The sequence below is a fragment of the Oncorhynchus tshawytscha genome, linkage group LG25 (assembly GCF_018296145.1).
Source record: "Oncorhynchus tshawytscha isolate Ot180627B linkage group LG25, Otsh_v2.0, whole genome shotgun sequence".
In the NCBI taxonomy this organism is placed as follows: Eukaryota; Metazoa; Chordata; class Actinopteri; order Salmoniformes; family Salmonidae; genus Oncorhynchus; species Oncorhynchus tshawytscha.
Window position 1 is genome coordinate 22,732,229 of NC_056453.1, and position 144,179 is coordinate 22,876,407.

Consider the following 144,179-nt stretch of genomic DNA (forward strand, 5'->3'; position numbering starts at 1 on the left):
TCTTTTGCCAAAAATGATATACCTGGGGTAAAGTCTCAGACAAACCTAATCTAATTACAATAAATAGATATATCTAATAGATAACTGATGTGGTACATGTAAGCTTTAACTAGGTAATACTACTGTAGTAATTATAGATGATAAATGACCATATTGAGTACATGGGTAGATAAAATTCTGGTGCTGGCCTAAACCAAAGTGCCATAATAGTCACAACAGTAGCGATGTGTCTAATCTGGTCTCATCCTGTTCCTCCATTACCGACACCGCAGAGAAGAGCTGTATAGCGGCGTCTAAATGAGCTCAGCGCAGAGCAACGTGTGCTAGTTGGAACAAGATCTCCTTCCGCTCGTGGCTTTCACCCAGGTGGGATACGACTAGCTGAGGCAGCAGGAGTGAGTCTCTCTTTTTCTCTCTCGCTCTCTTTGAGCGTGTTGGGAAATAAATTGTGTCTGTCACGTCAACTGAGATTATATTAGCTGTGACATTACATTAGCCTGTAGAGGGGAAAATAGGAGAAGCAATACATTTCGGTTTTAGATTATTGGGTGAATAGAAAGAAGTGTAGTGCGAATCGGTGATTAAACTGAAGCCTAATTTTTTTGAATACTGAACTGCAAGTTTGTGCTAGGACTGTTTGGCTGGAATAAATGTACTATAATTTACCAATTTAGAGAAACAAAGTAGCCTAGGCTTAATCCAGAACAAATATGAGATGTTTACCTTGCAGACATTATTAGGCCTAGAAAACATCCTCTACATCTGTAGTCTACAATAAGGATTAGCTGCAATATCAACTCTTTCTAACCTTCAAAATAGAGTTGTAAATTCAATACATCTGATTTCTAGACAACATATTCATGAAAACTCCCATGGTGATTCCTCAACCCATTAGCCTACATGTTGTGTTTGTGAATCTATTCTGCAGCAGGAGATATACATAACACACAGAGTAAACTGTAATAATGGAATAAAGGCTAGAGAATTTCCTCATTTTGTAAACTAGGTTTAAATGATTTCATGTGGTGTAGAGAGGGATATTATAGTCATTAGTTTATGTACATTAGTGACGGTACCTAATAGGTTTTCCATACGGGGGCAAGGGCTTTTATGATTTAGAATGATGCTTATTTTATGGTAATCAAACAAAGTACTAACCAGGGTTAAGCATATAACTCATGTAGATAGGTAGGTCTATCTCACTCTGATTAAATTGTCATTTTTTTCCCCCGCCCATGTACACACAATACCTCATAATATCGACAAAGTGAATTTACTACAGCTGTGTGTCTTTCTGGGTAAGTAACACCTGAATTGTACAATATTTGTACATTATTCTTTTTCAAGTTCTTCAAGCTCTGTCAAGTTGGTTATTGATCATTGCTAGATAGCCATTTTCAAGTCTTGCCATAGATTTTCAAGCCGATTTACATCAAAACTGTAACTATGCCGCTCAATGTCGTTTGGTAAGCAAGTCCAATGTATATTTGGCCTTGTGTTTTAGGTTATTGTCCTACTGAAAGGTGAATTTGTCTCCCAGTGTCTGTTGGAAAGCAGACTAAACCAGGGGTTCGTCTAGGATTTGACCTGTGCTTACCTCTATTCCGTGTTTTGATATCCTAAAAAACTCCCTAGTCCTTGCCGATGACAAGCATACCCATAACATGATGCAGCCACCACCATATGAAGAGTGGCACTTGGTGATGTGTGTTGGATTTGCCCCAAACATAACGCTTTGTATTCATGACATCAAGTAAATTTCTTTGCCACATTGAACGTGGTTTACTCCATGACTCCCATGCAATACACACGCGCACCCCACGTGTCCCAGAGAACCCAACTGCACCCAGGAGGCTACTACATCACATTCTCCTCTCGCTCTCTTTTTATTCTCTCTTTCTCCTCACCCCTCTCCCTCTCGTCCTGCCAGATAAAGTTATGTTGATAGTGATTTAAGTGGAGTTAAATGAGGATCCCTCCAGCTGTATTATCCAAGTGTGGTAGATTGTGAGAAGGTAGATGTTGGGATATGCTTCACAGCATTTCACCTTCACTGAGATACAGTATCACCCTGTAGGTACAATGTGCTTATAGGAGAAAAAACTAGGTAGTGGAGGAACTACTTTGGGGGTGCCGAGATAGATAATTATATGGAGATGGAAATAGGGAGATGTGTCTCAAACCTCCAACCTCACTCCTTGCCAATCAGTTTGATCTGAGCTCACTCCTCTGCCTGATGGGCTGTGATCTGTTATCATGCCTGAGGTCTGGCCTCCTCACAGACAGGCTAAGTAGGCGGTCTCCCTCCACTGGAGGTGGAAATGAGTCTGGACTGAGATCCACTTTCCTCCTGTCTGTCATCTCTCTCTCGCCCTGCCTGCCTCGTTCTTCTCCCCTCTTCTTCTGTCTCTGCATCCCTGTCTTCCTGCTTTCCTCGCCTAACTGCCCGCATTCCTCTTCTCCTCCCCTTTCTACTTCCATCTCCCCTCCTCCTGCCATGCTGTCTATGGGAGAATCTCTATTGCATAGTCCTCGCATCCTCTCTCCTCGCCTCCTTTTCAAAGCCTATTGGAGGTCAGAGTGGAGGGACCTCTGTCTTTCTCTTCAAATGTGTTATGAGAAGGAGGTGAGGAGAGAGGACGTGAGGAGTGTGCAATTGAGATTCTCCCTATGTCTCCCTCCCTGCCGGCCTGCCAGTCTACCTGCCTGCTTTCCTCGTCTCCTCTCCTCTTCAGTCTCTTCTCTCCCCCTGCCTGTTTGTCTCTGTGTTCCCGACTATCATTGTCAGGAGGAGAAAGAGGAGAGAACCTGTTACAGAGGACCGTTGCCTGGTGAATAGGCTACACTTGCTACATACAGTGGATGTAAAACACAGAGTGAGCTGTCTTTTCCGTGTGGTGGTTGTGTGTGTGCATTTGTTATGCCCTACTTTCTTTTGTCAAAATGACACCTTTGTCAAGGGTATTTTCACCAAACTGTGTTGTATTGGAATTACTATTTGATGGTATTTCAGAAGTTTGGAAGAATCCTCCTTTTCACATTTTACAGTTAGGCCTATTTGATGACAAATCGTTTGGATGAGTAATTGTACTGGACATTGAGTAATATTTCACTCTTCTGTTTTATTTCATTATCTTCAATTCCTCGATGTTCTCTGAAAGAGTAGAGTCAGCTCAACACTTCCATTCTCTTCCTTTCACAGGGAATAGATCACTGTCAGTCAAAGCAGTGTGACTGATCAGAGCCGACAGAGAGCTTGACACCATGCTTGACACTGACAAAGTGAATCAACATCCCTAATTTTCATTTGCTTCTGGGCTTTGGAAAGTTCAGGGCAAACTACAATAAGTTGATTATCATCTCTCGTTGCCGTCTCAGCACTTCTTTAGTCGAAGAGCTCTCCACTTTTAGAAAGTGGGGAAAGGTGTGAAAGTTAAACTCCAGTACGATATGGTTCACTGGTTTGGCTTTCCGTCTACTCTGCTAGGCTGAGCTGACATACCTGACATGTACCTGCTCAAATAGCAGGTATATGCTGGTTGTGGTTGTGAGTCGGATTGTCGGTTGCCAAGGTGTTACTCTGAGAACACCTAGATAGCATCGCCTGTGCATCTAGCTCAGCATCACCATGGCAGGTTGATATGAGTCAATAAGCAGGTCGTCATGGAAACGTGTCACTGTAGAGTACTCAAAAGTTGAGGAAATATTTGTCATGCTCTGTTGAACAATACATGTTCGGAGACATTGAGGTAATGCTGTCAATATGAAAGTACACACATATTACATGTACATCGAGAATATGTATGAAGAAGATTTGGAAACAGGCATTGTATTATTAGGGAGTAAATCCCTAAAATAGGTTTGACAACGTACAACAAATCTGATCAGGAGATAATATGACCTGACAGACTCTCATAGGAGAGGTAGAATGGATGGATTGGATTAGCTGCATAAGTTACAGGGATACAGAATGGATTGGATTAGCTGCAGAAGTTACAGGGATACAGAATGGATTGCTTTAGCTGCAGAAGTTACAGGGACACCGAATGGATGGATTAGCTGCAGAAGTTACAGGGACACAGAATGGAACATTGCACCTGGCTCTTTGTCCCCATTTACCTCCGTCTTCATAGAGCCGCGCGTCTTGACAGAGCACACCCCTGAGTAAAGTACGGAAGCAAATTGGTGTCGGCCTCCCTGTTCAGGTGCTCCTCTCCACAGCAGCAATCCTCTGCCCACTCAAGCAGCTGTCAAGGTGAGACAGTTTTACATAGTGAGGCTCCAATGCCCCTGTCCAATTTCACTTTGGAGTGAGGCTGGGCTGAACATGCCAATCCTGATATTACCAAACAAATTAAATCACACGTCTGGGAGAAAGCGGGATGAGGAAAGGAGAGTAGGGTGGAAGGATGAGGAGTGGAAGAGGGGGGGGGGGCTGTCAAACAGGGCTGAGCTAGTCTCCTTCCCGCTTCGTCTGCCAGAGGATTGGGACATTGTTAAGAGAGTCAATAATTGGTTGAGGATGTTGAGCTTTTTGGAGCCAGGCAGTGCTGCTGAGGGAGGAGAAGAGAGGTGGAGAGAGCCATGATGCCTGGACATTAACACAGAACTAGCTAGAATACAACTGAATTCTCTCACAGTGACTGAGTGTTAATCTTGTTACAGTATCATTACATGCTTGATGGGAAAACCTTCAAAATGGTTAGAAGGTCCCGAACAGTCATTCTGACTCCCATGTAAAATAACCTTTTGAGTGACAAAAATCACTCAATATTTTGGGGGGATAGAAATGCTCAAAATCTGAGAAAAATGACTTTCTCTCTGATGGCTAACTACCAGGAGGTCTGAAAAGTGGGCGGGGAGCTTATGTTCATGAGCTCGGCTTGACTGACAGCTCTTTGAAATGCCTATTTCAAGAAATGTGGATGCAGTGAGGGGTGCTGCAGTGAAATCATCTCAAGCAAAGTTGGTGATACACAAAGTAACTCAGATGACATAGAAATTGCATCAACAATTACAAAAATATACACTATAAACTAAGTATACAAAACATTAAGACCACCTGCTCTTTCCATGACAAAGACTGACCAGGTCAATGCTATGATCCCTTATTGATGTCACTTGTTAAATCCACTTCAATCAGTGTAAATGAAGGGGAGGAGACGGGTTAAATAAGGATTTTTAAGACTTGAGACAATTGAGACATGGAATGTGTATGTTTCCCATTCAGAGGGTGAATGGGCAAGACAAAATATTTAAGTGCCTTTGAACAGGGTATGGTAGTAGGTGCCAGGCACACCGGTTTGTATCAAGAACTGCAACGCTGCTGGGTTTCCCACACTCAACAGTTTCCCGTGTGTATCAAGAATGGTCCACCACCCAAAGGACATCCAGACTACTTGACACAACTGTGGGAAGCATTGGCATCAACATGGGCCAGCATCCCTGTGGAAGGCTTTCAACACCTTGTAGAGTCCATGCCCCGACTAATTTAGTCTGTTCTGAGGGCAAAAGGGGTTGTGCAACTCAATAGTAGGAAGATGTTCCTAATGTTTAGTATACTCAGTGTATATCTCCCATTTGGCATGTCTATTTGTGATGCGGTTCACAGCAGCACTGACAGATGTGTTGACATGACAACTGTATCAGTTTTGAACTACCCTTCTCCTTCCTTTGTTCCATGCTAGCTGAAGACCTAGCTAGCCAGTAACTAGCTAACACCTGACACAGATGAAGACCTAGCTAGCCAGTAACTAGCTAACACCTGACACAGATGAAGACCTAGCTAGCCAGTAACTAGCTAACACCAGACACAGATGAAGACCTAGCTAGCCAGTAACTAGCTAACACCTGACACAGATGAAGACCTAGCTAGCCAGTAACTAGCTAACACCTGACACAGATGAAGACCTAGCTAGCCAGTAACTAGCTAACACCAGACACCGATGAAGACCTAGCTAGCCAGTAACTAGCTAACACCTGACACAGATGAAGACCTAGCTAGCCAGTAACTAGCTAACACCAGACACAGATGAAGACCTAGCTAGCCAGTAACTAGATAACACCTGACACAGATGAAAGGGGCGACACATAAGTATCTTTGCCATAGATGAAGTGTAAACTTTTAATTACATTTGATGACACCCTAGTGAAAATATGAGTGGTACTAAGCGATGTGTTCTGTTGGATTTGCTCCAAACATAACGCTGTGTCCTCATTACATCAAGTTTATTTCTTTGCCACATTTTCAGTTTTATTTTAGTTTCTTATTGCAAACAGGATGCATGTTTTGGATTACTTTTCTGTAAAGCCTTCCTTCTTTTCACTCTGTCATTTAGGTTATTATTGTGGCACAAATACAATGTTGTTGATCCATCCTCAGGAGAAAACTGTCACAGACATCAAACTGTTTTAAAGTCATCATTGGCCTCATGGTGAAATCCCTGAGAGGTTTCCTTCCTCTCTGGCAACTGAGTTAGGAAGGACGCCTGTATCTTTGTAGTGACTGGGTGTATTGATACACCACCCAAATTGTAATTAATAACTTCACCTTGCTCAAAGGGATATTTAAATGTCAGATGTTTTCTTTTTTACCCATCTACCAATAGGTGCCCTTCTTCGCAAGGCAAAGGAAAACCGCAAAGACCTCCCTGGAGGTTTGTGGTTGAATCTGTGTTTGAAATTCACTGCTTGACTGAGGGACCTTACAGATAATTGTATGTGTGGGGTACAGAGATGAGTTAGTCTTTAAAAAAAAAAAAGTTAAACAGTATGGCACAGAGTGAATCCATGTGAATGTGAATACTTTCTGATGGCATTGTAGCTATATAAATCCGCAAACACAACTTCTCCGATGTTGGTTACAAGGCAGGCGGTACCTTATTTAAATTAGGTAAGATAATATCATGTTACCATTAGAGTGCTGTCACCCTATCCCCTTAATAATCCCGCCTCCTGAATCCAAGCATTTGACACAGAGAAGGGGATCACTCTTTATCGACGTAGAAGCAAAAGTCATTGTTCATACTTGTCATCATACTTCAATCTGGTTTCATCCAAATATATATATTTTTTATATCATCCATGATTTTTACTACAGCACTAGCTGTGATGAAGTACAGTGTAAAATACCACTCATTCTCTTGCCCAAGAATATCAATGAACTGTTCCTAACAGTGTGCAGACTTTGGAACAAGGGATTGGATGCTGAAACCGTCAGGAAGCGTAAGCATTACAGCAATGTACTGAATGGATCCTGTAGAGAAGAAGTCAGTGAATGACCAAAATAATGACTACAGTTGATGTGATTTTAATTCACAGAAGACTGAAAATATCTGGTCACAAACTGAATTAAATTAAATGGAAATGGACATTTAAATCATCATCAGCACTGACCCATTTTTTTACGCAGACAATGTAATTCATTCTTCAACCTTGGTTTCAACAACCGTGCGATGAGATGACGTTTGACACAGTGAAATTCTAATAGCCTGAAGGATCATGGGAAACATGTTTAATGAATTCCATTAGCTGTGTTAATGGTGTTCTGTCATAGAACAGGAATCAAATCTTCCTCAGATGAAAACAGGCATTTAAAGAAAAAAATACTACTGTGATATATAATCTGATGTCTGGATTAATGTTTGTTAACATAAAAATAAAACATGCAGGATGCCTCCCAAATGGGAACCTATCCCCTATATAGTGGGGAGGGGATCAGTAATTTAGTGTACTACTTTTGAGCAGGGCCCATAGGGCTCTGGTCAAAAGTAGTGCACTAATTAAGTAATAGGGCACTTTTGGGACGCTGATGTAACAAATCCCTCAGATCTACATCAAGCCATAGGCCTGCTGTATGACAGGCGATAACATCCTGATCTTGAATGATGCATTACAGTAGAGTAATCCAAACAGATTAGGATTATGTTTTCCTTGTCACTAGACAGATTTACTGTAGCCATATACACAAAAGTACGTGGACACCCAATCAAAATTAGTGTATGCGGCTATTTCAGCAACACCCGTTGCTGACAGGTGTATCAAATCGAGCACACAGCTATGCAATCGCCATAGACAAACATTGGTAGTAGAATGGTTTACTGAAGAGCTCAATGACTTTCAACGTGGCACTGCATAGGATGCCACCTTTCCAACAAGTCAGTTCATCAAATCTCTGCCCTGCTAGAGTTCCCCGGTCAACTGTAAATGCTGTTATTGGGAAGTGGAAATGTCTAGGAGCAACAAAGACTCAGCCGCGATGTGGTAGGCCACACAAGCTCACAGAACGGGACTGCCAAGTGCTGAAGCGCGTAAAAGTAATCTGTCCTCTACCGAGTTCCAAACTACCTCTGGAAGCAACATCAGCACAAGAACTGTTCGACTGGAGCTTCATGAAATGGCTGTGCAGCCGCACACAAGCCTAAGACCACCATGCCAAGCGTCAGCTGGAGTTGTGTAAATCTCACCGCCATTGGACTTTGGAGCACTGGTAAAGCGTTCGCTGGAGTGATGATTCACGCTTCACTATCTGGTAGTCTGACGGACGAATCTGGGTTTGGCGGATGCCAGGAGAACGCTACCGGCCCCCATGCATAGTGCCAACTGTAAAGTTTGGTGGATGAGGAATAATGGTTTGGGCTAGGCCCCTTAGTTCCAGTGAAGGGAAATCTTAATGCTACAGCATACAATGACATTCTAGACGATTCTGTGCTTCCAACTTAGAGACAAGAGTTTGGGGAAGGCCCTTTCCCATTTCGGCATGACAATGCCCCCGTGCACAAAGCGAGGTCCATGTAGAAATGGTTTGCCGAGATCAGTGTGGAATAACTTGACTGGCCTACTCTACCGGACACAGAGACAGGCCCGTTACCTACTTACCCAGAGTCAGATGAACTCGTGGATACCATACTGTCTCTGTGTCCAGTATGAAGGAAGTTTGAGGTAGTTTTCTGAGCCAATGCTAACTAGTGTTAGCACAATGAATAAGTCTATGGGTATCTGTTAGCATGCTAACAAGTCAAGTGTCTGCTAAATTACTACAATGTAAGTATGCTGTGAACTATAAAGGGTAAGAATGCTGTACTATTGTAAAACATCGACTTGCAATATTATAACATTTTATATTCATGATATACACCTTAAAATTCTTTAATAGATCTAACAATGCACAAAACATGTTTTATTTTCTTGCTTTATCCATCCTCCCATTGTCAGACTGCGGATATATCAGCAGAGGGAATTCTGGATGCTCTTCCTGACAGGTTCCATTCCACTGAGTGTGTCCTTAGAGTCCCAGGCAGTGCCAGCAACCATGTTCCCTCACTCTTCTTCCTTCCCCACTTCAATCCCACCGGTCTGCATCAATCACATCCTCTTCCCAGGTATCAGTCTAGACATCAGCAGACGCCTAGGCCGGCCGGGACACATGCCAGGACACAGCACACAGGATACAACACATCTCTGTTGTGATGTGTGTGTGTGTGTGTGTGTGTGTGTGTGTGTGTGTGTGTGCTGTTGAATTTCATATCTCACTGCCAGCCTCATATCAGAAGAGACACCTGAGGCGTGAAATGGATGCCTTAACTACAAAGGCCAATAAGGACACCCACAAGTTCAAATGCTATTGTTTAGAGAGAAATGGATCATGGGTGTCCTAGATGTTTGTTAAGTGTTACGTGCCATTGGAAAGGGATATCAAACATGATATATGGACATACAGTACATGGTGGTATACTGTCTTTCAGATGTCATATTTGACATTTTCTGGCGAGGCCCCATGTGATGTGATGGTAGCCTGGGTGGCAGTCTGTTCTTGCTTCAGGCCCACTTGTTTTTAACCTGCCAAACAGATTGCCATAAAGTATCATTGTTAAATGCAGGTTAGTAGTCTGAAACAATAAATGGGGACAGTGAACTGCGAGAGAGAGATGGGAGAGAGCTGCAACAGAGAGAAGTTGGATGACAAGAGAGTGAGATTAAGCGAGAGAAAGAGACATTTACAGTATTAAAGACATGGTTTATGAGTGTGGAGAGCAGGCTGACAGTATAACTCAGCGTAGGCCAGACCATACTGAGATATACGGACATGGATAAATCAGTCGCCAGGGGAGAGGAGGAGGCTGACCACACCTCAGTAGTCTTCCCTGGAATTCCATGGCAGGGAGGAGGGGGGGGTGGGGGGCAGACACTGAGGAACAAAAAAAGGCAAATAAGGTTATTCTGCCTCCACATAGCCCTCAGCCAAAATGTTAACAGGGATTTACTTGAAACTGCAGACCAGCTAAATGTAGTGCTTTTCATTTTTCAGTTATTTAGAATAGAAAAAAACAAAAACATTGTCCAAGTGTGGCACGATTGATTTATCTCCCTTTGTGCCAAGCATGATGTGTGCAATGTGAGAGGTAGCGACTGCAATGTAAGACAAGGTCTTTTTTTCCCCTGAAAGAAGTAATTTCATCAACTCTATTGTAACTGAATGGGTATGAGATGCACTGTGAAATTGAATGGCGACACACAAACAAGGGTCTCCAGAAAATGGAAATGATTTAAAAGAGCATTTTATTAAAACAAAATGCATATTTACAAGGCAGGAGGTAACAATCCTTCAGTTGGTCGAAAAGTACTGTACCTTTACAAAAAATGGGGGATAACGCATACAAAAAACACGTCAGTGTAGCCCATATAGGCTACTACAGAGATGCTGTATGTATAGATACTGCTTACGGAGTACAGTCTTGAACCTGAACGCTTGAGTGCAAGACAGTTGTGCTAAAGGGAATTCAATCAGCTTAAAAAAAAAATATCCTCATCTAGACTTCTGACAGCTGCAATAGAACGAAAACCTAAAGTAAAAATGGCTTTTGAGTAGCTCGGACATTGTACAGTACACACACTCCAGGCAGTGAAAAGGAATGTCACAGCATAATTATTCACAAGAGCATTATATTCTACATTTTTTAGGGATATATAAAAAAATGTCAAACACATAATTTGGTATTTAAATAATAATACAAACTCAAAAAGAAGGACTTAGAATATGTTTAACATTGCGTTGATTCACTGGAGTCAACTTGTAAACTTAGAAAAGACTCGTTGAGACTATTACAACGTCAACTGAAAATCATATGACCTCTACACAAAATGAGCATTATAAAACAGTACTGTACTTTCTCCAATACTCCCTGGACTGTTCCATTTCCATGGAGGGATGATATACACAACACAGTAAGTCAAGTACAGAGAGAGGCGATGCAGAATAAACATGTGTCAGACTACGTTTGGTTCGAGTGCCTTAGTTTCTCCATCATAGTGAGTTTCCTGATTAGCCTGGTTAAACAAGACTGAACGTGTCCAGACTGGTTTTACCAGGCTATTTCCTGATAACATGGGTACCTGACTGGTTCTGCAGCACTCAACTTCGCTACATCGTTCCCTTGCTTTGTTTGCTTGCTACAGTAAATCGCTGCATCCTTTCAACTTGAGACCAGGAAGCCCTCTTCAAAAATAATACCTGACAGAACCATTTCTACATGACAAAAGCATTTTCTTCACTTCCAGTTTACATCTTATGATTTCCTCTTTTCTGTGGCTCAATAGTGAAAGGCGCCTGTCACGCTATTCAGTGGCCAATGATGACATCTTATGGTTGTGTGAGCAGCATAAGCAATAAGGCCCGAGGGGGTGTGGTATATGGCCAAAATACCACAGCTAGGGCAGTTCTTAGGCATGACGCAACAAGGCGTGCTTGGATACAGCCCTTAGCCCCGGTTCAGTATATTGGACATACGCCACCAACCCCCGGAGGTGCCTTATTACTATTATAAACTGGTCACCAACATAATTAGGGCAGTAAAAATAAATATTTTGTCATACCCGTGGTATAAGGTCTGATATACCACGGCTGTCTGTCAATCGGCATCCAGGGTTCAAACCACCTTGTTTATAATGTGCATTAGAACCCCTCATTTCATAGGTTTTATCATGTCCATTGTCTTCTTAATCTTTCCCCCCCTCACAACCAGGGCTGCCAGGCATCTCCTCTCCCCCCTTATAGCCAGGGGTGCCAGGCAGGGTCCATGCGACAGAGGTTGTCCAGGCTGTTGGCAGCAGCCACCAGGGTGTTGACCTTTGACTCCCCTCCCTCAAACTGGGCCAGGTTGTGGAGCCTGGTCATGATGGCCGTCACAGCCTTCTGCACCAGGGACACTAGCTGCTGGGAGTCCATGTTCTCAGGCTGGCCTGCTGGGGACAGGGGCATGGACGTGTCCTCCTGGGTCTTCTTGTGCCACGCGATGATCTCGTCACGGAGCACCGCCTTCAGGATGCCATCCACCTAGTGGGGGAGAAGGAGAGGAGAGAACAGAGAATGATGGAGAGCAGGCAAATGCATCTTGCACTCTAGCAAGACTATTTATGGGAACCAAACTATGAATTGATACTAATTCAGGAACCATGAGATACTGTGAAACCACTGTGTATTGTTAACTCACCAAGTTGGGTAGAGCTAGACACAGCAGCCATATAAACTATACAGAGACCACAATACTAGCTAACCACCTAGCTGCGTACTCCGTCTTCTCCACTCATTGTGCACACTTTATGGTGTGTTGAGGGCCTGCTTGTCAGAACAACCGTCTCCTCTCCCAGTAAGTATGTGTAACCACCGCTCCGCCCCCCCACCAAAGAAAGCAGTGGCCTCTGGGATACATCTCCAGCTCTGTGTGTGTGTGTGTGTGTGTGTGTGTGTATTTCTAGCTCTCTGTGTGCGCGCATCGCTGCACGCCCTCCATCCAAAAGCCCAGTCTTCAACATCCCAGTTTGTTCACCTCCTGAAGGAAGCAGCCCCTCTCTGGCTGTAGCTACAGGATGAAGCTATACATAGACATATAGCTGCCTGCCTGATGCCCTATCATTACAGGACCAACTTAGATATACAGCCCTCCTCCTGCCACAGCTGGGACTGAGGCTGAGAGGCTGTTGTTTTTATACGCCTCAGTGAATTTCCCTCCAAGTTTACATTTGTGGGATGTAAAACACCCACACAGAATAACATCCATCAAGAATTATAGTGTCTAAATTAAGACAAGAATTGAACTTAATTCAACTGTAAACTTAATTCAAGTGTATGGTTCTACCAGTGAGTTCTACGTGGTCTACCAATGTAAAAGATAATTCTCACCAACCATGACTTCAATTTAAACTGTAATATGCCGATTCATTATTTTTGTCCAATAAACATAGCTAACAAACCATGAAAGTAATTTGCTGTTGTACAACAGGTGTGTGTGCTTACCTTGAAGTTTGGTTGAGCAAAGCAGCGTGCCACAGCGATCATGGAGGCGGTGAGGGGGCCAGAGACGCCGATGGTGGTCAGGAACTCTGAGATGTTGGGCGTCAGGCGGAAGGGCACGGGCCGGTTGGCGTCCAGATCACCAGTGGCATCGTTGATGTCGAAGCGGAAGTAAGACACATTCAGCTTCCCCGTGTCCTGTTGGAGGAGAGAAGTATAACGGTTAGGATCAGTGTGTGTGTGTGTGTGTGTGTGTGTGTGTCTCTACACTTCCTGATATTGCCTCATACAGTGCATTTGTAAACTTTTCCCACATTTAGTTAATTACAGCCTTATTCTAAAATGGATTAAATTAAAAATGTTCCTCGTCAATCTACACACAATACTCCATAATGACAAAGCAAAAAACAGATTTAGCATCATACTGTGGGGATGTTTTTCAGCAGCAGGGACTGGGAGCCTTGTCAGGATCGAGGGAAAGATTAATTGAGCAAAGTCTTTGATGAAAACCTGCTCCAGAGCGCTCAGGACCTCAGGTGTACCTTCGCCCCAGTCTAACAGGACAACAACCCTAAGCACACAGGCAAGACAATGCAGAAGTGGCTTCGGGACATATCTATGAATGTCCTTGAGTGGCCCAGCCAGATCCCAGACTTGAACATGATCAAACATCTCTAGAGAAACCTAAAAATAGCTGTGCAGCAACGCTCCCCATCCAACCTGACAGAGCTTGGGCGGATCTGCAGAGAAACTCCCCAAATACAGGTGTGCCAAGCTTTTAGCGTCATACCCAAGAAGACTCAAGACTGTAATCGCTGACAAAGGTGCGTCAACAAAGTACAGAGTAAAGGTTCTGAATACTGATGTAAATGTAATACTGATGGAAATGTATATTTCAACAACAACAACAAAAACATTTGCAAATGTCTAAAAACCTGTTTTTTCTTTGTCATTGTGGGGTATTGTGTGTAGATTGATGTGGGGAGGACGACAATTTCATCCATTTTAGAATAAGGCTGTTACCTAACAAAATGTGCAAAAAGTCAAGGGGTCTGAAAACTTTCTGAATGCACTGTAGATTCCAGTCTGGATTCCACCGTGTACAATCACTAAGACAAGTCATCTATAAACATTCTCCTGAGGTATTCTCTATGGACAGGTTTCTCCTGTATAGAACCCATGGACAGGATACAGCTGCCTTCCAGTAAAGTGTTTAACTACAAAATGGCTGCTTTTATTGATCTGCCGTAGACAGAGCACCATAAAACAACATATCACCCCAAGCACATCCATAATCCCTCCATCCCTCTTTCTCTGTCGAGTTAAGTATATACAGCAGGACTTTGTCTTTAAGCCTGCGTTTGTGTAAAGAGGGACCCGTATGAAGAACAAAGGGCATTCTGGGAAGATAAGCCATTTATGGGAGAAAGTGAGTGTGCTTATGACAGCTTTATGGCAAAAGCATTTCATTTGAGTTTTTTTTCCCCAAACAGGGTTAGACGCTAGACCCCCGGAGGATCAGAGAAGCTCAGAGAGAAACTTCTCTGGCTCCGGACTGAGGCAGGGTCCTGAATAATAACACATTAACAGGTGACTGCTAATCTACTTTGACGCTGTATCAATAGACTGAGTCAACAATACGAGGGAGGTGACATTACAATCCATACTCTGAGGATGGGGGCAGGCAGAGGCCAAACCATCTCAATGCACTATGTTAGAAAAGCTGACTATTCTAGGGGTAAAATATGGGGTTATTGGGGTGTTTATTGGGGCTAGGCTAGTGGTTACACATGTCAGTAATGTCCTTGATATGCTGGTGTCAGTGTGCGTGCATGCGCGTGTGTGCGTACGTGTAATCCTGCCTGTGGCTAATGGGATCTATGGCGTGGAACAGGCAGAGAGGGGGCTTAATGCGTCCGCTTAGCTGCCCAGTGAAACGCCTGTCAGCAGATCATAAGAAGAGGAGAGGGGAAAGGAGAGGAGGCTGTCCGTCTGTTCCACACAATCATCTTTAATAATGACTTTCAGAGATATACTCTCTGCCCTCCGAAAGGACCGTGCGCGCGTGTGTGTACCACTGCTCTGGTGCGAAACACACTCTGGGCTCTTTATATTGAATGGTCTCTGATAGCAGAGCAAAGAGTCGGAATAAGACTGTCAAAACAGCATCGTCCCATAGAGGCTCACTGACTGACAGGGCTGCATTGATGTCATAGAGAGGAAGTCATGCATATTACCAGTCAGAGCGATGCGCATCTCTAATGAATCTGAGGAACATCTCCATACTGAATTAGTCTCCTTGACATGAATCATCCTTTGACAGACTGCTTCAAATTCCCTTCGCCACGTGTCCTTGCCTGGGTTAGGTGTGTGTGTGCACGCGTTTATGAGTGTGAGTATGCGTTTATCTGTGTGTGTTAGGGTTGGGCGGTAAACCATATTTTACTATATACCGGGAGAAAGGAACGGACCAGTTTAATTTTTTTGACTTTTCCTTCCATAACGGTATTTCAATGTTTGGTTTGTAAAAATGTGATATGAAACTCCGGCGAATGTAATGTCCATTTTTATAGTTAGCGGTTTGCTTCTCGAGTCGTCTTTCTCCCTCTCCTGCTGCATGCCCTGCCCTGCCCTTGTCACTCAATGGAGAGCAGTTGCCCAATCACGGAATCTTTTAAATCAGAGAGGACTAGGCGAAGAATGAATGTTCACTAGCTACATAAGGTAAGAAAACATGTAATGTAACATCGAATTAGGGTCCCCTGGAAACATTGACCAACACTTTGCTTCCTACCCTCTCAATAATTCCTCCCTGGCTTATTCATTCGTTGTCATGTCAAAACAATGTATCAAGGCACTGCCCACTACATATAAACTATAGTTTATCATTATATTTCTATGACTCCAACAGTTCACCAATTAACTAGGCCTAGGTTTTTTGCCAATATCATGCAGCCCTGTGTGGCAGTGTGGAAAGGAAGTTGGATTGAACAGTATAAAACAATCAGAATGGAGAAAGACCCATTGAAATAATTTAGAATGTATGTGTTGCCACCCTGGGGTTATGAACTACCCATAAAGCATATTCAGAGCTCTTATTATTAAAAGGCATAAAATACCATCAAGATTTGAAAAATCGTGATATGATGTCACCAAGCCCTAGTGTGTGTGCATGCACGTGTCTGTGTGTGTATGTCCAGGTGTGTGTGTGTGTGTGTGCTCGTCGCTCTCCCCCTACCTGTGCTATTTGCAGCATCTCAGGGTTGAGGCGGTTGAGGTGTAACATGAATTCAGCCAGGCCGATGAGAGACAGCTGGATGGTGAACATCTTTCTGAAGGTCCAGTAGTCTGTAGCGTTGGGGAAGGTGTGTAACGCCCACTCCCTCAGCATGCTGCGAGGTACCATGTTCCCCTGCACCTCCTTCAGAATGTCACGCAGCACCTGGTGGGGACAGGGGAGGTTAGAGTCAGAGGGAGTGTGTCTGTGTGTTCCAGACAGTACCTGGTGGCTGGCCAGTGTGCCACTGGTCTGTACAGTAGCCAGACGGTCGTTGTATGTGTGTCTCCATGCGTATGTTCCATACAGTACCTGGTGGCTGGCCTGTGTGCCTCTAGCCTGTACAGTAGCCAGGCGGTCGTAGTAGCGTGAGATGGGGTTGTCGTGCTCAATGCCTTTCTTGGCACAGCGTTGCTTATAGATCTCCACCAGAGACAGAGATGATGGGTTGTCCTCTACCAGACGCATCTGAGGAGACACAGCTACCACCCTGGGGACTGGAGAGATAGGAAGGGGGAGAGTAAGCACAATTTAATAACATGGTAAACTGATTACACATCCATACACTGTATACAACCTAACCATGGAGGACGAGAGAGGGAGAGAGAAAGCCACCTCAATACAACATTGCAATACTAAACATCTACATTTTCCAAGGCAAAACAAGCCATCTTCATTTCAATACACTGTGTAAAGTAAACTAGTACACCCAACACTGCACAACAGGTCTACATATCTGACCTAAGATGTGTCAACACAAGAGGTAACACTAGGGTTACTAGAGGTTCAGAGGACAGAACCTGGAATGTAAATCACACCCACGGAAACATTTACATAACATGGTAAACCACCAACCGAACACATTTCACTTAGAGGGAATGAGTAGAGGGACCACAGAAGTCCACATTCCCTCTTAAACAACCCAATCAGTCGCTGAGAGGGAGAGTGGGCAAACATCTGGATGGAAGGAAAACTGGGGGAGGACAGGAAAGGAAATTGTGTATGCAATGGGATTGTGAGAGAGAGCGAGCGAGTCTCTCCCATCCCCCTCTAATGTATAACCCATCTATCTAATTTACAATGAGTGTACAAAACATTAAGAACACCTGCTCTTTCCATGACAGACTGACCAGGTAAAAGCTATTATCCCTTATTGAAGTCACTTGTTAAATCCACTTCAGTGTAGATGAAGGGGAGGAGACAGGTTGAAGAAGGATTTTTAAGGCTTGAGACATGAATTGTGCATGTGTGCCATTCAGAGGGTGAATGGGCAAGACAAGTTTTAAGTGCCTTTGAACGGGGCATGGTAGTAGGTGCCAGGCGCATAGGTTTGAGTGTGTTGAGAACTGCAACGCTATTGGGTTTTTCACACGCAACAGTTTCCCTTGTTTAACAAGAATGGTCCACCACCCAAAGATCATCCAGCCAACTTGACACAACTGTGGGAAGCATTGGAGTCAACATGGGCCAGTAGCCCTGTGGAATGCTTTCGACACCTTGTAGAGTCCATGCCCCAATGAACTGACGCTGTTCTGATGGGAAAAGGGGTTGTGCAACTCAATATTGGGAAGGTGTTCCTAAAGTTTTGTATACTCAGTCTCTCCAATCTCTCTCTAAATGTCTTTCCCATCTCTTCAGATCAGATGAAAGGAAAGACATGAGCCCTCTTATTCTATTTTGAAATGCACTTCTTTAGGTCATCAGACCAGAAGAATGTAGCCCCCTCATGAGGATGCCCTTGACCTCTGACCTGGAAGTGGTTCACCATAATACTGATAAATCAATCACAGAAAGGCAATTTAGATTCAATCTCCCAGCCAGCCTCCCGTGGGAATAACCTTGCATCTTATTTCATTCACTCACTGACATTCTCTGCCCTGACACATGTCGACAATTCACCTCAATTTCATTTCTCCCATTCCTCTCTCCTCTGCCATATTATTCTTTAAAGAAAACCACATGTACAGTACAACTAAAGAGGTTGCTAGGATTTAAACATCACCCGCCTGCCTTATCGGACTGTATAGACATGCCCTTGGAAAAACAGTTTAGACTGAGCTACACTTGACATTTCTACTCGCTCCTTGAATTCTCTATTCCTGGGTTGAGAGCCCAAGATACACAGAGAGGAGATTTTAGACTGCCTGTCAAAAAAACTGGCCTGCCAAGAAGAAAATGAGAGAAACAGACCTGTAGAATGATATATGAAAGAGCAGAGTCAGAGAGGAAAGGGAAGGAGAGACCAGACAGACCTGTAGAATGATATATGAAAGAGCAGAGGACAGAGGAGAGACCAGACAGACATAAAACAATAGTCCAGAGTTGTCCCAGGAATAATGTGTCTCTTGGTGGTCTGAGACTAGAGACGGTGGAGAGAGCTAGCCCAGTGTGTGTCATACCAGTAAAGAAGAGGTGTCTCTTGGTGGTCTCCTTCCTCTTCTCCAGACAGGGGTTGAGCAGCCTCAGTAGCTGCAGGACCCTCTCCTCCCTGCGGGACTCAGTCAGACAGGCATCGTTCATCACCAGGTAGGGGTAGATCTTCCCATTGTGACCTCTGATGTAGAGACGTCGTGCTGCCGTGTTGTGTTTCTGGACTATCTCCACTCTGGGCATGAACCTGAAGGAAACGCGACACACAGTTAGTACCTGGAGGTAATGGATGTGTAACACTTGTGTGTGCACACACTTTCTATATAAACGTGCACCCTCCTCACCGTGCGATCTTGATGTAATAGTGTGTGGGTTTGGGCATGAGGAACTCCCCAGGGATCTCCACCTCGGCGGTCTGGGCTGAGAAGTTGCTAAGGAAGCGGCACTTCTCCTCGATCAGGAAGAACTTAGGCAACTGCTTGGTCTTGGCCTCCAGGATCTTGATCCACTTCTTGAGCTTAGAGATGAGGTTGTGGAGCTTCATGGAGCCAGGCACGCTGAAGTCAAAGTCTGCATGGAGACAGATGACCAGCAGGAGGTTATTATTAAGTGGAGGTAGACAACCTGTTAGATTAGAAGGAAGCCAACACCAAAGCCTAGACTGACACCTATGAAATTCAAAGTTTGGGTTCAAATGGTTTATCTATTAAGGGTCAAAGGGAAATCAAAAATGGTCAGATTGACGGATGGAAATAAGGCAATAAGATAAATGACCAATGACAGCAAAGCTGAGACTATAATGAACCAATGCGTAAGAGGCAGAAATAAGCGCTTCGTTGCCATATCAACCAAAGTGCTGTACGTTTTCGACCCAGTCCCCCATGGAGCTAGTCTACTGATACAATCATAAGGGTTTACATTTCATATTCAAGACACAACTGACATTGTGCATATTCTTGGGAGGGAAAGGTAGAACAAAAGGTGCAAGCAGAAAGGGAGCCACGGTGATGGCCCCAGGACATCTTTATCAAACAGGTACAAACCTGCGCCATTATTACAAGCCTGTTGTGCTCTGCTTGTTGTAATGAAACCATGAAAGTGTATCAGAGAATGAAAGGCCTTGCCATTTCAAACCTCTTTCGGAGTGAACTCTTACACTTTAAATAAACCTTTTTTTAAAATCCAATGTTCCTTCGTAGCATCCATTTTACCTGCCTGCTGTTTGCTAGCCTAGGGGAAACGGTGAATTAGTCTAGTCTTATTGAATTGCCAATGATTCAGCAGCCTAAAAGTATATATAACCTACAAATAGAATACATGAACTGTGGCTGTCTTCATTTTACAAGAATTCATTACCATCTCAATTGTTTTGTGATGTAAAAATAGGAAATAATAGGAGAGCTGAAAATATAACACATTTTGACACATTGGAGCTTGGCCATATAGTAGAAACTGAGTCAGAGCAGAAGTAAGGAGGGCTATTTCAGCTCCTTTTTTCACTGACCGCTGATCAGTCATCTCATGCTTCTGTGAACAACAAGCCCCCTTCTCTCTGATCCATAGTATCCTAAAACAGCTACCTTCTCCCTGACCGGAGACTGGAACACTAGGAGGCATGTAACTCTCCCTCTTTCACTGCCCTCTCGCTGCTCCCCCCTCTCATAACCAGAGAACCACAGTGGTCGGTGGTCCGTCTCTATAAATAGCCCCTAGACTTTATCGCAGCAGCAGGAAGTCTCAGGTGAGTTATACTCAGTGGTTTGTTCAGCAATAGATGTAACGGCTGGATGGCCACTGGTTGGCTGTCTGGACCTCAGAGCCAATCAGTCTCATACAACAACAGCAGTGCAGAAGGCTACTGGTGTGATTGTGTGTTGAACTGCTATATTTGTTATTGATAAAAATAGAAAATGTTTAGAGTCCGGTAGATTCAGTGCAGGGAGACTTATTCCTGTATGTTCACCTTCACAACACATCAGACAAAATAAGAAAAATCCTATCAGTGTTTCTCATACCCAAGTAAAATGTCCTTTTACAGAAAACAGTTATTTCAGTGTGAAAATTGCCATGTGGCCAATGTACTGTAGTTTGAGAGCCTGACAGAGATAGGTGAAAATATTGTAGCTGAAAACATGCACTGGCTGCTGTGAACTGTGAAGTTATTTTAAATATTTTTTTTCCAGGGATCTGACAAGCAGAGAGCTTTGGAGTGAATCCATTTAGAAAACAGTACCTCGTGCAAAGAGCATTCCCCATAATTGGATTTGAATGCCCCCCCCCAGTCCCCTCTGACTAATGTTATGTGTGCGCACATAAACACAGATTTTCCGGCCCACAAACCCAGGGAAAGCGAGGGAGGGAGCGGGTAACGCAGCGAGGTTGGCTGCTCGGCAGCAGCAGAAGTGCGGGGCTGTAAACCCTGTTTGTTCCGCTCCGGAGGCTTGTCGGGTTTCTCTGCGGCGCTCGGTTGGCGTGGGTACAGCTGGGGAGCGACGGCAGGCACCCTGTGAGTTGGAGCTCCGGTGACGCCTGGCCGAGCCAACACAGCTGGCACCTAGTACCCACACATCTGGTAACATGAATGAATGCCACACGCTCCCCTTCTACCGCTTTCCATCTCTCTCATAGGCTCGTGTTCCTAATTTTCAATTTCTCCATTACTCAATTATCTTTCCCTCTTTTGTATTTTATTTTCATTCTCTCGCTCTCTATTCTCTGGCCCTCTCTCCCTCTCCCTGCCCAGTCAACATGCAGTACCTTAGCCAGACACATTAGCCCAGCTAGCCTCTCTCCCTCTCCCTGCCCAGTCAACATGCAGTACCTTAGCCAGACACATTAGCCCAGCTAGCCTCTCTCCCTCTCCCTGCCCAGTCAACATGCAGTACCTTAGCCAGACACATTAGCCCAGCTAGCCTCTCTCCCTCTCCCTGCCCAGTCAACATGCAGTACCTTAGCCAGACACATTAGCCCAGCTAGCCTCTCTCCCTCTCCCTGCCCAGTCAACATGCAGTACCATAGCCAGACACATTAGCTCAGCTAGCCTCTCCAGTCTGGTGGAGGGGAAAACAGAAGTGGAAAAGAGGGGGAACAGAGGGAGGCCAGGGAATGAGCAGCTCTGTGTGTGTGTACTCAGTCATACAGTGTTGAGAAGAGAGCCAGAGGAGAGGAGGGAGAGTTGTGTGGATACAGGGAAGGAGTTGGAGTTTGCAGCAGAGATTCTTAGTTTAAACCAGTGGCCAGGGAACTGAACTGTGGTTAAACCTGGGGGTTAACGTACTATTTCCAAAAAAGAAGTATTTGTTTTTTTAGAAATGTCTCTACGTGGGCCAGTCTGCACCTGTCTGTCTGTTGCATTCCTAAGTAGAATATAAATAAATACTCAGGAGGATGAGGGTCTGTCTCATGGGTCGCTGACTAACATGCACATATACATGCATACGAGAGATAAACGGAGCGCTTCATGATTCAAATTAACTTCTGTTTCCAAGGTATTGTTATGAAACAGTATGTGGTAGGCTGATGATTTGAGTTACAACAGTTGCTGAGGTCAAATACAAAGGCCACAATAAAAAATGTCTGCAGTTTTTCAATAGTTTCTCTTACTGCTATTAAACATCCTTCAGTTCAAACTGAACTCTCATTGGAGCTGCAGTACCAGTAAGCACCGTTTTGATCTTCTCCACATGCTGTGCCTGTATGTACCCAAATGACCGCTAAACAGGCCTGGAGGGCAAGTCAGTGGGTTGGATTAGCAGAGCTGTGTAATGCCTGTGTAATCAACACCCCAAACCAGCCCAGCAAACACGCACACACATACGTCAGCCCTCCATTAAATCAAATCATCTGGTTCAGAAGCCCCAATTACGTTCCGGAACACCACTGTTCTGTTGTTTCTGCCTGGTGAAAAATAACCCTGGCCTGCTGATGCACACAGCGTGGCTACATCTGGCAGCTTGGTTATGTCTGGCTATGGCTAGAATGAGACGGAGCACTGCATAAGGAATAGGGGGTGATTTGAGATTTACCCCTACACTCCTATGGGTCAACACTGTTAGTAAGATTCCAAAAGTGAGTTATATTTATTAAAAATAAAATCAATAATAGGGAAATAATTAACCTAGCAGAAGTAACAAACTACATGAGGTTAGAGCAGTGTGTACCTGTGGTGAACTGTCCCTTCATCTTCTGGAAGACCGGGTCCTGAGCGGTGGCCTGGGCTCGGCGGGCGAGCGACTCGGACGCCGCGCTGGAGAACATGGTGGAAACGTTGGAGACGTTCTCCAGCCCCACACCAAAAGTGCTCACCAGCTTCTTGACGAAGTTCAGCGTGTGCGGCGTGATCTTGGCGTCCGACACGGCACCGCTCTTCTCGAACGCCACCGAGTAGCACTTAAACAGACCCTGCTGGAGCTGTCTCAGGACCTGGATGGGAAGGGGGGAGGAAGATATTGATCATGAACATGTATAATACACTGTTTCTGACCCTAAAAATGCTGATAGTGAGCAAAATATGCCACCCACAAGCTCACCATAACCCCCTAATCCACCAACCCTCCCTCCTTTTCCAATAGTCCCCCCCCCCCTACTGAAAACTCCTCTCCCCAGGCAGGTGTATCCAGGTGAGGTTGTTCCCACGGTGTTCCTCTGTCCCGGTTTAACCAATGGAACGGACTGCAGCCCCAAGCACAGACACTACTACCCCCCCTCTCCCACGCAGCATGGCTAAAGCACTTTGCAGCACCGGCGAGTTGCATTTGGAAGCTTGTATTATGTCAGCGCTCTCCCGGTTTATAGAAACCAGTCAAGGTTTCTATAGGGGGGTAGGATATAGTGTTCTAGATGAGGGAGTGATTCCAGAGGTGGGTGCTGAAAGTGTTTCAGGAAAAAGAAGTTAATCCTCTGTGTAAATGTTGCGTTCACTGACAGTCACTTCCATTTTCCAGTCTGTAAGCTCGCTGTGTTGGAGGTTGGATGGAAAAGTCGCAGTTTAGCTTCGCCATGTCAGAAACATGACAGAGCCCTTCCTTCAACAGGGCTTCAGACTACTCAGGTAGAGCGGAGCACAGGACTGAACAGATGTGGCTAATGGTAGTGGTGGAAAATAGGAGAACAGATGAGTGCCTGGGTGTGTAGGAGGACAGGGAATGGGCAGCTCTGTGTACTCAGTCATACAGCATTGACAAGAGAGCCAGAGGAGAGAAGGGAGAGTTGTGTGGATACAGGGAAGGAGTTGGAGGTTGATGCAGAGTTTTCTTGTTTAAACCAGTGGCCAGGGAACTGAACAGTGGTTAAACCTGGGGGTTAACATACTATTTCTAAAAAAATCTGAATTTGTTTAGAAATGTCTCTACGGGGGCCAGTCTGCACCGGTATTTCCGTTGCATTCCTGAGTAGAATATAAATAAATACTGAGGAGGATGAAGGATTCATGGGTCGCTGACTAACACAGTCCTCTAACACACACACCCTCTCACCACCATCCCAGGTGACCAGGTGCCCCTGCCTCACCTCTTCGTGCCAGTTCTCTCTGAACCAGACCATCTGGTCCACAATGCCCTCCAGAGAGGAGAGCAGGGTGGGGTGCAGCTCTCGCTGCATGTGCATGATCCTGCTGCAGCGCCACATAGGGGCCGTGGCCCTGATGGGGCCCGGGTCAGACGCCGAGTGGGTCTGGGCCCCCACCGAACTGGGCTGCTGCTGGCCCGAGTCTAGAGAGGGGAGGAGGAAGAGTTAAAAACGAGGTGTGAAGACAGTGGAGGCAGAATCGAGGGGTAGTGATGTGAGAAAGATGAGAAGAGAAAAGGAGAGAGTGTAGATAAAAGAAAAGGCATTAGGAAGCAAGAAGACAATGAGTTCTAAAATGCACTTCAAAGCCTGCAAAACAAAGTCATAGCTTTGTTTGATAAACGCTTTTCTTTAAGAAGTCAGTGAGCTAGAACACTCCTGTATCTACAAGGGGAATACATAAATATGCTACTCAACAGTAGCGCCGCTTTTAAACACAGTCATACCCTTCGTGTCCAAAAGGGGACATAACATCACCTTTAATGCTCAAACCGTGGTGAAATCGGCACACACACAACTTACCGCTCTTGTAGCGTTCCCTCTGCTCGATCTTGAGCGTCAGGTAGAGGGTGCGGATGGGGAAGTAGACTGCCTGGGGGTACACTCGTCCCACCTAGCAGACAGCGGGGGGGGGGTCAAATTATCATTCAAAGAAGAAGCTACCCTCAGAGAACTCATTGCAAACAGGAGAGGAGTGTACACTGCAGAGAATCCCAAAGAATATCCAACATTGATACCCTACAAGCAGCTCTGTAATGGAGATATGATATGAAACCCTGGAGGGTATTTCAGGTTCCAACAACTCTGTGGCTAAATTTAGAGAGTTGCCTTGGCCTAGACTGCTAGAGACTGACCTAAGTTCAGCGGCATTAACTTTTTCCGCAAACTAACTAAACACTCCATAATCTACATTTCTACAGACGTCATCAAGACACCTCAGAAAACCAAACACGATTTGACACAAACAATCCAGGGAATAAACAGGATGGATGTAAGAGTTTGACAGGTGGACGGCCATAGGTGTGAGCTCAGCACCTTTTGCTAGGTGGGAGATAGAACGTCGATCAACTCAACACACAGGAGTTATGCACAGTGACAGTGAGGCCTTGATGACAGAGACAACAAGGTGGTTGAGCCCAGACCACAGCTCCTCTCAGGCCCCATTAGACTGACACCCTACACCCCTGTTCCCCTACCCTGCTGACAGAGGGGTGAGGAATAACCTGTAGGTGTAAAGAGACACCTCACTAACCCTGGCTCAGCCTCCCATTAACAGTACAGAGGAGCACAGAGGGAGGGCTATGCTGGGTGATGGAGAGGAGGATGGAGGGGGGTGGAGGGATGGATAGATAAGTGGCAGCTTAGCAGGGCATTAAAGATGAGGCAGAAGGAGAGAAAGGAGGAGGAGCGTAAGGAGAGATCAGGCTCTTAATGGGAGATGAAGGATGTTATATTTTGGAGGGGGATTAGATTCGCTGTAGGACTGTTAACGCTGTGATTCATCTCTCCTCTGCTCCTCAGGGTTAACCTTCATTAATATTTCACTGTCTGTTTTTAAAGCATCCCGCCGTGCGGCCGCCGCCCACAACACTAAATTATTCAGCATCGCTAAGATAAAGGCTTCCATCCATTAAAAGGTGCTTTCCTGCTTTTCTCTTTTACAGACAGTCAACCTTTTACCCTTCACTCATCATATGGTGAGGAGGAAGGCAGACAGGTGACAAAATGCTTCACCCATCCATTCTCCAAATACCAAACTGCAAAAGCCATTCATAAAGCTCTCCATGATCTCTCCATTACCTTAATAGGCTACAAAAAGGTTGAGAAACCCTGATTTAATAACTAAACAAACCATATTTATATCCCATTAAGCACATGTGGGCTTGTCTGACTCGTCTTAGAATAGCGTGTTTCCACTTCACGTGAGAGATTATCTATAAATCTCTTCGCTCCCTCTTCTCCCACCCTCGCTGTCTCTTCTCTCCCATTTCCCGCTCTACTGGGTGGATAAGGGGTGTTTGATGTAGCCAAATAGTCTTTGAAGTTCCCACCTCTCAATTGCTGGGAAATAATACTCCATTAACGGAAAGCAAATTAGTTCCTTACTTTATTTGTCAGCTCTGTTCCTGCACTGCGGATGAGTTTGATATTAACTTAATATTCATTCCTTCTATAAATAATTGAAAAGGGCTCACTGGAGGAAGGGGAAGCCAATACATGAGGAGAGGAATCTGAATGGTTAATTTGATAAATAGAAAGTGCTGGAGAGAGGCCACTCTGGCACTGAGTGCTGTTAATCCATCTCGATTAGGCTGACGTGCCTGCGCACGCACACACACACACACACACCTGTCCACTCAGTATTTACAGACGGACAGATGCAAGGCCAGATACAGATGGGGGAACATTTACATTTAGGTCAGGAGAGAAGGATAGGAGGGCTGAGTGCTTGTAGTACAGAAAGGGCCTTAGCTTGTCCGTCCCTGGTACAGGAAAGTTGAGAAATAAAATAAAAAACGAGGACCAAGGGACTTTTTATAGAATTAAAATATGAAGAGTGCATAGGTGCTCCTTGTTTTTTTTGTTGACCAATTAACCCTTTGCCAAAGAGCACCAATCTAATAAGACCTATGGAGCAGCAATGCTTCCCTTCCTTTGTTCTACTCTAGAATTTTAACGGGCAGTGCTGTAGACAGATGGGCTTATTCTATGGACGGGAGGTGGGTACAGGCGTAGAATTACATATTACAACTTCATTGAATAGGATCTCTGTGGGTACGGGTGTTGTGAGTGGTCACAGGTGTTGCTGTAGGTACACAGGTTGACTGACGTACCTGGCTGATGAGGTTGAGCAGGGGTTTGCCCTCTGACCCCACCAGGCAGGTCAGGAGCTGTGGTATCCATGCCAACCACTGGATGGGCGGCACCCCGATGCAGTACTTGTCCACAGCATCCGCCAGGGTGTTCTTGTCATCAAAGCTCAGCAGCCACAGCACCTGGGAATGGGGGGCAGGAGAGAGAACAGTGACACCGTTAGAGGGAGGTTGCTGGCGAGCTCAGGCAGCATGGACACAAATTACATCAACATTTCAAATGGTGACTAAAGGGCTTAATTGCCTGTAATATCATCACCAGACCATCTCTGGAGCTCAGATCAGTGGCACACATGAACAATGAGAGGGAGGTTGCGTTCCTGGCAAGCTTTAGCCGCTTTGAGAAGGGGAGGAGTGGGTCACAGAGCAGGTGAACTCCCTCCTGGGGGGGCTGTTGATGGAGACATTAACCCCCCCACCCCCTATCAGCCAGCCAGCTAGGCCACACAGCTTGTGTATAATTACTGATAATCACTGGACATCTCTGCTCATCCATCAGGCTCTAAACGCTGCCAGGACCAGACCCAAGATGTGTCCCAAACAGAAAGCTATTCCCTATATAGTGCACTACTTTTGAAAAGTAGTGCACTATATATAGGGAGCCATTTGGGACACATCCCCGGTTACCGAGCCCCGGCCAGCCATCTCCTCTCTCCATACAATAGCAAGGGCAACATACACACCCCCCCACCCCTTTGTGTGAGAGTGCACTGTTTAATGTTCTCCCCCCAGAAACACCAGCCCAGAGGAAATGGAAGCTAATGGCCCTGATTATTTCTGTAAGAGCTGATTATAGTACTTGTGTGACGGCCAATATTCACAGCTAATACTGGAGAGGGAGAGACTTTTGTCCCGTTTCTCATTTTTACTACAGGTGAAAGAGTCAGGGGATCGTCATGTTAATGATGCCCTACTGCCCATTTAGTGTTTTCTATGCTGCTGTCCAATGTCCACCATCACACAAGAAGGATCCAATTACAGCATCTTACCTGGACATATTTCTACAACACAGAGCAGAAGATTCAACACCCCCCCTGCAATAGCTTTGCTGTAGGACTATTAGCTACAACTGTCCATCACCGTTTCTGGTACCACAGTCAGCTAGGTCATGACCTCCAGAGAGCGCATCAAAGGATCAGAGTGTGTACTACTGATTGGTCTGGTTGTTGGTGATGGTCAGTCTGAAGCAGAGGGGGAATTGGGGTGGCTGGTGAACTTGTATTCAGTCATTTTAGAGTTCAGCATGAGATTGACCCTCTAGAGCAGGGTTCCCCAACAGGCATACCAATATTTCCTGTGCTTCATTTTATTTGACCGCCAGGTTTCCTGAGAATTAATGAATATATATAGTGTAGAAAACATTAAGGACACCTTCCTAACACCCCCCCATAGGTGCGCCACGCAAACAATCAGAAAGAGGAAGTGCTTTCTCTAAATACTCCATTTCGAGAATCTAGTTACAGCCCAGTGGAGTGTAAATTATGTCTAAATGAAAATAACTCCTCCTCCTGAAAACCATTTGTGGGTTTAAGTTCACAAGTGCTTTCCTGTTCATCCGTGTGAGAGACCTTCACAGGTGAAGTTGCAAGGCAAGCAAATAAACGTACCTCTAGCATTTTCACCATTTGTGATCCATAATATTAGCAGTTGCTTACACCGAATGATGGCATGCTAGAGCCATGTCCTTCACAGAAGCTGGAAGGTTACTAGTAGCTGTTCCTCATGAGGCATAGAACTCCAGCTCATCTATATGTGCTTGGATCACACAAGCAGAACTCCATCTCTAACCCACCTTGGCCAGGTACTTGCGTGACTTGCTCTCGTTCTGATGTCGGCATGCTAGAGCCATGTCCTTCACAGAAGCTGGAAGGTTACTAGTAGCTGTTCCTCATGAGGCATAGAACTCCAGCTCATCTATATGTGCTTGGATCACACAAGCAGAACTCCATCTCTAACCCACCTTGGCCAGGTACTTGCGTGACTTGCTCTCGTTCTGATGTCGGCAGGCGTGCAAGTAGCAGGTGAGGGCGGAGACACCCAGGTGTAACTGGCGCTCCTTAACGAAGATGTTCTCCAGGTAGTCCCCCCACATGGCCCAGGCCTTCACCAGGACATCATGCATCTGGACCGCTGCCGAGAACGCCTTGTTGGCCTCCTCTGACCTGGAGAGGGGGAGTAATGAAGAGTGAGTAAGGGAGAATAGAGGAGAAAGGGGGGGGGAATGGGAAGATAAGGAGAAAGAGGGGGATGGGGATATGGAGAGGAAGAGAGAATAGAGGGGAGAGTACGTTGAGAGAGAATAGAGGGGATGAAGGATGTAGCAAAATGGAGATTGGGAAAGGGTAGAGTACGGCAGAGAGCAAGGATAGTGTTAAAATTATATTTCAAAAATGTATATCAATAGCGATCAGTTTTAAAAACTTCCCCTCATCGACAAGGCTCTCCTCCCATTATTACGGCTAGCGCTAGAAAGTAACATGACTACATCAGTGAAGGTCTAGAGCGTTTAATGTTGTGGAGTATGTCAGAGCCAGCCACACAGTATTACAGCAGCTTAACAGCGTCGCAACATTTCATCAACGTCACAAAGCAGGCAATGGCTCCGTATACTGGAATAAACTTTAACCCAGAAGAGGATTCTTGATCCTGCTTTCAGAATCTGGAACTCACGGCTCAAGTGTTCAGCTCCAGTTTATAGCTGAAAATACCAAGAAGAGCTAGGGAGACAGACAAGGTGGAACCTGGCAGAGACCTACGTTTGAATGTTGTTTATGCTGATGGTGAAAAATATGTACAGTCATCAACTGCTTTCAACGCATCCTCCTCCCACCTAAGACATAAAACATTTGAATAATTGTACAACCAATTCAGGACTTGATTAAGGAATAAGGGGCAAGGCACCCCATAAAAAAATAAACATCTGCCCCTTAGTCAAAATAAAAACACTTGTCTAAACAAAACAAGAGCTCAACAGGACTTAGTCAAACAACCTTTCCCCACCATTTTGGGAGAGGTTTCAAACAGCGAGGAGAAAGCACACCTGCTTTAAAATGGCTCGCGGGCCAATCAATTATAAAGGGTTACTATAACAACATATTTGGCATTGCCATAAAGGAACATGGAGGCTGATTGCTGTGGGAGTCTAAACCAGGCCCCTCCAGACATACTTTATGTGCTCGTCACATTGGCCGTGTCAAAGTACATAAACAGTTTCTCCTCAGCGGGAGTGGAGTAGAGGGGGAGAAACGCCCAGAGTGTCAAGTCACACACAGATACACCACTTAACTGTACGCCCCAACTGTCTACCCCAGGCCCAAACCCCAGGCCCAAAGCGGTTCATACTCCTGCAGAGTGAGTGTGTGTGTGTGTGTATGTGTGCGTTCGTAATGACTGCGTTGGGTCCCTACTGCTGAGGTTAGGCTAAGTTCTGCTGATACCAGAGATTCCAGTAAATTGCCAGCGAGTTAATTATTTGGGCGCGGATATTTAATAAGCTATCCCCCATTTTTATTTCACCCCCGCAGGGAGCCGTCATGTCAGGGCTGATGAGGAAAGTGGGCACTGAAGGGTGAGGGGGAAAGTGGGTTGTGTGTGGATGTGTGATTTGGGAAGGGCATAGAGAGGGCTGTGTGTGTGCATGTTTATTTGTGTGTGCGGGTATGTGAGATTGGGGAAGGGAACAGAGGCATGTGTGTTTGCTCTGCAGGCACTCCCTGTAGTGAGAATGTAGTGTAGACACAGGCGTGTGTGTGTTTGCTCTGCAGGCACCCCCTGTAGTGAGAACGTAGTGTAGATACGGGTGTATGTGTGTGTTTGCTCTGCAGGCACCCCCTGCAGTGAGAACGTAGTGTAGATACGGGTGTGTGTTGAGGACACGGGTAGAAATAAGAGTCTGAGATTAGAACCGGAGTCCGTCACCAAGTCAACCTGAAGAGCTCATTCATACACTCAGACAGTCATACATCACTTGTAAGTGTCTAGAGGAGTACATACTTGTTGATCTGAGCCAGGAACATGCCTTTGAGAGCGTAGAACTCGGCGGTCATCTCCTTGGTGAAGTACTTCAGGTTGGTTGACTCTATCACCTCCAGACCCTGCAGAGGGAGATGAAAACAACTTTGTTCACCAAATATACTCAGTCACTATTTAGAAAGTGAATTTCAATAAGCGTTCTTTCATCATTTAAGATCATGTATTTCAAAAGGCATTGAAGTGAAGTCTTTAATAATGGGGGAAAAAAACTTCAGACAGCGGAACATTTATCAGATAAAAAAGGTCTTATCATCATCACTAAAACATACTTCATGTAATAATATATTCCATTTAGCAGATGCTTTTATCCAAAGCGACTTAGTCAGGCACACATGTACAAACAGGTGGTCCCGGGGATTGAACCCTCTACGCTGGCGTTGCAAGCGTCATGCTCTACCAACTGAGCTCCAAATGACCACTTCCTCACCTGCATACACTCGTTCTTGCCCATGACCCCTGCAAGCTGCAGGTAACATTTGACCTGCTGGCGGATCTTCTGGAAGCAGTCTATGATGGGCACCGTGGGGATGGTGTGGATACGACTCAGGATGTCCAGAGACACGTTCACAAGACCCTGAGGGGAAACATACAGGTTCATCACATTAAAAATAGTAATAACATTATAATACAGTGCCTTCAGTCAGTACTTTATCCACAGTGTTACTAAGTGGGATTAAAAATACATTTAATTGTAATTTATGGTCATCGATCTACACAAAATACTCCAGTGTCAAAGTGGAAGGAAATGTTGAATATTGATTAGATAAGTATTCAACCCCAATCACCCTTGGCAGCGATTATAGCTGTGAGTCTTTCTGGGTAAGTTTGACGGGTTTGCACACCTGGATTTGCACACCTTTTAAAACTCTTCAAGTGCTCAAGTTGGTTATTGATCTTTGCTAGACAGCCATTTTCAAGTCTTGTCATAGATTGTCAAGTTGATTTAATTAAGTCAACTGTAACTAGGCCACTCAGGAACATTTAATGTCATCTTGGTTTATGTTATTGTCATGCTGAAAGGTGAATTCGTCTCCCAGTGTTTGTTGGAAAGCAGACAACCAGGTTTTCCTCTGGGATTTTGGCTGTATTCCATTTTATCCTAAAAACTCCTTTCAAACAAGCGTAAAAATATAAATAGTGGTACTCAGTGAAGTATTGCATTGGATTTGCCTCAAATAATGCTTTGTATTCAGCATAAAAAGTATGTAGTATTACTTACTTGTTGCAAACAGGATGCATGTTTTGAAATATTTTTTATTCTGTACAGGCTTCCTTTTCACTGTCATTTAGGTTAGTATTGTGGAGTATCTACAATGTTGATCCATCCTCAGTTTTCAAATCACAGCCATTGTAGTTTTAAAAATCACCATTGGACTCTGGTTTTCTTCCTATCCGGCAACGGAGTTTGGAAAGACGTCTATATCTTTGTAGTGACTGGGTGTGATACACCATCTAAAGCCTGATTATTAACTTCACCGTGCTCCAAGGGAAATTCAAATGTCTATTTTACATCTCTTTTTTATTTTTAACATATTTACCAATCCGTGCCCTTCTTGAAAGGCATTGGAAAATCTCCCTGGTCTTTGTGAAATCTGTGCTTAAAATGCATGACTCGATTGAGGGACCTTACAGATAATTGGTCTGTAAGGTCCCTCAGAGATAATGTTAACCACTATTATTGAACACAGAATTAGGGCTGGGCAATTCACAATATACCATGTGTACAAAACATTAGGTACGCCTGCTCTTTCCATGACAGACTGACAAGATAAATCCAGGTGAAAGCTATAATCTCTTATTGATGTCACTTGTTAAATCCACTTCAGTGTAGATGAAGGGTAAGAGACAGGTTGAAGAAGGATTTTTAAGCCTTGAGACAGGTATTGTGTATGTGTGCCATTCAGAGGTTGAGTGAACAAGACAAAAGATGTAAGTGCCTTTGAACGGGTATGGTAGTGTCAAGAACTACAACGCTGCTGGGGTTTTCACGCAAAACAGGTTTCCCGTGTGTCAAGAATGGTCCACCACCCAAAGGACATCCAGACAACTGTCAGAAGCATTGGAGTCAACATGGGCCAGTATCCCTGTGGAACGCTTTTAACACCTTGTAGAGTCCATGTCCCGACAAATTGAGGCTGTTCTGAGGGCAAAAGTGGGTGCAACTCAATATGTGTAATGTGTTAATGTTTTCTACATTCAGTGTTACCCTCAATTTTTTGTTTGTTTTTAAATCTCTGAATAAGCTTTGTAGTACAATTAAAAGATCACTACACCACATTTCAAAAAGTCAGGAATAATCTAATGAATTCAGGGCTTCTAAAATGATACGAAGGCTAAACATAAGCCTTCCACAACCGTAAGACCCACGAATAAAATGACCTAAATAGTTTTACCTGCTTTATTTTGCAAAAATCACTTTAGTCTTTCAAGTCTATGAAAATTCCCCTTTTGTTACAAATGTAACCAGAACCATGCACATCCACTCATTAACAATCTCTCAAGCCCTCACGCTAGTGAGTAAGCCAGTTAAAATGTATATTTCAAGTCTAGCCAACTTAGATGTATTTGCTTGCTAACAAGGTAGAAGAGTTGACCTGTTATGAATAAACGCTCATCTCCCAAATGGTTGAACAACTGGAAATCAAGTGGCTTACCTGGAGAAAAATCACCCTACTTCTCAGAATGAGAATGATATGCCAATTCCATAGAAAAAGTAAAGTTATGCACATTGCACAATTAGAAAACACAAACTAGACATAAGTCTGTGGCTAAAATGCTGCTGGGGTACTGCAATGCCGACTGAAACTGAGCATTAATTTTCCACAACGATTTTGACTCCTGAACTTATTTAGGCTTGCCATAACAAAGGGCTTGAACACTTTGACACAAGATGTTTCAGCTTTTCAAATCTAAAAACAGAATTCTACTTTGACATTATGGGGTACTCTGTCGCTCAGTGACAAAATCTCTAAATTCAGGCTGTAACAAAATGGGAAAAAGTAGAGTGGTGTGAATACTTTGAAGGCACTGTATGTGCCATTTAGTAGACGCTTTTATCCAAAGCTCATGCATGCATACATTTTTTTGTATGGGTGACCCGTGGGAATCGAACCCACGATCCTTGGCATTGCAAGCACCATGCTCTACCAACTGAGCCACACAGGAGTTGGAAACAATTCAATTCATAAATTGGAAAACCTTCAAAAGAATGGGACATTTTATTTTCAATGCTCTAATCTAATCTTTCATTTCCAGATTTGGCAACTGAAATAAATCCAACCCTGGTGAACACGTAATCTTGGCAGATAGTGATTTATCACACAGTGAGCATGGTACCTGTTTGCGTCCTATCTTGCCATATTGGATGATGGCAGAGGCGGAGGCGTGGACCCCCAGCATGGCATTGCTGGTGTTGGGGTCGTGCTGCGTGTTGGTCTCATACGCCGTCACGATGGCTGGGATAGGAAGGAGGAGAACAAGATGTCACTACAGTCCAGTCAGTGTAGAGTAGATGGAGCTCCATATTATTGAGCTTGACTATGTAACAAAGTTCATTTGGATGAAAGCATTAGAAATATAACTAAGGATGAATATCAAAGACAATGATGTCTCATGTTCTTGAGTTTTGCAGTTACACCAGTCATAATAGCTGTAGTAGTTTCATAGCAGCACTAAAGCTGCCACAGACATCTTTCAGGATGCTAAGTCTGAATGGTTTCAAAGTCACTGCAGGACAACGCCTGGCACCACAGCGTGTGTCATGTTGTAGAGGACACAGACAACAACGAGACCACATTTTTAAATTCCCTCAACTCTCCCTTTATTTACCATTATTTACCTCATCTTCTACCTCCAATTTGTTCCATCTTTCCCCTCTTTGTTTTTTGTACTGTTCTTTCCTTCCTCTTGTCCTTTTCATATCCAGTCCTCCTTCATCCCCCTCTTTGCCACAGAGTTTCATCTCTTCTTATCTCCAGCTCTTTCCCTCCCTCTAACTTAGTCTGTGCTGTCATGCAGTCCCTTGGCATTGCTTTTCCCCCCCTCTACCTCTCTTTCCCACTCACTGTCTGTCTCTTCTCTCCCCCTCTCATGTGTTTGTGTGTCATGCAGAGTAAACAAGTCATTTAGAGAGCTGACATTTGGGAAGGTAGAGAGAGCCTGAGGGGTTCAGCTCACTATGGCCTTTTAGAGACGTCCCCATTGTGAGTAGCAATAGGTGTGAGTCCTACCCTGGTAGTGGTGCTGCCGCCACATGAAGATGCTGCTCCAGTGGGAGAGGTCGTCAGAGACGATGGGCAGCCTGTTCCTCCAGGTCTTCACCACAGTTTTCATGTCGTGGAGGCTGGTGTTACGGCCCAGGTTAGCTGGCTGCAGTCCGGCGTTGATCTGGGCCGCCTCCTGGAGCTCGATGATCTGTTGGGCAGCCTGGTTGGGGAGGAGAGGGGTGGGAAAGTAAGGGTTTTGAGAGAATGGAGGAATGGAGAGAGAAGGGGAGGAGATGAAGAAAGAATGAGTGTGGAGAACAGTGGTGACAGGAAATAATTGGAAAGAGAGTGCGAGACAGAGAGAGCGCGCGAGACAGAGGGCCAGGGTAAACAGAGAAAGAGAAGGAGGGGTACAGAAGACGGAGGGATGAGACTTGGCAGGGTTTCTGTTCTTTCTCTATGACAGTAAGAAAGGCAGGATGTCCAGGCCAATTCCAAAGCCATTAGCCCACTGTATTACAGGCTTATGATGACTATTGGAAAAACCTTCTCTGAAATGAGGTCCGAGAAGCAAACACCTGATAGTTGAAAAGCCACTTTGATCCATCTATTTACCTTCAGGGACAGGACATCATATTAAGGCTAGGGCTGGTGGCAGGGACAGAACATCATATTAAGGCTAGGGCTGGTGGCAGGGACAGAACATCATATTAAGGTTAGGGCTGGTGGCAGGGACAGAACATCATATTAAGGCTAGGGCTGGTGGCAGGGACAGAACATCATTGGCAGTAATAAAGCCTCTCTTGAAAAAGCCAAACCTTGACCCAGAAAATAAAATAAAAACTATCGGCCTATATCGAATCTTCCATTCCTCTCAAAAATTTTAGAAAAGGCTGTTGTGCAGCAACTCACTGCCTTCCTGAAGACAAACAATGTATACGAAATGCTTCAGTCTGGTTTTAGACCCCATCATAGCACTGAGACTGCACTTGTGAAGGTGGTAAATGACCTTTTAATGGCATCAGACCAAGGCTCTGCATCTGTCCTCGTGCTCCTAGACCTTAGTGCTGCTTTTGATAGCATCGATCACCACATTCTTTTGGAGAGATTGGAAACCCAAATTGGTCTACACGGACAAGTTCTGGCCTGGTTTAGATCTTATCTGTCGGAAAGATATCAGTTTGTCTCTGTGAATGGTTTGTCCTCTGACCAATCAACTGTAAATTTCAGTGTTCCTCAAGGTTCCATTTTAGGACCACTATTGTTTTCACTATATATTTTACCTCTTGGGGATGTCATTTGAAAACATAATGTTAACTTTCACTGCTATGCATGCGGATGACACACAGCTGTACATTTCAATGAAACATGGTGAAGCCCCAAAATTGCCCTCGCTAGAAGCATGCGTTTCAGACTTAAGGAAGTGGATGGCTGCAAACTTTCTACTTTTAAACTCGGACAAAACAGAGATGCTTGTTCTAGGTCCCAAGAAACAAAGAGATCTTCTGTTGAATCTGACAATTAATCTTAATGGTTGTACAGTCGTCTCAAATAAAACTGTGAAGGACCTCGGCGTTACTCTGGACCCTGATCTCTCTTTTGAAGAACATATCAAGACCATTTCAAGGACAGCTTTTTTCCATCTACGTAACATTGCAAAAAAATCAGAAACTGTCTGTCCAAAAATGATGCAGAAAAATTAATCCATGCTTTTGTCACTTCTAGGTTAGACTACTGCAATGCTCTACTTTCCGGCTACCCGGATAAAGCACTAAATAAACTTCAGTTAGTGCTAAATACGGCTGCTAGAATCCTGACTAGAACCCCCAAAATTTGATCATATTACTCCAGTGCTAGCCTCCCTACACTGGCTTCCTGTCAAAGCAAGGTATGATTTCAAGGTTTTACTGCTAACCTACAAAGCATTACATGGGCTTGCTCATACCCATCTCTCTGATTTGGTCCTGCCGTACATACCTACACGTACGCTACGGTCACAAGACGCAGGCCTCCTAATTGTCCCTAGAATTTCTAAGCAAACAGCTGGAAGCAGGGCTTTCTCCTATAGAGCTCCATTTTTATGGAACGGTCTGCCTACCCATGTCAGAGACGCAAACTCGGTCTTAAGCTTTAAGTCTTTACTGAAGACTCATCTCTTCAGTGGGTCATATGATTGAGTGTAGTCTGGCCCAGGAGTGGGAAGGTGAACGGAAAGGCTCTGGAGCAACGAACCGCCCTTGCTGTCTCTGCCTGGCCGGTTCCCCTCTTTCCACTGGGATTCTCTGCCTCTAACCCTATTACAGGGGCTGAGTGGGTTGTGCCGTGGCGGAAATCTTTGTGGGCTATACTCAGCCTTGTCTCAGGATGGTAAGTTGGTGGTTGAAGATATCTCTCTCTCTCTCTCTCTCTCAGCCCTAGGACCATGCCTCTGGACTACCTGACTTCTTGCTGTCCTCCTGGCCGTGCTGCTGCTCCAGTTTCAACTGTTCTGCCTTATTATTATTGGACCATGCTGGTCATTTATGAACATTTGAACATCTTGGCCATGTTCTGTTATAATCTCCACCCGGCACAGTCAGAAGAGGACTGGCCACCCCACATAGCCTGGTTCCTCTCTAGGTTTTGGCCTTTCTAGGGAGTTTTTCCTAGCCACCATGCTTCTATGCCTGCTGTTTGGGGATTTAGGCTGGGTTTCTGTACAGCACTTTGAGATATCAGCTGATGTATGAAGGGCTATATAAATAATTTTGATTTGATTAAGGCTAGGGCTGGTGGCAGGGACAGAACATCATATTAAGGCTAGGGCTGGTGGCAGGGACAGAACATCATATTAAGGCTAGGGCTGGTGGCAGGGACAGAACATCATATTACTTTAATGGCTAATCACTTCTTTCAGACAAAGACTAAAAGGTATGGAGTCTCCATTCTGAAGGGTCTAATTTATTTGTTCCAGGTAGGTTGACTGAGAACACATTCTCATTTACAGCAACGACCTGGGGAATAGTTACAGGGAAGAGGGGATGAATGAGACAATTGGAAGCTGGGGATGATTAGGTGAATGATGGTATGAAGGCCAGACTGGGGATTTAGCCAGGACACCAGGGTTAACACCCCTACAATAAGTGCCATGGGATCTTTAGTGAGTACAGAGAGTCTAAACCGGGATATGAAATACTGTTGAGCTGCTAGAATCTACACAAGAATGACGATAAATCATTTATCAACCCATCAATCAAGATTAATACTAAAGCCAACGATCAATATAGCTGGTGTAAATTCATTGGAAAGTCCTTTATTTTGATGGCTTGATTCCGAATGCAGTTTGATTCTAGTTATTTACCTGCAGAAAGCCTTTGTTTTGGAGGCTCTCCGGGCTTTAAGTGTATGGTACTGAAATAAAGATTTACGACTGCTGAGTTCACTAAGCAGGAAAGAAAAGTTGTTTTCCTGCTTTTATAATGAATGGGACCACAGACAAATGAATGTAGCAGCACGCAATTCAAATAGCTGCCTTCAAAAGAGAAATGTCCTGAATCGGTCGGTGGACCGACCAAATCAAATCACCAAAAACAAAATAAATTGGGCAGTACAATATTCTCACAATTATCTGTTAATATCAGCTGATGGCACATTTATAACCTTCATTTTGGAGTGGCCATTCATCATGCAAATGTAATTTTGGAACAGGTATTTATTCAAACACTATCTGATGGGGGGGAAGCAATTACAGACAGTCTAAAGTTACTGCCTCGGTCTCGCTACTTTACTTTCTGTCTCCATTTTTCTTTTCCTCTCACTCCCTCTCCTCTTTCGTCCATTTTATTTCACTCTCCTCTTTCTTTTCCTCCTTCTCAGTCTGTCTCACTCCATTATCTCCCTCACTCTTGTTTTCATTGCACTTCCAGGGAAGTGTTTTCCCCTCTTCATTCCCAGAAAACAGATTATCAGTGTTTTCCCCAGTAAATTGGCTGGGATCACTGATCGACTCTTCATTTGGCAATACAGTGATGAAAAGAGATGTGTTCCAGACTTTTATTTCATCTTGATTAAGAATTGAGACATATTCAGGTGGTGCTTGGGTCTGCCTCCCTCATCTCTTACCTGAAGTAGTGGTGTGTGTACGTGGGACACGATGTGAGGCAGTCTCCTCCACTCCCGTATGGCCAGACTGGAGGCCATCTCCACCAGCCGTTCTATGAAGTTGAGCTGCTGTTCCTCTGGATGGCAGATAGCCAGGTAACCCCGGTGCATGTTCACCTTCCACGCCATCTCCTTAGGACAACTCAGCTCCACCTTACAGATTAGAGACAGGTTACACACCCACACACACGTTCGGTGCATATGAGAAAGTAACACGTGAGCCTATTTGGACTGCAATTTTTTGTGTGCATCTCAAGTGAATTACTTCATGCCACTGTCACAAAGCAGCACTCTAACAGGACACAATACACCAGCTGTTCGATTCATTCTCCTCATCATTTTTAAAAGGCCTGAGTGGTTAATGAATAATCAGCCTGACACAGAGGTGAGCAGAGACTATATTGATCAGACCACTGAGTGCATTAACCACAACACTAACAAAAGCCCAATGGGAGCCTGCCTTCTGCGCAGTCAAACCTGGGAAACATTATTAGGTGTGTGTGTGTGTGTCTTGGTCTGTGTGTGTTGATGGGGGAGAGAATTACAGCGATCGTTCAATGTGCACTTATCACAGACGAGGGATAGGTGATGAATCTCCCGTAGACAGTGGTGGCCTTATCAGAGGCTGTTTAATTGAAAGCTGGGCCATTCAGATAGACAGACGGAGCCTCACCACAACAGCAGCAGCCTGCTCTACTCTGTCTTCTACCACCGCCACGTAACACACACACAACAGATTTTGGGCCAATTAATCACACAGACACGTAAATATTAGATCTATGCAAAACCATGGAGGAACGAGAGAGAGAGAGAGGGGGGGGGGGCAACCAGTGGAGCACAAACATTGTAATTACAAACCATATTTATTTTCCTTTAAAACTTCAAAAACATGCATTGTTACAACACTCTACATAGCCAATAATAACATTTGAAATGTCTATTCTTTTAAAAATTGTGTAATGTTTACAAAATGTTCCTTTGTTTGTTGTCTATTCCATTTGCTTTGGCAATGTAAACATATGTTTCCCATGCCAAGAGACCGAGAAAGAGAGAGACTGAATGTAAGAGGCTGCTAGTTAAAAGGTTTTGCTGGACAGTTTAATGAGATGTCACCTCAGGACAGTGGCTCGTTTCAAAATCTCCTTGAGCAGAAAGCAAGGCAGGAGTATTTGTTATGTGTCAGCTACTATCACGTTCCCTCCTCTACTCTGCTTTAGAAAACACGAGGCTGATAAATGAACCTTCCTAACGACTGCCAAACTACATTTCCACAGCTTTACGAGAGTTCTGGAGCTGGGAACCAGACCTCAGCCGAGTGTGTGTGCCTGTCTGTCTGTCTGACTGTCTATGTGCGCTTGTGTGGTCTGTGTATAGCCGTGTCAGCGTGTGTGTGTGTGTGTGTGTGTGTGTTGGGCATCCCCTACCTGTACCAGCGCTTCCTTCATGGCGCCCCAGTTGGAGACTCTCCAGGCACACTCCAGTACCAGGTAGGGGTTGCTGTTGCCTTTCGACTGGCCGTACTCTGTCAGAGGCTCCCACTGGTTCAACTCTTTAGAACAGCTGCAGAAACAGGGAGGAGAGTTGATATCAAGATGAATACCAGTTCTCATCGACGGGGCTGTAGTGGAACAGGTTGAGAGCGTCAAGTTCCTTGGTGTCCACATCAACAACAAACTATCATGGCCCAAAAGCACTAAGACAGTCGTGAAGAGGGCTTGACAAAACCTATTCCCCCTCGGGAGACTGAAAAGATTTGGCATGGGTCCTCAGACCCTAAAACGGTTCCACAGCTGCACCATCGGTTGCATCACTGCCTGGTATGGCAGCTGCTCGGCCTCCAACCGCAAGGCACTACAGAGGGTAGTGCGTGCGGCCCAGTACAGCCTTAAGCTTCCTGCCATCCAGGGCCTCTATACCAGGCGGTGTCAGAGGAAGGCCCTAAAAATTGTCAACGACTCCAGCCACCCTAGTCATAGACTGTTCTCTCTGCTATCGCACGGCAAGCGGTACCGGAGCGCCAAGACGAGGTCCAAAAGGCTTCTTAACAGTTTCTACCCCCAAGTCATAAGGCTCCTGAACAGCTAATCAAAGGGCTACCCAGACCCCTCTTTTACACTGCTGCTACTCTGTTTATAATCTATGCATTGTCACTAACTACCAACATGAACATATTACCTCAACTAACTGGTTCCCCCACACCGGTACCCCCTGTATATAGCCTCACTTATTTTACTGCTGCTGTTTAATTATTTGTTATTTTTCATAATAACTTCTTAAAGCATTGTTGGTTAAGGGCTTGTAAGTAAGCATTTCACTGTAAGGTCTACACCGGTTGTATTTGGCACATGTGACAAATAACATTTGAATAATATACACTGAGTGTACAAAACATAAGGAACACCTTCCTAATATTGAGTTGCACTCCCCCTTTTCGCCCTCAGAACAGCCTCAATTCATCAGGGAATGGACTCTACAAGGTGTTGAAAGTGTTCCACAGGGATACTGGCCCATGTTGACTCCAATGCTTCCCACATGTGTATCAGTTGGCTGGATGTCAGCGTTGCAGTTCTTGACACATTCAAACCGGTAATCCTGGCACCTACTACCATACCCTGTTCAAAGGCTCCTAAATATGTTGTCTTGCCAGTTCACCCTCTGAATGGCACACACACACACAATTCATGGCTCAAGGCTTAAAAATCCTCCCATTCATCTACACTGATTGAAGTGGATTTAATAAGTGCCATCAATAAGAGATCATAGCTTTCACCTGGATTCACCTGGTTAGTCTCATGGAAAGAGGTGTTCATAATGTCATGGAAGGAACATGTAGTTACTTTATACACCATTAATTACATGGCAAATACAAATATTATATAGCAACTGCATGGTTCTGACAGTAATTATGCAGTTATTACACCTACCTGGGATTAACAACTAGACCAGTAAATACATCAGTTATTTACCGTATCCAGTGGTCCTCCCAGAGTTGGTACTCCGGTAAGATGGCAGGAGAGGCGTTGCTCCTCTCGTGTTCCTTCCTGGCTTTTTCCATGGCCTTCTCATAGCTCTCCTGGGCCTGTTGAAGGTAACATAGCAAATAGTCAGTACTACCCAGCTGTTACCAACTCAGTGGCCTTGTGGATTGAGTGTCCGCCCTAAGATTGGAAGTTGGATCCCCGGCAGAGTCATACCAAATACTGTAAAAATGGGACCTGGTGCATCTCTGCCTTGGACTCGGCATTAAGGAGATAGATTGGGGGCAAGGCCTTGCGATAGACTAGCGCCCTGTCCAGGGGGTGTTGTAAATCACGCTGCCTCATGCTACAGAAACAGGAGATAGGCTTTTGCTCCCATGAGCTGTTCCAGCTCGCACAAGCCAAGGCTCGTGCAAGGCTACCTACCCAGCTGTAGGCTTTGTAGTCGAAATTGGAAAATGTTTACAACATTATCAAATTTGCCAGTGCATCAATCAACAAGACCTCACCTGTTCGAAGAAGCCGTGCTGCTCGTAGGCAATAGCCGTGGAGGTCTCTGGGAACTTGCAGCGTTTCTGCCACAGCCCCGCCCACATGTCCTCCTCCTGCAGTAGAGAGTACAGCTCTGCCAGGGAGTCCAGAATCTCCTATAGGACCACACAGAGTTGGGATCAGGGGTGTACATCTTCCCTTTCAAAGACTATTCCATACACATCTAGATACATGGGCCACCATAAAGGAACTATATTTTATTGATAAGAGGAATAAATCGATGCGAAACAATTAGATTCAATGCACTAACAGTTATTGCACGAAGACATTCATTTTCCAGTCTAAATGGAAATCTGCTGCTCATGGAGCTGGGCCTCTCTGAGCAGGATCAGTCGGAGCTGTGTCAAGTCAAATGGATTTATCATATGCACAGGATACTCGCTGTACATAGTACAATGAAATGCTTTACTCGCAGGTTCACCTCTCGATATGCAACAATAATAGAAAAAAAAGAGGTAATAAAAATAGAAGCTTGATGGAATAAACATAGAATCGAAAGTTGAGCATTAGTATAAAGACGAGCAAGTGTCTGTTATGACTGTGTTGGGTATGGTTGACAGTTTCTACTATCATGATATAAAATGACAGAGGTACGTCTAACCCTAATCTTCAAGTTAAACCGACATGGTTCTCATAACATAAAGCTACAAAAATGTAAATACATGTTCTTGAAGAGAATGTGCACATTTCAAGTCAATTTTGTTCCTCCCCCACTAAGATGGTGGGCAAATATCAATCAATCTAATATTATTTCCAGTATAACGTCACTGAAAGTTTAAATCAATCAAAAGAAACAATGTTACTGTAGGTATAATTTCCAGTCAATCACGTGTATTGTTATGCCACAAAGATCACCGCAGGTAAAGTTCAGTTCGGAACGTTGATATGTTTAAAGGGGGTTACTGTTGAAATTCAATTTTAAAATCGCCTAAATTGTAGCAATTTGATTAACACACATTCTACCCATAAAATGGAAACTTGATTTTGGAGTTAAAAAAACAACATTTTTTAAGTAGTCCTGATCGTGTCAGTTTCCCTATAAGCTTCAACGATATACCGAAAGCTGTGCTTTCTAGTATGTACAACTAGAGTTTACTGGACAGTGGGCACCGGTGGGTTGTCTTCCAACTCATAAAGCCTGATTGACTATTGCACAAGTCGTCTTACAAGTGAACCGGTCATGCAACATTTGAATCGGTTTGGAGTTTTGTGGACCGAAGCACTTGCATCTTAAACATTTGAACTGGATTCCAATTCGTATCAATGAATCGTTACATCCCTAGTCAGGATGCAGTGCCTGTCAAGTAGCCATACCCATTTAATGAATGGACAGTACACAAAGGCAATGAATGAAGAAAAAAGTTACCAAGCTAACAATGTACTCATTTAATAGAACTGAAAGTGAAACCCGTACCTGTTGTGGTGGAGTGATGCTCTCCTGTTCGTAGAACTCGTTGGTGCTCTGTTTGGGCTTGCTGTGAAGGCTGAGGCCCTTCTCAAAGGCCTGCTGTTCCAGCATCAGAGTGGAGCGCAGCCACAGATTGTGAGTCTTCCCCAGGTACTTCAACACACAGGGCCTGATGGGGATAGGGGGCACACACTGGGACATTGCCTCCACGAAGCAGTTGAGGGCACTGGGCTGGCAGTCCCTCTGAGCCTGGTGGCTCCCACTGCACAGGAAAGGACTCATCTCACCTGACAGGGCCTGGGAGGGAGGTGACGTGGGAGGTTGGTTGGGGAGAGGAAAGGAGGGGAATGAGAGTCAAGGTTAAGAGGACAGATAGAAACACATTCTATGGCCAAAAGCATGCAATATTATGCACCACTGAAAACAAGCTAGAACTAATTGGACGCCACCACACTAGCAACCACAGAATAATCATCTAAGAGACAGCTTCAGCTAAAATAATCACTATTTAAATGCTTTGAATAGATTTTTCCTCCAGCAGTCAGTACCCTAAAACCACATGAAGATATTTAGAACCAGATAATCATCAGCCTAAATATGCATCCTATTTAAGTCTTCATCCATGTCCGTCTGTGAGTGACAAACATCATTAAGACGTCTAGTTCTATTTCCAACGCGTCTCAGAAAGTTAATAGCTCAAATCACTTCAAATCAGGAGCCCTTAAATGAGCCTCTTAATACTGGAGGCATCTGGTTCATTAAACGCAGTATGTTATTTCTTCTTACATATTCTGCATAAATGAATGGTTCCTCATTAAGAGGAAATTGCATGTTTTAAGGAAGAAATGGCAGCCAAGGTCAGGCTGACTGTCTGCTAACCAACGTCACGGAGCTGAGGTGTGTGCGTGTCTTAGAGAGCGCACATCTCAGTATCTGTGTGTCTCAGAGTGTGGTGCTGACCAGTCAGGTCAGACCAGAGCCTGTGACCCATGTCGGCCCTGTCCAGGTAAATAATGATGACAGACAATGAGTCACGCCATAGCCTTTGACCTCTATCACAGCATGACAACCAGGGTTTTGACCTGTAAACTTGCACAGAAGGTATAAATAGCTCATTTCAACATTGCATATAGAAACACCATGAATAGACATTGGAAAATAATTACTATTACAATAGTTCATCTATTTCTATGGAGTGGACATGATTTCTTCTACCTAAATGTTGCAGAATGTTGCCCCCTTTTGAACAGGCCCCAATCCAGTTGTGAGCACATTGAATTTACAGTCCATTGTAGCCTGGCCATCTAGTGCCAAACTTATGACCTGGAAGTACTAGACATGTTAATGCACATTGACCTGGCAGTGCTTACGTGTTGCTGTCGGTCAGAGAGGATCTTCCACAGTCGAGGGAACAGCTGTACCCAGGTCTTCTCAGCCAAGGGGGTGGAGATGTGACACAGCTGGACCAGGGCGTTCAGCAGCGCCCCCGTCTGACACAGACACAATGACAACACAGGTCAGCATCAGACAAAATGACAATAAGGGGTTAACATCTCACTCTTACAAAACAGCCTTACAGGAATCATTCAGCAAAAATCCCACATTAAAGGTTGTGCAGGAAATACCACAGGATTTTGTGGCTACTTTCCTGTGGAACAACCATCAAGATAAAGGTTCAGGGGTCAACTTATCACCTTCCAAATCTTGTTCCTTAAGGTTCATCCATATAATCGATCAAATATAGAATGTGTGCTCAAAGCCAAAGTCTTTTTTGCTAAAAGCATGAACTTGACAGTGAGGGCGGGGAGGGTTGATTTTAACTAAAAGGGCTAATGTTGGTGTCATAACTCACCTTGACCTCTCTAAGGGAATCGAGGAACTTGTCGTGGCGGTTGGTGAGCATGTGCAGCTGGTTGCCTGTGTCTTTCTCTGCCTGCTCCTTGTTCTTGGGGATGGCTGTCTGGTCCCCTGGGGCTAGCTCTATGTCGATCTCCACATCCTGGAGGAGAGAGAGTAGAAGAAGATTGAAGAAAGGAAGAACAGAAGAGGTGGGGGATGCATTTAGTCATTTGTTGTAATATATGCAAAAGCACTTAGTCTTTCCCCTTGGAGAGATGATCATAATGAGATGGGGAGGAAAGGTAAACAGAAAATATTGACTGTTATATAAATACTGCATCAAATCTGTGGGGGAAACAGTTTGCTGCAGCAGGAAATACAGGTCAACAAAGAGGGAGAACTAGAGATGTTATTCTTCCCCAATATCAAACACACAATGGGATAATGGGTCTTTGTGTGTGTGTGTTAACACATCTCTTAGTGAGTGTGTCCGTGTGACCCTCAGACTCCTGTTGCGCGGCATCCTCACCTCCTCCTTGGTCTCGCTGTTCTCCCTCTCTCTGGGCTCTTGCTTGATGTGGGTTGCCATGGCGAAGGCGGCACGGTCGTGGCTGTCGGCCAGATTGATGACGTTTGTGATGGATGGGAGCATGGAGCCCTGGCAGCTGGTCCCGATGATGCTGTTACGCTCACACACAGCCAGCAGCAGCTAACAGAGAGAAAGTGACACAGAAAAAAAGATCACAGAAATTCAGGTTAACAGTTTAGGGGGTCTGAAGCATTATGGAGACACTTCACAAAAAAAAACACTGTTTGTACAGACATTATGGAGACACTTCACAAAAAAGGCCGTCTGTAGAGACATTATGGACAAGCTACATCACATACCACTGTATACAATAATTATTTGTGCTAAAACAGGCAGGACATAGTTTGATTTGAGCTTTGAAATCTGAAACCTCTTCAAAGGACTTAGTCCTAATTGGAGTATTCAGAAACATGGAGAGCTTGGGACAGTAAGGTTCTACCTGTAAAAAGAAAATGGAGATAATTGGCTTTAAAGTTGCGAACCCTCATTGGTTTAAATTTTTACCTTGTGTTCTTTTGAACTTAACATGAATTGGGGAATTTAGAGTACACTGAAAACAGAGAACAAGGCTGTCAACTACATTGACAAAAATGCAGGTAACCGTATAGTCCCAAGCTCTCAAATGTCTCAACTGACATCAAAACAGTCATGACTCGACCCCTCGTCCCAGTACATCTCCTTACCTCTATGCATTGTTTGATCCAGAAGTGGCTGCTCATGGCCTCCCAGTTCTGAGAGCAGCAGATGTAGAGTAGCCTCTCGTAGACACGTCGCTTCATGGAGAGGTCAAACACCTCAAAGAACTTAGCCCTGATCAGAGGCTGGGCGCAACGCAGACCCGACAGAAAGGCTGGCTCCAACTTCGACGTGATGTCACTTCCTGAGAGACTCTCGTCCCTGATTGGACAAAGAGGGTCGAAATGCATCTATGTAACCATTCTTTATATCTAATTGAAAATGGTTTACAACTGCAATTTATTTTTCTTATACAGTTATTAATGCTAATGCATTTCAGAGCAAGCTCCTTCATAACAATTAAGATACAAAAGGAGCTAAAAGCATCATGGCAATGAGTGAAGAAGCAATGAAGGTCATTGAAGTGAAACAGTGTAGGATGCAGACAGTTACTTTAACTTAATGTTTAAAAACGGATCACCTTATCTTTAATGATAATCCTAGCGGAATAGTAAAACGGTTAACATCCCACATTAAATGCTGTGTAATAAGCTATGCAATCATTTCTAGATCATTCCACAGCCCTGGTGAATGGGCCTCTAGAGTATTTAAAAGAGAGGAAGAGTAATGTCTCAGCAGTGAGTGTATTATACTGAAGCTACTAAACCATCTACTTATTCAGAGATGTCGTCGTGGAGCAGATGCTATGTGGACGGTGATGCGTCAATCATAGTTTTACAGCTTGTTCAAAGTTACGTGACTTACAGAGCAGATCGTCTGTGGACAGGCAGAATGGGAAAAGGGATGGGGCTGTCTTGATGACTGGAGGAGAGGAACGGGGGTGTGGTATTTGTGGTTAGAGGCCCAGCCAGGCTGAATAGCAGTGGGCTGAGGAGTCAGTCGCCTTTTGCTTGGCTGCCTCACCCCTCTGCCACCCTCCCATCTCTCCCTCACACCATGTGTCCTGTCACTGGAAGACCCTCAAATCCAACCCCCATCATTCTGTCTACCCTATCCCCAACCTCTGTCCCTCCTGCTCAATGGATGAATGGTTTGTGGCGGTGACCTGGCATACTCCTTTCTCTGCGCCCGACTCTCCCCTGCCTTTCACTCTACCCCCCCCCCCCCCCCAATCGATGGGTGAAATAGCGTAGCGGCGCCGAGTATGTTTGCCGTGCATACTCATCCAGGTGATTAATGGGGGTAATTACCTGTAAACGTAATTAACGAGGTCCAGAAATTGGGCGTTTAACTCAAGGTCATCAGGGAAACGCTTCTCTATATAGGTCATCATCTTCACCAGCAGAATGGACTTCTCACGAAGATTGGGCATCTGTGGATGGAAGCGAGAGAGCGAGAGAGAGAGAGCAGATTGATTCAGTTCATTTATCTTTAGTGCATCTGAAGGGGGGGTGTAGTACCTTTGGTCCTCGCTCCCCCCTCATTGTCTCTGCTGGACTCAGAGCAAAGACACCTGTGTAGATTTGTGTTTCCTGGTTCCCAGATTGCTTTGCTGGCTAGTTGTTCTTACACAGATCATTAGCAGTGCATGTCCTGGGTTTTCAGTGTTTGCTAAACGGCCAACAGGGAAACGTGATGAAAAATGGTCCTCTCACCTGGTTTGCTGCCATGGGGGAGTTGTTCTTAACCCACTCCTCCACGATCTTGACGATGGCGCGGAGGATCTTGGCGTCAGGCGACTTCTCGATGAGCGACGTGAGGATGACTTGGATGAAGTTCTTCCTCATCTCAATGGACATGACGGACAGACGACTCTTCACCAGGTCCAGAGACAGCATCACTAGTTCACTAGTCACTGTGGGGAGAGGTTAGAGGTCATGACATAGAATGTCAATTCACTTAACTGCATTCACTACAAAGTGAGTGTAAAATAGTGTGTTTGTGTTCTTTGACAGTGAACATACAGGTCATTAGAGATCCATTTAAAAAGCCTGATAACATCTCACTATCATTACCGGTCTTAGGAAGAGCAGGGATAGAGGTGCTTGGCTTGGGCTCATTGGCTATGACCAAGAGTAAATGCAGTCTCACTGCAGCAGCACCCAGTGGCCACACAAACACTGCAAGACTGAACATGCAGAAAACACTAAACAGGAGGACCATCAAACCTTTGGAGAAACTGTGCAAAGTAAAAAAGTCTGTCTCAGCCAGAGGCATCTCACTGCATCTACAACCCAGGAGGGGAATCAGAGCCGTGGTAGATTCCCAGTGAGACCTCCATCATCCCAGTGGATCTGCCAGACCTTCCAGCCAATCACATTGACCTTCCAGCCATTCACTCCCTCTTCTGTATGGGCCAAACAGACCTGAGGTAGGGGGATATCTGAGCTCTGGGTTCTGAGGGGTTTCTGGAGGTGTCCGGAACACACACACACACATTGTGATTCGACTGCTACAACCTCTCATCTCAGTGTCACACACAAGGAATTCCAACTGTTTCCAGGGGGTGCTAAGGTCAGCCAGCTGAAATGTCACCCCTGTTTGATGAAGGCTAACTAGGGAAGACTGTATTATAGAACTGGGAGAGCAATAATGGCTGATGACTGGAGGAAATGGAACAGAGAGCCAGGCAGTGTAAGAAGTAACCGGATGCCATCCCACCTGGGCTGCTGGTGCTGGGTAACACATCTACTGGGAGACCTGGGACTGGTGGGCCTGAGTATGTGGTAAAAGGTGAGTATGTGTGTGTTAAGGCTCCAGAGTGCAACCATTTAGTTGCATTTTAAGTCCCATTGACTTGGCTATGCGAGCATCTCATTCAAAACTCCCTATTTTTCCAAACAGAGTTATCCTGATTCCTACAATGAACGTGTCTGATCTGCCCCTGTACCTGTTTCGCTGGCGGCTGCTGTGATGAGCGAGCCACTCTCACTCCCTCTCCCTCCTGTGCGCTCTAGAGGGAGAGAAAAATGTTTTCTGATTGCGCAACATTTCAAACTGTAAAATTGTTTTGAAAGCACAATGTTTGTTGGATAGAGGATCCCAGCTTGCTGTAGGTATAACATGTATTTCTCAATATCGAGTGATTGGCACAGTTTTAAAACTAACGTTTCTTTACGGTTTTAAGATACAGCGCGCATGCGCGAGTGCATTCTGCAGTGTTGTGAGTCAGTGCATACCGGTAGGCCTATAAAAGTCACTGGGTAGGCTGTGTTTTGTTCTTGGGACAATTCATTTACTGTTATATTAAATCAATTATACAGCTATTTATTTAGTAATCTAGCAAATGTTTTTTTAACTTCCACTTCCTTAAGAGGTGAATTAGTCCCAAATGAATTAGCCGACAGCAGGCATCATCAACTAGATTCAGCCACGGGACAACTTTTTCTGAAGAGGATGGTCTGAGGACCGGAAAATATTTACAGATACTTTGTAGACTGAAAGTTGACCGCAAGAAAACAAAACATATATATTTGGCTAAAACATCATTTCTAATCTGCTAACATTTGTATAGATCACATATAAAAATGCCTTCAGAAAGTATTCACACCCCTTGACTTTTTCCACATGTTGTAGTGTTACAGACAGGGGTTGGAACCGGTTCAGCAACAAACAAGTTTTTTTTAAAGCATGGTAACCAGTTAACATTATTTTGTGTTCATGACTTTTTTTTTTTTTTCTAAGTACAAAAACGCAAGACAAGTTCATATTTAAATCTAGCTCCTAAACTAAGTCAGCATTATGTGTAATGTAACAGAGTCAGGGTCAAGGGCTAGCTCTGGTCAAACTCTCAGCAAACTCTTTGAAGTTTAAAAACATTAAAAGTTCCTCCATAAAAGCAACTCCTCTGTTGGTATAACTGTAGGCCTAACACAGATAATGCATGTCATAGCAAGATGCCCAGCACTTCATGCCCAGCCTTCTCCTCACCTGCAAAATTTCAGTCATATGTCCAACCCTACACTGGACTTGTCCTTCCAACGCATGTACATAGCAGCTTGCTAAGGAGTGGGCAAGCTCTATCCATTGGTGAAGTAATGTCAGAGGTTTAAAAAGGATTTTTTTTTTTTTTTTTTTAAACGGTTCTGAAGTTTGTTTTGCTGGTCGGAACGGGGAAAAAAATGCTTCCGTTCAGAACAAAATTCGAAAATAATTTTGGTTCCAACTCCTAGTTAGAGTGAATTTAAAATTGATTAAATTGAGATTGGCCTACACACACACACACACACACCGTCATGTTAAAGTGGAATTAGGGTTACTTTTTAACAAATTAAAAATGAAAAGCGTAAAGGTCATCAGTCAATAAGTATTCAACCCCTTTGTCATTGGAAGCCTAAATAAGTTCAGGAATAGAAATGTGCTTAACAAGTCACATAATACATTGCATGGACTCACTACCTGCAATAGTGTTTAATTACTTCCTCATCTCTGTACCCCACACATTCAATGATCTGTAAGGTCCCTTAGTTGATCAGTGAATTTCAAACACAGATTCAACCACAAAGACCAGGGAGGTTTACCAATGTCTCGCAAAGGGCACCTATTGGTAAAAGGGTAAAACATAAAAAAAGCAGATATTGAAGATCCCTTTGAGCATGGTGAAGTTATTAATTACACTTTGGATGGTGTATTCATACACCCAGTCACTACAAAGATACAGGTGTCCTTAACTCAGTTGCCGGAGAGGAAAGAAACCGCTCAGGGATTTCACCATAAGGCCAATGAGGACTAAAACAGTTGGAGTTTAATGGCTGGGAAAGGAGAAAACAGAGGATGGATCAACAACATTTTAGTTACTCCACAATACTAACCTAATTGACAGAGTGAAGGAGGAAGCCTGTACAGAACACAAATATTGCACCCGGTTTGCAATAAGGTCCTCAAGTAAAACTACAAAAAAAAGTGGCAAGGAAATTAAGTTTATGTCCTGAATACAAAGCGTTATGTTTGGGACAAATCCAACAACATGTTACTGAGTACCACTCTTCCTATTTTCAAGCATGGTGTTGGCTGCATCATGTTATGCGTATGCTTGTCATCGACAAGGACTAGGGAGTTTATGGTAAAAGACACAGAATAGAGCTAAGCGCAGGTAAAATCCTAGAGAAAAACCTGGTTCAGTCTGCTTTCCAACAGACAAATTCATCCTTTAGCAAAACAATAACCACGTGGCCAAATATACACTGCAGTTGCTTACCAAGACAACATTGAATGTTCCAGAGTAGCCTAGTTACAGTTTTGACTTATATCAACTTGAAAATCTATGGTAAGTCTTGAAAATACATTTATTGACTCAGGGGGTTGAATACTTATCTAATCAATGATAGTGTTTTTTAGCCATATTTGTCTTTACAAATGTTTTAATTTTTCTTCCACTTTTACATTACGGAGTACTTTGTGGAGATCGCTGACGGTTGAATTTTTTAAAATTTATTTTTAAATACAAATACATTTAAATATTTTTTTTCTTCATTTTAACAAAATGTGTAAAAAGTCAAGGGGTGTGAATACTTTCTGAAGGCACTGTATCTCTTATGTGTGGGAATCCTGTAAAACAGACTTCCAAAATTAAAACCATTTGGAGCTGATTTGCTGGTGTTTAGTATTTTATGTCCAAATATAAATCAATTAAATAAATCACCTGCAGGCCACCAGTTGGCCTACTGCATGTGATATTAGTGGGCTAAAAAGATGTATGCAAATGAATTGTATTGAACAAAATTTAAAAAATCACTTCTATTTTGACAGTAAAATAAACTCAGTGTACAAAACATTAAGAACACCTTCCTAATATAGAGTTGCACACCCCCCTTTTGCCCTCAGAACAGCCTCAATTCATTGGGGCATGGACTCTGCAAGGTGTTGAAAGCGTTCCACAGGGATGCCAGCCCATGTTGACTCCAATGCTTCCCACAGTTGTGTCAAGTTGACTGGATGTCCTTTGGGTGGTGGACCATTAGTGATACACACGGGAAACTGCTGAGCATGATAACCAAGCAGCGTTGCAGATCGACTTTTCAAACCGGGGCGCATGGCACCTACTACCATACTCCATTCAAAAGGCACTTAAATCTTTGGTCTTGCCCACTCACCCTCTGAATGGCACACATACACAATCCATGTCTCAAGCCTTAAAAATCCTTCTTTAACCAGTCTCCTCCCCTTCATCTACACTGATTTAAGCAGATTTAACATGAGACACCAATAAGGTAGCATATCTTTCACCTGGATTTACCTGGTTAGTCGGTCATGGAAATAGCAAGTGTTCCTAATGTTTTGTACACTCAGTGTATAGAAACAATAGCCTATTGTCAACCAAAAATCCATGACAATCACTGCTTTAAGTTGGACATGTTAGATGAAACATTTTTAGCACCGTGAATAATTTATGAGGATTACGGGGAAAAAATGTATTGCGTGACACTGCGGCAAAATGTAGGTGTGACCAAATGATGGGCTGGTGCCACCAACTGAAAAAGTAAATAGCTCCAGTGCCACGAGGGGGAAAGTTAGTCTGGAGCCCTGTGTGTTAGTGTCTCTGAATGCGTGTGAGTGTGTGTATTCCCAACCTGTGCTGGCCTCGGTGGGCCCGGGGGTGGCCTGCTGGGGACTGAGGTGTTCTCGGACCATCTTTTGCAGCGAGCGCATGAACACAGAGATGAGCCTGTCAATGTAGCTGGAGTTGTAACTACAAGCCGACTTCAGAATCATCAACGTACCTGGGAGAGAGAGAAAAATACATTCGAGACACTGCCACTGTCTCACACACACTAAAGACATTTTTGAACCAAATTACAGAAAAAGCATGCGGTCTCCTGTAGAGGGGAGACGAATGTTAAAATGTCACCGTCGGCGAGACATGCATCATACCAGCAGTGTGTGTGTGTAACACAACCCCTCAAGGAGAGGACAGGGTATGAAAGCAGTTATTGACCACTTTTGCCATTTCGGGAAACGGTATCAAATAGCGTTACCTTTAGAGTGTTCTCCAATAGCCATCTCACTTTGTGCCACTTAAATAAATAATGCCACCTCCATGTAAATTGAGACTTTATTCTCATGCATGAAAAATAAGCTTTTCAGAAAAACTTCTGACATCAGGTTTAAACCTGATATTAGAAGTAGTGAAAGAGAAAAATCTGGCTTTACCTCCACAGACTGACTGACCTGTGCTGCACCGTTCATTTAACCAAACGAGCTGTTAACCCACCCAGCATAGACCACTGCTTTAGATTTAAACGACACCTGCTCCTCTAATTACTGGATGGAGAGATGGTGTGTGCAGGCACGCCTGAGAGAGCGAGAGCATGAATGATTGAGTGAATGAGTGCAAGGGAGAATAAGAGACCGACAGAGAAAGTAAAAGTGTGTCTTGGTTCTGGTAGGTGTCTTACCAAACAGCTGTGTTGGGTTAGCACTACTGGTGGCCTTTTCATAGTTGGTGAGGCCCTCGTAGATTACTTTCCCCACCGCTGCATACAGACACTCCAACTCCTCATACTTAGACGCCACAGTTGACGTGCCTAGGAGAGGAACAGAAAAAGGCAACATATTTGATTATAGTAGAATGAAGTTTGGCTTATTGACTCAAAACGCAGTTTCCCAAATAGGCGTGTCTGCAGCGGATTCTTTTTGGGTCACAGGAAAACTCCTAAAAGTATGTCACAGCAGACACCGGTCTGGGATCTACTAATACAGCTGGGACTCACTGGGCTCGGTGGGGAATACGCTCATCAGTCTGGATAGCAGGGAGTGGACGGCCCGCAGGACTTTGGTGTTGCCGCAGGTCATGCAGGCAGCAATGCCCCTCTGGAGGGGCTTGAAGTGGGTAAGGATGGCTGGGGACTGGAGTACTGTCAGCAGGAAGCACAGGATCTCCAGGCCAGTACAGATGTTAGAGAAGTTAGCCTGGGCTGGCTGCTCCTGGAGGAGGGAAGAGGGAGAGAGAAGTAGAATGTGAGTGCAGGGTAATACATCAATCCTTTTGGAGTGCTGTCAATTTCACTCCATCTAGTAGAGAGGGAGAAGAGAAGAGAGATAGAAAGATGATTAGGAGCAGACCATTTGGTCTAATGTGTAATAATGAACAAGGTGACTCGGTTGATAAGGCTCTGGTCTAAGTTAAAAGTTATTGATTCAGCGCTGCAGGAACAGAATAAGGCCTAGTCTCTGGTGTGTTTCAGATAGAGGTGTGTGTGATGCCCTCTCCCACTGTCCCTTTAATGACTGACATGGCAGTACAATGAGATGGGCAATCTGATTTACAGCATTGTTCATTGGTCTGGATAAGACTGCTGGACATGTACTGTTCAGTCCCACCCCCCAGGTAAGGTTGGGGCTCGGTTTGAGGGGGGCTGCAGTGACCCACAGAGAGAAAAACAATCATTGTCAGACACTTGGGGTTACCCTCAGATAAGCTTCCTAAGACAAGGTTATGAATAGGGAGGAGGAGTGGAGGATGGGACAGTCAAGTCAGTCTGGGTGGATTAGTTATCTCTCCTACACTGAGTGAGGCTGCTGCTTCAAATAATGACAGGGAAGTGATAAGGGACAAAGGAATTAAAATAGGAAGACAAACTTAGGAGCTGAGGAAAACAACTGACTGAAGGCCAAATCCCAGGAGGAAACTTGGCAAGAACATACTTCAGTTACTCACTCATTGAAAACACAGCTCTACTTTGTGGATTTGAGCTGATGCATGTATGATGTGAGTATTACAAATCATTTCTGGGAGGCACGATAAAGCAATTTTGACCGGAAGAGAAGTAAAACCTCAATGTGAAATCAAAATCAACAACTAGAAAGCCAGAAGCAGAGATTTCTGTGAAGCCTTACCACAGTCATGAGGAGTTTGTCAAACCACTGTAGTTTGAGCTCAGCTCTGGGCCACATGTCAGGGCGGAGGGCAGTCTTCATCAGGCTTACACAGCGACGGGACAGGAGCTCACCTGGAGACCCCGCCACGTTGGCACTGTCATTGACCTGGAGCACACATCATAATCATCATAGTACAGGTTTTTCCATTTATGTTTAGAGGTTAGACAGATTGGTGTCACCTCGTTAGTCAGTATACGTTACACCTGTGCTGGTTGCCATCTTGTTAATGGGAAGGTGTTTGACCTGTGCTGGCCCAGGTGCTAATTAAGAGTGGCTGGCCCAGTGCTCCAGTTGCCTAGAGAGATGTGGAGGGTCAACACCTTTAGTTGGCTCTCCCTGTTTGATTTCTAGAAAGATCTTCCCTGTCTACATCATTTTGCTCCTCCTTTTGGTTTGCTTCCTGTCTTTAAGTTTGGTGTAGGTTTTTCCTTTGTTTGGCTCTTAGTGCGCGCTCATTGTGGGTGTCTGTCAGGTCCCGGTTGTTGTTGCTAATCAACTTTCAGTGGACACTCCCATGAGTGTATTTCAGAACCCTCCTAAAACCCCACTGTTTGTTTGTTCATCAGTGACTTTGTTAGTTCCACTTCTGTTTGAGCAACCTTGTTTTTCTTGGGGAAAGTAACAATCATCATTATCGTCTTCCATTGAAAATAGACAGAGGTTAATTAAGGGTCCCCGGGTCTTGTGAAACAAAATGGAGAAAAAGCAGCAGCTGTTTCAGTGTCAGACAATTGTAATATAAGTAAAAATGAAGCACATTCAGAGACTGCTATACATGGCAATTATGTACAATGGTGCCCAGAGGAGGTGGTGACATTCTTTCCCAGTTCTATTTCAGGTAAAGCCCACAGATCCAGAACCAAGGACATGTCCCTCTGCAAGTCCAGGGGTGAACATCTGCTGCTGCTACCAAGGCCTGCTGACTGTGACGCAGTGACCCGGGGGGGTACATGGGGCACTGTGTAAGCAAGGTGATCATGACAAAGGTGTTACCTGGCAGGCGATGCGGATAAGGAAGTTGACCACGGTGTCTGTGTGTTGTTTCTCCACTGGCTTGGTGAGGAGAGTCTCTGTTACCGGCATGGATGTACTGCGGCCAAACACCTACACACACATGGGACAGGGTGAGGCCAAACACCTACACACACATGGGACAGGGTGAGGCCAAACACCTACACACACATGGGACAGGGTGAGGCCAAACACCTACACACATGGGACAGGGTGAGGCCAAACACCTACACACACATGGGACAGGGTGAGGCCAAACACCTACACACACATGGGACATGGGACAGGGTGAGGCCAAACACCTACACACACATGGGACAGGGTGAGGCCAAACACCTACACACACATGGGACAGGGTGAGGCCAAACACATGCATATTCCACCTAGGCAATCAGAATGCATGGTGGAGCTGTTACCTAGACCCATCAGGATTTCCTGACCATGTGACTGGAGAAAATAATCTGTTCCCTCCTGATACATACACTAGTGCTGGGCGGTGTTACCGCGGCGACAGCTCCAGTGGCGGTACGGAACCTCTTGACGTCCTGTCCGGCAGCAGAGTCCATGGAGAGGCCTCTCTTCACCCCCCCAGTACCGCCTGCACTGGTCCCCTCTCCACTACCACCTGGGTCGGCCCCCTCCGCCTCCGGCTAGGAAAAATGAATCAAATATCAAAATCTACTTTCTACAGTTGTAAAAGGAAGAGTATCGTAGGTGAAACAATTAACGTGTTCTATCCTATTAAATGGGTCTGCACGCGTACCAGTGCGTCTTTGATCCTCTGTAGTTCCCACTTGATGACAACCTCAGCCAGGTCCACAGCCAGCTTCCTCTGTTCAATAGTCACACTGGGGGTGAAGCCCAGACGCTGCATGGCACTGATCATGTGCTGCACCAGGTGGTGACGCACCGGGTAGTACACCTGGGGACAGGGGGGTGCGTGGTTAGACACCACATGGGAGAAAACAGTGGGGGGGAAATACCTTGTGTGTGTTCATCTACACAGGTATGCTTGGGACTCTAGATACCATCGATTTAAACTCTGTGACAAAGCCCACACACTTATTAGGCCTATACTTAGCCAGAGAACACACTCAAACCCCAAAGGGTCAAGCACAGAGGCACACAGACAGAAACGCTCTGAAGAGGGTGCCTCTATGACACTCCTATCGGGAGTGCGGTCAGCATTGTCAGAGATGATTAGAGCTGTTCAGATGGAGTGATTATCTCTGATGGGTGACAGGGACTTCAACCCCAGACAGAAAGCACAGCTAAGCCCTGTCTACGTGCATACACACTGCAGAGAGTGAGATGAGCTTCCTGTCCGAGTGCAGTCTACACTGTCAGAGATCATCAGATGGAGACGCATGCACACTACTCTAGGCACATGTCCATCGTGACAGACTCATCTCTCCAGGGTAATGATGATGAGCGGTCTCGGTCAGAGAGCAGTGTGTCAAAGTGCCACAGATCAATCTACAATGAACTTGACCAGGCGTCAGTCTACTGTTCTGAACAGCTGGCTGGGATCATGATGAAGGGTGTAGGAAGCACAAGGGGGGGAAACCCATAGAATTAGTAGATTCTATAAAGTAGAATTATACAGAACAATCTACCCTGCGTGATAGGATGTGTGTGTGCGCGAGCGTTTGTTACGCACTCTGAAGTGCTGGACGATAAGGTGCAGTATATGGACCAGTTGAGGGACGGTGTGTCCCTCCTCCACGATGATCTTGCGTGTCCAGTGGGTCAGCATCTGGTGTCCGTCCTCCATGCGGGCTGGCACGGCCGGGGTCAAGATGGCCATAGCCTGGCGGACGATAGCCCTGGCCTCCATAGTGTGGGCCTTCAGCAGGCTATGGAACACCTAGATACACGCACAGGTGGAAGAAATGTGATCATGTCAAATGTAAAACATTACTTTTGAGGGCATAAATCAGTGAGCAGCTATCCTTTGTAAATTGGATTATGCAGCCTAAAAACACGCCAGCAACCTCCAAGAATGGTGCCGGTCAAGTGCCCTCCACATCAATGTGGGCAAGACAGAAGAGCTGATAATCGATGGCAACAACCTGCCACAATATATTAATTACAAGCTATTTCACAGAAAATATATTTAAAAAAAAGTAAAGTAACCTGCAGTACGATCTTCTTGTGGATGGCGAACTTGGCGATGATGTGTGCCAGGAGCAGGTGGCCGCTGTACTTGCAGGCAGGGTCAACACAGGCCTTGGGCAGCAGGCATGGCCAGGCGAAGGTCATGAGGCGCCGCAGCTTGCTGTTCCGGGACTTGTTGTTGTCGTGGATGTGGTGGGGGGCGTGCTCCACCAGGAGAGTAGAGAACTGGAGCAGGTAGATACGGAGGGAATCTAGGAGGTCTGCCTGCTTTTCTGGATCCAGGACCTATGAGAGAGAGAAGATGGATGTATTACATATTTCTTGCCCTTCTCTCTGTGGGGAGAAATGTCTTGAAGGACAAAGAGAATATGTACATTCTATAGGTATTTTTTTTAAAAGCAACTGATAATTTAATAAATAAATACAATATAATCTGATTTGGGGGGGCAGTGGCATTTTTTGGCAGGGGCATTTTTGGCAGTGGCATTTTGGCAGGGGCATTTTTGGCAGTGGCATTTTCCACAAAGACTTAAAATGCATAATTTGTCGTGGAGAGAGGAAATGAGTTTAAAACCCAACCAGACGATCAGATCCATACTAGGTCTGGTGTTGGTCAGACAGTGAGTCAGGGACTATGATTAGATTGTGTTCAAGACAAACAAAACCGTGACCTTTACCGTTGCCACGGTGACAGTACTGCCAGGCAGGCCAGAACATTAGACACTGCTCTGATGGATGGACAGAGTGATGAGAGGAGAGAGGGCAATAGGATGAGAGCAGAAAGAGGGGGCAAGATGGGCAAGGGAAAAGAGAGATGAGAGGAGAAAGGGAGAAGACGATCAGAATAAAAGGAAAAAGAGGTAGTGATGGATGTAACAGATGAGGGAGAAAGGGATGAAAAGAGGAGAGAAGGACAGGGGTGTAGAGAAAGGATAGGCCATCCATGAAGAGTCTTGAGGGCGAGGCATTGGTTGGTTTTTATACCTTGGTGATGAAGACGCTGGTGATGCTCTCGGAGTTGTCTCCCTCTGGGTTGGGCGGTCCCAGAAGCTGCTCCCCCTCCCCCTTCTCAAAGCTGTATAGGAACGCTGGATTCAGGATGTGCTGCAACACCTGGGACAGAAAGAGACAGGTTGTAATAACAGATCCACACTTAAAGAAGAGAACTTCTCTAACGGGTGTGGTCTTTTTTAAAGGTCTATAGAGGAGATAAGAGCAGGAATGTCAGTTAAATAAAATTCCACGTTTAAAAAACATGTACATTTACATTGTCTGCTAAATGACCAATCTGATCAAGAGCGACTTAGTCAAATCTTTCAATCAAAAATAAATCAATAAAAAGTACAACTTAATCATTTAAACTCCTCACAATAACAAGAGCATATATCAATGGTAGACATTGAAGACAAAGGAATGATTAAGCAGTCAGCAGCAGAATAACTGAGCATTTATAGGTACCATCCTAATGAACTAGTCTCCACCCTATACATCATCCTCTAGGCAGGACATATTTTAATAGAGGCATCATGTGGCAGCATATGCTCCGACGCTGCCATTAACACACACAGAAACAGATAATAGAGGGAGAGGAAATGCGTAGCGCCACACTCTCTTATTTGGTCTCATATGTTCCCATTCATTTAGAGTGTCTGTGATATCAATCATACAGACGTCGCCCAACATTACTTTATTGCCATTAGTTGATTAGTGTCCTTCTACAGCGCGTGTGTGTGTGTGTCTCGCTCTCTCTCTAGCGGAGACATTAGCATTATCTATTAAAGCAGAGGCAGTGCCTGTGGCTGAACCAGAGAGAGAGAGAGAGTGTGAGAGATATGCATTATGTTAAATCGTCCAGATGTTAGGCTAGGGGAGGAGGACTACTAGAAAGAACAGCCGTTTGTTAGCAACAGTGGTCCTAATATTTCACCATATGAGAATAGGCCTCCATTCTGCATCCCAAATAGCACAATTTTCCCTATATAGTGCACTACTTTTGACCAGAGCCCTATGGACCCTGGTAAAAGTAGTGTGCTATAAAGGGAATAGGGTGCCAGTTGAGACGCATCCTGTGAGTGTGGAGGTCCTGGCTGCTCTCTCAGTTAAGGTGAAATATCCAGACCCCATCTGCCTAGTGCTATTGCACAGCACACCCTTTCTCCCTATAGAGCCTTGTTTTCAGGAAAATGCTTAAGACTATGATTCACAGTAGAGATATGGGTGATATGGACAAACATCCATATTGGATAAATTGCCTGAATTGATGAAAGAACGAAAAATAGAACGATAAGTTTATAACATTAATGTGCACTTCAGCTTTTTAGTTAATAACACTTTCAACTACTTCTAGTAATTTGATGGTTGTGGCCACCAGTTGTACCATTAACAAATCACCCATATTAGCAAACCTCATTCATGTCAAACTTTACAGTTCTCTAGTACAGACTACTTATTGTAATGAACGATATCAGAAAAATGCATGCGATAAGTCATTGGCGTGTCAATGTTGATCATTTTCGGTTTATTGTCCCAGCTCTAAACACACACAGGCACAAGAACACACACTCAAGCACTAGCACACACACACGGACAGCATCTGCTCTTCGCTAGAGAACAATTAAGAGGATGACTATATGAGCAGTATAATTCATCAGGGGGAGAACTGGCGCTGCACCGCTGAAATTAAAAAACTCTGCAGTTCAGCAGGGAACACTCACGAGTTTGTGAAGAATATAGCCATTTAATTACAGATTTTTTGCTTTTAATATAATGGTCTTTCACCATATATTTGTGGGTGCGAATGAATGCATTTGAGGGGATGCTGTGTTCCCATATACATCTCTGTGTGTGTGTGAAAGAGTGCGACAGCGAGAATGGGTTGGTTACCTTGGCTTTGAGCTCATCGTTGAAGTGTGGGTCGTTGAACTCTACGAAGCGGAAGAAGAGGGCTCGTTTGTGAGCGATGCTGTAGTTCTTAGGGATCTCCTCCTCCATGTAGTCCTTTAGGAAGGTCATGTTGCACAGGAAACGACCCGTGAACGCCCTCAGCAGCTGGAACAGCAGCTCGATCTCATTGAAGTTTCGTCTGGGGGGGCAAGGAGTACAAGTACAAATCCTTTGATTTTTGTAGAAGACATACATCAATGTCTGAAGATTTACATGAAAGCTCGAGGTTGCACAGTCAAGGATGCATTTCTCTCAAGCCTCTTGAGTTAAGAAATATTGACAGTGGTAGTGCAACTGATGCATATTTGCAGTAGCTGAGCAGGCATTAAGCCAGCACTATCATGGCGTGTGTGTGAGGTACATACTTGCAGTAGCTGAGCAGGCAGTAGGCCAGCAGCTTGGGCTCCTTCCAGTTGATGGCGGCCATGTTGTCTTTGCGGTGTCGTTCCTGGAAGGCCTCGCTGACCCAGACCCGTCTAAGCTGGCTGACCAGAGAGTGCTGGCCCGCCAACCAGCCCTCCTCATTCTTTACTATGATGCTGATAATCTGAGGAGTGAAAGAGGGGAGAGAGAACAGTAGACTCAGGTGTGAGAAGGTATAACAAACTCACTCTGTTGGAAAACATTTGATAAGTGTAAGTAGGGCAGTGATGAAATTTCATCAGCCGGTGATCATCTAGAAAATAACTGTCAGTCTCACAGTAATTGACTGTTAATTAACAAACATTTAGCATATCCTGGCTTCCACATAGCCTACAAGCCACTGATGCAGACCTTAAGAACATACATTTTAAAAAGTCTAATAAATCCATGTAATATATGCGAAACTTCACAATAAATCAGCTCTAAAGAAACATGATAAGTAAATGTAGTCTATTTCAGAATAGCATACTCTGAGTTGTCCTTATGTTAGGCCCTGATCTGGCTATGCCATATGGCTGTGGGCTACACTAGCTCAGATATTTGATATTATATATATTCTGTGGCATTATTTTATAGTATGAAGAATACAATTGAACAAAGCTGAAAAAAATAAAGGATATTTTCTACAAACGATTTGAAGGAGTGTGCACATGCAGCTATTCTGTGTTGAGCCGTTAACAAAGAAATAGTTATTCCTATATGTTTAATTTAGAGTTATTAATGTAAGTATTAATGAATGTTCTACAAAGGTTAGGCTATATGTTTAATACATTGTAAGGCTGCATGATGCGAGTCTAATGATGATTTGAAAAAAGTAGCTTGAAAAGGCATGAGCTCTGCTTAGTTTTTTTGCGCAAGCTATACACACACTTCATCGGTCACTCATTCACAATATGACAAGCACTTGATAATGCCTCAAATTTCCCAGCAGCATCCCCTTTGTATGGCCATAATGTCCCCCCAAAATTCCATGCCTTTTGCAGCCCTTCTCCCTAAATGCTTCCCACTCCAAAGCCCTTCTCATCTCACTCACATGGCTCTCCATCACGTGATCTGGTCTTTCTCACAGGCTACAAGTGAAGACAGACATATCGGGGACACAACTGCGCGTGTCCTTATCCAATTCTGAGGTGCATGTTGAAGATATTGGAAGAACTGTCCACATTTACTTTTTCAGCCAACAAGAGGAGTAGGCATAACGAACAGCAAAAGCACTAGTCTATGTCATACTGTCCCCCATAGTACAAAGGTCGACCTATTCTATTCGAGAAATAAATATTCCAAACATAGTCTGGGACAGTTGTGGGATGCGATAGACCCAAATTAGTACAACCACTAGCATCAAAAAAACTTTTTTACGCAATGTGGCTGACGCAACAGATCAGAACGTTTGGCCAAAAATTACTGATAGTTTATAGTAGTCTAATAGTTTATTTCTTCACATCATAAGCGCAGCAATGCGCACACAGCAGTAGGTTGTAAGCGTAAATATTCAATTAGCAGGAAAACACCATTATCAAATGTGACCAGAAATGGGATTATGCATGTAATGCTTTTATTATTTAAAAAAAGTGCATTTATGGTGAAAATGAACTTACCCAACTTGAAACTCACGTGCTGCATATGTATGCCAGTTAGGCTCTACACTCCTTATAAAGCAGATAATGTGCTTAAAGTTAAAGAAATTATTTGGCCACTGTAGTTGTGATAGAAACCATACCAAAACATAGGCCTATGGGCCTACATGAGGTGTGCGACTATGATACGAAAGTCAAAAAACAAAAAAAAGGTATACATTGTTTCTTGCCTGCACTGGGTGGGCATCATTCACAAGTGATAGTGTGATGGGTGACAATATTAGCCTATTATTGATTTCATCTTGTCTTTACAAAGAGTAAATAATAAATGTGTGAAATTTGTTTTGATTTACAATGGACCATTATCATGCACCTGTCTTGAAACGGGCAGCGGGGGAAAATACATGTCAGCTATGCACTTAAAAAGCAAATGGAGGATGCTTTTCCTGTGGTAAATTTTCATGCCAGCCATATAGGCTATACTCATTTTGTAAATATAAGCAATGTGCTTAATATTAGGAAAGTTGAAAAATAAATATAGTAGCCTATAGAAAGCTGATGTTTTAGTAGAGGCCATCACTCTTTTTTCTTAAGCAATTGCATAGCCTATTGAAATGGTGCCCAACATGCACTCATGGGCTCATGAAGTGTTTGATTAGATTTTCAAAGACATTTGCATTGATGTCAGAGTGACTAGAGGGACAATAGAGTGCTGAGTACCCGGCAGTTAGCCAGTTTGGTAGACTACTAATGACCAGCAGCAGCATCAAAGCTTGGAGAAGCTTAATTACTGTGACTAAACAGTCACATGGAATTTGACTGCCTTCATGACTCGTGATCGTATTACCGCCACACCGGCGGTCACAACAGCCCTAGGCGTAAGCAACATGGCTGAAACTAGCCTGTCAGCAGTAGATTAGCATGAAGTGTCATGGGGTAAAGAATGTGTGTGTGTGCGTGTAATGGAGTGCACTCGTGTCCAAAGCTGTGCATCTGTGTGCGTCCTCACTCACCTTGATGGCCTGGAACTGCAGGTCAAGCCGGGCTGTGTTGGTGGAGGGGGACCCAGGTCTAGCGGTGGCTGCGGTACCAGCAGGGACCAGCAGGGGGGCGAAGCGGCTCGGGTTGGAGGCTAGCACGTCCCTCAGGGGCTTGGCTTCTTTATGCTTCAGGAAACTCTGGAGCACAACAGTGGAGAGGGGATTAAGAGAATGGGAAATATAAAATTAATTTCTTACAGAGATCCATAGAGCAAACCAGCTTAATGAGAACACCCAGAGCAAAATGTTAGCAGCCAAAACAGCACTTGTATTTGGCAATTGTTTTCACACAGGGATTCCTTGACAGTTAAAACCCGGTAGTGAGACAATGTGCCTGAGGCTCTTAGGCAGGAGGGCATTTGTCTCACCATGAACATGCGGCTCCACTGTGGGTCATTGAGTGTGGCCTCCATCATGAACAGCTCTACGGTCTGGGACGGGTGACGCGTCAGGAACTTGATCAGGGGCTCCCTGAACGGACTGCCAGCCTAGGGGGGGGGGCAATAAGTTAACCATGTCCATGACAATCTAAAAAAAGTGTTCTAAAAATGGACTGAAAAAGAAGTGGAAGGGAACTATAATTCAGGGGTAGATGGAGAGGTGGAATGAAGAGATTAGAGGGAGAGAAAAAGAGAGGAGTGGAAGGATGGAGAGAATTGAGGAGAGAGACGTGCCTAGTACCTCTATAAGCATGGCCCGCTCGGTCTTCATGACCACTTCCAGCAGAGGTTTGACCAGAGTCTGAGGAGCTGCTGGGATCAAGTGGAACAGGTTGATAATGGCCGAACATATCTTCATCTCCTAGAGAGGGAGAGGACAAGAGGGAGAGAGGGAAAGTGGAGGTGAGAAAATAAAATAGTATTAAGTCATCTTTACCAACATCTTGAACAGACATCTTGATTTTGCAGTAACTGTAGAGATACACTAGCCCAATACCAAATGGACCCCTTAGTCCGGCCTAATCCCTAGACACTTTTTGAGATCTGAGAGGATTGGCTAGAGCTCCACGAGTACTTAGGGAGTAGGGGCCAATTTGGAACTGCGCGACAGGGCATTTCTAAGGGAAAACAGCTTCAGGGGATGAGGAAGTGATGTCACTAGTTGGGGAGTGGTGATTGGTTGTTTTGGAATATGGATGAGAGGGGTTGAGAGTACCATCTACAACTTGCTGACTTCAATGACTTTACTATTAGTGACTCTTATATGACGTTAAAATGAAATGGGGTCATAAACTGAGTTGGTATAAAATGTCACAGAACATTTTGATACGGTATAGCACCAGGTAAGGTTAATGTTAAGCAACCAAACACAACAGACAATACAATCCACCAGCACTACCACAACACTATGGGGGGGCAACATTGGACCCAGTCTCACCTCAACGCCCTCCAATGCAGGCTGTGCCGGAACGGAATGGGAGAGAATGGAAAGAGTCAGCAAAGCAGTGTGTGTGTGTATGTGTGTGTGTGTGTGTGTGTGGGGGGTGCATGAAGGATGGAATGGAGTAGAATGAGTGTGTGTGTGCAAATATTCAGACAGTGGCAAAGACCTGAGAAATCTCAAACATTTTCATACTGAACAGGGGAGAAAAAAACAGGACAATTGGTTAAACAAACTGGTATAGTTGTGCTTCTTCCTTACCCCTCTATCCACTCTCTACCCCTCCTTAACCCCCCTCACTCTCCTCGTCATCCCTCTTATCCCTCCCTGCCCCCCCTTCTTCCTCATCCCCTCTCTCCCTGTTCTCCTGTGTGGTTGACCTGGTGGTCCCTGCCTCATTGTCAGTGGCAGCCCTCAAAGAGAAGAGTAGTGGCAGGCGAACAGAGGGCCAATTTACATCTCATTACCACTACGTTTGAGGAGCGCAGAGAGAGGAAGAGAAAAGAAAAGCAGGAAATAATGGATGCTATTTCTGCGAAGGCTGACGGTGGACGGTGCATCTCTCCACCCTGCAACACCTCTTCTTCCCCTTTACAAGGTTATCTGTCAGAGATAACGAGTGGAGAGACGGTGGCTGGGCTGCTGGCTCTGCGCTCTGGCTGGCGCCTAATTAATCATTGATTGTAATATGGCCACTCACTTCTCATCTGGAGCAGGCCTCACTGAGGAGCTGTCAGGGTGCATGTGTGTTAAGTCATCTTCCTATGTGTTCATACTCACACTGCCATCGCTGCGCTGGCCTCCCTTGTGAGTTATGACTACCACCTCCATCCATTTCCTAAGGTGTTGCTGAGAGAGAGAGAGAGATGAATCAGATATTTAATCATTCATTTATTCAAATGGATGACTACCTCCTTGATGCGTTAATAGCGACTTAATAAATAATGTTTAGCCCAAACTCAGCAGCCTTCCTTCTTTACCATCATCTGGTCACAGAACTTGTCGTTGAAGGAGTTGGGGAAGAGGCGTGTGACCGAGGTGAGGCGGTTGACCACGTTGAGGGTCAGACTGCGGTAGTCCCCCAGCATCATCAACAGAGGGCGCATGTGGGTGTGGATCTGGTCCACCTCGATGGTGGCCCCTTCCAGGAACTGGGAGACAGAACAAAGAGAAAAAAATACATTCCTTTAACCATAATCATTTTTCAATTCAGGTCATTCTCAGCATGAATCATGGCTTATTCTCACCAACTTTATTTCTGTCTCTCAACCCAAGAGCCCAGTAAAACAGCTCTGGATGATCCAGTGCCTGAGAGAAAGGGCGCAACAATAAGGCCAGGGCCAGTCACACACACAGGGATGATGCATGGCAGCCACATTAATTCTCCCCTCTTTGCTCAGAACAAACACTCCATCCTGTATCGACCGCTCCCTGGCAACGCTCATTAGTGTTAGGCCAGGGAAGACAGCGTGAGAGGAGGCGAGAATGAGAGGAGAGAATTGAGGGAGAAATGATTGTTGGATGGAAGGAGAGATGAAGGTGTTGATAGGTAGATTGAGGGTATGAAGGCTGGAGGTCAGTGTTGCATTGAGGAAGAGGCACATGTAGAAGAAATTCAATGATTTTGTGATGGAGGGAGAAAAAAGGTGTGCAATGAGGGGATCAAGAAAGAGAAATAAGAAAGGAATGAATGAGGTGATGAGGACAAACGAAAGGAGAAGAAAGGGAAGGGAGGATACCTAGTAAGTTGCACAACTGAATGCCTTCAACCAAAATATGTCCTCTGTATTTAACCCAAACCCTCTGAATCAGAGAGGTGCGGGGGGCTGCCTTAAAATCCACATCGTCAGCCCAGGAGCAGTTGTTGGGGCTGACTACCTTGCTCAAGGGCAGAACAGCAGATTTTTACACCTTGCCGGCTTAGGAAATTGAACCATGACCTTTCTGTTACTAGCCCAATGCTCTTAACGGCTAGGCTACCTGGGACGTGTGTAATATACTAACCTTCCTCATACAGGCCTCTCCTGCCTCCTGCAGTTCAGAGTTGGTAGAGTTGAGGGCTTTGAACAGTGCAGCAATGATCTTCTCTCTGGACTGAGGCAGGTAGTTACAAGCTGCCAGGGCATCTATGCAGACAGAACAACTGTCAATTTACTGCTTTATAAAAGACAAAATGTTGGATTAACACATTTGTTTAGAGATGCTGTGGAATAGTAGATGAACAAAGCAGAATTAGAAAGAATGTTGTTCCCATTTTGTCGAGTTGATTGTGATATACGTGTTTGTTCTACATGTTGAATGGCAGAATTATTTGGAGTCCTTCAGTGTAGTAAGTACTCAGACTCCTGTCATGTACTCACTAAGGGCAGCGATGCGCAGGGGAACCAGAGAGGGCAGGCTCTTATAGCAGGGCAGTTTCATCAGAGCAGCGTCCTCAGCCTCACACAGGTTCAATAGCTGGAGAAAGAGCAAGAAAGAACTGTAATCAATACGGATCAATAGGGGATGGAAATACAGAGTCAACTCAATACATTGTTAACTCAATAGGGCAAATTGTTTTTAACAGTTTGTGATAATTATTGGATAGACCACTTTTAAGGTATGAAAACAAAACCTATGATAAACGTTTGACTTTGTGATAAACTCTTCCTTTCAGTCCGTTGCCATGGCTATGCCCACGACCTCTCACCTCTGTGTAGAAGACCTTGTGCTCCATGACGTTGAGGTCCATGGTAAAGAGGCGTGGCTGCAGGGTAGTGCAGAAGGTATTGCCCTCCATCAGGCCGATCTGGGCGTTGGCCGGCTGGTGACGCAGCAGGTGTTTCTTAGGGGGGATCATGTCCTGTAACACCTGTGGGTGGGAGGGGTTATAAATCAACAGGTGCTTCTTGGGTCACGTTCTGTAACACCTGGACCTTCGTCCCAATATCTGTAGCATGTGTAGAGCAAGGACCATATCTACCACTGCCTAACAGTCACCACTCTATGAGCTACGAAAAATCCTGTTTTACCCATTCAATTTCTATGATGGTGAATGCATACATACACACGATAACATACGCACATGTACACGTGGATTTTGTGTTGTAGATATTTGGTAGTAGAGTAGAGGCCTGATGACACACAGTACATGGTGAATTCTGTAATTAAAGTAATTCAAGTATTGTAATGTTTTTTTAAATTGTATAACTGCCTTAATTCTGCCGGACCTCAGGAAGAGTAGCCTTGGCAGCAGCTAATGAGGATCCATAATAAATACAAAATGTGCCACAAAACCCTGGTACGGCATCTTAGACCCACCTCTTTGTGCGGCTCCATGATGATGGTGACACTCTTCCCGGTGACCTGAGCTAGCACCTGCAGGGAGTGCATGGCCTGCTTCCTGACTGTGGAGTTGGGGGAGGTGACCTCTCTCACCAGGTCATGGGTGACCATGTGGAAGGACTTGTCCTGAGCAGCCAGCAGCTCCTCAGTCTTCTCCTCATCCTTCAGAGGGGTGGCACAACGAACCAGGAGCTGCTCCAGAGTGGTCTTGGCCATGGCTACTGCACCATTAGACACCTGGAGGTCAAACTTGATATATTTAACTCTTGTTTTTACCCTCCCCGTAAACACATTTTTCTTTGATGTGATTGTTTTAACCCTGTGTGTCAACACAAATCAGACAACTAGTGTCTGCAACAGTTGGTTAACACAGGTAACTGTACCTCTCCAGTGAGGTCCATCATGACGAAGAGCAGAGCCTTGAGGAAGGTGAGTTGGTTCTGCAAGACCCAGATGAGAGGTAGTCTCTCCATCAGGAACTTAATGGACACCACCCCGCCCAGCTTGGCGTACCAGGCCTGCTCATAGCAGCATGCACACAGACGCTCCACGATGTAGGAGAACAGAGGCAGCTGGCACGCCTGGGGACGGAGACGAGATGAGAAGGGAGATGAGGGGGGATAGAAAGATTAGCAGAATGAACTCATCACAAGCACTTATTCACAGACAAAATTGAAAACAATTACAGTAATCAAGACTTCACATCCTACTTAAAACATATCAATTTTTAGAAATCACCACCAACAAGCATTCAAGTGATTCAATCCCACTGGTAAACCCCCAAGCCCCCTTTCTCTCACCCTCTCCTTGGACCCCAGGATGATGGAGGCTACGTCGAAGATAACAGCCAGAGCCACCTCTCCTATTTTACACAGCTCCTTTTCCTCGTAGGCCATGCAGATGGCAATGGCGTCGATCAGAACCAGCGGATCCATGCCCTTAGAACCGTTCTCCTCACTGTGGAACATAGCTGTGTTGGGCTGGCTGCCCAACTGGTAGCACTGCAGCAAGAACGGACCTGGGGGTGGGGGAGACCAACACAACAACCATGAGGAGCATAGAAAAAGGAGAGGAAAAGAGTGAGAGAATGAGATACCGAAGGAGAGAGACAAAGAGCTGGAGAGCTTCCAGCCAAATGAGAGAAAAGAAGAAGGGTGGAGAGACGGTCAAGTCCAAAATGCAAGTGGTACAAAAACACAGGAAGAGAAAGATTAATTCTCTCACCACACTGCTGAGCGACAGCCACCATGGTGTAGTGTCTGATGAGGCTGGCCACAAAGGGCAGAGCGCTGGGGCGGAGGTCCTTAATGACAGCAGACATGAATGCACCGGTCAGTGCCTGTTCAAAAGTCCTGCGGGCCGGCGTGTCCTGGGCCTTGTAGCGGTGGGAGATGATCACACTAGGGATCCATTTCTCTGTGAAACTGGACACACCGCAAAACACACTAAATGAACATGCCGCCATAGGACATTCAATAGACAAAAGCAAAGGACAAAACACTCCCATTAACATTTTCCTCAGTGTTTCCCCTAGGATTTTTTTCAGGAGGGGAGAGTTGGTGGCAGAGCTGCTGAATGCATGTACGGGAAACACTGGATCATATGACAAAACTGTAATGCATCATTTACAGGGCCTGTCACATGTTTTTATCCTGCGGTAAATGTCTCTGGGTAAATCATCTGTTGTCTCTGCCAGTGCCTAATAACCCTGAGGACCGACAGAGACTGTCTTTGTGCCTGACTGGTTGGTATGTGCCTCTCTGTCCCCCCCCCCCCGACTCTCTCACAAGGCTGTGTTGTTATTTAGCCCTGCTGAAGGGGACGGGTTGGTGTGTGTTATTTAGCCCTGCTGAAGGGGACGGGTTGGTTTGATTGAGAGGCTGTTTTCTCCATGCTTGAGCTTATGTTTTATAATGCCAGATGCCATGGCTACCCCTGATGGATTGCTCCATTTCATTATCACCATTTAAAATACTTTTGCTTTAGGAGAGGGAGAGGCTGAGAGGGGAGAAGATGAGGGAGGGAGGGATTTAGGGGAGGGGGGGCAGTTAGACAGACTGCCAGATCAATTTCTGTTCATTTACAGCCCCGGCCACTCTGATGAGCTCCATTCTCACTTCTTGGCATTTGGTGATATTAAAGAAAAGGTGATGCTGTTCACTGAAAGGCCCTTTTCACGGTGACCAACCTGTAAAACAGACAGAGAATGAGGGGGCGAGAGAGAGAACAGAAGTCATGAATCAAAACATCTGACAGAGGTGGGGGGGAGTGGGGGGCTGTGTGTGTGTGGAGCAGGGAGGAGCGTAAACAGAGAGGGGAAAGTCAATTAGCCCCTGGTGAGGATCAATGATAGTAATGAGACCCACTCTCCCCTCCGTCTCTCTCTGCCGAAGCATCTTTCAGTAATCAGCAGCTGTAACACTTGACAGAGCTGATGAAGCAGCTTGACATGTGATGGAAGATATGAGAGAGGAGGGGCAAAGTGGAAGGGAGGGATGGAGAGGGGTATATATGGAGATTAATTAGGGCAGAGGGAGAAAGACCTCAAGTCATATGGGGTTAAGGGTGTGTGTAGTCTTACTTGGGGTGAGCAAGTAGCTGGTACAGGGCGTGTTTGTTGTCGTCCAGGCTTGTCATGGCAACCAGGAAACACTTGATGACCTCCCAGGCCTGTCGTCTGTAGTACGGCTCCGTGTTGGCACTCTTTAGACAATCCAGAGCCGTCTCTATAGCCTGCAGGGGAAACAGACACAGAGAGACGTTTACCTTCCAACATCCATACAGACAAGGCTTCAAAATAAGATCTACAGTAAATCATTTAATTGACCATGGTGGATTCATAAGATGAAAGAGCTGTTTGTCAACTTACAAAGGACACCTGACAAGCAGTAAAACCAAACGTAAATGTTCAACACTAGTGCTGAGCGAATAGTGCTTTTTGAAGACGGTTCGGGTTTGATTATTTTTTAAATAATCATGGCTTTCGATTTCAATTGTTGTTTTCTTTACCTGAAATGCATTGTGTGGCTTGAATGCTGTAAAAGAATCAAACAATGAATAAAAGCCTCATGATGGTAGTGACTGTCCATTACTGCTTATCACTTAATAACCATCATTTATTCACATTACATAGGGCCTACTTTAAGCAAATATTTCAGTTATGTATATTAAAGGGTTTTATGTGATGATATTATTTCATTCCAAGTCATCATCTCTATAGAGCTGCTGCCTACGTTGTCTGACAAAAATCACAATTTTCGTAGTTCTTCAAAGTAAATAAGGCATACTTTAATGACTGCTGAATACCAACTATCAAATCACTTAGATCATGTATTTTCAGGTAGAGATACCTCGAAACAGCTTTCTATCCCTCTCTATCACACATTGTTCTGTCTCTTCTCTCAGGGTCTGCCTGACACTCCTATAACAGGCGTTAAAGAAACACAGACCGGCACGCAGTGGATTATGGTCATTGTAGTTTCAGGTTTTCTGAGTGAAACTATGTAGCATTTTGTCCTGTTGGAAACTACAACTCCCTAGTACAGATTTATCGCTATAGAAACTACGCAATGTGCGCATTGAGCTTACAGGAAAAACCAGAAGGAAATGGAATTCAAATAATTGAACTGATGTTCATCAATTAGTTGTTTAAAAACAAAAATATAACTAACATTTCAGTTATTCGCTCAGCATTTCTCAAAACTTCCCATGAAAACAACCCTTTGAACCAAGTTAACAAATGTAATATAATTAATTGAAAGTTAAAATAACCTGAGTAGAACAATAAATACCCCACGGCTCAAGACTAACATTTTCCCATGATTTGGTGCCCCCTCCACACAAAAATTGAAATCTGCATCACACAATAGAATACATTCAAGTCATCATCTTGTGAAAGTGATAAAGTAATTCACAATGCCTTATTAAGAAGGCGAATCGACTACCGAGATTGTATTCAATAAATAAGTTGTTACAGCTAACATGTCAAAGCAGGAATGAATGATTCTAAATAGTTTGATATGCAACCTAATTGCAGTGAATGTTTTTGGTATATCCAGAGATAGGTTTTGTTATATTTTACTGTCAAATTAGGGCTCCAGAATATTCCATTTTTTTGCCTTAATCTTTATGTTCACTAACAGTATTAAATACTGTATAGGCCTAATTCAATATGTGCTAATTCACCACCTGAGGAAGTGGAAACTCAGAACACGTGGTCTGGATCGCCAACTCTAAAAATAACACCTTCTAGTAGGCACAATAGCAGTAAACGCAATGTCCTAAAAAGAAACTTTGCAATGAGCCCTTGTGCACCTGCGATGGACAATACGCATTTCCCCATGCACTCCACAGATATCATGATCGTAAAACAGGGTGCTTTGAGCCAAGGTTATAGTAAACTAAAACAACAAGAAAAAAAAAACACTTGAGTAAATGGAAATAAAATGAACAAACCCATTTGATAACATAAAACTTATAATCTTTGGCTCTAAACCAACTAAAATTAAAACTAATCATGAATTATGTTCAGTTGTAGTGTTTGTGTTTTCAAGCGTCTGAATCTGGCGGGTCAAATTGAGATTACCTTTAAAATTATGAAGTCAAATTCACGAGCAGCACCGCATATTGGGCGTGTTTAAAAATGGTAAGGCTAAAGTAACCGACTGTAGACAAAAGTCAGGGAGCGAAGTCAGGGGAGGTGCATCTGCGACAGCCAAAAGTCAGACACTAATCTGGTTTTCCAACAGCAAGGCTCAGAACAACATGGCAGTGTTGCCAAAGGTTCTTTATAATGTCAAAAATAAAATAAAAACATGTATTCCCATATCACACCCTCAAACCATAATATTATGTGTTTACATTATATAATCAATTAGTGAGAGACAGCCTAAAATATATTTATTTGAATATATCCATTGTACACATAAATCAGTCACACCTGGGAGAATTTTTGAATTTTATCTAACCCTACCTCGCACAGACAAGTGACAGGGTCACAAAATATGACAAAATGGTTGCAGACTGGAGCCCTGTACCCTGTGTAGAATAACAACCCTACTGCACTCAGGCAGTGTGTTTAACTCATGCCTGAGATCGGCGCTATGCGTAACCTGTCATGGAGAAAGAAACTCTACACATGGTGCCGGGCCCGAGCCCAGCAGAAGCCATTTCAACTGCCAGATTATGATCTGACAAACCAATGCGGCCGGACACTTAAGAGGGAGAAAATGAACTAATTAACGCCACTCAGAGAGAGGAGCGAGGGAGAAAGAACAAGAGAGAAGGATGGTCTGTCTGGTGGAAGAGGAAGGAGAAGAGGAGGAGAGTGCATAATTGAATTCTACTGGCTTAGCCCTGTCAGCACATTAGGGCTACACTGCTACTGGCTGACATGCACTCATCCCATCTCAACAAAGTACATAGATATAAAGACAAAGACATTAGAAAGTGTTTTGAATAAAGAGAGACTCAGGCGCTTTAAATAGACAGTGTGTCTCACTTCAAAAGGAGGAGGCAGTGGAGAGAGAGGGGGCCGGCAGAGATAAAGAGGACGAGGGAAAGTGGGAGAAGAGAGCAGGCAAAGGGGATTGAGGGAGAAAATGAGTGAGAATGGAGGGCAATAGCAATGGTGTCTTTTTGTAGGCACTAACTCCGCCACGGCTCTTTGGTCAAAGCCTATGGGGAAATTAATAGTTTCTATTTTTGGGGGGGGGGGGATAAACACCAAAAATAAGGTCTGTGGTAAACCTCACTTCAGACCTTATTTTCAGCATTTATCCAAAAAACCCCATTCATTTTCCCCATAGAGATGGCAGAACGAACTAGAGAAAACTCATTTCCGGATTTTAAGACTACAAGCTGGCGAGCTCCAGAGGAACAAACACCGTCCTTCTAGTCATTACCATCCAAATAAATTTCAGGATAAGACACATGATGTAAATACCATTAAGCCACTTAATTCCAGAGAGAGAAAGGGGACTGTGGCATCCATCTTTGGAGCGTCAACTCAATTACAGAAATGACAGTGTGCATTTGTGTTTCACTATTAGCAGACAGCGATAGAGTCATTAGAAAGCAAATAATCGTCTTCATCCAGGGTTCTGTAGATTGATTATTCATGCCTGGAGCAGAGATGAGGAGCCCGTAAGGACGCATGATGTCTTTAATTACACGGGGAAGACGGTCTTCTCTCGCAGAGAGAAGCTCAACTCTGACAGGGATTCATTAACCCTCAGAGGAACGATCACCCCTATTCTCGCTACTTCCACTGTTCTCTAACTACTTTCTCTGCTTTGTAATCACATTGAAATAGAAAAGGAGAAAGGGTGGATAAGTGGAATTAACAGAGGGGTTTTGAAGTTGTCTCTTGCCTAGATTTTAAAAATGTTGCTCACTAGAGTTTTGCTTTGAGAACATACTACAATACCCTGCTACTGTGACTTAATGCCCAACACAGCACAGTTGAATACCTTAACCATTACTATGATCCAAAATGGCTACCATACCAAGCTCCATTCACACCCGTAATGGCTGACAAGTCACATACCTTCTCCATGGGCAGCTGTATAGAGGCCTTGCAGTCAGTGAACTCTGCCTTGATGCTGGGTCCCTGGACCTCAGTCACCACATACTGTAGTCTCTGGGATTCCTTCAGCATCTTCCTGTTGCTGCCGCCAAACTTCCCCAGCACTCGGTACGCCACATGGCTGATGGTCTCCGCTGGGTTACGCAGCGTCCGCCACAACGCCTAGGGGAGGGGGGAGAGGGGTCAAAGGTTAGGAAGTGAGAGCAGAGACTGGGATGTGTGTATAGATTGAATGTGTGTGTGTGGGGAGGGGGGGGTGCACGCTTCTGTTGTGCTTGCTTGTATTTGTGCCTGCATCCGTGTGTACGTCCTTACCTGCATAAGCTCTGCTCTGACGGGCTGTATATGATCGTAGAGGAAGTCTGGCTGCAGGTTGTCCACACAGAGCTCCAGGGTGCGGAGGCCCTGGCTGACCAGCGTCTGGGAGCCATTCAGAGCAGAGACCAGCGGGTCCATCAGCATGGGCAGGTAGGGCAGCAGGGAGCTCAGCCTCACAGGCACCGTCAGACACAGCTCCACAAACAGATCCTTCATGTGCTGCTTATGGAGACCACTCTGGAGCATGTTGAGGCCTGGTGGAAGGAGAGCGGAGGCCAAAGTGAGGAGAGAGGACTGGAGACGTCCTGTAAAGCAAATTCCTGCTTGGCATCCACCATGTTTTTTTACCCATCTATCCTGTGTCTTCAGATCAGTGCATATGAAAAGACATGCTACTAACTTTAAAAGCTACAAAACAATATTTGAAATTATTTTTTGTGTGTGGCGCAAACTACCCTGCAGCAGGTTGGGTAGTAGGGGCAGGAACTCCTGGTAAAGCAGGTCATGGCTGCCTCCACCAATGGAACGGAAGAGAGCCCTGAGAAGCAGGAAGTAGTTGTATGGTTCCTTAGCAGACTGGGCCAGTTCCATGGAGCTGTTCACTATCTTGTGGAGGTGAGGCTGGGGGAAGGAAGAGACATGATGTGTTCGACATCGATACATTTGGTTTTGAAAGTATGGTGAACATCACAATTTAGCCTTCAGACAAGACTAATGTTGTTTCCTGTGCATTTCAATTCAGTCAAGATAGTTATCTCAACAACCATTGTCAATTTAGGACAGGGCTTCCAAGAGGAAGAGGCATCGAAACTATGCAACACGGTTGATGAAAATAAACATCACCCTAACCTTGAGCATCTGCTCGTTCTCAGCAGCGAACAGCGAGACAGAGCCGAAGACCAGTTTGAATAGCTTGAGGTAGAGGTTGGACAGCTCTACGTTGGAGCCCATCTCAGGTAGTCTCTCCAGAAGGTACTCCACCAGGATGGTGGCAAACAGGACTGACGTCGACAGGTTAGCAAGGAACGAGTTAGCCACGATCTGGAAAAATTAGATAGTGAGGGTTTACACATTAGTCCCCAAACAAAACCAATCCTACATACACACATTTCATTGAAAGTTATCTTTAGTCTAGGTCTAGACTTAATATGGGTCCGGGAAACCGGCCCGAAATGTTCCGTTAAACCCAGATCTGAAATTGCTCTTAGAGCCCTGAACAAAAGTAGTGCACTACATTGCAAACAAGGTGCCATTTAGGACACAACAACAGAGAGTGTGGTTACCTGCAAGGCGTAGTTCTTGGAGATCCTCTCCACCATGTAGGGGACTGTGGTCTGGAAGATCTCCTTGAAGGTGAGGGGGTTCATCATCGTGAAGACCCCAGCAAAGTGCTCCAGCACCTCCTTCTCCTCCTTCATACGCACCGTCTGACAGTTGGCCACTCTGATGTACGTCTGCTGGTTGTTGGCAATCTGTACCTAGCCAGGAGAGGGGGATGGGGCGCTGTTATATTACGGTTATTACAGCAACCCTGATCAATCTGTACCCTGTACTTAGCCAGGAGAGGGGGATGGGACGCTGTTATACTATGGTTATTATGGTAACCCAGAGTAATCTGTATCTATCTGAGGATGGACTGGGCACTGTTATACTATGGTTATTACGGTAACCCTGATCAATCTGTACCAGCCAAGAGAGGGGGAGCTGTTATATTATGGCAACCCCGAGTAATCTGTAGCCGAGGGCAGACGGGGCACTGATATTCACAAGTATATACACTGTTTGGCTCTCGTTACACCCTGAACTTGATAGTGGTACGACCTGGAGTTTCTACATTGTATGGCCCTGGTTATACCATAGGCAATGTACCTAGCCAGGAGGGAGAAGAGAGCTGGTATACACATGTACAGTATATAGTGGTATGACCCATAGTTTTCTATCTGGTTATATCCTGATCAATCTGTAGCTAGCTGAGAGGGCAGTGGAGCTCTCTTATACACAGTGTAATGTATACATGTATGGCTATATAATCATATCTCCATAAGACAAAGCCCTACTGGTACACTGGCAGTCATACCTGGTAGATGTCCAAGGCCTGCATGGCGTATTTCACCAGCTTGATGTAGATCTGAGTCTCCTTGGGCTGAAGCTGCTTGTTAGGAATGAACTGGGCCTCTGCAACACAGAACACACAACAGGAGTGGTAAGCAATCAGTGAGGTTAGTTTATCCTGAGTTATCTTCATGAAATGAGGATGGAAATCAATGGGGAAAAAAGGGTCAATCTTGACATCGGAACTCAAGTGTCCATTTCTCCTCCGAGTGTAATGTAAGGGCCATTTTTCTGGCTCCTCACCTCCAGGAGCCTTGCAGGAAGTGATTCCCCAGGTGATGGTCTTCACCCCACAGACCAGCGTCTTCACCAGGCTGCGACAGTCCGACACCTGGAATGTCTGCTTGTCCTCCTTCTCTCCCAGCCGGTCGAAGGGGGTGGCGGGGGCGGGAGGGGCGGGGGTGACAGGGTTAGGGGGCGCAAGGGGAGGCAGGGCAGGGAGGACAGGGGTGGCTGGGAGGGCAGGAGTTGTGGGGACCCCGGGTAGCGCCCCCTGAGGTTCGACCACGCCCATCTCTGACTGGGGCTTGCACTTCTTGAAGATGGTGGCGAGCTGGTAGCGAGCAATGGTGTGGAACTTCAGCACAAACACCTTGAGGAAGAAGGAGATTGAAGATGTATTGAAGTCAATGTCTTGATAATCATAAAAGGAACATAATCTTCTTACATGGGGAACCTAGAGATAGTATAAAAGGTGCAGAGTTGATTTGTGATTGGGCACAACATTGCCCCTTTCCTTATAAATCAGGCTGTCGTTTCCCATCTCGCTTTACTTACTTCCAGCATTCTCATCAATATGTCGCGGCCGTTGCCGTTCTCCTGTTCACTCTTGGAGCGGATGCAGTCGACCAGGTTAAGCAGCAGTTTGCAGGACATGGTCTGGATGCTGCTGGGGAGAGACTCGTCATCTATGTTCTTGGCAAACAGCTGCACGGCCAGAGACAGGTCTGTGAGAGGCAGGTTCTGACGCACGTGGTGCACCAGGTCTGCCAGCGTGCTGTAGGCCAGTGGTCTGGAGGGAGAGGAGTTGCAAAGATTCACCACTATCAAAACAGAAGGTTATATTTTACATTACATTGTCTGGAGGGGAGAAAGGGTTAAAAGTCCGATCACCAACTACCATGTAGGCCAGTGGTCTGGAGTGACAGGAGAGAGGGGAAGGGAGAGGTCAGAAGAGTTCACTATCAAATGGAAAGTTTTTACAGTTTACATAACATCTCAGTCATTTAGCAGACACTAAAGGCTCTAATCCAGAGTGACTTATAATCAGTGCATGGAAGGTGCCGGAGCTTTAAAGAGAATTAGAAGACACCTTTTTCCTTTTTTATACTCCACCATCCACAGATCTGCCAGGTCTGATAGCTACGGCTTGTTTCACATGGAGACTAATGAAAGATGAAGGCTGGTGTTTGATGAGAGGGTGAGAATAGTCTTACCTCAGTGTCTCCCGGGCTGTGTAGCCAGACCCGATCAGTATGGACTCATCAAAAAGTTTGTCCATGCAAGGGATGAACTCTGCAACACAGAATGAAAATAAAGTGTCAGAATTAGTCTGAGTGAACGAGTTTGCATTGGTTTGTGCATTTGTGTGTGTGCGTGTGTCAATGCGTACGGCTGCGCAGGTCTGTGGTGAGGATGTGTTTGGCAGCGATGAGCAGTTCCTTGCGTAGATGGGCTGTCTCAGAGGGACAGTTGGTGAGCAGCTGCAGCATGCCCTTTACCATCTGCTGGGAGTACTTCCCTACCAGGTCCTGGTCAGAGGGATACATAAACACAATATAGTTTAGGAAGTTCCATGAAAACTGGCATTAAGTACTCTGTGTGCCAGGTAAATACAATACAGAAAATGAAATGAGAAATTGAACACAGGCACAGGAAGTGAAAAGCACAAGATGGGTATATGTACCTGGTAAATGCGGATGATGTAGGCCAGGAAGGACAGGGTCTTGATCTGAGCAGCGATAAAGTCAGCATACAGCTCCTTGTTATACAGCTTGTGTTGCCTGAAAGTTACATGTTATGGTTTACAATAACTACTTATATACAAAGCAAACAATTCCACTGTACCCTTAATAATGATTTATGCTTTAATACCATTTCATGTTCTTGTGGTTGTTTAGCAAAAATAACAATTATGATTGTCTAAAGGACGGAATCAAGACAGACTCAATCGCACACACAGGCTTCATACCTGGCCTGGGGAGAAACCTGCAGCATGATAGTGTTCATGATGAGGGGGACAAACTCAGAAACCACGTTATGGATGTTCAGTTTATACAGCTGGTACATGAGCACCACTATGATAGGCAGCTCAGCCAGCACCTTCAGGGACAGGGACCCCCGTGGGATGATGGTGTGCTGGAGAAACAAATAAACAGGAGTCAGGCAAGGGAAATGCCAGCCTATATTCAGGATCGGTACAACAGTATGGAACATTCAGATAGAAATATACTGTGTAGAACAGACATGATTCAATGATGAATCACATGAGCTCTGTGCCTTACATTTCTACCTAGAAAACGAGCCCTGGTCTGAGATGCTTTGCCAGTGCTTCTACACCACCAAGTGGTAATAAGAGGAGTTACAGACAGTTGATAGAAGTATTCAGGACAGGTCTACTCACTGTGCGTGTTTCACTGTCCTCCCTCTCGGGGGCGGTCTTCACCAACACCGAGGTGATCATGCCCACCATCTCAGGAGAAGGCACAGTGTTCTCAGCTATCACCTGGGGATTCTCAAAGTACCGAGCCTGAGAGAGAACAGGGACAAGAACAGAGACAGGGAGAAAAGACAAGAGGGAAGGAGAATGCAAAAGTGAGAACATGATTCCTACATCCTCAGAGACCAAACATTTCCCCGCTCAATAAGCCACCTGCTTTTCTGTTGTCTTACCACTACTTTAGGCAGCTCCTTATAGATCTGCTTCACAAAGTCCAGAAAGTGATGGATCTGAATAAAAGATTACAGCAGACAGTTAATACCTTGATCAGAGGAGCACAGTTCAGCATCCAGACATGGGCTCCATCGCAATTAATCTTTGCTCAATTCCTCACATCTTCTTTCCTCGCTTTATTCTCGAAACACATTGGGGAAGAAGGTCTGATCCAATACGGTTAAGGAGGCAAGGAGATGCGAGGAATCATGGAAAGAGGAATTGAGATAGAGTCATGGCAAGACACTGTAGGCAGGTCTTCTGTTCATCAACACAAAGTGAGATTGGAGAAAAGAAAGGTTCTCACCTCTTGAGAGATCTGTGGACGGAACTGTTTGTGCAGTTCAATGATAATACGCAGGCATATCAGCACGTTCTCCTCGCTCTCAATCTGAAAGCAAACAACGAGCGATGCAATGCAAAGAAAACACTGAGTCAATCAGTTCAGGTTAGGGACAGATAACTATCTGGACTAAATACACTGAGTGCACAAAACATTAAGAACACCGTCCATGACAGGCTGACCAGGTGAAAGCTATGATCTCTTATTGATATCACTCTCTAAATCCACTTCAATCAGTGTAGATGAAGGGGAGGAGGAAGGTTTAAGAAGGATTCTTAAGCCTTGAGACATGGATTGTGTATGTGTGCCATTCAGAGGGTGAATGGCCAAGACAAAGGATTTAAGTGACTTTGAACGGGCATGGTAGTAGGTGCCAGACGCATAGGTTTGAGTGTGTTGAGAACTGCAACGCTATTGGGTTTTCCACACGCAACATTTTCCCTTGTTTAACAAGAATGGTCCACCACCCAAAGAACATCCAGCCAACTTGACACAACTGTGGGAAGCATTGGAGTCCACATGGGCCAGCATCCCTGTGGAATGCTTTCGACACCTTGTAGAGTCAATGCCCGATGGATTGAAGCTGTTCTGAAGGCAAAAGGGGTGCAACTCGATATTAGGAAGGTGTTCCTAATGCTTTGTCCACTCAGTACGTGTGTGTGTGTGTGTATGTGTGGGGTGGACAATACCTTTCTGATAGATTTCTGAAACGATTGGTTCCTATGGAACATTCCACCACCACACAGTTCCCATCTCTCAGCAAACAGGCGTTCTCAGATCTTATCAGTTTTACTTTCAGCGCCCAGAGTGTTTTAAGGTACATTTATCAGACACACTCGCACACACTCAGTCAGTCAGTCAGTCACCATCACAAATACACTGTACCTTACTCTGGACTAAAGCATATCGCTCTCATCACATCGCCTCTGCTGAAAAGACAATACGCAGCATAAATCATGTCTGTCATAGACGCGAGTGACAACTTACCTCCAGGAAGCGAAACATGACAGAGAGAATGTTCTTGGTGTGAGGTCTCAGGTGTTCATTAGTTGGGATCCGGTGGATGATCTCCAGCACCAGCTTCCTCAGTTGCTGTTTTAAAGTAATACAAGGTGAATCTGATTCTTGTGCATTCAATGACTTCATGTTTAAATTGTATCTGTCCTTAAGCAAATAAATATTTCAATTATTTAATGTCCTCCTACCTGTGTGGGCTTCTCCTGCAGGAACTGCACCTCTCCGTCCTGGAGGAAGGTAAGGAAGCGAGGGATGATGTGTTCCAGGAAGGTGGAGTACTGTGGTGATGATGTCACATTCTGAAAAAGACATCACCACTAACATAAGTCCAGTTTTCATTATGTAGACCAGATAAGTGAACAGTGTTGCGACTTTCAGCTGTAGTAGAAACACAGACATAATGGGTATACCCATTCTAGTTATTCTATGGTAGAAACTTACCTCAAAGTTCTCGCTGACCTCCTGCATCATCTTCAACTTTGTTTCATCAGCTGAGTGTTGGAGGATACAGTAACAACATTAAAACAGCTCATGTGAAACAATGAGTCATCATATACTTCTCATCTCTGTGCAGACAGGGACACTCAGATCTTATCAGTTTTACTTACAGCGCCCAGAGTGTGTTAAGGTACTTTATCAGACACACTCGCACTCACTCAGTCAGTCACTCACAAATACACTGTACCTTATTCTGGACTAAAGAATATCGCTCTCATCACATTGCCCCTGCTGTAGAGATTATACCTAAACCATAGATTACTGAATAACCGAGCCCACAACTCACCAATAGCACCTACAGCTACAATATACATTACATCACGCAAATAATTATGTTTCTGAGCACAGGAGAATTCTCTGGCTCATGCTGACTCTCAGACTATGGCACACTCAACTATCATAGTTTCTCATTCACTTACGGGTGTTGTTGTCTGTGAGGGCTGCCACAAACTGCAGGTACTTCTTCATGAGGGTGGTCTGGTCCACCACCGTTGGGCTGGGGGTCGGCACGAAGGCCATGGTTCCCGCCGGGAGTGACAGGGTTACGATGGGGTAGAGCAGACAAGAGTCTGCACCTCTCACAGAGAATAAATGTGCGCTGCGTGTGAGAAAATGGAAGAAATCAGTGACAATACGACATTTGTTTTGCATGAGTAACTAACATACAAAACAAGTCAAGTGAACGTGTCAACAATTATCTAACAGCCAAACGCTCTATAGTATGACAGCAAGCAACCGCGCAGTCTCTGTATACTCATAAAATTACATATGTATGCTCCGTAAGACCATTTCCAGTACTATGGTCAGTGAGCAAATGCGTACGGCTGAATTTAACTTACCGAAATGTATACTATTCCACCACAGCGATCTAGGATTCAACTAGCTAGCATAACATAACATACAGCATAACATGGGTCGACAGGTAGCCTAGTGGTTAGAGCGTTGGACCAGTAACGTTAACCGGAGAGTTGCTAGATCGAATCGCCGAGCCGACAAGGTAAAAATCTGTCGTTCTGCCCCTGAACAACGCAGTTAACCCAGGCTGTCATTGAAAATAAGAATTTGTTCTTAACTGACTTGCCTAGTTAAACTAAAATACTAGCAACGTGCCTCTAGTTCAAGTCAAGCGCACAAAGATGACATAATCTATAGCGTGCAAGTGATAAAATAAATAGATAAACATTGTCCGTCGAACACGGACAATCCTCACATAATTACTGCTATAAACTACACACATAAAATCAAATTTAGAAAGTGACCATATTGGATGGTTTAGTCAAAGAAACTCTGTGGTTTAGTAACCAGGCTAGCTAGCTTGCTTCCCAAAGAGAAAGAAACCAATCGCGCTAACCCCTCACATCCCCGTTTAGCTAGTATGTCGACAAAATAAATATATGTTTTACTTTTTGAGAACGCATTCGCTAGTTAACGACTTCATCATCCCAAAATGAGCATGCAAAGCAAAATATACATTATATTTTAAGGAAAGTAATTGAAAAAGAAAGCATCCCATTTAAACTTACCAACTAGCACAGACAGGAAATAGTACCTCTGTGACTTCCGGTCTCCGAGAGCCAGTCTGATATCTGTACACTTTTGCACTTTACTAGGATAATAATTATATTCCCATATGCAATTATTTGAAACATATTTTTTATATATGCATAAATAATACCGTAATGTGATATATATTCCGGTTCCTTCAACAATCCTCATCAATATAGTACTTGGCGGAAGGATATTCAGGAACGGCTTGATGTTGTAAGACCATCGTTTTCGATGGTCTTTTTCTGCTCTACGGATTGTTACTAGGCAAACAATTATGCGGTAAACTGCGCAACGCATGCAGTGGAGCGCGCCAATGTAGCGTGAAGTTCTGGGTGTCTGCCCACTTGGGTCTGTTGCTGGCTGTGTGTTTAGTTTGTATCGAATTATAAAATATAAATATAGACAATGTATGCATGTGTCATATATTTTTTTAAGTATGTAGCTATGTCGTTCTTTTTTTAAGCCAGCATTGGCCATTAGCCCCTATAAAGATCTATTTACAAGAAGTCAGTTTGTGATTATAGGCCTACAGTGAATAATGTCCCCTGTAGTAATATATCCAATATAGCAAACACGGTTCAGTCCTAAAGTCCTTGCTTAGATGTTGAAACAAATCCTTTGCCACAAGATGGGAATAGACCATCTCTGTTTGAGAAAATATTTAGGGCCTACAGTACAGAAATGTGATCCTCTGTAGCTCATTTGGTAGAACATTGCACTTGCAATGCCAGGATAGTGGATTGCCTTCATTGGACCACCCATGTGTAAAAATGTATGCACTCATGACTTTGGATAAATTGGTCTGCTAAATGGCATATATTATTGGTATAAATGGACACATCAAACGTATGGATACCATGTTTGACTCCAATATTCCATTCTACCCATTACAATGAGCCCGTCCGCCTATAGCTCCTCCCACCAGCCTCCACTGTTAGAAATGATAGTACATTTTCCAAATTAATAAAACTATTGTCACGTTCTGACCTTTATTTCCTTTGTTTTGTCTTTATTTAGTATGGTCAGGGCGTGAGTTGGGGTGGGCAGTCTATGTTTGTGTTTCTATGTTTTTTTCTATTTCTGTGTTTGGCCTGATATGGTTCTCAATCAGAGGCAGCTGTTTATGGTTGTCCCTGATTGAGAACCATATTTAGGTAGCCTGGGTTTCACTGTTGGTTTGTGGGTGTTTGTCGCCACACGGTACTGTTTCGGTTTGGATATGTCACGGTTGTAGTTCATAGTGTTCAGTGCTTTTCTTATTAAAATCGTCATGAACACTTACCACGCTGCATCTTGGTCCGATCCTTACTCCTCTTCAGATGAAGAGGAAATCTGCCGTTACAGAAACACCCACCAACAGAGGACCAAGTGGTGTGGTAATGGGCAGCAGCAACAGCGGCCGAAGACACAGGACTCATGGACTTGGGAGGAAATTCTAGACGGGAGAGGACCCTGGGCACAGCCAGGGGAATATTGCCGTCCCAGAGCTGGAGGCAGCGAAGGCAGAGAGGCGCTGGTATGAGGCAGCGCGGTTGGAAGCCCGAGAGTCAGCACGGTGCGGTGGTGGGTACAAGGGGAGTGTGGCGAAGCCAGGTAGGAGACCTGTGCCAACACCCCGTGCTTACCGGAGAGCGAGAGGGACCGGGCAGGCACCGTGCTATGCTGTGCCGAGCACGGTGTCCCCGGTGCGGGTGCATAGCCTGGTGCGGATTCCAGCTCCTCGTATCAGCCGGGCTAGAGTCGGCATCGAGCCAGGTGTCATGAAGCCGGCTCTACGCATCTGGTCTCCAGTGCGTCTCCTTGGGCCGGCGTACATGGCACCAGCCTTATGCATGGTGTCCCCGGTTCGCCAGCACAGCCCAGTGCGGGCTATTCCATCTCGCCGCACTGGCCTGGCTACCGGGAGCATGCAACCAGGTAAGGTTGGGCAGGCTCGGTGCTCAAGCGCTCCAGTGCGCCTGCATGGTCCGGTCTATCCAGTGCCACCTCCACGCACCAGCCCTCCGGTGGCAACCCCCGCACCAGGCTGTCTCTCCGTCTTCTGCCTACAGGTGTTCCCGTCTGTCCTGAGCTGCCGGAGTCTCCCGTCTGTCCTGAGCTGCCGGAGTCTCCCGTCTGTCCTGAGCTGCCGGAGTCTCCCGTCAGCCAGGATCTGCCGGCACCGTCCTTCACTCCGGCGCTGCCGGAGTCTCCCGCCTGTCCGGCGTTGCCGGAGTCTACCGTCCATTCGGGACCCGTGGCGTGGGTCCCCAGTCCAAGATCGGCGGCGAAGGCCGCCGCTCTAAAGAGGCCGCGGACGAAGAGGCGCACTAGAACTATGGTGAAGTGGGGTCCACGTCCCGCGCCAGAACCGCCACCACGGACAGACGCCCACCCAGACCCTCCCCTATAGGTTCAGGTTTTGCGGCTGGAGCCCGCACCTTTTGGGGGGGGGGTGCTGTCACGTTCTGACCTTTATTTCCTTTTTGTCTTTATTTAGTATGGTTGGGGTGGGCAGTCTGTTTGTTTTTTCTATTTCTGTTTGGCCTGATAGTTTCAATCAGAGGCAGCTGTTTATCGTTGTCCCTGATTGAGAACCATATTTGGGTAGCCTGGGTTTCACTTTTGGTTTGTGGGTGTTTGTTTCCGTGTGAGTGTTTCTCGCCACATGGTACTGTTTGGTTATTTCACGTATTCGTTTATTTTTTTGTATTTCAGTGTTCAGTGCTTTTCTTATTAAAATCGTCATGAACACTTACCACGCCGCATCTTGGTCCGATCCTTACTCCTCTTCCGACGAAGAGGAGGAAATCTGCCGTTACAACTCTATATACAGTACCAGTCAAAAGTTTGGACACCTACACATTCAAGGGTTTGTCTTTGTCAAAATCATTTCTGCATTGTATAATAATGGTGACGACATCACAACTAACACATATGGAATCATGTAGTAAGCAAAAAGTGTTAATCAATATTTTATATTTGCAATTCTTCAAAGTAGCCACCCTTTGCCTTAATGACAGCTTTGCACACTAGTGGCATTCTCTCAACCAGCTTCATGAGGTAGTCACCTGGAATGCATTTCAATTAACAGGTGCGCCTTGTAAAAGTTAATTTGTAGAATTTCTTTCCTTAAAGCATTTGAGCCAATCAGTTGTGTTGTGACAAGGTACGGGTGGTATACAGAAGAGAGCCCTATTTGGTAAAAGACCAAGTCCATATGTCAAGAACAGCTCAAATAAGCAAAGAGAAACGTCAGTCAATACAGAACATTCTAAGAACATTGAAAGTTTCTAAGTGCAGTTTTAAAAACCAAGCGTTAAGATGATACTGACTCTCATGAAGACCGCTGCAGGAAAGGTAGACCCAGAGTTACCACTGCTGCAGAGGATAAGTTCATTAGAGTTACCAGCCTCAGAAATTGCAGCCCAAATAAATGCTTGAGTTCAAGTAACAGACACATCTCAACATCAACTGTTCAGAGGAGATTGTGAATCAGGCCTTCATGGTTGAATTGCTGCAAAGAAACCACTAAAGGACACCAATAATAGACTTGCTTGGGTCAAGAAATACAAGCAATGGACATATTAGACCGGTGGAATTCTGTCCTTTGGTCTGATGAGTCAATGTGAGATTTCTGTTCCAACTGCCATGTCTTTGTGAAACGCAGAGTAGGTGAACGGATGATCTCTGCATGTGTGGTTACTACCGTGAAGCATGGAGGAGTAGGTGTGGAGGAGTAGGTGTGATGGTGTGGGGGTGCTTTGCTGGAGACACTGCCTGTGATTTATTTTGAATTCAAGGCACACTTAACCAGCATGGCTACCACAGCATTCTGCAGTGATACGCCATCCCATCTGGTTTGCGTTTAGTGGGACTATTTTTGTTTTTCAACAGGACAATTACCCAACACATCTCCAGGCTGTGTAAGGGCTATTTGACAAAGAAGGAGAGTGATGGAGTGCTGCATCAGATGACCTGACATCCACAATATCCCAACCTCAACACGATTGAGATATTTTGAGATGAATTGGACCGCAGAGTGAAAGAAAAGCAGCCAAAAAGGTTGTCAGCATATGTGTGAACTCCTTCAACACTGTTGGAAAAGCATTCCAGGTGAAGCTGGTTGAGAGAATGCCAAGAGTGTGCAAAGCTGTCATCAAGGCAAAGGGTGGCTACTTTGAAGGATCTCAAATATAAAATATATTTCGATTTTTTAAAACACTTTTTTGGTTACTACGTGATTCCAAATGTGTTATTTCATAGTTTAGATGTCTTCGTTATTATTCTACAATGTAGAAAATAGTAAACATAAAGAAAAACCCTTGAGTAGGTGTGTCAACTTTTGACTGGTACTGTATATAATTGGATAAGTCTCCACCCCCCTGAGTTAATACTTGGTGGAAGCACATTTGGCAGCCATTACAGATGTGAATCATTTGGAATAAGATTCTACCTTTTAACTCTTAGGGCAACATATTTTCACTGAAGTAAAAATATGACAGGAGCAAAGCTCAGGTAAAACGTTAGTGGAAAACCCACATCAGTCTTCTGAAAACCTAACCCTGGGATAGGGTTTTATTTTTCTGCTGGACAATTACACACGTTTATGCAAAAGACACACCAGAATGGATTTCCAAGAGGTGTTGAGTGTTCCTTAATGGTCTCAGTCCTGACTTATACTGAACAAAAATATAAACGCATCATGTAAAGTGTTGGTCCCGTGTTTCATGAGCTGAAATAAAAGATCCCAGAAATGTTCCATACGCACAAAAAGCTTATTTCTCGCAAATTTTATACACAAATGTGTTTACATCCCTGTTAGTTAGCATTTCTCCTTTGCCAAGATAATCCATCCACCTGACAGCTGTGGCATATCAAGAACCTGATTAAACAGCATGATCATTACACAGGTGCACCTTGTGCTCGGGACAATTAAAGGCCACTCTAAAAATTTGCAGTTTTGTCACACAACACAATGCCACAGATGTCTCAAGTTTTGAGGGAGTGTGCAATTGGCATGCTGACTGCAGGAATGTCTCCCTGAGCGGTTGACAGAGAATGTTATATTTATTTCTCTACCATAAGCCGACTCCAATGTTGTTTTAGAGAATTTGGCAGTACATCAAACCGGCCTCACAACCGCAGATCTCGTGTAACCACTCCAGCCCAGGACCTCCACACCCGGCTTCTTCACCTGCGGGATTGTCTGAGACCAGTCACCCGGACAGCTGATTCAACTGAGTAGTATTTCAGTGTGTAATAAAGACCTTTTGTGAGGAAAAACTCATTCTGATTGGCTGGGTCTGACTGCCCAATGGCTGCGCCCCTGACCAGTCATGTGAAATCCATAGATTAGGGCCTAATGAATTTATCTCAATTGACTGATTTCTTTATAGGAACTGTAACTCAGTAATATTATTGAAATTGATGCATGTTGCATTTATATTTTTGTTCCGTATACTTGTACATCAGTGAAATAATTTATAGTTCAAGGTTACTTTACATGTATATTAATCTCAAACCATACATTTTTAGCAAACTATTAGCATTGGACTTGAATCAGACCAGCACAAAGCCCAGATCAAAAGCGAGTAAATGAAGACTGGTTGCGGTATGAGTAGGCGTCAGCTCTGGTACCATGCTGCAACAGAAGGGTTTGGACCTCTCCTTTCTCTGCCCTGGACACATACAGATCAGTACTGATATCAGGGATGTCCTGATGGGGCTGCAGTTCCATTTTAATGCTGGAGTAAGTGGCGTTACTGTACCCAGACATCTGTAACATAATAAAATAAACAAACAAATGTAAACATTTCCACTGACACTTTTTTTGGTGTTTGTAGGGCTACAGTGTCTCAACATTTCCTAGCAAATTTATACAGAACAAGAACAAATACACTGAGCAAATCACCATCGGACAACTAAGTCACTACTAGTCAAGTCCGAGTCCATGTCCGAGTCAGCACTGGTCGAGTCCGAGTCCATGTCCGAGTCACCACTGGTCGAGTCCGATTCCATGTCCGAGTCACCACTGGTCGAGTCCGAGTCCATGTCCGAGTCACCACTGGTCGAGTCCGAGTCCATGTCCGAGTCACCACTGGTCGAGTCCGATTCCATGTCCGAGTCAGCACTGGTCGAGTCCGAGTCCATGTCCGAGTCACCACTGGTCGAGTCCGAGTCTATGTCCGAGTCACCACTGGTCGAGTCCGATTCCATGTCCGAGTCACCACTGGTCGAGTCCGATTCCATGTCCGAGTCACCACTGGTCGAGTCCGAGTCCGAGTCCATGTCCGAGTCACCACTGGTCGAGTCCGAGTCCATGTCCGAGTCACCACTGGTCGAGTCCGAGTCCGAGTCCATGTCCGAGTCACCACTGGTCGAGTCCGAGTCCATGTCCGAGTCACCACCGAGTCCGAGTCCATGTCCGAGTCACCACTGGTCGAGTCCGAGTCTGAGTCCATGTCCGAGTCACCACTGGTCGAGTCCGAGTCCATGTCCGAGTCACCACTGGTCGAGTCCGAGTCCATGTCCGAGTCACCACTGGTCGAGCCCGAGTCCATGTCCGAGTCACCACTGGTCGAGTCCGAGTCCATGTCCGAGTCACCACTGGTCAAGTCCGAGTCCATGTCCGAGTCACCACTGGTCGAGCCCGAGTCCATGTCCGAGTCACCACTGGTCGAGTCCGAGTCAAGTCTGAACCTTGTACTAGAGTACCATAACATTGCTTGACAGTGCATTCTACAGCCACGGCCATTATTTGAAGTTGATCGTTAGTCAATTTGTTAGGTATAGAACACCCCCTTGTGGACACGTTGTAGAATAGCCTCATATCTTTGGGAGGAGTATTGAAACAGGGCCTAACATTCTACCTGTGAATTGTTGTTGTTTCCCTTCTTAGGGCGACTGGCTATAACAGTGATGAAGGCGAGGATTGCTAATATGATCCCAGCACACGGCAGGATGGAGAGCAGGTTATTGGAGGTTTTTAGGAGACAGAGAGAACTGTTTTTACCATAGTTCAAGGTAGGGAAAACTCTTCACATACTTTAATGCTACAGTATTACATGATGCAGCTAGACAAGCTTGAATACTGGTCAGAAGTTGTGCAAGCAAAATTAATTTCCTATTTACAATTCACTCCCAATTAGTAACTGTCATACTCACCAGTTTCTGCATACATGATTATTCAAGCACCACAGCATGTCTCCTCTTGACATACTTTGTACACCACTGAATCATGTTCCTATTTACAATAGCCATCATTCATCATTATTTTAGTCTTCTGGTGTTTGTATATGCATTAGAATTAGGTCACAAGCTTCCTGAAACTCCTCAGTTCACCACAGGAGACATGAACAGTATGAGTTGTGGGTCCATGAGTTAAATTACTCTTCTCCAGAACTCCCTAGTGAATTCCTCAACCCTGGCCACTGTCCCATTGACGTCTTTTAATTTCTCTGAAAAACACTATCACTCGGTTCAGTTTAAAGGGATACTTTGGGATTTTGGCAATGAGGCCCTTTATCTACTTCCCTAAAGTCAGATGAGCTCATGGATACTATTTGTATGTCTCTGTGTCCAGTATGAAGGTAGTTCAAGGTAGGTTTGCGAGCCAATGCTAACCAGCGTTAGCGCAATGAATAGACACTTCCAGTCATTGCACTAATATCATTTAGCAATTGCGCTAACACTAGTTATCAACTTTCTTCAAACTACATGCAGAGACACAAAAAGTATATCTACAAGTTCATCTGAAGTGGATAGAGGGCCTCATTGCCAAAACCCCATAGTCTCCCTTTAAGATTACAAGGAGAACCATGAAATCTAAAGAGGTCAATTCGGATCAAAACCCCTTGTGCCACCAGAACTGCTGAGCGACACTATACTAATAGATGGATCATTTGTACTATATCAAACTAGTCTATACTGTATTCATAGTGAGAGGAGAGAGTGTGTACTGTACTGTAGCTTCAGCCTAGGAGGTCTGTAGTTTGCTGATGTCATTGCAGGCACTGATGTCAAGACAGTGGACTCCTAAAGCCGTGAAGGTGTGGTTCAGTCTGAATGTGGTTCAGTCTGAATGTGGTTCAGTCTGAATGTGTGTGTGTGTGAGAGAGAGAGAGAGAGAGAGAGAGAGAGAAAGAGAGAGAGAGAGAGAGATAAAGCTAATGAGAATGAATATAGCACACCCACATTGGAGGACTGGGAAGCAAAGAGAGGAAGAGAGAGAATAAATGAGTCGATTCTTTGATGTGTTAGGCATGTTTATGATGTTGTATGGGTGTTAATTCTACTGGGAAATTGTATCCACCTTCCATCGACATGAATAGCCAGACTGTTGTTTCTGGAAACCTGGAAACTCAAAGGAACCTTTCGACTTAATATTTCTGATGGGGTCGGGAAAATAGCAGAGATATGCAATACAATTTCAAACGAAATCATTCTTAACAAAAATTATGTCTATTCTGCCAACCTACCCAACAGTGTAATGTCCATGGTGTAAACCCCAGTTAGTGGAGTAGAGCTTTTGTTCACTTGGGCCCCCACTCTCAGCCGCAGAGTGTAGTTTCCAGAGGACAAGTATTTATGGTGCACATACAGCACCTCCCTTACAAAACCAGAATAAAACAACCACGTACTATTTAAATATATAGCCTAACCTGTGAAAAGGAAAACAACAAAACATATATTCGATGATAAACAGGCAGACATACCCGTTGCCAAAGTCCCAGGTATAGTTGAATTTGTCGGTGCGTAAAGTGTTCCTTGGATCGAACCGTTCGAACTTTGTCTCGGTTGGAACCTCGGAGGCCAGCTCCCTGTCCCGCACGTAAGTCGCATTCCCTCTGAATGAAGCTGAGCTTCCCCGAAACATTTTCTGAAGGAAAAAAGAAACAAAAACATGAGTTTACTATAAATTGTTTAAAAAATATATATTATATTGAAATAATGTTATGCGCGTAAAATCAACCTACTCAGATGGATCAAACCGTTTGTTGTGAGCCCCAAAACCCGGGGGCTCAGAATCAGGGCAGGTGACACGAAGACCACCACAATTATATTTCTGAAAACATAAACCAGAATTATATAAAAGTATATATTACACTTGATATTTAAATACAATTCTACTTATTTACTCGAATATTACGCATGCAACTCACATATTTACCGATACATTTGCGCTTGTCCACTCACAGATGAGGCAAATGGTATAGGCTACTCCAGAACAAAGAAATGTGAACACTTCAAATGAACAACCTATAATATATTCCTTAACTGTCTTGTCAGCTGCTGCCAAAAAGTTGTTCATAGCCTTAAAATTTCCCAAAAGCCTGAAATAATTCCCATGCGTTTCAACCATGGGCTTCTAGGAACACAAAGAGCTGTGTTGTGTAAGTCGCTGTCCATGGTATTAAGGAATTCGTTTATGGCCCACAACAAACATCTGCTGGACACTTCTTAGGAATGACCAACGTTATTTATTAGTTATGAAGTCACCCATGTTTTATCTAGGGGAGTCTATAATTGAATTTATTGGCTATACCTTTGTTTGATGTAAGCTATATTTGTCCTGCTGTTGAAAAAAGGATGTTACGCTGCTTGCATCTCAAATCAAATGTATTTTATAAAGCCTTTTTATATCGGCAGCTGTCACAAAGTGCTTTACAGATACCCAGCCTATATCCTCAAAAAGCAATCAATGCAGAATTAGAAGCACAAATTAGAAATGTGTGAATAAATGTGAATTTTGATTGATCGCATCTCAGTCATGAGCTCCAGTATTAAATATGGCCACACGATGGCGACATACACAGAGAATTGCGATGGAGCCCTCACCAAAACACTTGTTAGAGTGAATTTGCTGCAAATCTACATATTTTGCCATGGGGAGTAAAGAAAATGTTGCCGTTTTAAAGCAAGTTTGCTGCAATTATCCTAATTTTGCCATAAGGTGGAGAGAAATGTTTGCAGATTAATATGAATGATGAACACAAATATTTGCTGACATATTCAATCTCTCCATATCCCAGTCTGTTGTCCCCACTTGCTTCAAGCTGTTCACCATTGTTCCTGTACCCAAGAAAGCGAAGGTAACTGAACTAAATGACCATCACCCCGTAGCACTCACTTATGTCATCATTAAGTGCTTTGAGAGGCTAGTTTAGGAACATATCACCTCCACCTTACCCGAAAACCTAGACCCACTATAATTCGCAAACCGCCCCAACAGATCCACGGATGACATAATTGCCAAAGCACTGCACACTGCCCTATCCCACCTGGACAAGAGAAATACCTATGTAAGAATGCTGTTCATTGACTACAGCTCAGCCTTCAACACCATAGTACCCTCCAAGCTCATCAATAAGCTCAGGGCCCTGGGTCTGAACCCCTCCCTGTGCACCTGGGTTCTGGACTTCCTGAGAGGCCGCCCCCAGTGGTGAAGGTAGGCAACAACACCTCCACCACACTGATCCTCAACTCTGGGGCACGTTAGGGGTATGTGCTCAGCCCCCTCCTGTACTCACTGTTCACCCATGACTGCGTGGCCACACACGCCTCCAACTCAATCATTAAGTTTGCTGACGACACAACAGTGGTAGGCCTGATTGCAAACAATGACAAGACAATCTACAGGGAGGAGATGAGGGCCCTGGCGGAGTGGTGTCAGGAAAAAAACCTCTCCCTCAACATCAACAAAACGAAGGAGCTGATAGTGGACTACATGAGACAGCAGAGAGAGCATGCCCCTATCCACATTGACGGGGCCACAGGGGAGAGGGTCTAAAGCTTCAAGTTCCTCGGCGTACATTCACTGATGACATGAAATGGTCCCACAGACAGTGTGGTGAAGAAGATGCAGCAGCGCCTCTTCAACCTCAGGAGGCTGAAGAAACTTGCCTCTAAGACCCTCAGGAACTTCTACAGATGCATCATTGAGAGCATCCTGTCAGGCTGTATCACCGCCTAGTATGGCAATTGCACCGTCCGCAAACACAGGGCTCTCCAGAGGCTGGTGCGGTCAGACCAACATATTATAGGGAGAACACTGCCTGCCTTCCAGAACATTACAGATTTCTCCATCCCCTTCTCCGGCTGTTGTATTGGGCAGTTAAAGGGTTGAGAAATGTCTCAGTCACAAATTATACAGAAATTTGCATTAAAGCAGTATCCAAATCAATTGGATGTAGTGATCACAATATAGTAGCCATATCTAGGAAAACCAAAGTTCCAAAGTCTGGGCCTAATATAGTGTATAAGAGTTCATACAATAAGTTTTGTAGTGATTCCTATGTTGAAGATGTAAAGCATATTTGCTGGTCTGTGGTGTGTAATGAGGAGCAACCAGATGCTGCACTTGACACATTTATGAAATTGCTTATTTCAGTTACTAATAAGCATGCACCCATTAAGAAAATGACTGTAACTACAGCCTGGGGTTCAATCCCAGGCTGTGTCATTATCGTCCGTGATCGGGAGTCCCATAGGGCGGCGCACAATTGGCCCAACATCATCCGGGTTACAGGAGAGTTTGGCCGGGGGGGATTTACTTGGCTCATCGCGCTCTACCGACTCCTTGTGGCTGGCCGGGCACCTGCAGGCTGACTTTGGTCGTCAGTTGAATGGTGTTTCCTCCGACACATTGGTGCGGCTAGCTTCCGGGTTAAGTGGTCGGGTGTTAAGAAGCGCGGTTTGGCGGCTCATGTTTCGGAGGATACATGACATGACTTGACCTTCCCCTCTCCCGAGTTGCAGCGATGAGACGACAAGATCATAATACGGAAATTGGGGAGAAAAATTTGGGTAAAAATATAAAAAATGAAATAAATAAAATGACTGTAAAAACCAAGGTTTGATGAGGAATTGAAAAATGGAATAGTTGTGTCAAGTCTACTCCCACTCCCCCGCTCGACGTCGCCGGTTGACTAACCACCAGTCCTGGCAAGCCATCTTTACTCACACCTTGCAACACTCATTACGCGCATCTCATCATCAGTCACACCTGGACTTCATTACTCCCTTGATTACTCACCCTTCATATAGTACTCTTCTGTCATTAGTCGTCAGGTAGTATTGTTTATGCTGCCATGTCAGACACTTCTCTTCTTTTGTATCGTTCCATGTTCATTATTATTAAACTCACTAACTGCACTTGTTTCCTGACTCCCTGTGCCTGCGTTACAGATTGAGAGGGATGAGGCAAAAGGAAGTGCAAATAAGTCTGGCTGCACAACTGATTGGCAAATGTGCTGCAAATTGAGAAATCATGTGACTAAACTGAATAAAAAGAAGAAGAAACTGTACTATGAAACAAAGATCATTTATATAAAGAGTGATACTAAAAAGCTTTGGAGCACCTTAACTTCTTACGGATAGGCAGGACAGTCGCGTCCCACTTGGGCAAAAAACAGGGAAAATGCAGCGCGGCAAATTTAAAAATAAAATACATAAATATCCAACTTTCATTAAATCACACGTGATTGGGGCAAAAAGGCTAACTCAGCTCCAACATTTATTGAATCAGATGGCTCAATCATCACGAAACTCACGGATATTGCCAATTACTTTGATGATTTTTTCATTGGCAAAGTTAGCAAACATAGGCATGACATGCCAGCAACAAATGCTGACACTATACATCCAAGTATAACTGAAATTATGAAAGACAGGCATTGTAATTTTGATTCCCGTAAAGTGAGCGTGGAAGAGATTATTATTTTTTTGTCTATCAACAATGACAAGCCACCGGGGTCTGACAACTTAGATGGAAAATGACTGAGGATAGTAGCAGACGATATTGCCACTTGTATTTGCCTAAACCTACTAGAAGGTGTGTGCCCTCAGGCCTGGAGGGAAGCAAAAAGTAATTCCGCTATCCAAGAATAGTAAAGCCCCCTCTACTGGCTCAAATAGCCAACCAATCAGCCTGTTACCAACCATTAGTAAACTTTTGGAAAAAATTGTGTTTGACGAGATACAATGCTTTTTTACTGTAAACAAATTGACAACAGACTTTCAGCACATTTGTAGGGAAGGACATTCAACAAGCACGGCACTTACACAAATGACTGATCATTGGCTGAGAGAAATTGATGATAAAAAGATTGTGGGAGCTGTTTTGTTAGACTTCAGTGCGGCTTTTGACATTATCGATCATTGTCTGCTTATGGAAAAAGGTGGTATGGCTTTACCCTGCTAAATTGTGGATAAAGAGTTACCTGTCTAACAAAACACAGAGGGTGTTCTGTAATGGATGCCTCTCCAACATAATCCAGGTAGAATCAGGAATTCCCCAGGGCAGCTGTCTAAGCCCCTTAATTGTTTCAATCTTTACTAATGACATGCCACTGGCTTTGAGTAATGATAACTCAACACTATACACATCAGCTACTACAGTGAGTGAAATCACTGCAACACTTAACAAAGAGCTGCAGTTAGTTTCAGAATGGGTGACAAGGAATTAGTTTGTCCTAAATAAAATTAAAATAAACTAAAAGCATTGTATTTGGGACAAATCACTCACTAAACCCTAAACCCCAACTAAATATTGTAATAAATAATGTGGAAATTGAGTAAATTGAGGAGACTAAACTGCTTGGAGTAACCCTGGATTGTAAACTGTCATGGCCAAAACATTTTGATACAACAGTAGCTAAGATTGGGACAAGTCTGTCCATAATAAAATCCTGCTCTGCCTTTTTATCAACACTATCAGCAAGGCAGGTCCTACAGGCCTTAGTTTTGTCGCACCTAGACTAACATTCAGTCGTGTGGTCAGGTGCCACAAAGAGGGACCTCGGAAAACTACAATTGGCTCAGAACAGAGCAGCAGGCTGGCTCTTAAATGTACACGGAGAGCTAACATTAATAATATACATGTACATTTGTCAGTTCTCAAAGTGGAGGAGAGATTGACTTCATCACTACTTGTTTTTGTAAGAAGTGTTGACATGCTGAATGCATCTAGGTGTCTGTTTGAACCTCTAGCACACAGCTCTGACACCCATACATACCCCACAAGACATGCCACCAGAGGTGTCTTCACAGTCCCCAAGTCAGGAATAGACTAAGGGAGGCGCACTCTATTCCATAGCAGCAGTAGAATAAGATAAAAAACGGATAAGAATAGACCTTATGGAACAGCGGGAAGAGACACACACAGGCACAGACACACATACACATAAGACACTCATTCTACACTCACGTACACATGGATTTTGTATTGTAGATATGTGATAGTAGAGCAGTGGCCTGAGGGCACACACTTAATTTGTTGTGAGAAGTGTTACGGTATGTAATGTAATGTAATGTAATATTTAAAAATATGTATGACTGCCTTAATGTTGCTGGACCCCAGAAAGAGTAGCTGCTACATTTGCAGCAGCTAATGGGGATCCTTAACAAATACAAATACAAATCTACTGCACCCGGAGTCACAGAAAGACCTAGGAGATCATCAAGGACCTCAGCCACCAGAGCAATGACCTTTTCACCCCGCTACCATCTCGAACAGGGGTGGGCAATTCCAGTCCTCTGGGGCCTGATTGGTGTCACAGTTTTGCCCCAGCCCGAGCTACCACACCTGACTCCAATAATCACCTAATCATGATCTTCACTCTAGAATGCAATTTGAGTAATCAGCTGTGTTTGCTAGGGAAGTGTGGCACCAATCAGGCCCCCGAAGACTGGAGTTTCCCATCCCTGATCTAGAAGGAGGAGACCATACGGGTGCATCAAAGCTGGGACCGAGAGACTGATGAACAGCTTCTATCTCCAGGCCATTAGACTGTTAAACAGTCACCACTAGTCGGCCTCCGCCCAATACCCTGCCCTGAACCTTAGTCACTTTTACTAGCCGGTTACCACCCAGTACTCCTATATCACTACTGCTGAACACACCTTTTCAATTAATATATTGTCCATAGTGTCTATACACACCATTATTCACTGAGTGTACAAAACATTAGGAACATCTGCTCTCTAAATCGACTTCAATCAGTGTATGTGAAGGGGAGGAAACAGGTTAAAGAATGATTTTAAGTGTTGAGACAATTGAGACATGGATTGTGTGTCTGTCATTTGGAGGGTGAATGGGCAAGAAAAAAATATTTGGCCATCAAAGCCCTGACCTCAATCCTATAGAAAATTTGTGGGCAGAATTTAAAAAGCGAGACCTACAAACATGACTCAGTCACACCAGCTCTGTCAGGAGGAATGGGCCAAAATTCACCCAACTTATTGTGGGAAGCTTGTGGAAGGCTACCCGAAACATTTGACCCAAGTTAAACAATTGAAAGGCAATGCTACCGAATACTAATTGGGTGTATGTAAACTTCTGGCTCCCTGGGAATGTGATGAAAGAAATAAAAGCTGAAATAAATCATTCTCTCTATTATTCTAACATTTCACATTCCTAAAATAAAGTGGTGATCCTAACTGACCTAAGACAGGGAATTTGTACCTGGATTACATGTCAGGAATTGTGAAAAACCGAGTTAAATGTATTTGGCTAAGGTGTATGTAAACTTCCGACTTCAACTGTATATTCTGGACTCTGACATGGCTTCTTCTGATATTTTGTAATTTCTTTCTTTTCACTTTTGTATTGTTTTCGAGGTATTATTACTGCGCTGTAATAATATTTTGCTGCATCTGCAAATCTGTCTATGCAACCAATAAACTTTGATTTGATTTTGATTTGATAACAACAGCAATGAACCACAGCATAATTGAGCTGAGAAGATCCCTTATCGAAGAACCACATGAATTTCACGTGACCACATGTCAAGTGTTCCAAAAACAAGTTTTCACATGATTTCACATGTGAAATTTTACTTGAAATCATGTAATTTTCCAGATGTGAAATCGTGTTTTTTCTGTAGGGATGTTTACATGAGACTAATGCCGATGGCCAAATGGGGGAGTTAATTGATTTAAAAATATTGTTTGTTTATTTATTTGGATCCCCATTTGCTTTTGCAGAAGCAGCTAAACCCGGGGTGGTTCACCCTGATTTTAAAGTAAGCCTATTGTCATTTAAATGCTTCCGAATGCGATAACAGAACCGCCCCGGGAGAGTGAGCCATAGGGAGTGACTGAGCACCCAACCCCTGTTGCCAATACCGAGTTGATCCACCTGAAAGCACAGCACCGAAAGTGCTTGACTAAAGCAGTGACGTCACGGATCCTACCTTTTCTGTCTCCCGCCCCTCCGACACACACACGGTGAAGTTTGACAGTCTCCGTTCAGGCAGCGCAACGGTTGATGCCGGTTTGTTTGGCCACTGGTGTACAGTTGCGCTTCTGCTCTCAATTGTAAACTACTCCTGGAACAACTAAACAGCCCACCCTTGGATTTGAAAGGAATTATATAGACTTCGAGTGATTGGCTTTGGTTTAGTTTTTTTTGTTCCATCTTGCAGAGACTGAGTAATGACTGCCAACATGTCTCTGGATCATGACGATGTGAATAAACTGACCGAAAGTACATACAAGGTAAGCAGGCTTTTTTTCCCTCGTCATCATAGCTCCCCATTTCTCCACCATGACCTTGGCTACATAATAACAGGGTTTCCATTTGGCCATTGTCCATCGTCGCCTTTGGCAATAGCAGTAGGCTCCAATTAGCTTCAGATTAGGGCTCACAGTTATTATAGGAGATACATATACCCATTCCATAATATGGCCATACATTTGCACAGTGCTTACCATTAGCGCACGTGTAAACTGTGCCCGTGATTTGTTGAACGCAAAACGCAGTGAAGTAGCCTACAAAGTACCTTTGCCTCTCAACTGAAAGAAGAAAAAACAATAGATTTGTAATTTGTCAACTTCAAATTTGACCAATCATCTGTGTCGTATTGTTAGTTCATCAATTATAAGGCAATATGGTGCACATAAGGCAATATCTCATGCCCCACAACAGCCCCACCTGTCCAATACTCCGCAGGTGAAGTCGAAAGTGTCAGTTTAATAAATTATACATACAGTTTAGGACCTGCCACAGTTTCAGCTGAAGAGAAGAGTGAAGATAAACCTGTTTCTCTCTGTTTTCTTTCCCCCCTTTCTCTCTCTCTCTCTGGCTGGGTGCAAGCAGGCCTAACACATACCTGGTAGTTCATTGTTCTATTGAGGGTGTGCCTGGGGAATTTAAACAGGGACTCCAGTCCTGAACAGCATTTTATTGTGGGCCATTTGAATAGGACGGGGATTGGGTTTGGTTCAACCTAGCCTGCTGCTGCAAATACTTTGTGTCGGACTTTGTGTCGCACATAGCTGTAAAGTGTGAAGGATCATGTTAATGATTAAAACGTTTTATTTCAGCTTGGTGTTATTTATAGAATTAACACAAACATTGAAACCTTTATTTATGATGACATTAAGACAATCATGTATGTGGTTTATGTATTGGCTTATTATTGGTTTCTGTGGATATAATCCACAAGAGAATTGGCCATTGTTAATAAAAAAGCTAGTTTTCCCACTGGACATTGGTATAAAAATAGTGTTGTTTAAACAAGCAATTTCAAGAATAGTCACACTCAGTCCCTGGCCAAGAATAAACAGGTCTTTGATTGTTCTGTAGTTTGTTTTTCTCGTCTGTGTTCTCCCAGCTGTAGTTCATTCTCTCTCCTCTCTCTCTCTCTTTGACCCCCCCCCCCTCCTCTCGCTTACAGAATGTGATGGAGCAGTTCAACCCAGGTCTGAGGAACCTGGTCAATCTGGGGAAGAACTATGAGAAATCTGTAGCCGGTGAGAACATGTTAATGTTTTCTACCCAGTACAGCCAGAGGAGGATGGCTCTGAGTCTGGTTCCTCTCAAGGTTTCTTCCTTCTAGGGAGTTTTTCCTTGCCATTTGCCACTGTGTTGCTGCTTGCTCATTGGGGATCTAGGCCGGATTACTGTCAAGCATCTTATGACAAATGTTGTTATAAACAAGGGTTATACAGCATGAACAAAATGTGATTTATCATCCCAATATTTGGACATAAGTGAATTAGATGTCTCACATGATACACTAACAAGTTAACATTTACACTGTGGTTTCAGACACAGGCATGGCTAGCACAAGGGTCTGAATAGGGTATCATGTAGGTGTTGGTGAGATCCATTCATATGATTATTTTGTTTGTCTCCTCACAGCGATGACTCTTGCTGGGAAGGCGTACTTTGACGCTGTGTCAAAGATAGGAGAGACTGCTTCCGTGTCCCCTGTCTCCAGAGAATTAGGTAAGTTCACACACACACACACACACACACACACACACACACACACACACACACACACACACACACACACACACACACACACACACACACACACACACACACACACACACACACACACACACACAGAGAGAGAGAAATACACATACTCACACACTGTAATGAAACTATCATTAGTACTATATACAGGTTGTTATTCCTTCTCTCTGTGGTGACTCACCACCCATTATTGAGGTGACCTATTCTCCCAGGTCTATGTTTTTATGATCCATTAAGTAGCTTCTTATCAGTGGTGTAAAGTAATTAAGCAAAAATAGCTTTAAGTACAACTTCATTTGTTTTTTGGGGGTATCTGTACTTTACTTTATAATTGATATGTTTGACAACTTTTACTTTTACTCCACTACATTCCTAAAGAAAATAATATACCTTTTACTCTATACATTTTCCCGGACATCCAAAAGAACTTGTTACATTTCGATTACTTAGCAAGACAGGAAAATTGTCCAATTCACAAACTTATCAAGAGAACATCCCTACTTCATCTGATCTGTCAGACTCACTAAAAACACATGCTTTGTGGCCTCCTGGGTGGTGCAGTGGCCACCAGAGACTCTGGGTTCGCGCCCAGGCTCTGTCGTAACCGCCCACGACCGGGAGGTCCGTGGGGTGACGCACAATTGGCCTAGCGTCGTCCGGGTTAGGGAGGGTTTGGCCGGTAGGGATATACTTGTCTCGTTGCGCACCAGCGACTCCTGTGTCGGGCCGGGCGCAGTGTGCACTAACCAACGTTGTCAGGTGCACTGTGTTTCCTCCGACACATTGGTGTGGCTGGCTTCCGGGTTGGATGCATGCTGTGTTAAGAAGCGGTGCTTCTTCCGTTGTGTATCGGAGGACGCATGACTTTCAACCTTCATCTCTCCCGAGCCCGTATGGGAGTTGTAGCGATGAGACAAGATAGTAGCTACTAACAATTGGATACCACGAAAAAGGGGTAAAATCCATGCAACTTATTATGTGACTTGTTAAGCAAATTCTTACTCCTGAACTTATGGGAACTAGGCTTCCCATAACAAAGGGGTTGAATACCTATTGACTCAAGACATTTCAGCTTTTCATTTTTAATGAATTAGTTTAAAAAAAAAAAAATTAAATGTCTGAAAACAGAATTACACCTCTGACAGAAATTCTGTAGTTGACCCTTGGATCCGGGTCGGATCTGATTTGATTGTCACAGGTCTTGGGTATGTGTAATTAGAACTGATTTGCCAGTAAGGACCCGAATGTGACTGCTGCAGTAGAAAGAGCGGGAAAATTGTCTAATTTATACTGCTGCGGCTTTTCATGAGATAGGCGCGTGTAGCTTGTTGTTTTTGTCGGCTAATCACAAGTCATCAAAACTGCACTAGCCTCTGGCTCTGTGTGTGTCATTGCAAGCAAGCGAAAAGATCAATGGAAGATGGAATTAAAATGATGGAATTGAAAGTGAAAGGATATGTTTCAACGACCCAGATTGGATGATAAATAACCCAGCTTTGGCAGCTAGAAGTTATACAAACTAGTACGAGTTGGCTTGGTTGCTGCTGTCTCGCTCTTACTCCTCCTCGAGCCACTCGTGTCTATATGGAGACCCAACACTGTCTATATGGGACCTGATCTGATTAGCCTTGGGTCCATTCGGACCGTGTCTCCATGTTAAAACATATATTTATTCGGTAGGGTCTGGGGAGGAAAGCCCTGGGTCCATTTCAGAACCCGTCTAACTTTTTGGACCCAAGAAGACCTCTCGTGTGAATACTTTCTGAAGGCACATTCTAGGCACATTCTATATTCATATTGAACATTCTTAGCCTGGTAGCAGATCAGTTTGTGCTTCTGGCCAACTTAATCTAACATTCCAAAATGGAACACCAGCGTCCGAAACGTTTTGAATTCGATGTCTGGAGCTGTTCCTACTCTATTTGTATGGTTCCTACTCTTCTGTTCAGACTGGCCACAGCGAGACTGGCCACAGTCAGCGAGATGGTGTGAATTATCTCACGTGTTACACAGAGTAGGGCAGCAAACACACAGAACAAACAGACTGACAGAGGAGGACTGTATTCCCACCATCATATCCCTTTTTCTATCTATCTATCCCTCCATCTGCTGTCCTTCTCTCCTCGTCTCCTCTCAGGGGTTCAGAGTAAACACACTGAGCAAAAACTGGTTGAATCAACTTGGTTTCACGTCATTTCAACCCAAAAAATGTAATGTAATGGTTTGGGGAAAAAATGTCACCCAACTTTGAACCTAAATCCAACTCAACCAAATGTAAATCAAGACGAAACGTTGAACTGACGTGCCCAGTGGGAAGCTTGTATTGTTGTCAAGATAGAAGTTGAGGGGCCAGAGCTAGAGATGAGGATGTTGATGGATTTTTCTAACATTTTGAGTGTGACCCCTTGTTAGATATATATATATATTTTGGGAACATTTTCATGCTTCAAGTTATACTAGTAGACCAAGCCAGATGTCACAGTGTGACTGCAAAAGTTACCTCTGGCTCTGAATTGACTTCACAATGACTCTCATATTGATAAAATCCACTAACATATTGCTATGAGTAACCTTCCCTCTTATAAATGCTTTGTAAGGGTTTTAGGGGATGAATTTTAATTTCACTCAGTAGCTAAATAGAGTAGTGTAATAGAGCAGCATCTGCATCAGTCAGTGAGTTTGGCACTTCGTATATACAGTACCAGTCAAGAGTTTGGACACACCAAAAACCCTTAAATGAGTAGGTGTGTCCAAACTGTTGACTGGTACTGTACGTAGAATGGCTATTAAAAAATTCTAATACATAATGCTTAATTCCAGTTTGTGGGAAAACAAGCAAATATGGTGTTGCGAATCATTGTACAATCAAAACCGCTGTGAAATATATTTTCCATAACCAAATATATTGTATTTTCAGCTGTTTGAACACAGTTTCTAAACCCAGAGAAGCAACATTGCAAGACTTCCGGAAATGCTTGCGAAACAGACCAAACAGCCCAGGCCGGGTTTGGGGTTCGAGAAGTCAGTGAAAGAAATGAAAAATTCTTCCTTAGTTGTTAATTTTGTCAAAATCTAAAGGCACAACCTAGATTTGAGCCAATGTCTTACATAGTTAGTTGAACATGTTATTACTCCAACCTCGTGAGAGACAAAATGACATCGCCTACAAGTGTGATCAGAGATTTCTATTGGAGAATCTTCATACTGTACTGTCTTTGGTTTGAAGCTGCTGTACTAAATCAAAAGTAAAAGATGCAAAAACAAAACTTAAGAACAGGAGGCATAAGTAGCGCACATAAAACAGATCTACCACTTCTTAGACTTGCTTTCAATGAGAATGACAGATCTAGTATAAAACACATTTCTATGTGAATTTGGTCTGGTCGTCCAAAAAGTGACATATTGCAGCTTTAAATACCTTGTAGTAATAGTACAGTAGTAGATGATCCACGTCACTTCTAACTAACTACCCACAGAAGCCCATGTAATCTCATGTTGTCTCAGCTTTCATCTCAGGTTTCAAACATATTTTCACCTTCTCAGGTTTCAAAACAAATCCCTGAGTCTGTATTTTGTCATACAGATTAGTTTGTACATCCTTTTTGGATGAAAAGAAAAGCAATCTTTGGATCCATAGCCTTTTTACAATGATAAGTGTAAGATCCTGTGTTTTTTCCGACCACATGACCTGACCAGGATGAACTCTGGCCCTACTTATAGGCTGCAACTAGAGTTTTCCCTTGTTTGGCCTTGTAGTCAATAAATACTTCAGGCCCTAATAACGATAGATAACAAATAAGGGACAATATCTACACAATATGTAAGCTCCGTTCTGCTTTATGACAGGCCTGTGTGACCTCCTGGTTGGTGCTGTGACATTGTGAAAGGTAAGTGGTGTTGTTAACCGGGAGAACAATCAGTTAATCGCTTAATGACTTGCCATTTTTTGAAAATGACAGCGTCGACTGTTAACCTCTGAGAGACATTCCTGAGTGCTTTCACTTCAAATAAAACTGCTGGGCTTTCAGATGTTTTAGATGTGTGAAATCTAAATGAAATAACTTTAAACAGACTATCTGACATCTTTTTATGTAGTCTATGACCAACTTTCCTCAACTCAATGGGAGGTATTCATAGAATTCTAAGTACAGTCCATGACTCCATTCCAACTCAAGTTAATGGAGTGGTTCTATTTACTCCATTGTGGCTCAAGGGAAAAGAGCAGTAAAATGACCTGGCTCTGCAAACAACAGGGGCAGAAAGAATCCGTGAGGGAGCCCAGACTGCTAGACTCCTTCCTGGCATTCAGTGTCATGGAAAGACCTGATTGTGGTGAGAAACATATCTCTCATCACAAGGTACATACTTTACATATACTGTAATACTACTTTATGGCTAGGTTTTTAACATATCTGCTATCATAAAATATCTCCAACTGGTTTATAGTATGTGTAGGGACATTCATTTTTTTGGGGTGAGGGAAATAATGAACTGGCATGATCACAACTATCTCATATCAGTCCTCCATCAGTCATGTGCTTGTAGAATGTCAAATAATGTGTTTACATTTCAAAGTGCAGTGTTTCCCCTATATGCGTTTAGCTGCGTCACACACACACATGTACAGTGCACTCAGAAAGTGCTCAGACCCCAAGACTTTTTCCACATTTTGTTACATTACAGCCTTATTCTAAAATTGAATAAACAGTTTTTTTCCTCATCAAGCTGCATTTGGGGAGTTTCTCCCATTCTTCTCTGTACTGTACATCCTCTCAAGCTCTGTCAGATTGGATGGGGAGTGTCACTGCACAGCTATTTTCAGGTCTCTCCAGAGATGTTCAATCAGGTTCAAGTCCCGGTTCTGGCTGGGCCACTCAAGGACATTCAGAGACTTGTCCCGAAGCCACTCCTGCATTGTCTTGGCTGTGCGCTTAGGGTTGTCCTGTTGGAATGTGAACCTTCGCCCCAGTATGAGGTTGTGAGTGCTCTGGAGCAGGTTTTCATCAAGGATCTCTCTGTACTTTGCTCCGTTCATATTTCCCTCGATCCTGACTAGTCTGCCAGTCCCTGCCGCTGAAAAACATCCCCACAGCATGATGGTGATGGTGCCAGGTTTCCTCCAGACGTGACACTTGGCATTCTGGCTAAAGTGTTCAGTCTTGGTTTCATCAGACCAGAGAATCTTGTCTCTCATGGTCTGAGAGTCCTTTAGGTGCTTTTTTGGCAAACTCCAAGCTAGCTGTGATGTGCCTTTTACTAAGGAGTGGCTTCCGTCTGGCCACTCTACCACAAAGGCCTAATTGGTGGAGTGCTGTAGAGATGGTTGTCCTTCTGGAAGGTTCTCCCATCTCCACAGAGGGATGGGAGTTTGGTGGTTCTAAACTTCTTCCATTTAAGAATCATAGAGCCCACTGTGTTCTTGGGGACCTTCAATGCTACATAAATGTTTTGGTACCCTTCCCCAGATCTGTGCCTCGACACAATCCTGTCTTGGAGCTCTACAGACAATTCCTTTGACTTCATGGCTTGGTTTTTGCTCTGACATGCACTGTCAACTGTGGGAGCTTATATAGACAGGTGTTTGCCTTTCCAAATCATGTTGAATGAATTTAATTTACCACAGGTGGACTCCAATTAAGTTGTAGAAACATCTCAAGGTGATCAATGGAAACAGGATGCACCTGAGCTCAATTTTGAGTCTTATAGCAAAGGGTCTGAATACTTATGTAAATAAGGTATTTCATATTTTTAAAATAAATGTATCTATTTATTTATATTTATATTTACAAACATTTCTAAAACCCTGTTTTAGGTTTGTTATAAGGGGGTATTTTGTGTAGATTCTTGAGATTTTTTTTTTTTAATACATTTTAGAATAAGGCTGTAACGTAACAAAATGTGGAAAAGGTCAAGGGGTCTGAATACTTTCCAAATGCACTGTATATATACAGTACCAGTCAAAAGTCTAGACACAGCTACACATTCCAGGGTTTTTCTTTGCACATGCTTGGCATTCTCTCAACCAGCTTCAGGTAGTCACTTGGAATACATTTCAATTAACAGGTGTACCTTGTTAAAAGTTCATTTGTGGAATTTCTTTCCTTCTTAATGAGTTTAAGCCTATCAGTTGTGACATGGTAGGGGTGGTATACAGAAGACAGCCCTATTTGGTAAAAGACCAAGTCCATATTATGTCAAGAACAGCTCAAATAAGCAAAGAGAAATGACAGTCCATCATCACTTTAAGACATGAAGGTCAGTCAATATGGAAAATGTCAAGAACTGAGAAAGTTTCTTTAAGTGCAGTTGCAAAAACCAACAAGCGCTATGATGAAACACAGAGTAACAGACACACCTCAACATCAACTGTTCAGAGGAGACTCCATGAATCAGACCTCCATGTTCTAATTGCTGCAAAGAAACCACTACTAAAGGACACCAATAAGAAGGCTTGGGCCAAGAAACACGAGCAATGGACATTCGACCGGTGGAAATACATTTTTTGGTCTGATGAGTCCACATTTGAGATTTTTGGTTCCAACTGCCGTATTTTTGTGAGACGGAGTAGGTGAACAGATGATCTCCGCATGTGTCGTTCTCAACATGAAGCATGGAGGAGGAGGAGGTGTGAGGTTGCTTTGCTGGTGACACTGTCAGTGATTTATTTAGAATTCAAGGCACACTTTACCAGCATGGCTACCACAGCATTCTGCAACAATACGCCATCCCATCTGGTTTGCGCTTAGTGGGACTATCAGTTGTTGTTCAACAGGACAATGACCCAACACACCTCCAGGCTGTGTAAGGGCTATTTGACCAAGAAGGAGAGTGATGGAGTGCTGCATCAGATGATCTGGCCTCCACAATCACCCAGCCTCAACCCAATTGAGATCGTTTGTGATGAGTTGGACCGCAGAGTGAAGGAAAAGCAGCCAACAAGTGAATCTAAAATATAACATTCAAAATTCACTCGCACATCTGAGCTATCTTTATGTGTTATTTCATAGTTTTGATGTCTTCACTATTAATAAAAAAATAGAAAATAGTACAAATAAAGAAAATTCCTCTATATATATATATATATATATATATATAATATATATATATATATATACTGGTTACTGGTTTTGGAATGAGATGTTCTACGAGCAGGTGTCCACATACTTATGGTCATGTAGTACAGGTATATACAAAAAAGTATGTAAAAAAAATGTATTGGAGCAATATATTTTAAATTATATTTTAAATGAATAGGAATCACCAAAATAAAAAGCTAGACGGTCAGGGAAAATCTTTAAAATTTTTTTTTAAATGTCATGGCATTTGGCCTCCATTGATTTAAAAAAAATGTTTGAGTCACTCAACTAGCATAAGATTCTCTGTGCCCCATGGCAAAATATGTAGAATTGCAGGAAATTTGCTTTGAAACTGCAATTTTCCTCTCACTCATGACAAAATTGATGGCATTTGCAATCAAACTAAAATGTTTCACTCAGCCCCATGACAAAATATGTAGAATTTTAGGAAACTAGCTTTAAAACAGCTAGATTTAGTCTCTGCGGCCAAGACGAGAGCCATTGGCCACGCCCACTACCTAAATCAAATCAAATGTATTTATATAGCCCTTCTTACATCAGCTGATATCTCAAAGTGCTGTACAGAAACCCAGCCTAAAACCCCAGGCAGCAAGCAATGCAGGTGTGGAAGCACGGTGGCTAGGAAAAACTCCCTAGAAAGGCCAAAACCTAGGAAGAAACCTAGACAGGAACCAGGCTATGAGGGGTGGCCAGTCCTCTTCTGGCTGTGCCGGGTGGAGATTATAACAGAACATGGCCAAGATGTTCAAATGTTCATAAATGACCAGCATGGTCAAATAATAATAATCACAGTAGTTGTCGAGGGTGCAGCAAGTCAGCACCTCAGGAGTAAATGTCAGTTGGCTTTTCATAGCCGATCATTAAGAGTATCTCTACCGCTCCTACTGTCTCTAGAGAGTTGAAAACAGCAGGTCTGGGACAGGTAGCACGTCCGGTGAACAGGTCAGGGTTCCATAGCCGCAGGCAGAACAGTTGAAACTGGAGCAGCAGCACGGCCAGGTGGACTGGGGACAGCAAGGAGTCATCATGCCAGGTAGTCCTGAGGTATGGTCCTAGGGCTCAGGTCCTCCAGTGGTGCTTACCAGAATAATGTCATAAATCGATGGAATGAATGCATCAATAATCTGACATCAGTAAAATTTTCTTTCATTCTGCTTCTCTTCTTTGGAGCGAGGACGTTTAGGGGCCTGGAGAAAACGCAAAAATGACATCAGTTTGACTGGTTTTAAGGAAACTAAAAGCTGTGAAAATGATCAAACATGTTTCTGATAAGATTTCAGTTAGTCTAGGATTAATTTATGTTGTTGAAATACTGTCAGCTTTTATGTAACTGTCAATCCCTGAAAAAGATTGCGTTCCCTAACTGTGCATTCGCATTCTCTCAAGCGATGCTGAAATAAATAAATCATACTGTTCCTGAGACAAAATTTTACTGCATGAAATACTTAATTGTGCAGGAGTTAATATTGTATTTATCCACATGTTAGAGGTTATAGGCTTACAGTCCATGTCCAGATCACAGTTACTATTCTATGTAGCCCATCTGAACTTTAAAGGTGCGCAAACAACTTCCACCGTCCTTGGAATCCATGCTTTCACCAATCTATCCAAAGCATTTCAATCTATGAGAGGGACTGCACACTTCATGAAGACAAGTGAGCAAGTGAACACTTCATAGGGAGAACGGTAGGCAGCCAGGGCCAGCCATTGGCTGGCTGCTCATTCACCCATGATGCCTTAGGCTCTCCACTCTGTCACGCTCCTTTCGCTCACCAAACAATCCCATGGCCACCCTGACCCCACACATCCTCCCTTGCCCCACACACCCTTGCTCTATCCAGCATCTGTTAAACCCACAGTTTTCATAATATGGGTGTTTTTCCCCCTCCGTTACCCTAATCTTCAAAGAACAATCTGTTTTTTATTTGTACATTTTATGCATGGGCAAAGTGAAGCCAAATGTTGATTTTAGCACATTTTCCTGATGGTGTGTTTGTGGCCTTTCTATTTGAAGTGAGTTTACTACTGTTGTTGAATTGCTTGGTGCCATTGTGTGTACAACACACATAAATCTGATGTAGGAGATATTATGATGTGATACATCCTCCTGGGAAATTACTCTCCCACCTATCTTGTGACACATCACTTAACAAGTGCCAAATTATGGAATTTGGTGTTTCTTAATCTCCTCCTATGTCCTTGCAAATGATTTTTTATCTACTTCTAAATCCAGTTTCTAAAGAAACAGTCTCTAAACTCATGTCCTCCATGGATGGGTTGCCTGGAGGATTTTGGTCAGCTTTTCCCCTTCCATTAGTTCAGTCAAGGTTCAGTAGCATCAGTACCATAGGGAGTGAGTGTGTGTGTGTGTGTGTGTGTGTGTGTGTGTGGGTGTGTGTGTGTGTGGGAGGGGGGTTTGCATGTTAGCGCTAACGTCCTGAGCTGAGTGCCACCGATGTCTGATTCATATCCAAGTAATATCAGAGAACGAAGACTTCCAACCATGGCAACATCAAAACACTAACTCTCCCTTCCTGCCATTGGAATGTGTGGCTTCAAGATTGCAATATCATTGGCCGTGACTCAAATAGGTGTTGTTCATATGGCGTCAGACTCATGCTGTGACATGTTCTATAATGCACCCTGTAAGAGTTATCATTATTGTTTTATGAGAGCGAGGACTATCTCAAAGTGGAGAGTTACGATCTCAAAGTTCAAATGTCACTGCTTTGGTCACTGTGTATGAGGTAACCACACCTAGCTCAATCAGCCATAGATACTAACTAATAGTATAGTAGTATACAGTGACCTTCAGAAAGTATTCTCACACCGTGACCACATTATGTTGTGTTACAGGCTACATTTAAAGTTGATTACATTGAGATTTCTTGTCACTGGCCTACACATAATACTCCATAATAAGTGGAATTATGTTTTTGAAAATGTCCCTTTGAGCATGGTGAAGTTATTCATTACAATTTGGATGAGTGAAAAGAAAGAAGGCTTTACAGAATAAAAATATTCCAAAACATGCCTCCTGTTTGCAACAAGGCAGTAAAGTAATACAAAACAAATGTGGCAAAGCAATGAACTTTTTGTGCTGAACACAAAGTGTTATGTTTGGGACAAATCCAATACAACACATTACTGAGTACCACTCTCCATATTTTCAAGCATAGGTGTGGCTGCATCATGTTATGTGTATGCTTGTAATCGTTAAGGATTTGGGAGTTTTTCAGGATAAAAAAAGAAACCGAATAGAGCTAAGCACAGGCAAATTCCTAGAAGAAAACCTGCTTCAGTCTGCTTTCCACCACACACTGGGAGATTCATTTTGTCACATGGAATGACACTGGAGAGACGAAGCAGGTACGGGGAGTCAAACATTTAATAAGCATACAAGAAAACAAAGACAAAAAAGTCCAGATGAGTCCAATATCCCTGATGCGCATGACGAGGGAAGGCAGGTGTGCGTAATGGATCATAGGAGTGTGTGATGCAGGGCAGCCGAGGGGGAAGAGCGGGAGCAGACGTGACACATTTACCTTTCAGCAGGACAATAACTTAAAACACAAGGCCATAGCTACACTGGAGTTGCTTACCAAGAAGACAGTAAATATTCCTGAGTGGCCGAATTACAGTTTTGACTAATGGGCTAATGTTGCACAATCCAGGTGTGGAAAGCTCTTAGAGACTTACCCAGAAAGACTCACAGCTGTAATCGATGCCAAAGGTGCTTCTACAAAGTATTGACTCAGCGGTGGGACAACTTACATAAATGAGATATTTCTGTATTTCATTTTCAATAAGTTTGCAAACAGTTCTAAAACATCTTTTCACTTCGTCATTATGGGGAATTGTGTGTAGATGTGAGAGAAAAAAAAGACTTAATCAATTCTGAGTTCAGGTTGTAACACAACAAAATGTGGAATAAGTCATGGGCTATGAATACTTTCTGAAGGCACTGTAGTAATAAAACTGGTACATATGAATAACCTGAACAGATCGCCTGTTGAAATGTTTTGTAATTCGTCATCGAATAAGATTAAGAATTTGCTCACAATGTTTCCTTATTACACTTATGAGAAAATGGCAGGAATTCTTTTGGCAGAGGCCTACATCATTCATAAACCACATCACCTGATAAGAATGTAAAAGGTGACAGGCTTAGTTTTATGTGCTATCAACACCACCATTAAACATAAAGGCTATAACACATAGGTGTCAGGATGTAAGGTTGGGCAGGATCCAGATTTCCATACCTTCATTCCATGACGGTTCCATCTCAGGATATACTGTATAACCAGTCTCAAAAAATTTGAACGTCACGAAAAGCCCCAAAAATATCAGTTAACAAATACAAAATGCTAACAAGTGTTAAGCAATTCCCATAGCGGATGCTAGGTAAATGCTAACGGGCGCATGCTAACATGAACTACTAAGACAACCCTGCTTAAAGTTACGCAAGTAGCTATCTCAAAACACAGTTTGCATCACACACAAAACAAATATTAGACAGCAGAGATCTTAATAAAGGAAGGGATTGTCTCTGCTGCTGTTACGAAGAAGCTTCATCTTGCACACTAAAGTCAGCTGCTTAGCTAACATCAGCAAGTTAGCAAAAACCTGCTGCAGAGAATTTATTTGGCACATCTTAGATAGTTCATTTAATAGTTAGAAGATATATAGCGGATAGACATTGGTAGTGTAGTGAATTTCATACAAGCGTAATGTAACGGGATTCGTCCTCCTCTGACGAGGAGTATGAGAGATCGGACCAATATGCAGCGTGGTAAGTGTTCATGATATTTAATAGAACAGAACACTTAAATACAAAAACAACAAGAGAACGAAAAATTAAACCGAAACAGTTCTGTCTGGTGCAGACACAAAACAGAAAACAATCACCCACAACTAAAATGGGGAAAACAGGCTACCTAATTATGATTCTCAATCAGAGACAACGAACGACACCTGCCTCTGATTGAGAACCATACCAGGCCAAACACATAAACACAACATAGAAAAAAGAACATAGACTACCCACCCCAACTCATGCCCTGACCAAACTAAAACAAAGACATAACAAAGGAACTAAGGTCAGAACGTGACACGTAACTCGATCACCTCCCTTAAGCTGCGCTGCAGCAGGAGTGACTCACCTCATGAAACTCCCGTTTTGCTCATTGTGCTTCTTTGTAAACAAACACACGTGACTGGCTCAAATAGACTGTCTTGAGAAACGTATATATTACTTAGTGCACAAGTTGTCTGCATTATTTAAAAAAATACAAATATTCCAATTTATAAAAAAACGGTATTGACGGTATTGGAAAAATTCCCAGGATATGGTATACACAGTACACTGCCCAACCCTAGGATGTTTCTATAATAATGATCAAGTCGTTATAAAGTCACTGTAAAAACCAGACAGTATCACAATGAGACCTCTACCAGTGGTGCCACCATTAACCATCTAAAGACAGACTGATTGCGATAAGTCTGGGGTAAAAGTCTCATTGTCATTAGCGGGTGGTTCCAGAAAGGATCCACCACAAACAGACACAAACAGTCAAGCGGGGAAGCCTTTTATTATTGTGGGTGTAATTCCGCTGAACATAAGGCTGGTTTTATGAATTCTTATATTGTAGATGTAGCAATGTTTAGAGATGTACACATATGCCTATGTATACAGTATTATGAACAATACTATGTATCCATTCCTGGGTAGGTCAATCTGGAGACAGCAGGAACAGATGCCTTTGTAATGTTTTAGAAAGAAAGAGATAGAGAGAGATGTCTTTCCCCCCCTAGTTTTTAAACATTGTAGCACACAGATCGCTGAGACTAAGACCAGAGCCATGTGGAGGATTACAGGGTCAAATGTCATTACCTAGTCATATGCCTGGTTAACACATCATACGATGGAGAGGAGTACAGGGATGGAGGGGGGGGGATAGAGAGGGGAGAGGAATAAGAGAGGGGAGGTCTGAGAGAGAGGGGAAGGATAGAGAGGGAGAGAGAGAGGGGAAGGATAGAGAGGGAGAGAGAGGGGGAGAGAAATAAGAGAGGGGAGGTCTGAGAGAGAGGGGAAGGATAGAGAGGGAGAGAGAGGGGGAGAGGAATAAGAGAGGGGAGGTCTGGGAGAGAGGGGAAGGATAGAGGGAGAGAGGGGGAGAGGAATAAGATAGGGGAGGTCTGAGAGAGAGGGGAAGGATAGAGAGGGAGAGAGAGAGGGGGAGAGGAATAAGATAGGGGAGGTCTGAGAGAGAGGGGAAGGATAGAGAGGGAGAGAGAGGGGGAGAGGAATAAGAGAGGGAGGTCTGAGAGAGAGGGGAAGGATAGAGATAGAGAGGGGGAGAGGAATAAGAGAGGGGAGGTCTGAGAGAGAGGGGAAGGATAGAGAGGGAGAGAGAGAGGGGGAGAGAAATAAGAGAGGGGAGGTCTGAGAGAGAGGGGAAGGATAGAGAGAGAGAGAGAGAGAGGGGCAGAGGAATAAGAGAGGGGAGGTCTGGGAGAGAGGGGAAGGATAGAGAGGGGGAGAGGAATAAGAGAGGGGAGGTCTGAGAGAGGGGAAGGATAGAGAGAGAGAGAGGGAGAGAGAGGGGGAGAGGAATAAGAGAGGGGAGGTCTGGGAGAGAGGGGAAGGATAGAGAGGGAGAGAGAGAGGGGGAGAGGAATAAGATAGGGGAGGTCTGAGAGAGAGGGGGGAAGGAGGGAGAGAGAGGGGGAGAGGAATAAGAGAGGGGAGGTCTGAGAGAGAGGGGAAGGATAGAGAGGGAGAGAGAGGGGAGAGGAATAAGAGAGGGGAGGTCTGAGAGAGAGGGGAAGGATAGAGAGAGAGAGAGGGGGAGAGGAATAAGAGAGGGGAGGTCTGAGAGAGAGGGGAAGGATAGAGGGGAGGGAGAGAGAGAGGGGGAGAGGAATAAGATAGGGGAGGTCTGAGAGAGAGGGGAAGGATAGAGAGGGAGAGAGAGAGGGGAGGGAGAGAGAGAGGGGAAGGATAGAGAGGGGGAGAGAGATGAGTAGGGGATAGTCAGTCAGAACAAGTCACAACCTCAAGAGGACAATTCATATGGGATGCTTAACCTTTCTAAAGGGTATAGTCCACAATGCTCTTCACCCAGATGTATTATGCGTGATAGCAGAATAGCCTGATTTAGCCACTGCATTAATTTCAAACTGAGGGTTTTTAAACATTTAGTCCCTCTTAGTCCAATAGAGGATGTGTGTACTCCTGACCACAGATTTTATGTAATGATCGGCTGCTCTCCACCCATCAACATGTGACCATAAGTTAATTTCAGTTTGGTGAAGTCATCTAGTTTTTTTCAGCATTATTTACAGTATCACCGTTTCTCATGTTCTGCTATACATACGGACATAATATGTGGCTCGTTAGTTGGTTCTCAGAGAGGTCAGAGAGGAAATTAGCAGGTGTGTGTCGATACGAATACCAGCCCTCTCACTTTGTAACCTGTTTGAAAACAAGCCCTCTCACTACACACCAGCCCTCTCACTCTGCAGCAGGCTGTTGTTGGTGCAGTATAAACAGCCTGCCAAGAGCCCACCTCCCTCCCATTGCTCTCTCCCTTCTGCCGTACAATGGCAGCATTTACCAGTACGTTCTGTTGACCTTCAGAGGGCAATGTTGTTGTAGCTGCAGGCAGCCCGAGAGGTACAGCTCTGTCTCAGCAGGTCTGGGATCACGCCAGGTGTGTGTGTGTGTGTGTGTGTGTGTGTGTGTGTGTGTGTGTGTGTGTGTGTGTGTGTGTGTGTGTGTGTGTGTGTGTGTGTGTGTGTGTGTGTGTGTGTGTGTGTGTGTGTGTGTGTGTGTGTGTGTGTGTGTGTGTGTGTGTGTGTGTGTGTGTGTGTGTGTGTGTGTTGTGTTTGTGTGTGTGTGTGTGTGTGTTTGTGCGTGCTTACCTAATGTATGTATGCTCAGTTTGTTTGGGTTGATTCTGTTTATATGGTCCCACAGGCGCAGTTGTGATTATAACTGAATTAATACTGAGGTGATAGGAGTGGGTGGATGGTTTACTTGTTGCAGGTGTTTGCAGAGAACATTTTAAAACATGACAAACTACGACTATACAATATAACATTTTGTAAAAAGCAGACCTTCTAGTGGTAGCTAGGTGGTTCTAGTGGCAGGTGGTTATAGAGTGCAATTATAACTCATTCCAAAAAAATATGGCTAGGCTACATAACCTCTAGATGTCACCCCATTGTGTCTGTGTCTGTACTGTAAATTGTCCCGCTGTTATTGTCTGCTTCTGTTGACTGTAGTGACTGCTATTGTTCCTCTATGGCGTTCAATGTGGGTTCTCTCAATGGGGATTTTTCTGTCTCTGTGTCAGGTCAATGGCAACTACTGAGTTACCACTGTTCAAACACTACTGTGTCAAAAATAAATGTCATCCATGCAGTATGTAAAAACTCCTCATGACTTGATGAAACATAAAATACACATGGTGTTTTGGTTTGTTCTTCACCCCTAAAGTCAACATTGCTTGTGTAAGCATAGGGAAAGAGCAGATACAACAACTTTGTGAAAACCCATTGTTCTCCTCGTGAAGTCTCAGCCAGTACCATGCTGGCCAGGCTATCAGGGACGTTGTTGCCTCAAGCAACTTGAGGAAAAAGGGTTATAGATGTCCTCCACATATTCAAACGCAATAGTTTCCTTTAGCCTGGTTGTCTTAAAGTTTCTGCATTGATTCACCACTGATATATCCTGGCCTTGCCAAATAAGATAACATAATGTTGACGAAAGAAGAAATAGACTGGCAGTATCACAGAAATATTGAATGTGTTTCTCTATGACTGGAACCCAGGCTAGATGTCGCTTACCTGCATACCGCAGATACAGTTGAAGTCGGAAGTTTACATACACTCAGGTTGGAGTCATTAAAGCTTGTTTTTTCAACCACTCCACATATTTCTTGTTATCAAACTATACTTTTGGCAAGTCGGTTAGGACATCTACTTTGTGCATGACACAAGTAATTTTTCCAACAATTGTTTACAGACAGATTATTTCACTGTATCACAATTCCAGTGGGTCAGAAGTTCACATACACTAAGTTGACTGTGCCTTTAAACAGCTTGGTAAATTCCAGAAAATGATGTCATGGCTTTAGAAGCTTCTGATAGGCTAATTGACATCATTTGAGTCAATTGGAGGTGTACCTGTGGAAGTATTTCAAGGCCTACCTTCAAACTCAGTACCTCTTTGCTTGACATGATGGGAAAATCAAAAGAAATCAGCCAAGACCTCACCAAAAAAATTGTAGACCTCCACAAGTCTGGTTCATCCTTGGGAGCAATTTCCAAACACCTGAAGGTACCACGTTCATCTGTACAAACAATAGTACGCAATAGTCCTATATCGACATAACCTGAAAGACCGCTCAGCAAGGAAGAAGCCACTGCTCCAAAACCGCCATTAAAAAGCCAGACTACAGTTTGCAACTGCACATGGGGACAAAAATCATACTTTTTGGAGAAATGTCCTCTGGTCTGATGAAACAAAAATAGAACTGTTTGGCCATAATGACCATTGTTATGTTTGGAGGGAAAAGGAGGAGGCTTGCAAGCCGAAGAACACCATCCCAACCGTGAAGAACAGGGGTGGCAGCATCATGTTGTGGGGGTGCTTTGCTGCAGGATGGACTGGTGCACTTCACAAAATAGATGGCATCATGAGGAAGGGAAATGATGTGGATATATTGAAGCAACATCTCAAGACATCAGTCAGGAAGTTAAAGCTTGGTCACGAGTTGTGGAAAAATGGCTTAAGGACATCAAAGTCAAGGTATTGGAGTGGCCATCACAAAGCTCTGACCTCAATCCTATAGAAAATGTGTGGGCAGAACTGAAAAAGCGTGTGCGAGCAAGGAGGCCTACAATCCTGACTCAGTTACACCAGCTCTGTCAGGAGGAATGGGCCAAAATTCACCCAACTTATTGTGGGAAGCTTGTGGAAGAATACCCTTAACGTTTGACCTAGGTTCAACAATTGAAAGGCAATGCTACCAAATACTAATTGAGTGTATGTAAACTTCTGACCCACTGGGAATGCGATGAAAGAAATAAAAGCTGAAATAAATCATTCTCTCTACTATTATTCTGACATTTCACATTCTTAAAATAAAGTGGTGATCTTAACTGACATAAGACAGGGAATTTTCACTCGGATTAAATGTCAGGAATTGTGAAAAAACTGAGTTTAAATGTATTTGGCTAAGGTGTATGTAAACTTCCGACTTCACTGTATATGATGTACAGGTAACTGACCAAATAAAGTAAATACATAGTATATTTTAAGGATGTTCTTCCACACAGGTGTGTTTCCTGAGTTAATTAAGCAATTAAAACATTACATCATGCTTAAGGTCATGTATTTAAATGCCCAGTTGCCCATTATTTTGGCTACCATGGCTAGAAGAAGATATCTCATTGATTTTGAAAGAGGTGTCTGAAAGGAGCATAGGGGGTTTAAAGGATGTGTTTGTTTCTCAGTCAGGCACATACACAGATTGTCACGCCCTGACCTTAGAGATCCTTTTTATGTCTCTATTTTGGTTTGGTCAGGGCGTGAGTTGGGGTGGGCATGCTATGTTTTGTGTTTCTATGATTTTCTATTTCTAGGTTTTGGCCGGGTATGGTTCTCAATCAGGGACAGCTGTCTATCGTTTTCTCTGTTTGGGAACCATACTTAGGTACCCTTTTTCCCAACTGTGTTTGTGGGAAGTTGACTTTGTTTAGGGCACATAGCCTTTGAGCTTCATGGTTTGTGTTTGTAGTGTTTATTGTTTTGTTCGGCGTCATTTTGATTAATAAAAGAAAATGTACGCTCACCACGCTGCACCTTGGTCCTCTCCTTTCAACAGCCATGACACAGATAGAGCTCTACCTGTGCAGAGTACATGCCCATTTGCCCTTCCTGTCTCCGAAGTGCCCTTTTAGGTGTTGGTATAATTTCACAAAAACTTTTTTTCTATACATTTCTTTCATTGTTGTTCGGAACCAGCAAGTCATCTTGATGTCGTCAAGTTTGCCACCCCCGTCCCTGTCCGTTGGTTGCGCCTGTTGGTCTGCCCTGTACGGAGCTCGCACTCCTGGTTGTGTTATTATCCCAGTCTGCCCTTTATGGAGATCGTAGGCCCTGTATCCAAACATGCATGGGTTGAGAGATTTGGTCACCATTTGAGTGTGTGTAGCTAGCTACCTAGTTTAAATATCAACATTACTGCCACAACAGCATAACATTTGATTCACACTTTATAACACTTGATTAACCTACATCATCATCAATATTTGGTCTGGTTGGTTGATACATGCAGCAAAGAGAAGCAGAAAGACATAGAGAGGAGCGGCAGTATCAACAACCCTCTGATCCAACTCCATCAGTTTCTTCTAGAGTTAGCAGCAACACAGGTCGACTACATTCTAGCTTACCACCATAATAAATATACACACAAGCCTCTAGCTTGAGTTAGTAGATTATGAGTATTATATTATGAAGTTATTATTTCATACAAGCATTGAAGATAAATCACAATCAGTAAAATACATTGAGCTAGCTAACTTGCAGATCTACATCAATCATCAACATCAATGATTAGCTGATAGCTCACCATCTTTCCCCGATGTCGATCATCTGTTTAGGAGGCACTGTAACTAGCTTGCTTACAATTTGTGATGTTGAGTGAATGTGTTGTTGCAGAAATAAATAGGCTTATGCTCAACATTTTTATTTGCTACAGGCATTTGGTATATTATGAATTTTGAGATGTGAATTATGGAAGTCATTTTGTTTTTCAAGTGGGGGACCTGACCCATGAACCTGCCCCCTGAATGGCAGTGAAGAGAAGTACCCAATTGTCATACTTGAGTAAAAGTAAAGATGCCTTAATAGAAATTGACTCAAGTAAAAGTGAAAGTCACCGGGGAAATACTACTTGAGTAAGTCTAAAAGTATTTGCTTTTAAATATACTTAAGAATCTGAAGTAAATATAATTGCTAAAATATACTTACCTATCAAAAGTAAAAGTAAAAGTATGAATAATAAAATAAATATATAGAGTACAATGTACATTAAAAGTGAAAGTTGTCGAAAATATAAATAGTAAAGTCAAGTACAGATACCCCAAAAAACTTCTTAAGTAGTACTTTAAAGTATTTTTACTGAAGTACTTTACACCACTGCTGAATGGTCTGTGCACGGCCCTGGTCTCAGTCACCAGATCTCAACCCAATTAAACACTTATGGGAGTTTCTGGAGCGGCGCCTGAGACAGCGTTTTACAACAAAACATCAAATTGTGGAATTTCTTGTGGAAGATTGGTGCCTCATCTCTCCAATAAATCAAATCAAAATCTCATTTATTTATATAGCCCTTCTTACATCAGCTGATATATCAAAGTGCTGTACAGAACCCCAGCCTAAAACCCCAAACAGCAAGCAATGCAGGTGTAGAAGCACGGTGGCTAGGAAAAACTCCCTAGAAAGGCCAAAACCTAGGAAGAAACCTAGAGAGGAACCAGGCTATGAGTGGTGGCCAGTCCTCTTCTGGCTGTGCCGGGTGGAGATTATAACAGAACATGGCCAAGATGTTCAAATGTTCATAAATGACCAGCATGGTCAAATAATAATAATCACAGTAGTTGTCGAGGGTGCAACAAGTCAGCACCTCAGGAGTAAATGTCAGTTGGCTTTTCATAGCCGATCATTGCGAGTATATCTACCGCTCCTGCTGTCTCTAGAGAGTTGAAAACAGCAGGTCTGGGACAGGTAGCACGTTCATTGAACAGGTTAGGGTTCCATAGCCGCAGGCAGAACAGTTGAAACTGGAGAAGCAGCACGGCCAGGTGGACTGGGGACAGCAAGGAGTCATCATGCCAGGTAGTCCTGAGGCAAGGTCCTAGGGCTCAGGTCCTCCGAGATTGAGAAAGAAAGAAAGAATTAGAGAGAGCATACTTAAATTCACACAGGACACCAGATAAGACAGGAGAAATACTCCAGATATAACAGACTGACCCTAGCCCCCCGACACATAAACTACTGCAGCATAAAAACTGGAGGCTGAGACAGGAGGGGTCAGGAGACACTGTGGCCCCGTCCGATGATACCCCCGGACAGGGCCAAACAGGCAGGATATAACCCCACCCACTTTGCCAAAGCACAGCCCCCACACCACTAGAGGGATATCTTCAACCACCAACTTACCATCCTGCAACAAGGCCGAGTATAGCCCACAGAGATCTCCGCCACGGCACAACCCAAGGGGGGGCGCCAACCCAGACAGGAAGACCACGTCAGTGACTCAACCCACTCAAGTGACGCACCCCTCCTAGGGACGCCATGGAAGAGCACCAGTAAGCCAGTGACTCAGCCCCTGTAATAGGGTTAGAGGTAGAGAATCCCAGTGGAGAAAGGGGAACCGGCCAGGCAGAGACAGCAAGGGCTGTTCGTTGCGGTAGAGTTTCAGACACTTGTAGCATCTATACCAAGGCACATTGAAGCTGTTCTGGCTCGTGGTGGCCCAACACCCTAATAAGTCACTTTATGTTGGTGTTTCCTTTATTTTGTCAGCTACCTGTATAATATGATATATGATATTTTCTCTACAGGTGTGGTTCTGATGGAGATCTCTGAGGTGCACAGGAAGGTTCACCTGGAGCTGGAGGAGAACGTAAGTTTTCCTGCTGACCTACTGTCACTTCTTCTCTTGGTAGTTTTTTGTTATGTAATTACCATTTTACCATCTAATCGCTAATTAAGTGGAAGACTGAAGTCAAGGGTTACTATTCTCTTTGACCTGCGTTGGATGTTCATGTCGACACACATATCCATAGTCCTCTATGCCAACTCTCTCTTTCTCACAGTGAATTAGTCATTAACAGACCTCCTTTATCCTCTAAACACACCAAGAACACAACAAAGCCTAGAGAGAAATCCCACCTGGACCCAAGACAACAGTTTTTTTGTCATTTAGACCATTCCTTTCAGCGTGTGCTCTCTGTTTTGTCTGTTGGGTTTCTTGTTGAGGCCTGGGGGTGAGAGGCTTGGCATAGTCTAGGAAATCAAGTGACTCTGGTTGGTGTCACTGGTGTTGTAACTGTGACAAGAGCAAGACACAACTAGCTCTTAGACAGTATCATCTCTAATCACTCACTATGTCTAAGTTACAATACTATACAATACAGATGGTCTAGACTGAAGCAGGTGCATTCTCATGTTTCTTCAGCTGTCATCGTGCTTCTTCTGTGTTTTTTATTCTATTTTCATTGTTATATACAGTGCATTTGGAAAGTATTCAGACCCATTGACTTTTTCCACATTTTGTTAAGTTACAGCCTTATTCTAAAATTGACTAAATTGTTTTTTTTTCTCATCAATCTACACACAATACCCCATAATGACGAAGCAAAAACAGGTTTTTAGAAATGTTTGAAAATTTACAACAACAAAAAAAAATCTGGGAAATATCACATTTACATCAGTATTACATTTACATCAGTATTACATTTACATCAGTATTACATTTACATCAGTATTCAGACCCTTTACTCAGTACTTTGTTGAAGCATCTTTGGCAGCAATTACAGCATTAAGTCTTCTTGGGTATGACACTACAAGTTTGGCACACCTTTATTTGGGGAGTTTCTTCCGTTTTTCTCTGCAGATCCTCTCAAGTCGGTCAGGTTGGATGGAGAGCATCGCTGCTCATCTATTTTCAGATCTTGTCAGAGATGTTCAATCGGGCTCAAGTCCGGGCTCTGGCTGTGCCACTCAAGGACATTCAGAGACTTGTCCCGAAGCCACTGTTGTGTTGTTTTGGCTGTGTGCTTAGGTTCGTTGTCCTGTTGGAAGGTAAACCTTTGCCTGAGTCCTGAGCGCTCTGGAGCAGGTTTTCATCAGGATCTCTCAGTACTTTGCGCTGCTCATCTTTCCCTCGATCCTGACTAGTCTCCCAGTCCCTGCCACTAAAAACATCCCCACAGTATGATGCTGCAACCACCACCATGCTTCACCATAGGAATGGTGCCACGTTTCCTCCAGACGTGACTCTTCAGGCCAAATAGTTCCATCTTGGTTTCATCAGACCAGAGAATCTTGTTTCTTATGGTCAAGGGGCCTTTAGGTTCCTTACGGCAAACTCCAAGCGGCCTGTCATGTGCATTTTATTGATGAGTAGTTTCCATCTGGCCACTCTACCACAAAGGACTGATTGGTGGAGTGCTGCAGAGATGGTTGTCCTTCTGGAAGGTTCTCCCATCAACACAGACGGGTGGGAGTTTGGTGGTTCCAAACTTCTTCCATTTAAGAATCATGGAGCCCACTGTGTTCTTGGGGACCTTCAATGCTACAGAAATGTTTTGGTACCCTTCCCCAGATCTGTGCCTCGACACAATCCTGTCATGGAGCTCTATGGACAATTCCTTCGACCACATGGCTTGGTTTTTGATCTGACATGCACTGTCAACTGTGTCACCTTATATAGACAGGTGTGTGCCTTTCCAAATCATGTCCAATCAATTGAATTTACCACAGGTGGACTCCAATCAAGTTGTAGTTACATTTCAAGGATGATCAATGGAAACAGGATGCACCTGAGCTCAATTTTGAGTGTCATAACAAAGGGTCTGAATACTTATGTAAACAAGGTATATCTGTTTGTTTATTTGTAATACATTAACTAACATTAATAAAAACCTGTTTTTGCTTTTCCATTATGGGGTATTATGTGTAGATTGATGAGGGAAAAAATGATCCCCGCATTGTTGGGAAAGAATTCTCAAGAAAAAATGTCACTTTACTGTTTTATACCTATTGTATCCTATGCACGAGGCGGATAAACTTTGAAAATATGATTATTGTTGAATTTAAGATGATTTGATCTCTGAATATTTATAGTATTGGTCAGTAATAAGAAGAGATATGATCAAATAAAATGTATTCTCACTACAGTATACATGTATTACACATTTTATTGCAATTCAGAACTCTAGTAAAGCCTTACAAGGCTCCTACTTGTCTTTCACTGGGCTCCAAGTAAAGCGACATGCCAACGAAGCTTGGTTAGTTATTTCTGAGATATCTGCGAGAACGAAGGAAGGAGAAAGTAGTCAATGTTCAACTGTTTGGAGAGGTAGATAAGACCTGTTGTTAGAATTCCCCTCAGTTAGAAAGCAATTATCACAGCTACATTCCTCTGGCTCAGCCACGCAACTCTTATTCTGATGTCACCATCTTGCCATGGTTATGCTATTGTTAAATGTTTATATATCGACTTGAACTGCATTCTTTCTGTTCAGTTCAAGCGGTTCCACAAAGAAATCATTGCTGAGCTGGAGAGGAAAACAGAGATGGATGTCAAATATATGACTGTAAGTACATTGACCACTATAGGACTTTGGCAAAGGACAATCTAATCACAAGGAGTGTGTGTGTGTGTGTGCATGTTTGTGTACGGTTCTGCATGTCTACGTATGCAGGTATGTAAGTACACACTTAATTATGGTCTCCTCTCTCCTCAATATCCCCTATCCTTGCATTCAGTAAAAGTCCTCTCCATCTCTACATCAAACTTATCTTAACCTTTGTATCTCTCATCCAGGCCACATTCAAGCGGTACCAGACGGAGCACAAGCTGAAGCAGGACTCTCTGGAGCGCTCTCAGACAGACCTGAAGAAGCTGCGGAGGAAGAGCCAGGGGAAACAAGTCACCAAGTACGAGATCAAGGAGAACGAGGTGAGACTAGAACCAGATCTTGATAAATCGAGGAGAACGAGGTGAGACTAGAACCTTATCTTGATTAATCAAGGAGAACGAGGTGAGACTAGAACCAGATCTTGATTAATCAAGGAGAACGAGGTGAGACTAGAACCAGATCTTGATTAATCAAAGAGAACAAGGTGAGACTAGAAGCAGATCTTAAGTAATCAAGGAGAATGAGGTGAGACTAGAACCAGATCTTAACTAATCAAAGAGAACGAGGTGAGACTAGAAACAGATTTTGATTAATCAAGGAGAACGAGGTGAGACCAGAACCAGATCTTAAGTAATCAAGGAGAATGAGGTGAGACTAGAACCAGATCTTAACTAATCAAGGAGAATGAGGTGAGACTAGAACCAGATCTTAACTAATCAAAGAGAACGAGGTGAGACTAGAAACAGATTTTGATTAATCAAGGAGAACGAGGTGAGACCAGAACCAGATCTTAAGTAATCAATGAGAACGAGGTGAGACTAGAAACAGATCTCATCTTATCTCACTGGGGGTCTCAGTGATCAGACTCAGCTGTTCACTCAATGCACCATGGGTACACTAGTCAGAAAAGTCCCTTAAGACCCACTTTATGAATGTTCTCCATTTTCAAGCGAGAAGTGGCTCGGTGTCCAGTTCGTTTTTTCTGATGATGTGAACATGTGCTTGGATTCTTTTGAGTTCCTGGAAGTTTCTCAGACGGCTAGAAAGGGACTTTAACAGACAGTCACGTGACTTTACCCTCATCCAGAAACACTTGTTGGTTTATGTGTCCAGTATCAATATAAAAACCAAACAGAACATTATTGCTCTTGGTTGCCTTGTTTTGTTTACATAAACAAAGCTGAACCCTTCTATGGACTCCCTTATGCAACGGGTGGGTCTAATTCTGAATGGTGAGAGAGAGCACATTTTCTATGCTAGGTGAAATCGTGCATCAATAGCTTATTGTTATGGATTTATCCAAGTAAATTCACTAGAAAATAGCTTAAACAAACACAAATGCAGCTACTTCGCTGTTCTGTTCAACGTGACTGTAAGTTAGCCGTAGTTGGCTAGCTAGCAAGCAAGGGATAAAAACGTTGCCAGCCAGTATGGCAATGGAACATTTAGAACGAACAACTGGGTCGCATCCATAGGTACAGAACAAAAAGACTGAACGACTGGGTCGCGTCTCTGGCAACCGAACCGATAGAACCAACGACCAGCTTGCTTGGGGAGCAACCTTGGATTTGTGTCGGTACTATATCTTGTGGAAGGATGAAATAGTATTAATAAATTAATCAAAATAATATTTGTTATAAAAATATGTAAATAATTATTTGGATATGTTGGTAACCCGTTGTATAAAAGTGATAATTCCCTCAAAGCCGGTGTTTGGAGGATATATTGGCACGGTTTGCCGGACATTGACTTCTTCTCGGGCCTAACAACACCCGTGCCAATATGACCTCCAAACACTGGCTTCGAGGGTGTTATCACTTAAATGATTTGCACGCATGGGGCAATAACCCATCGAGAATATCAAAGAAAACATTTATTAACTTTGTCTTGAAAATAGGGTATGTCATTGGCCCAGGTGGCTCCTTGATCTTACCGCACACCTCAAGGTGGAAAAACTGTACATAAAAGCGAGCGGGTGGAAAGGAAATGAACACTAAATATACACAATACCACCACACCTATATATAGCTGCGGGCAGATTCTTTGTAGAAATGTAAAGTGGAGTGCCGTCACTGTCTTGCCCCTTCACCAGTGGTGCAAGGTACTTAAGTTAAAATGCTTTACAGTACTACTTAAGTCATTTTTGGGGGTATCTGTACTTTACAATTTATATTTTTGACAACTTTTACTTATACTCCACTACATTCCTAAAGACAATAATGTACTTTTTACACCATGCATTTTCCCTGACACCCAAAAGTACTCCTTACATTTCGAATGCTTAGCAGGACAGGAAAATGGTCCAGTTCACAAAGTGATCAAGAGAACATCCCTGGTCATCCCTCCTGCCTCTGATTATGCAGACTCACTAACAAAAATGTGTTTTTAAATTATTGCCTAAGTGTTGGAGTGTGTTGGAGGGATTTTCTTGTTTAAAAAAAAACAAGAAAATCATGCCATCTGCTTTGCTTAATATAAGGAATGTGAAATGATTTATACTTTTGCTTTGACTTTGATACTTAAGTATATTTTAGCAATTTACTTTTACTCAAGTATGAAAATTGGGTCCTTTGTCCACCACTGCCCTTCACCTATAAAGCCACACTGAAGGCTCATCGAAAGGGACCAAATGGCTGTCATCACATTAGAATGGAGAGTGTATTTTAGTGAATGTGAGGAGTGGGAGCACTGTACACTCTTGCATGAGGATTGTGCTCTCAAGTGGGTGTAAAAAGCATGTACCCTTGACTGGCCAAGGAAACAACCCCATCTGGAGTATGAAGTGTGCACTTAGGAGTTTGTAGTTGGTCTTGAGTTGGTTGGTAGTATACACTCGCTGAAAAGCTTTGTAGGATGTAGTGGGACTGGGAATGGGTGAGGCATTTATAGTCAATAATGTCCACTCAAATAGAGTAGGCTTGGAGTGGTGCCTGGTAGCATATTTAGCCACTTACAGGAATCAGAGGATATACAGTAATAGTCTTCCTAACACAGTATACATTAAACATAGACTTCTTTAGTAAATCAATAGGACAAGTTGAGAGAGGGGCCAAGGAGATGCTGTCTGTTGATGAAACCCACTCTGGCTCTGCTTGATACAAGGCTGCCTGTGCAATAACTCCTCATCCACTCCTATTTTATTGACGGGTTTCACCGGCCCGACATTGATGAGTGTCAGTTTATGAGGTGGGTTTATTTTTAGTAAGGGGCCCAATATATTGAGCTGCAACACATTTTGTATTATTGTTCTGACTGAAATCCGAGAAGCACTAGCTAACTGGAGGTTTTGAAGAGTAGAATCTTGTCTCTCTCTCTATTCAGTGATCATGATCTCTTCTTAATGGCTTCTTGGTTTTTATCTTGCTATTAACCATCTTTGTTTCAGTATGTAGATTACCTTTGCCTATGGAAAGAGGGCTGTAATCTAGTTTTATCTCAGAGAAACTAATAGACAGTAATGTATTGTGGCTTGCTATGTGGAGGGAAACTGGTTTGTCATTATCCTATGTATATGACACCTGTTGATTAGACTAGATAAGGGCAAACACATGCACACACCCATGAACACTTTCTACTGTCATGTATCAGACTGTAGAGTATATTTAGTTTCGCCTCTGCTGTGATCTTCTGTGGTTCAGTTGTCAGAATATAGAAATGGATGGAAAAGGTAACATCCTGCTCTCTCCAAAGTCATGCATGAATGTCGTTAATGGAATTTGCCCACAAATCCGTCATTTTCAAACCCCTACAGGTTTGCTGCAACACTTGAGCTCAATTCAAGTTTCAAGTTTCAAGTCGTATTTGTTACATGCACAAGTACAGTGAAATGGTTCTTTCTCCCTATGTCTGTCTTTCTCTCTCTATCCTCTATCTCTCTCTTCCTCCCCTCTGTCTTTCTCAGTCTTCCAGCTATTGTTTGCAGTAGAAATTAAGCTCCATAGTTTAGTTGTGGCCCCATCGTAGGGGGAAGAGGGAGGGGAAGAGCGAGAGACAGGGGATTGGGGGAGAAAGCGAAAGAGAGAGAGAGAGAGAGAGAGGGGAGGGGGGAGAGAGAGAGAGACTGGGCTAAACATTAAAGGAGGGTCTGTGACACCACCACCACAACCCTAGAGACTAACCAGCTTTCGCTGTCGTCATGACAACCAGAAAAAGGAGAGGAGAGATAAGGGAGGAGACAGAGGGAGAGAGTTGTTTCAAAGAGGAGCTGAGCTTTGTCTGTGTGTGATGTCAGATTCCGTGGTCTGCTTTGTGAGGGTGTTTCAGTTCTGAGTCACTCTCTGGGAAGGAGTGTGTCCTGCTTTCCAAATGTTACCCTATTCCCTATATAGTGATCTACATTTGACTATACACTACATTGGGAATAGGGTGCCATTGGGACGCAGACACAGGTTCTTTCAGCAGGGTGATTTTCTACAGGATAGGGATGGTGGAGTAACAACAGGGGGTGAGATTGAGCCAGACAGAGGAGAGACTTTGATTAGAAGGCTCATTAGTTATTCATGAACAGTTAAGCAAGCTGCTTTTGTCTGAGCATGCAATTACAACCTTACTGAATGTTTTAACAATCAGTCTCCCTCTGTGTCCTCTCGTCAGTATCTGGAGACGATCTCATACATATACTGTACACACAGAGTTACAGTACGCCTGTCAGTAACCCAGTAATGACCGGTCCCCTTTAGTTCCTTATTGACCCTCCCCCATCCCCCCCGTCAGTTCATCCAACCCTAACTGACCTGTCCCCTTTAGTTCCTTAATGACCCCCCCATCAGTTCAACCAACCCTAACTGACCTGTCCCCTTTAGTTCCTTAATGACCCCCATCAGTTCAACCAACCCTTACTGACCTGTCCCCTTTAGTTCCTTAATGACCACCCCATCAGTTCAACCAACCCTTACTGACCTGTTCCCTTTAGTTCCTTAATGACCCCCCATCAGTTCAACCAACCCTTACTGACCTGTCCCCTTTAGTTCCTTAATGACCACCCCATCAGTTCAACCAACCCTTACTGACCTGTTCCCTTTAGTTCCTTAATGACCCCCCCATCAGTTCAACCAACCCTTACTGACCTGTCCCCTTTAGTTCCTTAATGACCCCCATCAGTTCAACCAACCCTTACTGACCTGTCCTCTTTAGTTCCTTAATGACCCTCCCCCCATCAGTTCAACCAACCCTTACTGACCTGTCCTCTTTAGTTCCTTAATGACCCCCCCATCAGTTCAACCAACCCTTACTGACCTGCCCTCTTTAGTTCCTTAATGACCCCCCTCCCCCATCAGTTCAACCAACCCTTACTGACCTGTCCCCTTTAGTTCCTTAATGACCCCCCCATCAGTTCAACCAACCCTTACTGACGTGTCCCCTCCTCTTTCCCTCTTCTTCCCCTCAGTATATGAAGACCATCTCGTCGCGGCAGAGTGACATGCAGAAGTTCATCGCTGATGGTTGCAGAGAGGCCCTCCTGGAGGAGAAGAGACGATTCTGCTTTCTGGTCGACAAACACTGCATGTTCTCCTACCATGTCACCGCCTTCCATGAGAAGGTACTGCACATAAGGGGTTTAGTCCTTTAGTTAACCTTTAGTCATTTAGGCCTAAAGTAGATTTCATTTTTTTAAAGTAAGGTGAGGGATTAAGAATTTGCGCTCAGGACCTCAGACTGGGGCGAAGGTTCACCATCCAACAGGACAACGAACCTAAGCAAACAGCCAAGACAACGCAGGAGTGGCTTAGGGATAAGTCTCTGAATGTCCTTGAATGGCCAAGCCAGAGCCAGATCGAACATCTCTGGAGAGACCTGAAAATAGCTGTGCAGCAACGCTCCCCATCCAACCTGACAGAGCTTGAGAGGATCTGCAGAGAAGAATGGGAGAAACTCCCCAAATACAGGTGTGCCAAACTTGTAGCGTCATACCCAAGAAGATGCGAGGCTGTAATCGTAGCCAAAGGTGCTTTAACAGAGTACTGAGTAAAGGGTCTGAATACTTATGAATACTTGTGTTTTTTTTTTTTTGGTTTTGTTTTTTTGCAAAAATGTCTAATAACTTGTTTTTGCTTTGTCATTATGGGGTATTGTGTGTAGGTTGATGAAGGCATAAACTATTTTTTTAAATCTATTTTTAGAATAAAACTGTAACGTAACAAAATGTGGAAGAAGTCAAGGGGTCTGAATACTAGCAGTCTACTAAAGTAATCAGACCTATTCTTTCTAGAACTAACTGCTTCAGCTTCTATTCAGCTTGAATTCTACATTTAAGACTTCTCCCTCTACCATACAAATATTTTTAGACAGCTGTTGCAAGCACACACTTTCTTCAGAAAATGTACCTTTTCTAGTTTTGTCATATTTATCTTACCTTAGTGTTTGCAGGCTGACTAGCATCTATTGAGTTGCAATGTCCCATAAATTGAATGCCCAAATCAACTTAAAGTATCTACAAAACACGTTTTGCAGTCACACAACCCAAATGGGGGCGGCAGGTAGCCTAGTGGTTAGAGCGATGGGCCAGTAACCGTAAAGGTTGTGAGATCAAATCCCCGATCGGACAAGGTAAAAATCTGTCGTTCTGCCCCTGAACAAGGCAGTTAACCCACTGTTCCCCTGAACAAGGCAGTTAACCCACTATTCCCTTGAACAAGGCAGTTAACCCACTGTTCCCCTGAACAAGGCAGTTAACCCACTGTTCCCCTGAACAAGGCAGTTAACCCACTGTTCCCCTGAACAAGGCAGTTAACCCACTGTTCCCCTGAACAAGGCAGTTAACCCACTGTTCCTAGGCCGTCACTGTAAATAATATTTTTTTCTCAACTGACTTACCTAGTTAAATAAAGGTTAAAAAAATGGAAGGCTACAGTTTTTTTTGGCCGAAAATACTATTCATAATTTACACATTTTTATTTGGATTCACATGATTCGATTTAAGGGGATTGAACAGAATCCAACCTACTACAATAGCAAAGTGAATTGTTTGTTTCGTCAAAAATAATAATTTAAAGAAATCGATTAAATGTTCAAAACCATAAAAAATATATTTATGTGAAGCGGGGCATCCGTTAAACAGTAAATCAACTTTGTTAGGCCTTAGTTAACCTTGACTTAAAGGAAGACTCAGTGATGTGACATCCTCATACACAGAGGGGTTACTTCCTAGTTAGTCACATCAACAACAGCAGGATTCAAATCTACCAAATAGAGGCATTATGCCCACCTTGGGGTTGATATGGCTGAGATTCTATGTGTTGTTCAGCACTGTAACCAATGCTCCCCCTAACTTGGCCATATAACAGTTATGAATGCTTCATAAAGCTTTATTGCACCTTTATAACTGTTCTATATCTATCTGCACTGTAGGCCAAAGAGCTGCTGGCGGTGAAGCTGCCCAGCTGGCAGGATAAATGCAGCGATGCCACCAAGGTCCCTGACACAGTGATGACCATGATAAAGGGGCTCCGCACTCCCGTGTCTGGATCCCCAGAAGCCTCGCCTCGCGTTGAGCGCTACAACAGGGTGAGTGGGACGTCATGGCTGTTATTACACTGTTACAATGCTATAACAAGAGAAGGACAATCATTCACCGCTTTACTTGGTTTAAAGGCTTGGCTCTTCTCATAAATGGTACTTGCTCTTCTAGATGGATTGCATGTCCTGTGACTTGCATGTACACAACATAACCTGTTTTATGTCTTCTCAATCAGAACAATGGGGACTCGATGGTTCCCCCACCAGCCCCCCAGCTGAAGGCCCAGATCAGTCCACTGGTTAACATGTTCAACCAGGACGCCTCCATCACATCCACATACGCCTCCACATCAGACCACAACTCAGGTACTACTGCAGCCTCACACCTCAGGCTTCAGTCTTTGGATTGAAGTATGGGTATGTGTTTCATTGTGTGTGTAGTTGTACATGTACTCCATATCAAAAATGTGAAAATATAGCAGGTTCTGGTAGCTGGTATCTTATACAGAGATTATGTTTAGTTTTACAGAGTCTCACACCACCTTCCCCATGTAAGTATGCTGCCTTTCATAATCTGACTTGTACAAATGGATAAAATAGATAACAGAGATAAAACTATAAGTGCTGTCCTAATCTACATGTAATGTCTTGTTTCGGAATATTTGATCTTGTGCACCGGGGCCTTATTGAGTAAATGTGCTAGACAGATCATATTCAGAAATCCAAAGGTTCAGGACGGCTACTGAATTCCCTTCAAATTGTGCTGCATCGTCCCTTTAATCCTGCTAATGTATCTGTTCTTACTTCGTTTGTTCTCCATGTCTTCTTTTATTGAATGTTCAAATTATACAGAAAATTACGCTGCAAAACCAATTCTCCTCTTTAATGATGCAATTTTTCTTCTCCACATGTTAATTTAGACCAGGGTTATAAATCACTAGCTATAAGCCATGTCTTCTCCCTGATATACTTAGCAAAGTATCAATTTGAACTCTGCTATTGTAAATATCAGGTATTTCAGAGAGTCCTTGCTGTCTTTCTGCAATTTGATAGTAAAAAACATTTAACTTGAACTTTGACCTTACAGACCAGGGCAGTATGGAGGACGGTGGCAGTCTGTCTCTGTCCAGGTCGGTGTCGATAGGTTCAGGGCTGAACGTGGGCAGGAAGCAACGGGTCAGGACCATCTTCCCTCACACGGCCGGCAACAATAACACACTCCTTTCCTTTGACGACGGTGACATCATCATGCTGCTAATCCAGGAGGACAAGGACGGATGGCTGTATGGAGAGCTGGAGAATACCCGGCAGTGAGTCTCTATTCACTGGTTAATAAGGCCTTTATGAACCTTTTTGAAGCTTTATTACTCCTTTATAAAGGCTCATTAACCTGGAGAAGATCTGGCAGTAAGTCACTATTTACTGGTTATTAAGGGTTTATTAAGCTTTATTACAGGTTTATAAAAGCTTATTGACGTCACTGGTATTAAGCGTTTACACGTTTATAAAGATTTATTACACCTTTATTACACAATAATTCAGGCCTTATTAACCTATAGATGCAAGATCTAAGGTCTCTCAGAGAAGTTATGCAATGTTGGCACCAACATTCGTGCAATTTCCTTCTGTGGAGTGTTCGTATCCTGTATATTTGACTGTGATATGTGGTTGTCTCACCTAACTATTTGAAGATGCTTACTCGTCAGTTTCACTGCATAAGAGCATCTGCTGAATTACTAAAATGTCAAATGTAAATGTTTTTCATACAGATCATCAAATACTACTGTATTGCATTATTTATTTGAAATATTTTTAAAATATTGATGTCATAAATATACAATTTGTACAGTTCTTTATAAAAAAAAACCCTTTGTTACATTTGACTGTGTAAAACCGAGCAGTACTACTTATTTTTCTGAGAGTGATGCGGATATATAGCAATTTTGTTGACGTTTTTTTCATCTCTGACTACAGTGGCGATAGAACCAGGTACCAGTTGAAAGTAGCGCAGTGGAAAACTGGTGCTCATTATGTTTCGTTAAGCCGTTAAATGTCAGGTCTGAAAGTAATGTCATTGTTAAAGCAGTTGTATCTGTGCCATTCAGAATAGTATTTCAGAAGATGAGTTGTGGGTAATTGAATATTATTTCAGAAGACCAGGTGTGGGTAATTGCGGTGAGGCCACAGAGACCGATGGCTCAAAGCCACCTTGGTAATTATGTGTGCATGCTTTGATGGCTGGTCTTGTGTCTCCCTCTCTCTATCTGTTCATTAAAGTCATTAGTGCTCATATGTAGGTGAAAGATCAGAGAATAGGAGAGAGAGGGAGAGAGAGAGAGTGCTTTAAGCAGAGATGTTAGTCTACCTGCCTTGACATTTTCCCTCTGAAACAAATTAGCTAAGTTCCTTTCATGACCCTTTGACATTGTCAGCCGTTATTATTGCTTTGGGAATGAAATTGTTTTTAAAGTTATCAGTGACAGCTTGTCACGAACAGAGACTTGGTACCTCCAAGTAAACAGCCCATAAGAAACCTGTTTAATATTAGTATAATATAATATGATATTTCTTTTTTTTTTTACAGTGAGATTTGGCTTGGGAACAATTTCTGTATTTCTCAACTTGAAACAGTGTCTTCGAAGCAAATCTGTCATATATTTGATCATTGAAATATGTGTTTCACATGCCTTCGGGGACATTTGGCTTACTACAAGTGAGAATATACACTACCTTTCAAAAGTTTGGGGTCACTTAGAAATATCCTTGTTTTTGAAAGAAAAGCCATTTTTTTGTCCTTTAAAATAACAAAAAATGTATCAGAAATACAGTGTAGACATTGTTAATGTTGTAAATGACTATTGTAGCTGGAAACAACTGATTTTTAATGGAATATCTACATGGGCGTACAGAGGCTCATTATCAGTCATCATCACTCCTGTGTTCCAATGGCACGTTGTGTTAGCTAATCCAAGTTTATAATTTTAAAAGGCTAATTGATCATTAGAAAACCCCTTTGAAATTATGTTAGCACAGCTGAAAACTGTTGTTCTGATTAAAGAAGCAATAAAACTGGCCTTCTTTAGACTAGTTGAGTATCTGGAGCATCAGCATTTGTGGTTTCGATTACAGGCTCAAAATGTCCAGAAACAAAAAAAACGTTTTTCTGAAACGCGTCAGTCTATTCTTGTTCTGAGAAATGAATGCTATTCCATGCGAGAAATATCCAAGAAACTGAGGATTTTGTACAACACTGTGTAGTACTCACTTCACAAAACAGAGAAAACTGGCTCTAATCAGAATAGAAAGAGGAGTGGGAGGCTCAACGTCAACAGTGAAGAGGCGACTTCGGGTTGCTGGCCATCTAGGCAGAGTTGCAAAGAATAAGCCATATCTCAGACCGGCCAATAAAAATAAAAGATTAAGATGGGCAAAAGAACACAGACACTGGACAGAGGAACTCTGCCTAGAAGGCCAGCATCCCGGAGTCACCTCTTCACTGTTGAAATGAGACTGGTGTTTTGCGGGCACTATTTAATGAAGCTGCCAGTTGAGGACTTGTGAGGCGTCTGTTTCTCAAACTAGACACTCTAATGTACTTGTCCTCTTGCTCAGTTGTGCACCGGGGCCTCCCACTCCTCTTTCTATTCTGGTTAGCGCCAGTTTGCGCTGCTCTGTGAAGGGAGTAGTACACAGCGTTGTACGAGATCTTCAGTTTCTTGGCAATTTCTCGCATGGAATAGCCTTCATTTCTCAGAACAAGAATAGACTGATGAGTTTCAGAAAAGAAGGTATTTGTTTCTGGCCATTTTGAACCTGTAATCAAACCAGCAAATGCTGATGCTCCAGATACTCAACAAGTCTAAAGAAGGCCAGTTTTATCAGAACAACAGTTTTCAGCTGTGCTAACATAATTGCAAAAGGTTTTTTGAATGATCAATTAGCCTTTTAAAATAATAAACTTGGATTAGCTAACACAACGTGACTTTGGAACACAGGAGTGATGGTTTCTGATAATGGGCCTCTGTACGCCTATGTAGATATTCCATAAAAAAATCTGTCGTTTCCAGCTACAATAGTCATTTACAACATTAACAATGTCTACACTGTATTTCTGAGCAATTTTATGTTATTTTAATGGACAAAAAAATTGCTTTTCTTTCAAAAACAAGAACATTTCTAAGTGACCCCAAACTTATGAACGGTAGTATATACACTGCTCAAAAAAATAAAGGGAACACTAAAATAACACATCCTAGATCTGAATGAATGAAATATTCTTATTAAATACTTTTTTCTTTACATAGTTGAATGTGCTGACAACAAAATCACACAAAAATCATCAATGGAAACCAAATTTATCAACCCATGGAGGTCTGGATTTGGAGTCACACTCAAAATTAAAGTGGAAAACCACACTACAGGCTGATCCAACTTTGATGTAATGTCCTTAAAACAAGTCAAAATGAGGCTCAGTAGTGTGTGTGGCTTCCACGTGCCTGTATGACCTCCCTACAACGCCTGGGCATGCTCCTGATGAGGTTGCGGATGGTCTCCTGAGGGATCTCCTCCCAGACCTGGACTAAAGCATCCTCCAACTCCTGGACAGTCTGTGGTGCAACGTGGCGTTGGTGGATGGAGCGAGACATGATGTCCCAAATGTGCTCAATTGGATTCAGGTCTGGGGAACGGGCGGGCCAGTCCATAGCATCAATGCCTTCCTCTTGCAGGAACTGCTGACACACTCCAGCCAAATGAGGTCTAGCATTGTCTTGCATTAGGAGGAACCCAGGGCCAACCGCACCAGCATATGGTCTCACAAGGGGTCTGAGGATCTCATCTCGGTACCTAATGGCAGTCAGGCTACTTCTGGCGAGCACATGGAGGGCTGTGCGGCCCCCCAAAGAAATGCCACCCCACACCATGACTGACCCACCGCCATACCGGTCATGCTGGAGGATGTTGCAGGCAGCAGAACGTTCTCCACGGCTTCTCCAGACTGTCACGTCTGTCACATGTGCTCAGTGTGAACCTGCTTTCATCTGTGACGAGCACAGGGCGCCAGTGGCGAATTTGCCAATCTTGGTGTTCTCTGGCAAATGCCAAACGTCCTGCACGGTGTTGAGCCGTAAGCACAACCCCCACCTGTGGACGTCGGGCCCTCATACCACCCTCATGGAGTCTGTTTCTGACCGTTTGAGCAGATACATGCACATTTGTGGCCTGCTGGAGGTCATTTTGCAGGGCTCTGGCAGTGCTCCTCCTTGCACAAAGGCGGAGGTAGCGGTCCTGCTGCTGGGTTGTTGCCCGCCTACGGCCTCCTCCACGTCTCCTGATGTACTGGCCTGTCTCCTGGTAGCGCCTCCATGCTCTGGACACTACGCTGACAGACACAGCAAACCTTCTTGCCACATCTCACATTGATGTGCCATCCTGGATGAGCTGCACTACCTGAACCACTTGTGTGGGTTGTAGACTCCGTCTCATCCTACCACTAGAGTGAAAGCACTGTCAGCATTCAAAAGTGACCAAAACATCAGCCAGGAAGCATAGGAACTGAGAAGTGGTCTGTGGTTATCACCTGCAGAACCACTCCTTTATTGGGGGTATCTTGCTAATTGCCTATAATTTCCACCTGTTGTCTATTCCATTTGCACAACAGCATGTGAAATGTATTGTCAATCAGTGTTGCTTCCTAAGTGGACAGTTTGATTTCACAGAAGTGTGATTGACTTGGAGTTACATTGTGTTGTTTAAGTGTTCCCTTTATTTTTCTGAGCAGTGTATATTTTTTAAATTATGTTATTCATTGTTGTTTTATTTAGCAAATATTTTGGTGTGTCTGTGTTTGTTTCAGGCGGGGGTGGTTTCCCTCATCATACTGCCGACCTTACAATGAACCACTGATCCCAAACAGGTAAGACCAAGACACATATAACCATGTGATAATCTTATGATATTGCTTACAACTACCCAATCCTCTCAAATATTTCAAGAAGTGTCTAGAATAAGTACAAACAAGGATATTTTGGACCTTGTAAAGTTCTAAAATGTGTGTGTATCTGTCTATGTCTACAGTTTGGGGACACCGGTGCGCTGTCTGAGTGTGGCCAGTCTTCCGGAACAGGAAGAGGAAGAGCCTGTTCTGCTGCCGCCGCCAGACTACACTGACGGGAAGATGAGTAGCCCTGTCAGAATGGTCAGCTCCTCCACACCCTCAACCCAAAACACGGTCAGAACCCAATCATCCCTTCCATATTCTCACCTTACAGTACAGTCAGCAACCCACTTTAAAGTGACCTACGGGGTCTTTCAAATGTCTGAACAACTTTGATTTCAGTGTTGTTTATCAGCCCACATGCTGGGAAACGGTCTCCTTGGGGTGAACGTTAAACCTCCACACTCTCCTCAGGTTTATTGTTGGATGACCTAACGTGGAAGACTTTTTACTAGTGTATTTTCCCCTGGGCTAGTTAGAGATGTACTCCCACCCCCAGGAACATATTAAGCTAGGTCATGACAGAAACAGGGTTTTGAGGTTCTGTGTTAATGTAATCCCTGTCTGCCACACTCTCAGCTGTCCCAATAGGAGAACCCTTTTTGATTCCAGGTAGAAACCTTTTAGGTTCCATGTAGAACTCTTTTGGGCTTCATGTAGAACTCTCTTTGGAAAGGGTTCTAAATAAAACCCAAAATGGTTCTACCTGGAACCAAAAGGGTTCTTCAAACGGTTATCCTATAGGGACAGCCAAAGAACCCTTATAGGTTCTAAATAGCACATAAGTAGAGTGAGGTGGAGGAGGAGCAAGAGAGAGAAAGAGAACGAGAGAGAGCTGTCACCTCGAAAAGACATTTAAAAAATGCTCCCTGCCTGGTTTTGTCTCTGCGTAGGAATGGGGGTAGGGACACAGAAAGGGAGGGAGGGAGGGAAGGAAGGAGGGAGGACAAGGGGGGTATAGGTCTACACAGAAATATTGCCCATCCACACAGCTTCAATTAGGACCTGCACGGTGTCAGCTGGTTTGAGAATGAAGTAATCAAGTAGTCTCTCTCTCTCCTCTCATTGCTTTTGTGTGCTGGAACTGCTGCCTCAGGGCTTTGAGAGAAATACACTGCTGTTAGGGATGTTATCGTAATAGAGTTGGCATCCCTCCCTCCCCTTCCTCTCTCCTCCTCTCCCCCATCTGCTCTTCTCCTTCTCTTTCTCTCTACCTCTCCTAGTTGCCTCCCCATCTGTTCTCCCCATTCCCCACCTCTCACCCTTTCCTTTCTAGAAGTCCCATACTTTCTTGCTTCCCTCCCCTTTGATCCCCCCCACACTTCCATTTGATCATGTGATCGTAGAGAGATGACTTTGCTCTTTGCGTTGTTATTGTCGCTGCCAGATTGTTTAATGGTCTCTGATGTAAGCCACTCCATGGGGCCTCTCTCATAGGTGCCTCTGTGCCCTCACTTCTGGACACAGACTGCCCTCTAGTGGAATGTTAGGGTACTGGTTATGTCCTGAAGTAATTTGAATAAGCCTACTACAGCAGTGTTCCTGTGCAGTACAAAAACTTAACAGCCTGCAGGCTGATCCATTGTTAGATTGTATCTTCAAAACATCAGATAAGGATACAAAATTAACACAACTTGGAGAGGGTTTGCTTACTCTCATCCATCATCAGATATTTTATTTTAATTTCTGAGAGTGCAGACATTTTTTGTTAGATAGATACACGTTCATACATCCTAAAACATAGCCAAGTAATCAGTTCAGCATCTCATTTAAAACTATCTTCATCACTCTCACTTGTTTGGATTTACAATAAGATTTCCATCTACTCAGAGAAGAGGTGTTTCTAGAGAGTTTCTAGAGGTGTTTCTAGAGAGTTTCTAGAGGTGTTTCTAGAGAGTTTCTAGAGGTGTTTCTAGAGAGTTTCTAGAGGTGTTTCTGAGGTGTTTCTAGAGGTGTTTCACGTTTGTAATGTTGAGTGTCCTTTATGTGGTTGTAGATTTGCTGATAGCAGTAGTCAGCTGTTATGCAACAATTGTAGTCTACCTGCGATAAGAGGTGCGATAAGAGGTGTTTCTAGAGGTGTGCTGTGTGCTCGCCTTTCTAGACATTCTAGATTCCTGACTCCCAGCGTGAGGTCATGGTACACTCTGTCTCCGTACGTCCCAGAGTTCTTCACTTGGGAGTGACACAACGACGATATGTGTTGACAGTTGACATCCTTATCCAACCTGTCTGACTAGAGACAACTAGAAGCAACCTTTCACACTCACAGCTGCACGGGAGGCAATACAACATGTACTAAATATGCACAGCATGTATCTGGACTTTTAAGTGTTTCTCTTTCTTTTGTTTTGTAAACAGATCTTTCTACCCAATGGGGTTGGAAAGGCTCCCTTTCTGGGGTAAGTCATATAATAACTATGTTATAACATTATAACCTATCGCATGGATTATGCATTGATTTTGATGGGAAATTTGACACAAAAATAATAAGGATCTCACCTATTACAATGTGTTTTGAAATATTTTCCAGAGGTGGGAATCCCTTTGCCACTGTCAAACTGAGACCTACAGTGACCAATGACAGATCAGCACCAATCGTCTGATAACCAGGGATCATCCAGACAGAGGATTTATGAAGCTTGGAATCTCTGCGCCACCAACTCTTCAGAATCACAGTCCGACAAGATGTCCAGATAGCCTGGATTTTACTCTGCTTCAGAAAACCAGCTCCGTTGTTGCTAGGTCCGTTGCAACTGCATTGTAAAACAGACCAGTGAAGTGACAATAAATATGGGCAGTGCTGAGACAGACTAATATCCAGGCTACCTTCCTGACTCTTCAGCACTCAGATACAAAAATGAATAATAATAATAATCTGTCTGTAGTAGTTGTGGGAATGATGGGAGAGAGACACATGTTGGGAAAAGAAAAGCTCAATTATTGTTTACTTTTTCATTATTACGTGCCCATTTTTAAATGGGGAGACTATTTGTGTAAACATATGAAACAAATTGAGTTTAAACAGTGAGAGTTTATGGAAGAATGAATATACCGACTGGGCACAGACATCCGTTCAGTGTCTATTTTTGATTGACAGTTGGCTGAGTTGTCAACTAATGTGAATTCAATGTGAAATC

The 144,179-nt window shown here is 43.8% G+C and overlaps 2 protein-coding genes across 9 annotated transcripts in view; one reads left to right on the top strand and one right to left on the bottom strand.

The window, feature by feature from the left end:
- Nucleotides 1-10,540: 10,540 nt before the first annotated feature.
- LOC112224446 (transformation/transcription domain-associated protein) lies at nucleotides 10,541-85,826 on the bottom strand. Of its 6 annotated transcripts, none has more exons than XM_042306134.1 (73): nucleotides 85,775-85,826; nucleotides 84,671-84,849; nucleotides 84,195-84,244; nucleotides 83,942-84,052; nucleotides 83,724-83,828; nucleotides 82,701-82,784; nucleotides 82,354-82,410; nucleotides 82,085-82,210; nucleotides 81,653-81,819; nucleotides 81,368-81,464; nucleotides 81,074-81,212; nucleotides 80,898-80,976; nucleotides 80,239-80,473; nucleotides 79,705-80,053; nucleotides 79,427-79,524; nucleotides 78,633-78,827; nucleotides 78,199-78,390; nucleotides 77,805-77,970; nucleotides 77,347-77,603; nucleotides 76,993-77,193; nucleotides 73,027-73,178; nucleotides 71,670-71,869; nucleotides 71,246-71,463; nucleotides 70,829-71,026; nucleotides 70,422-70,682; nucleotides 69,811-69,972; nucleotides 69,482-69,578; nucleotides 69,126-69,247; nucleotides 68,102-68,272; nucleotides 67,902-67,970; nucleotides 67,119-67,139; nucleotides 66,423-66,542; nucleotides 66,110-66,229; nucleotides 65,715-65,879; nucleotides 63,067-63,248; nucleotides 62,642-62,840; nucleotides 60,743-60,871; nucleotides 59,777-60,043; nucleotides 59,301-59,507; nucleotides 58,404-58,562; nucleotides 58,123-58,290; nucleotides 57,623-57,733; nucleotides 56,588-56,734; nucleotides 55,462-55,675; nucleotides 55,147-55,275; nucleotides 54,322-54,471; nucleotides 50,643-50,705; nucleotides 49,408-49,607; nucleotides 49,003-49,124; nucleotides 47,800-48,013; nucleotides 47,057-47,236; nucleotides 46,541-46,687; nucleotides 46,059-46,178; nucleotides 44,695-44,985; nucleotides 43,238-43,375; nucleotides 42,717-42,829; nucleotides 41,175-41,310; nucleotides 39,712-39,903; nucleotides 35,635-35,830; nucleotides 34,742-34,860; nucleotides 31,833-31,979; nucleotides 31,367-31,467; nucleotides 29,334-29,535; nucleotides 27,335-27,496; nucleotides 25,023-25,113; nucleotides 24,444-24,643; nucleotides 23,096-23,357; nucleotides 19,280-19,505; nucleotides 18,965-19,182; nucleotides 16,878-17,062; nucleotides 16,527-16,730; nucleotides 13,292-13,486; nucleotides 10,541-12,331 (listed from the first exon to the last, which is right to left on the bottom strand). In XM_042306134.1, the coding sequence occupies exons 2-73, from the start codon at nucleotides 84,768-84,770 to the stop codon at nucleotides 12,047-12,049; spliced, it is 11,655 nt and encodes a 3,884-aa protein (XP_042162068.1). In that variant the 5' UTR covers nucleotides 84,771-84,849; nucleotides 85,775-85,826; the 3' UTR covers nucleotides 10,541-12,046. The 6 variants fall into 6 exon arrangements, with proteins under 6 accessions (XP_042162068.1, XP_042162065.1, XP_042162064.1 ...); XM_042306131.1 differs by lacking the exon at nucleotides 85,775-85,826 and adding an exon at nucleotides 85,655-85,704 and having other exon boundaries at nucleotides 78,633-78,821; XM_042306130.1 differs by lacking the exon at nucleotides 85,775-85,826 and adding an exon at nucleotides 85,655-85,704.
- Nucleotides 85,827-101,991: 16,165 nt separating this feature from the next.
- baiap2l1a (BAR/IMD domain containing adaptor protein 2 like 1a) overlaps nucleotides 101,992-144,179 on the top strand; it is a 43,112-nt gene continuing 924 nt past the window's right edge. The window contains exons 1-15 of one of the 3 annotated variants that reach the window (XM_042306135.1): nucleotides 101,992-102,278; nucleotides 103,460-103,535; nucleotides 103,927-104,013; nucleotides 124,785-124,846; nucleotides 127,473-127,544; nucleotides 127,775-127,909; nucleotides 132,976-133,128; nucleotides 134,937-135,092; nucleotides 135,281-135,410; nucleotides 135,566-135,595; nucleotides 136,132-136,354; nucleotides 140,899-140,958; nucleotides 141,120-141,273; nucleotides 143,401-143,441; nucleotides 143,573-144,179. The exon at nucleotides 143,573-144,179 is cut by the window's right edge and continues 924 nt beyond it. In XM_042306135.1, coding sequence (XP_042162069.1) covers nucleotides 102,216-102,278; nucleotides 103,460-103,535; nucleotides 103,927-104,013; nucleotides 124,785-124,846; nucleotides 127,473-127,544; nucleotides 127,775-127,909; nucleotides 132,976-133,128; nucleotides 134,937-135,092; nucleotides 135,281-135,410; nucleotides 135,566-135,595; nucleotides 136,132-136,354; nucleotides 140,899-140,958; nucleotides 141,120-141,273; nucleotides 143,401-143,441; nucleotides 143,573-143,645 — 1,515 coding nt within the window. In that variant the 5' untranslated portion in view covers nucleotides 101,992-102,215 and the 3' untranslated portion in view covers nucleotides 143,646-144,179. The remainder of the gene's footprint in view (nucleotides 102,279-103,459; nucleotides 103,536-103,926; nucleotides 104,014-124,784; nucleotides 124,847-127,472; nucleotides 127,545-127,774; nucleotides 127,910-132,975; nucleotides 133,129-134,936; nucleotides 135,093-135,280; nucleotides 135,411-135,565; nucleotides 135,596-136,131; nucleotides 136,355-140,898; nucleotides 140,959-141,119; nucleotides 141,274-143,400; nucleotides 143,442-143,572) is intronic. The other 2 variants (XM_042306137.1, XM_042306136.1) reach the window with 2 other exon arrangements.

Bases quoted from the DNA above. Each gene is read 5' to 3' on its own strand.
- LOC112224446 (XM_042306130.1), bottom strand. From the start codon at position 85,692: ATGATGAAGTCGTTAACTAGCGAATGCGTTCTCAAAAA. The intron at 73,179-76,992 runs GTATGTGACTTG...TTTCCCCTGCAG, and splicing joins TACAGCTGCCCATGGAGAAG to GCTATAGAGACGGCTCTGGA. The intron at 23,358-24,443 runs GTGAGGCAGGGG...CTTCCCATCCAG, and splicing joins GAGAGAACTGGCACGAAGAG to GTCCTGAGACAGCTCCAGCA.